General features: G+C 33.0%; 7 protein-coding genes across 8 annotated transcripts in view; 3 read left to right on the forward strand and 4 right to left on the reverse strand.

Annotated features, from left to right (window-relative positions):
- Positions 1 to 1,265: 1,265 nt before the first annotated feature.
- Positions 1,266 to 1,984, reverse strand: LOC108908130 (V-type proton ATPase subunit G-like). The gene is made up of 3 exons (XM_018712057.1): positions 1,833 to 1,984; positions 1,570 to 1,769; positions 1,266 to 1,496 (listed from the first exon to the last, which is right to left on the reverse strand). Exons 1-3 carry the CDS (start codon positions 1,915 to 1,917, stop codon positions 1,422 to 1,424), a joined length of 360 nt encoding a protein of 119 aa, XP_018567573.1. The 5' UTR covers positions 1,918 to 1,984; the 3' UTR covers positions 1,266 to 1,421.
- A 4,646-nt stretch (positions 1,985 to 6,630) lies between these two features.
- Positions 6,631 to 17,751, reverse strand: LOC108908144 (structural maintenance of chromosomes protein 6). Its single transcript, XM_018712079.1, has 18 exons — positions 17,547 to 17,751; positions 17,280 to 17,393; positions 16,911 to 17,103; positions 16,700 to 16,858; positions 16,399 to 16,643; positions 16,102 to 16,352; positions 15,838 to 16,041; positions 15,592 to 15,785; positions 15,398 to 15,538; positions 11,496 to 11,680; positions 11,125 to 11,435; positions 10,346 to 10,562; positions 10,110 to 10,280; positions 9,854 to 10,041; positions 7,283 to 7,562; positions 7,019 to 7,213; positions 6,837 to 6,964; positions 6,631 to 6,776 (listed from the first exon to the last, which is right to left on the reverse strand). The coding sequence occupies exons 1-18, from the start codon at positions 17,547 to 17,549 to the stop codon at positions 6,746 to 6,748; spliced, it is 3,210 nt and encodes a 1,069-aa protein (XP_018567595.1). The 5' UTR covers positions 17,550 to 17,751; the 3' UTR covers positions 6,631 to 6,745.
- A 338-nt stretch (positions 17,752 to 18,089) lies between these two features.
- Positions 18,090 to 33,571, forward strand: LOC108908136 (guanine nucleotide exchange factor subunit Rich). The gene is made up of 17 exons (XM_018712068.1): positions 18,090 to 18,292; positions 18,344 to 18,451; positions 18,510 to 18,662; positions 18,712 to 19,395; positions 19,488 to 19,667; positions 19,792 to 20,362; positions 22,714 to 22,991; positions 23,058 to 23,205; positions 23,270 to 23,379; positions 23,432 to 23,563; positions 25,151 to 25,390; positions 27,880 to 27,994; positions 28,048 to 28,336; positions 28,409 to 28,671; positions 32,023 to 32,515; positions 32,576 to 32,764; positions 33,037 to 33,571. Exons 1-17 carry the CDS (start codon positions 18,152 to 18,154, stop codon positions 33,386 to 33,388), a joined length of 4,446 nt encoding a protein of 1,481 aa, XP_018567584.1. The 5' UTR covers positions 18,090 to 18,151; the 3' UTR covers positions 33,389 to 33,571.
- A 2,995-nt stretch (positions 33,572 to 36,566) lies between these two features.
- Positions 36,567 to 40,727, reverse strand: LOC108908137. Of its 2 annotated transcripts, none has more exons than XM_018712069.2 (2): positions 40,507 to 40,727; positions 36,567 to 37,842 (listed from the first exon to the last, which is right to left on the reverse strand). In XM_018712069.2, exons 1-2 carry the CDS (start codon positions 40,561 to 40,563, stop codon positions 37,546 to 37,548), a joined length of 354 nt encoding a protein of 117 aa, XP_018567585.1. In that variant the 5' UTR covers positions 40,564 to 40,727; the 3' UTR covers positions 36,567 to 37,545. The 2 variants fall into 2 exon arrangements, with proteins under 2 accessions (XP_018567585.1, XP_018567586.1); XM_018712070.2 differs by having other exon boundaries at positions 40,543 to 40,723.
- Positions 40,728 to 41,290: 563 nt separating this feature from the next.
- On the forward strand, positions 41,291 to 44,148 carry LOC108908129. Its single transcript, XM_018712056.1, has 3 exons — positions 41,291 to 41,540; positions 42,060 to 42,139; positions 43,895 to 44,148. Exons 1-3 carry the CDS (start codon positions 41,373 to 41,375, stop codon positions 44,010 to 44,012), a joined length of 366 nt encoding a protein of 121 aa, XP_018567572.1. The 5' UTR covers positions 41,291 to 41,372; the 3' UTR covers positions 44,013 to 44,148.
- Positions 44,149 to 50,029: 5,881 nt separating this feature from the next.
- Positions 50,030 to 67,497, reverse strand: LOC108908141 (collagen type IV alpha-3-binding protein). Its single transcript, XM_018712075.1, has 9 exons — positions 67,123 to 67,497; positions 66,911 to 67,027; positions 62,997 to 63,243; positions 62,704 to 62,936; positions 55,383 to 55,553; positions 51,908 to 52,139; positions 51,402 to 51,604; positions 51,186 to 51,318; positions 50,030 to 50,245 (listed from the first exon to the last, which is right to left on the reverse strand). Exons 1-9 carry the CDS (start codon positions 67,327 to 67,329, stop codon positions 50,118 to 50,120), a joined length of 1,671 nt encoding a protein of 556 aa, XP_018567591.1. The 5' UTR covers positions 67,330 to 67,497; the 3' UTR covers positions 50,030 to 50,117.
- A 38,743-nt stretch (positions 67,498 to 106,240) lies between these two features.
- LOC108908131 (photoreceptor-specific nuclear receptor-like) overlaps positions 106,241 to 144,179 on the forward strand; it is a 77,879-nt gene continuing 39,940 nt past the window's right edge. The window contains exons 1-2 of the mRNA XM_018712058.1: positions 106,241 to 106,334; positions 119,620 to 119,884. Coding sequence (XP_018567574.1) covers positions 106,241 to 106,334; positions 119,620 to 119,884 — 359 coding nt within the window. The remainder of the gene's footprint in view (positions 106,335 to 119,619; positions 119,885 to 144,179) is intronic.

Here is a 144,179-nt window from a genome sequence, read left to right on the forward strand (position 1 = left end):
GTTAGTAAATGCAGGTAGTTTGATTTTGTTAGAGTAATATAAAATTACTGACAAAACTCTACATTTCTAAGTAGGATTAAGGCAATATTAATAAATTATATATCTAGGATATCACTAGACGAGGAACTCGACATTTTGAAAATAAAATACGTTCGTTCTATTAGATAGTCGGAACACTACTCTTCTAAAATATTAACCGCTGCGCTGGTGCTGCACTGCTAAGTGGGAATGCCTACCAAGTTTTTGCATCGCAACGACGCTATGAAGCGCTGCTGCCGCGCTGCTATGTGGGAATTGGCCTTAAGCTGTGGCTGTACCACAGACAAACGAATATTTATTCGTTTGTCTATGCGCTGCACCCATAGAGCCACAGGACAGACGAATATATTCCTTTTAAATGTGGTCGACTCGTTCAAGGTCATATTAAAAATATATATCAGATTGGAACCTAGCTATTTATTTGTTCCAAATTGTTTGCACATGAATGTTTATGTAGTTTATTGCTATACAGATAACGCATATTTTACACCATTTAAACGTACACACAGTGGAAAATAGGTAGACCATTATTAAATCTGTACATATGTACAGGGTGATTCACTATATTTTGACCCCCAACTCTTGTTTTGTTTTAAGAGTTATAAAAAAATGTAAAATACAAAAGTCACACGCATTTTGGACCATATCAATGTCCGATATGTCAAAATATATTACAACTAAATATGTAAATCCTTACGTAATTGGAAAAAAGGCAGAAATGTCTGAAAGAGGTCTAACAATTAATTAGAAGATATCTTATTTTCTAAATAAAAAAACTATCTTTTCATTTTTTAATAGTATCTCGCTTATTGTTAGAGATGGACCCAACAAACCCTATATGACTATGCTCGACAGAGAATGTTCTATCCAAATATGTAAAAATACAGTGATGTTAACAAAGTTAACATCCGCGGCCATTTTGTTTGAACTTCACTTGTTTTTCTATCATTTTTGAAAAATTCATAAAAAAATCGTGCAACTTGTATTTCATTTTTTTATAACTAAAAACAAAAAAGTTAATGGGGCGGGGGGGGTCAAAATATAGTGAATCACCCTGTACAGGTTTTAAATTTATATAAATTTAATGAGTAAATTCTAAGCACTGGCCTCATTTTTAGTTATAGTAAGAATATTGTATATGGAAGACCAATTTTAAGCCAATATACATGTCATTCTTGTGACATATATGGATTTATATTTAGAATAAAACAAATAGGTAGGTACTTTTAGTTTTATTAACATGTATATTTATATGAAATATTAAAGAATTCTGGAATATTTTTTACATTAAATTAACACCAGTTTAAATTTAGCTTTCTAAATGAAGTTTTTTAGACTCAACATCGTGGTAACTTCTCAAATCTATAGCACAATTTTTGTTTTTAAGCTGCGTTGCGGAAGTTCTTATGGATAATGGGCTTAATTTCCTGAACTATATCGAGTACACCCTTCACCACCTACCATTAAAAAAAGTGGATGAAATACCTTAGTCTTTAATATAAGCGATTATTAAACCTCTCAAAAACTTACCTCATCCGTTCGTGTATGGGCAGCCCTGTTCAGTTCATCGATTTTTTGATTAGTGTCAATTTCAATTTGCTTTTCAATACTACCCCGGGTACCTACATGTTCGTCCACGTAATCATGAAATTGTTGGTCACGCTCCTTACGAAATTTCTCGATTTCCTCCTCCGCCTCTTCTTTAGCTTGCCTCAGTTTCTTTGCTTTACCTACGGAAATTAAAAATTGATAGAATTAATTGGTTAATAAACTTCACAAAGGGAAATACTAACGCCTTCTTGATGCATTAACTTTATCAGCCGCACGTTTTTCGGCAGCTAACAACTGTTGAATTCCTTGAGTTTGAATTTGAGCCATTATACGATCCGAAGATAATTTTGTACCTGTGATCTAAAATATTTCCCACTGAGCACTGGCGGTATAGAAATTCAAAGTACAGTCTGTCGTCAAGCACACGTGTCTTGGTACTAAATCAATGTGTCAAAAAATGTGTAACTGGAACCATAATTTAAAGTTTATAGTTTATAGTGTGTATATTGCTCAATATCTTCTGAGGCAACGTTTGCTTACTAAACATGTATGATATTTTATAACAGTATGTTTGGTTTACAGCTACTAGGATAATTAAAACAACTGAATTCTTGTCAAATCAAACTTTATATGCGATGTGTGGGAAACTTTACATATGAAATATGGCTGCATACCCCCAAAATACAAAGTGGTGATATTAGTGGTTCACATAACTTTTGTATTGGAAAAATTTACAAGAAAATACAGATAACAGTTATACATACAATCAACAACACGTATTTAGAATTTTTTTGGGTCACGTCAAAAGCAACAAGTTTTATTTAATTTCTTTTAACATCTTCGCTTTAAAGATAATATATTTTAAAATTTTATACTGGAGCATATGTCCATAGGCTTCGTTGTGTTAATCATAAACAACATGCACAAAAATGGGAACTAATTAGTCAGTACTAATATTTAGCTTTAAACTAACAAAAACTTTTAAGCTAGTGAATCGTTCCACAAAATATTCACATATGTTTATAAAAATTGGCTGATTATAATTGGTAAATAATAAAGTCTGCTTATAAGTAAAAATTTTAGGCAATCCCTAAAATTTTTACAATTTTCTTAAACATACTATGTGACATGTTAATAATTGGCTAGTATTTTATCTTCAGGCATTTCCAAGGCCTCGCAAATTATTACGTTGAAATAGAAATTTACATTTAACTTTGTATAAAAAAATTATTCTGCTTTATAAATTGATGAAATTTGAGATACAGTGATATTAAATGATATATAACCAGATTTTTTATAATATGTAATAATTATTTTAAAGAAAAGTTTTTTGATTATTTTGTCATTTTCAAGTTATTTTTAATTTTTAAAAACTAATTTAATCCAAAACAGAATTATATAGCAATTTTTTGTTCAATCAATTTTAAATACATTGTAACGATTAAAAGAGCAAAAAAAATCAGTTGAGAAAACATTTTAATTTTTCTACGAGTTATTTCTCAGATAATTAAAAATTTATACAGGGTGACCCGAAAATAATGCAACAAAATTTGGTGATAGATTCTTAAGACAAATTTATGTCAAGTGGCCCCCTCTTTAGGAGTTACAGCTCCCTGAAATCTGCCTCTAAGAATAATTTTTTTTATATCTCAACAATGTGGTACGAGAATCACCAAATTTGGTACACAGGGATTTTATGACATATGGAATCTGCTGCTGCTACAATGTAACAATAATTATTATTACAGATATATTCTGTAACAATTCCCTTCAATTTTAAAATACTTTTTTCGGCTAATGCATCACTATAAGATTGTCCTTTATAAAAATATATAATAAAAGGTCTATTATGAAGTTTTATAATTTAAAGCANGGGGGGGGGGGGGGGGGTGGTACAGGGTCTGTAAAACTATGGCTGAAGGGAAATGATTGTTAAATAATTTTTAAATGTAAGTACTTAAAAAATTCTGGTACAAAATATGTACCACCAACACCTGGAGGAATAAAAAACGGTGGTACATTTTATGCACCACTGAGACTGAAAGAGTTAAGACACTTCTTCATGGGTCCCCTTGCCTTTGGAATCAAAAAAATTTGGTCGCATATTTGAATTTCTTAAAAAATATTAATTTGCTAGAAAACCAGTGAATTTAGAACCTTTTTTCTCTTGATTTTTTTTTTGTAAAACAATATTTTTGAGAAAAATGGCAAATCACAATATGTATTCGATCACATTTTGACATTTTTCTCGAAAACATTGCGTTTTACAAAAAAAGTATCAAATGACAAGAAAGTTTCTCAATTTAAAGGCTTCCTAGTGGACTAACAATTTTTTAGAAATTTAAATATGCGATCAATTTTTACTTCTGTATACCAAATTTAGTGATTCTCGTACAACAGGATTCTGAGATATAAAAAAAAGACTATTCTTAGGGCGGATTTCAGAGGGCTGTAACTCCGAAAGAGGGCCACTTGGTAAAAATAAAAAATACGGGTCCTCTAAATTTGTCTTAAGAATCCGTGACCAAATTTTGTTGCATTAATTTCGGGACACCCTGTATGGCAATGGCAGATTACAATTTATTTAAAACAATATTTGGAAAAAAAAATTCCTTTCCATATTTTCTGCGGAACAAAAAATTTTCCAATTATTTTTTATTCGATTTTGAAATCAAAATTGATTTGAAAATTAATCAATAACTATAAATCAATCAAATGAACTGATCAAATTCTCAAAAAACTCGGCAGAATAAAACATCTGAGGTTTTCCAAATTCAGTAAATTTTGAAACCAATTTTTTACCAAGTTACGGCAAACACCTTCAGACTTTATTTTTCTGTTTATTGGATACTTTATCACCTATGAAAAAATTTAAAATTAGTCGTTGGTTATTTTTATTTTATTTTTGCCAAACCAAAAATCAATATTTTTTCAGTTAATAAAAACTTATAATGACGTTTCTTTTTTAATTAGTTTGAGTTTAATTCGTGTCTTTCGTTAAGCGATAATAGTTTAATAAAAATAACCTTTGAATCAGACATTTTTGGTGTAAGGGTTTTTATAATTAATTTTTAAATTTTTTCCCATATGGCAAAATATACAGGATGATTCAGAACTTATCAAAAAAAAATATTTAAATGTACAATTTTGCAAAAAAAAAAAATAAAAAGGTCAGTTCGAAAATGATTTAAAAATACACTTCTGTAGGGCACTGAAGACTGGTCCACGATAAGGCTTGACCTTGCGCAAGGCAAAGCATGCAGTCAGCGACCCTCACGGTGGCAAAAAACTGACAAAAAATTGAAAGAATTTTATTCCCAAGGAAAGAAATAAATAATATTTTATAACACCTATTTTGTATCAGCAAATTCAACTGATTTTGCCATTATTATTATTAATTAATAACATTAATTTGTGGTTTCAATTAAATTTTAATAAAATAATTTGACATACCTGATGTTACAACTGTTAAAAATTTGAGCCCATCTTACTCAGTTTCTACGATCTAACACAAATGTGGTCTTGCTTCACCATAAATTAAAACGATATCCATCAACTCCAAGTTGCTATACACGTAAGCCATTTTTGAAACTTGAAAAAATTAATGTAAACACTATCCGAAAATCGTTTTAAATCGGATTTCAGTAATTGGAATCACCTGGGGCCATGTGGAGCGAGAGCGCACAACGTGAATGAAGCTAGATACTATAGTAGCCCGACGATGTAAGTGTTGAAAATACTACAATTTCAATAATTTATTTTTTTCTCGGAAACTATAAGGATTTTACAAACATTTTTTTTACAATGTTGATTCCATTTTTCATTCCAAATTTTTTTGGATAAGTTTGTGTATCAGCCTGTATAAAGCAGATATTTTTAGATTTGTGTGAAAAAATTGAATATTATTTACATTGCATAAACTATACAGGGTGATTGAGAACTTATACAAAAAAAAAATTAGGATGTACAGGGGACTTACAAACAATTTTGTAAAGAAAAAATCAAAAAGGACAGTTCGAAAATTATTTAAAAATACACTTCTGCACGGCACTGGAAACTGGTCCACTGTAAAACCTGACCTTGCCCAATGTGACCAGCATGCGGCATGGCATGGCGGCACAGTGTGATAAAAACGGACAAAAACTTGAACGAATTTCGCAAGGAAAGAAATAAATAGAATTTTATAGCACTTATTTTATATTAGAAAATTCAACTGCTTTTGCCGTTATTATTATTATTAATTAATAAAATTAATTTGTGGTTTTAGTTAATAAAATAATTTGACATACCACATACCTGATGTTACAACAGTTCAAAATTTTGTCCACCGACGTGTAAACACATTTGGGCTATCTTACCTAGGGTCTACTAATACAAATGTTGTCTTGCTTCACCATAACACAAATGTTGCATTGCTTCACCATAAATTAAAACGATATCCATCAACTCCGAGTTGCTATACATGTAAACCATTTTTGAAACTTGAAAAATTAATGTAAACACTATCGCAAAAATTAGATTTCAGTATTTGGAATCTCCTGGGGCCATGTGGAGGGAGAGAGAGGGAGCGCATTGTGCACAGCGCACAACGCTAATGAAGCTAGATACTTTAGTAGCCCAACAATGTAAGGGTTGAAAATACTACAACTTCAATCAATTTTTTCTCTGAAACTATAAGGATTTTACATTGTTTTTACAATATTGATTCCATTTTTCATGACGCATCTCTTCCCAAATTTTTTTGGATAAATTGTGCATCACATATTTTTAGATTTGTTTGAAAAAGTTGAATATTTTTTACTTTGCATAAGTGTAACACTTTTGGAGATTCCTGAGTCAGCCACCCCTATTTTAATTCTTTATCTGGTAAATTTCATTGGAAATCGGCCCTTAACGCTATAAAAAAAATGGCAAGAGTCGCACGCTTCATTATAAAATAAAAGCACTTTAATTTTCATTAAACAATACCTACGTATTTTACTACGCACTAAATATTTAGGAAGCATAAATATAGGAGTCTCGGTTCAATAAAACCATAAGAAAAAACAAGTAGACTATAATAACAGCTATACTACCATATAAAAGTATTTCCGTAATAAAGTTACAAAAATATATTATTTCTGATTCTGAAGGAAATATCACGCAAATGCAAACTCTACATGTTAAACCGCTCGGGGTCCTGTAACCTGAAAACAGAAACGAAAACAGTGAAATAAACAGAAAATAATTGAAGTTTGAAAAAATACCTCAATATGGAAACGTCTTTATTAATAAAGGAAACGTCTTGAGGTGTGAGGAACACGAACTGCAACTCCGGCTTGGACTTGGCGTGATGAAGTAGAATATCTATGACCTTCGTACGGTTCAACTTATCCTAAAAAATATTTCATTTAGAAAACTTCGGACGTTCTCGTTTTAATGACGTTACCATATAAACATCAAATTCATCCAGGAAATAAAAGGGGAATTCCATGCAGTGCCACAGCGAATACAAAAACGCCACCGTGGAAAATGACCGTTCGCCCCCGGATAAGTTGGAAGTGGTGGTAAGCCCCTGTGAACCGTGCTGAGGTATCACGATTAGCTCCAATTTCTTCTCACGCATGTTGATCTCTATTGTGCCCTGCAAAACAAAAAGAAAAACGTGATTTTTCAGCAAATCTTCTAACGAATTGTTTTTATTATCACTTACTTCAAACTGTCTGGCTTCTAATATTTTTCTGAATGAATGTTTAATTATGTCGATGAAATGATTCTCCGTCAGTTTGTAATGTCTGTTCCGTCTCTCCATTGCGGTGATCAGTTCCTGAACATCCTTGTGTAGACTCTGCATTATATCCTTGGACTGGGTGTACTTTGCCGACAACTCGTTATATCGGTCCATAACCTCGGTAGCGTTTTCAGAATCTGTTTCTATTCTCTGTATCTTGTGCTTGATCTGGTTTATGTCGTTTGTTATGTCTACCACAGTCCTAAAAAAATGTATGCCATTAAAATCATCATTTGACTCGACATATTCCGTTTAAAACTTCCAACTAGATAAAAAAAAATACGAAAAATTGGTCGAGAATTGAATAAAGAAAAAAAAAAGCAATTTTTTCTGGATTACCTTCAATACAACTCACATAATAAAAGTGTAGATCCCTAGAGCTGGGCGCGGATCGGAACATTTTCAAAATTGCAAAAATGTTTAAAAAATTTTTTAAAATACCTATTTTATCTGAGTTTTTTACTTATATCTTGGAATCTATGCATTTTGGAAGAATATTGAAGAGGGAAAAAGTTTTAGAATTGAATTTTGCACAATATATTGTAAGTTAAAAATGTTTAAATTTATTACCGATGTTGCAAAATAGCAATAATTGATGAAAAAAAAGCAAAATAATCAAGTTTTTTGGATAATTTTTAAAAATATTAATATCCAAGAGCATTCTAATTTTGGTAAAAAAAACTTTAGAATATAATAAAACAAAACACCAAATTTCATTAAAATCGGTTTGATAGTTTTCGCAAAATAATTTTTTGAAAAAAATTTTCAAAAATTTTTTTCGAATAAGTATTCAAAATGTTGCACAACCTCAAATAAAACATCTAGATACTTGAAAATTTGTTCACATGGAAAAGACCGCTCAACCTTTCAAATGGTTTTTGAAAAATTGAAATCGGTTGATTAGGACGGTTACAATAAATTTAGAAAGTTAACACTCCTTTTTTTTATTTTTAAACAATTAGATTACATTCATCAATTTGCAATTTAGTTTTTTTCAAAAATTATACTTTAAAAGTACTATTTTTTCTTAATTTTATCTGTATTTAACAAAAAAATTAATATCCAAATAAAAAAAATAATAATTTGTATAAACAAAAATTATTTAAATAATTGTAATTAATAATAATTATAACTAAATATATTCATATTCAGGGTGTTGAAATATAAACGTAAACAAATTTTTTAATTGAAAAAGTGCAATAGCATAGGGTAAAATATGCAGTGTATTTAATGCATAAATAATAAACTTTATTTATAACAAAATATGTACAAATTAGAAAGTTAGCATTACCATATTCGAATTCCTTGGCTCGCGAGACATCGGATTAAAAAAAAAGATCGGAATTGGTCCATTAGAAGCCGAGATAATGCAATTTTTTTCGTACCTTCGCATTTTGAACCTCCGAATTCAGTCTCGGAGCGAAATCCCCCCCCAACTTTTCGTGTTTGAGTCACTTTTCGCGCGTGCGGGTGACAGCTTTTCCGATGATTTATCTATGTTGTCGATAACTTATGGATATGAACATTTTTTCCAGCTTAGAACTCGGAGAAATGAAGCCACTGGATCAAAGATTATTGCTAAATTGGTTATAAATTAACGGTAAATGCGGATAAACTTTGACCGCTTATATCTCGAGAACCAATAAACGGAATTTAACTTTTTTTAAAAAAGAAGCGTTTTTCCAAGTTTAAAATTATAATTTTTGAAAAAAACTAAATTGCAAATTGATAAATGTAATCTAATTGTTTAAAAATAAAAAAAAAAAACAGTGTTAACTTTAAAAATTTAATGTGGCCATCCTAATCAACCAATTTCAATTTTTCAAAAACCATTTGAAAGGTTGAGCGGTTTTTTCTATTTGAAAAATTTTTTAAGTATCTAGATGCTTTATTTGAGGCTGTGCAACATTTTGAAAAATTCGAAAATTTTTTTCAAAATGTTTTTCAAAAAATTATTTTGCGAAAACTATCGAACCGATTTTAATGAAAATTGGTGTGTTGTTTTATTATACTTTAAAGTTTTTTTTAACAAAATTAGATTGCCCTCAGAGTAATTATAATGTTTTTAAAAAATTATCCAAAAATCTTGATTATTTTGTCTTTTTTTAACAATTATTGCAACATCGGTAACAAATTTAAACATTTTTAACTTACAGCATATTGTGCAAAATTCAATTCTAGAACTTTTTTCCTTTTCAATATTCTTCCAAAATGCATATGTTCCAAGATATAAGTAAAAAATAGATATTTTTTAAATTTTTGCAATTTTGAAAATGTTCCGGACCTCGCCCAGATCTATAGATCTACACTTTTATTATGTGTTATAGTGAAGGTATTCTAGCAAAAATTAGCTTGCCCCCTCTTACATCCAAAAAGTGAGACATTTCAACAGGTACGCCCTGGTCCAACAATATTTGTTACAGAAATATGTCTCCTTTTGTTTTTGAGAAGACGAGTTTTAAACAGAATGCCATTAATTGATCTATACTTCACCTTAAATCTGGTAATCGTTCTCCTACGGATGTGGCTTCCTCCTCGTATCGTATTAAGGCATTTTGTCTAAGAACCATTTCTGCACGAGCCTCGTTCACCCTTCTCTCGTATTCCTTAATTTTTCTTTTGTCGAACTCATCACTGGTGGACACCTCCTTCTGTTTCGTTTGATATTCTCGAATTTCCTCCTACAATAAAAAAAATATATAATAATAAAGTGCCAACAAGAAACGAAACAACCTCATTAATCAATCACCTGTAAGGCTTGAACTCTATCTTCAAATCCCTTCGTAGACTCCTTCAGTTGATTCATTTCTTGCTCCTTTTCCACGATTTTTAATTTTATTTGTTTCAAGTCCTCGGACACCTGCCCCAAAGAAGCCTTCTTGTCGTTCAGGACCTTCTTGACTTCCTCTAGTTCTTGCTCCTGAAATATGAATATAATAAATTTAATCTTAATTCTATTATTCTCTACTAACAGCAGATACTTACCAAATATTGAACATTTTGCACTTCTGGCTCAGCAGAGGAATTCAGTTCCTCTAATTGCCTTCTGATTTGAACCCTGGCTTGATTTATCTTCCTTATTTTTTCTTCCAACTGGTTCTTTTTTGCAACTTGCTCCCTCACGTCACTTATAAAGGCGTTAAGCTGATTGTTTATGGCTTGCCGCTTTCTTTTAAAAGTTTCAATACTTTGTTCCAATTGCCTAAAAACACAAAAATAGGTAACTTTAACTGGGGGTCAGTTTTTTAGGAACAATAGTATGTGTTCCTCAGAATACCAATTCGAAGTATTAACGAAGTGTATCACCTTATAAAGCTATTTACTTCAGAGTAATGATGGTATGGTGTTTGTGTGTCTTCGTCGTAAAATTTCGACAACAATGCATGTTGTTTTCAATTAGATATGTGCTTGGAACTATTGCGAGCTGTTTGAGATTACAAAAAAGTCAATGATCTTTGATATTGACCTAATTTAGGTAAAATATAAATCAATAAAAATAACGTGATATAAAAACAAACCAACTTTAATTCGGTAATATATGAAGTATTAGTTTTTCAGCACGTTGTGTTTGTGTATCTTCATTGTTAAGCTGCCTGTCCAGCGGCGAGGTATGAAAATTATAAAAAAAATAAATTAAAAGAAAACTCGGCTTTTACGACGGAATTTGAGAAAACAAGTTGATGATTTGTTTCTGAAGGTCAATCTACTTCCAAACTATGTAACCTTTAATATATTTTTTATTTTATATATTAATTTCTACTTACTGCATATATTCTTTGGTATCAACCTGAAGATACTTGGCTCGATGGTACTGAGAGCCATATGTCCTGTAATTCGGGTCCGGATAGTACCTATCGCCTTTGATGGTAACCCCCTGGCTACAGTTCTGTGGTACATACTGTCTGTTAGACAATAATTCTTGAGCTCTCTGATCGTTTGGAACGAGCAAAATACTTTCCGGAAAGGAACTGTCAACGATACAATTTGACACAACCGCATCGTCTATTTCTATAGCATTGTACAGACACACACAATCTTCAGGTGCTCGAACCAGATTCCTCGACACATCATGTTTCTAAAACAGCGGAAGCCAATAACTATCCGAATTATTGTGATGTGAGGACAGAAATCTTACCCTATATATAAATTTCGAAGTTATAATTTGAGGTTGTCTACCGTCTGACCATACTTTATTAAAAATTTCTCTCAAGAGCTTACTGTCCCTGTTGTTATCAACTGCAAAGGCACTCAAGGTGCCGGTGCCCAGGTAACCTTCTACCGCCACTGCCCATTTCTTGTCTTTCAATTTTATGTAGGACCCTTAAAAAATTTATTACTTAATGCATCAGCTCCCAAAGAATTTATTGCACTTCTAAAAACGATCTCCAAAGGGTTGTTCCTCAATAATAATGAAAGAATTTTATTGAAATTTTAGTTTTCACCAGATACTGATCGAAAAGGACATTTTTTCCCTCAAATTGGAAATAATTAGATAAAATAGTGAATATCTATCTACTTGTATCAAAATGCAGTTCCATCTTTTCTGAACGATTTCTTTTTTGATTCACATCGTTCTCCACAAAAGTTGTAGATTTTTGCATGATCTACAACTTTTGTATTAGATACTTTTTTGTTTGACGTTAACTTTCGCCAGAAATCCCAATGATACAATATCTGATATTAATTGAGATACACAATTAAATAAAAGTACACATTATTGTAAAAATTTCTTTCATTCCAGTATAAATTCAGTATTTCAACTGGGACACCCTACGGATGTTATTTTTAAAAAAATTCAAAAATTTCAAAACAAAAAAAATTATTCTCTTTTGCACCTTGTACATTCTAAAAATTGAAATTTCAATAGAAAAATATGAATGCGAATACAAATATCGATATTGGCAAATATGCCAATAAATACTGGATATCAGGAAATATTAGACAATCTCTTGGGTTTGGCCAATTAAGTCTTGTAAATATAACTTCACTAGCTTATATAATTCTCTTTTATTCACGCTAATGCTGTACTAAAATTTGCTCTTGAAGGCGAGAGATGAAAACCAATATTTTGTTTTAACTTATTTGCTTCTCATTAAATTTGGAATTTTTTTGATTAAAAGTTATTTGAAGCTATTTTTATCAGATATGGAAGCACAGGCCCTCTCAGTCGCGACCCAAATAAAATGTATACGACTATACTTCCTTAATCCCTGTGTCCGTTTTTATTACTCGCATTTTCTTTAAGTGCAAAAGGTTTACTTTGTTGTATGTTATCAATGCAACAAACCGTTTTGAAAATAAATACATTTAACAATAAAGATACCATATTATTTCCGGGAGAGGCAGCCGGTGAACATTAAAGTAGTCATATTTTGGTAATGAAGTATAGAACTCATATATTTTCGCAGTCGATTTCTATCCTAGCATAGAGAATTTTTAAGATGAAAAAATTTGCTAAATAAATTGAAATGACGGTTGCTGACCCTGAGATTTCGGAATGGGAATATACAGGGTGATTCAGAACTTATCCAAAAAAAAATAAAAATTAGGATGTACGGGGGCCCTTACAAATACAATTTTGTAGAGAAAAAAATCAAAAGGGGCAGTTCGAAAATGATTTAAAAATATACTTCTGCACGGCACTGGAAACTGGTCCACTGTAAAACCTGACTTCGCAAAGTGGGCCCGGCATGGACAAAAACTTGAAAGAATATCGCAAGGAAAGGAATAAATAGAATTTTATAGCACCTATTTTATATCAGCAAATTCAACTGCTTTTGCCGCTATTGTTATTCTTAATTAATAAAATTAATTTATGGTTTTGGTTTATAAAATAATTTGACAATACTTGATGTTCCAACAACTGTTCAAAATTTTGTCCACCAACATGTAAACACATTTGGACCCATCATACGCAGTTTCTACGAATTGACGCAAAAATTGTTGTCTTGCTTCACCATAACATAAATGCTTCCCCATAAATTAAAACGATATCTATCAACTCCAAGTTGCTATACATGTAAGCCATTTTTGACACTAACTACTAAAAAAACTAATGTAAACATTATCGCAATGACAATTGTAAAATCGGATTTCAGTATTCCAAGCCGCTGAGGCCACGTGGTCTCCATGCGTATTACAAATGACGCTAGAGACTACAGTTGCCCAGCTATGTAATGGTTGGAAGTACAGTGCAATCTCTTTAATCCGAACACCACATTGCCAGACATTGTTCGTATTATCGAATTGTTCGGATTATCCAACATACTATAAAGATTTGTACATATGTATATTATGTAACATTTTATTATAACAATATGAATACAAATCATATAAGACTTAATAATATCATAAAACTTATATAAGGTAAAACATAAACATGTAGTTACATATACATACATGTATTATTTAACGCTTTTCACATTTTTTATTTTTCTTCCAAAAAAACTCCAAAATTGTTACACAAAACACGACACGCAACAGGCTATCAGCAAACAAATTGACATTGGGCGGACAGGCGCGAACGACTGCCAACTACGCGCGAAGCGATCTAATCTTTTCTTGTCATCGTTCAGATTTGACCGTTCAGATTAGCGTGTAACCAGATTAACGTGTGTTCGGATTAAAAAGGTTGCACTGTACTTAGTAATTTTTTTCTCGGAAACTAAGGATTTTACAAACATTTTTTTTACGATACTGACTCCATTTCTAATGCCGCATCTTTTCCCAAATTTGTTTGAATAAGTTGTGAATGGGGCAAATTTTTTTTATATTTCATAGAATACAATTTGCTTTGCAGTTACAAAACTACATAATGTATGAAAAATGAAAATTTTAATACACCTATATCTATAAAAAAAACACCTATATCTATCACTTGATTACATAAAAAATGTAACCCTTTTTGATATATCAGGGCTCTCTTTCATTTTGTGAATTTTTCCAAAATTTTTTTGTCACAAAGGTTCTACACTTTACTATCAAAATATTAATTATTTCTGATTTCCAACATTTCTAATAGTATTGAATACCTGAAAACAAGAACTGCAGCAAAATAAATTCATGTCAAAAGGCATTTGATATTATGTATTTATTTTGCTGTAATGGCAAATTTTTGTTTTTATGTATTTATTTATTTATTACTATTCAGATACATCGAAAGTAGTATGGCAATTTTATCGTTAAAAGTGTTTATCTTGAAAACAATTTGCTGTATCGATGAAAAGAATGAAAATCTTAAAAATTGTAAAAAAAATTAAAAGTTGACATGTACATTTCTCTTGAAAGGAACACTAAAATTAAACTAAAAAATAATATTGTTTCATATTTAAAGAAAAAGAAAAACATGTATTTTGATTGTACTATAGTAGGATCGCATTCGATGCAAAGTAGAGCAAAAAGTTGTTGGTCTTTTATCAAAGGAAAATCGTGTCATCATTTTTAGGAGGCGTAAGATGAAACATTTCAAATTTAAAATTAAATTGAATCTTAAATCTGAAATACCGCTGCATATGTACTGTGTTCTGGTAGTAGCTGTAGTCGCCCAGGTGCATCGAGTGTACGAAGTGGTCGGTTATATGTCAAATACAAACCTGGCGAGCTTGATCGTAAAACAGATACCAAAAACAAGTAGGTAAACAACAGTGGCATGTACAGAGGTAAAATGTAGTACATATGTGGAAATTAAAAAACAAATTGGATTTATAATAAATTACATTTAAAACAAATAGTTTATGAGAATAAAGGAATTTTTGTAAGAACAAGGGTGCCAGATGTGAACTGATCCCTTCGTCCCTTCATAATGTATAAAGAAATTATTCAATTTCTAAAACCCTTAAAAGCGTATGGCACTGGATCTCTTGACAGGCAATGATTTATTACTTTGCATCGAATATGATCCTACTATAGTAATTTCATGTTTTTATCAGAACAAAGTTTAAAAAATATTCGTTTGATTGTTTTCTTTTAAAAGTGGTATTTTCAGTTAAAAAAAATTCTTTAAGAGCTGAAATATCAAATTACAGTTTGAAGACTTACCGAGAGGACCTCTAGGTTCATGTTCAAATCTTCCTTTGTACTGTTCTATCATTTGTTTAACTCTCGGCATATTCCTCCCGTAAAGTAGTAAATTATTCCCAGATTCTTGTTTAACAGCATTCAAATTCTCTTTCTCGCCAGCTAAAAAAAGCGAATTTATCCAAGGTGTATTCCTAATACTAACTCTCATTTACCAATTCTGTGATCTATTTGTTGAATTTCCTGGCGAAGAGTTTGTTCTTCTTCTTCTTTTTGAGATAAATGGCCTTTTATCTGAAAAAGGTCATTCTTAATAGTCTCCAAGTGATCGTCTATGCCCTTCTGTTTATTTTGCAAAGCTTCTAGCTGTTTCATTCTCTGTATCTTTTGCTGCTCGACTTTGGTCATACTGAAATAGAAACAGTTTAAAATAAAATAATTAACATATTTTACTAACTCGCTTTTCATTTGAAGAACTGATGTCTTCCTCCAAAGACTTGATGTCGTTAGCTTTGGCATCGATAGTCGTTTGAATCTGTTGTTTTTCTCTCTTCTTGTCATTATACTTTCTCGATAATTCCTCAAGCTGCCGTCTGATATCGTTTTGAGGCATAGTCTGCACCCGAATCTGATCTTTTACTTCATGTATTTGTTGCTCCAATTCCCTAACAAAAATTATGAATAATATGATTGTGACTTATTGAAAAGCTAAGTACAGAACGTACAGAATTTTATTTTTAAGTTTGGCGACCCGATCCATTTGTTTGTCAGAATTCGACTTTGATTCATTCCATTTTCTTTCTAAATCGTTTACTTTAGATGTCACTTGTTCTAGCTCTTCTTCGGAATCTCTGACTTTGGCCCAAACCAGTTCCCTATGTAAATTACTCTTCTTGTCCTTTAGACTTATAATCGTTTTGTGACCCTCGATCTTCCTTTTCAACCGTTTTATTTCATCTTGCAGTTTCCTAAAACTCTATACAAAATATAACATTTGCATTTTAATTTTGTAATAAGCTTACATTTTCTTTCTCTGTCATAGTCTGAATTGATTTAGTTTTGTTTGTTTCAATTTTTTTATATTCAGATTCAAGAGTTTCCAGCTTAGTTGCTCTCATAAACAGAGTAAACTTGTTTTTAGGATCGTTACTGCTCAAAAAATTTCTAGACGTATCTTGGTTTAATATACATATAGGATTATCAACTTGAATGTTGAGACTTATAGTTATATTCTGAACTTCACGAGATTGTGTAGAAATAATTTCACCTGAAAAATTATAATAAAAAGGACAGGTCCGTTTAAAGAAATCGTGTTCAACATACCTTTTTCTGATCGTATTCTGTAGCTTCCACTTCCATTTGCTGACAAATTACGAATAATTGTAATACGTTTGCCATAAACATTTGGCCTATAGGCCATAGGTCCTTCATTATATAATTCAATTTCTATACTCCCAGAGGATTTGCCCACTTTTACAAAACCTAATTAATAGAGACATTGTAGGTCATATAACAAATTTAAATACACATATACCTTTTACGCTTGAGCCTCTATTAGTAAGACTTGCTTTTCCTCCCAAACCAACGACTAGAGCTGTTAAAATGGCACTTTTACCACTGCCATTTTTCCCAATGACGATACTTATATTATTAGTGAAATTTACTTCCAACAAAGAATGGCACATAAAATTTTTTAAGATCATGTACATAATCGTACCCGCTCTTTTCTAAAATAATAATTACTGTAATTTCGCAATCGTTGGGGAAAAACTTCCGAAGTGTTCTTTTTAAATACCTATCTCAATAAAAATTACTACAATGCAAGGAAAATTGAAAAAGAACGTGTCAATTCTTGTTCAACAGAAAGCTAATTATTTTACATTGTTGTGATTTAATCTTTTACCTGTGAATTATTATTATCTTCGTCCTCTGGAATTCTTGATTTTTTTCGAGATGTGGAGGCATTTGCTTCCTCATCTACACTTAACTGCGAAAGTGGCTTTCTTTTTCGGTTACTCTATTGGCAAAGATAAAATAACTTGGTTATATTATATTATATATGTAACAAATAAGTTAGTAATTATTATTTACGTAAAATATAATTAAATGAATCAAAAAAATTATTCGAATAAAGAACAAACGATTCTACAAGATTACAAAATGTTCTTACCATTTTAACTTTATCAACTGTATGCTATCCTCGGTAAGTTTAAAAACTAATAATTTATCAATTATCAATTCTGGGTATCAGTTTAATATTTTTCCTTGTCATTATCTACAGTTATTACATGAACTTCGCTCAGTTTTTAATAATGTTTGACATTTTTGTAACGCGGTTAGTCAAATGCCAAACGCCAACGCCAATTAAAATTAAATGTTTGGAGGTAAATATTAAGTATGACGTTCACAATCTCCACAATGTTCACAACACAAACATACAATAGAGTTCACATTCTTTTTTCTGTTTTGTGGTTCACATATTCAGTTGTTACTTTAGTTTGTTAGTTTGTTACTTTTGTTTATGGTGTAAGATGTGCAAAAGCAAAGTTTAAAACCACAAATCTAAAATTTGTATTTGGAACGCATTAATTACTCCATTGTTTCAAAATCCATAAATTGTATGTATTTTACCTTTTATGATTATTTGAATGACAACAAGACAAAAGTCAAGTTTTTTCTAAAAATGGATGTGTTTAACATGTCAACTTAATAATTTAATTTTTAAAATGTAATTGTTTTATAATATAGCATGAATTAGTAAAGTAAATGTAGAAAATGTATTTCCCAATCGGTTGGCCAAAAGTTATAAAAATTTCGGAAGAGGGACAGGGTGCAGTAAGAGAAATAAAATGTAATAGAGATAGAATTTTGTTTGCTATTTTAACTGATGATTCTCTAGCAATATGGTTTTGCAAGGTAATGATGTCCTCACTTTTAATTGAACTCTATAACTTTGAACCTTTTCAGCCCTGCGTCCCTATAGTGTTTCAACGTCGCTCAACAAAATCTTTAGAAAAATTTGGGACAAACGTTACTGCAGAATGGAAACCAGATTCAAGTATGATCGTTGTTGCTGTAAGTTCTTGTTGTAAAACTGTCAGTTATTTTTAATGTCTTACCATATGTTATATAGACCTCCGAGGGACATCTGTTATTTTACAAACTAGATGTCCCCTCTGATCATAAAGGGTTATATGTCCAGACTGATTCACCACATGCTAATTTACGAAGGGACAGTGCAGAGTTATTTATAAAGGAAACTATACCACCACTTTCACTGACATTGGTAAGGTTGTAACGAAATATGAATAAGAACTTATTCGTCAATATTTTAGAGTGAAGAAGTTATGGTTTGGGATGGCAAAATTACTGGCATGGTGTGTATAACCATGAGCGAATTAATGTTGGCTACTACAGAGAGTCATGTACTGAGGTATCGCTGGGACGGGACTCAAAACAGAGATTACACCCTCGATTTAAGAAGAATTCCATTCTGTATAAATCAACAAGTATCAAAAGCTGTTCCTATAGTCGAAGAAAACACCTATATTGTAGATATAGAATATTCACCATTGGTGGGTGGATTCTCAATAGTGTTAAATGATGGCAGAGCTGCATTTTTAACCGCATCATCCTTAAAGTTCGATCCAAATCAGGTTCAAGGTATATGGGCTCAGGGAATCGAAGACGCTACATGCACTACAATAAACCATAAATATAGGTTGATAACATTTGGCCGAGCAAATTCTGAATGTATCGTTTACTATGTCGATGAAAGTACTGGGGGTTTGGAGATATCCCATAACTGTATTCTAAGCAGCAAAGATTACCCTGGATGTCCTGGATCAGTAGGAAAGGTGCTGTGGACTCCAGATGGATGTGCTTTGGTAGCTTCGTGGTCTAAAGGAGGTATAGCGATGTGGTCTACTTTCGGAGCCCTCCTTATGTGTTCGCTAGGATGGGATTATGGACTCAATGTTGATATTCAGAAGTGTAACCCTTTGCAAATATCATCAATGGTAAGAATATCAATCCATTTTTCATGGATTCTTTTGCAATCGTGTATCTTGAATATCAGCTTTGTGGATATTAAAAGCAATTTTTCTTTAAGGAATTTGCTACTGAAGGGTACCAGTTATGGATGGTTCGAAAACATATTGAAGAGGCGACTATTGATGATAATACCAAATGCGACACAAACGGTAACGTTGACTCCAACAAACAAACATGTTTGACAAGTTTGATACAACTAGATTTCGTCAAAAGTGCTTTAACAATAAATCCTTCTATGGTAAGTAATTTTAAAAATGTTGTACTGGGTACTACAAAAAAGTATGTCAAGTTATTAACAAGTTAATCTACTTTTTTGTAATACTCTGTATTTAATAAAACAATAGAAAGAAATGCTTTTTTAGAGCCATCAGAGCCACCTATATTTACAAGGCGAGGATAAACTGTACGTCAATTCCGCAGACACTCTGATTAGAATGTTTGCCGATAGATCATGTAAAGATGACGTATTTGGTGATGGTGCCTCCTCTTTGACCAGCACATTAGCCGAGGGACGGCAGTGGCTAGTCGTACCTGTCCCTTCGACATATTCCGCCACGAATTGGCCCGTGCGGTATTCGGCAATCGATTCTGACGGCCAGAACATGGCGATTGCCGGACGAACGGGGCTGGCACATTATTCCATGCAGTCGCGTCGATGGAAGCTTTTCGGCAACGAAACTCAAGAGAAAGATTTTATCGTGGCAGGGGGCTTGCTATGGTGGCGTGATTATATCGTGTTGGGATGTTACAGCATAGTAGATAATGCGGACGAACTCAGGTTTTATCCTAGGGAGGCGAAATTAGACAATAAGTTTGCTAGGATAGTGAGAGTGGCCGCACCAGTTTTGTTGATAAATATTCTTCAGGATCAGCTGATCACTTTTGGATCTGATGCCCTGGTGGTCATTTGGCATTTGAAGCAGAACGATTCAGGTAAATTTTTAAAACTTACTATTTTATTTGAAATGATGGAGGTCAATCATTTTTATATTAGTTTTCTTTATTTTTAATGGATTTAATTAATTTTATGACTAATCCTTTTATAGTCCAGGTGGTATCTGTTTCGGGTTGGGTAAAACGCATATGATCGGAAATTTTTGCTTTAACGGCTTCTAAATAACATCAGAAATGATAATTTTTCTATGCAAATAAAAAAAATGTGGGCTTAATTATTATTGCAAAAAAGTATAAAAAAATAGCAAAAATAATTCATTTTTTTCTTGGATTTCTCGTCGACAACTTAGCAACCATTCGTTTTAGACAAAAATGGAAGAGGATAAAAAGTTTTGTAATTAAATTTTGAGCAAGATAGATAGTTGCAATTCGAAAAAAAAATTGTTGTTATAAATAAAAAATCTGATGATCTGCCCATTATTTTTGGAGTTATAGCCCGTTAAAGTTAACCTTTATTTACAGCACAACTAGAAGGGTATAAGGGCTGTTTTTTGAACTAATAGGTTTGTCATTCCGAGTACTTTCCAGATATAAATTTTCAAAATTTGCTATCACAGGCGTTCCATTTAAAATATCACTCAAAGATATTCAAGACCGCGTGAAATCAATGAGGTATCAGTGGTCGGGAGAGCAAACACACAGCTACTCCGATCTGAATTCTCAAGTTCAAAACTGCGACGCTCGGCTTCTAATGGACCAATTGCGATGATTTTTTTATAAATCGATCTCGCAACTTAAAAAATTCAATTATCATATTTTCAACTACCTTTTATTATTAATTATTGGACTTTTGACATGCCGATAAACAGTTACTTTAAAAAAAGAAGAGCAATAACAATAATTATTTTTTCGAATTGCAACTAACTTTATCTTGTTCAAAATTTAATTACAAAACTTTTTTTCCTCTTCAATTTTTGTCTAAAATGAATAGTTGCTAAGTTGTCGACGAGANTTTTTTTTATTTTAAAATATGGTTTGAAAGTACTCGGAAAGACGAGTATTTAAAATAAAAAACCTGATGATCTGCCCATTATTTTTGGAGTTATAGCCCGTTAAAGTTAACCTTTATTTACAGCAAAACTAGAAGGGTATAAGGGCTGTTTTTTGAACTAATAGGTTTGTCATTCCGAGTACTTTCCAGATATAAATTTTCAAAATTTTCTATCACAGGCGTTCCATTTAAAATATCACTCAAAGATATTCAAGACCGCGTGAAATCATTGAGGTATCAGTGGTGGGGAGAGCAAACACACAGCTACTTCGATCTGAATTCTCGAGTTCAAAACTGCGACGCTCGGCTTCTAATGGACTAATTGCGATGATTTTTTTTTAAATCGATCTGGCAACTTAAAAAATTCAATTATCATATTTTCAACTACCTTTTATTATTAATTATTGGACTTTTGACATGCCGATAAACAGTTACTTTAAAAAAAGAAGAGCAATAACAATAATTATTTTTTCGAATTGCAACTAACTTTATCTTGTTCAAAATTTAATTACAAAACTTTTTTTCCTCTTCAATTTTTGTCTAAAATGAATAGTTGCTAAGTTGTCGACGAGAAATCCAAGAAAAAAATGATTTTTTTTGCAATTTTTTATACTTTTCTGCAATAACAATTAAGCCCACGTTTTTTTTTATTTGCATAGAAAAATTATCATTTCTGATGTTATTTAGAAGCCGTTAAAGCAAAAATCTCCGATCATATATGTTTTACCCAAGTAAACCCTTTTTAAAACAGATGCCGCCTGGACTATTAATAATATGTCACATTTACTGTAGAAGGTGTCTCCCAAACACCGGCACCTCCATAGATATGCACACATGAGCTTAAAAATATTTAAAATCATTGTGTGAACAAATATTATTTTTTTGATGTTAGTCGTTTGGCTCCTGAAAGGCTGAAAATAGAGAGGCAAATCCATTTTAACATTTATTTTACAAAATAAATACACTGCTAATGGGTTACTTTTCTTGTGGAGTGCAGAATCGCTAGACATGGACTGGCTTTTCGTGATCGACAGGTTTCTGGCCATCAACTGACTCCCATTCACCAAGTTTCCAGGGTTTAAATATTCTTTACAAAATGATGAGTGCATTAGAACTAAACAACCTATTAATATTTCTGTACCAAAAATGATTGTATTTCCTATGCATTCATTCTCATTTAACAAAAAGAAAATAATCAATTTTGTTTAATAATTTTGAGAAGCATAACACCCAAAATGCATACTTTGTTTTATTATTTTTACAAATTTTGTTCTTTGTTGAAGTTTGTACCACTTATTCAGGGATACCGATATAAAAAAATCCTATAATTTCATTTTAGTTGGAGATGTGGACGTCATCAAGTTGCAAGCAGTCGATATATCGGCTTTGGCGGTGCATCCCGCTTGCATCGCCTCTATCACCCTCACTTCTTTAAGGACAGAAACCGGTCGGGGCCAAACAAGGCCTTCTGAAAGCATAGTATTAAATGTGAGCGGTCGTCTCTTGATGGTACAGAGAGAGATGCGTAACGGTGAGAAATACACTTGTCTGATGCCAACGGTGCTGGCAAGTTGTGTGGAAAACGTATGGGTGCCTGCTCAGAGAAGGCCAGATAAGGTAATTCCAGCACTTTCGATGAAATATTTTATTGACTTGCGCTAATATCTTTTTTTATATATTTAGGCCCATTTGACCGAAGCTTTGTGGTTGTTTTGCGGAGCCCATGGGATGAGAGTTTGGTTACCACTGTATCCGAGAGATGGAGATAAAACGCATACTTTTATGTCCAAACGGATTATGCTGCCTTTTCATTTACGTATATATCCCCTCGGTGAGCTATTCCCCCATGTTTTTCTAATTTTGTTTTACGAATTGTCTTATTTTTTTTCCAACAGCAATACTTTTCGAAGACGCAATAATATTAGGAGCTGAAAATGATACCGTCCTGTATACATCTGATTCTAATTCTCCGTTTTCTTTACCTTTCAGCGTATTACAAAGAACCGTAAGTTAGTGAATATGCCTTCGGGAGGAGATGTTTAAATATTTTTTTGTAGAGTCAGGTTTATCTGCACCAGATACTGCGCCAGCTGATAAGGAGGAATTTGGGTTATCATGCTTGGGAAATTGCAAGGAGCTGCATGAGTCTTTCTTACTTCCCTCATTCCTTAGAATTGTTATTACATGAGGTAATATATTGCAATATAAAATATATTTCCAGTAATAATTACTAAATAATCAGTCTTGATTAGAGTATAGTCTTTATATTTCATTTACATGAATATTTGATGAAATGTTGCCAAAGCTACCCCAAATTCAGGAATTTGATAAATTTATTTTAAGATAGCACTTGAAACGGTCTAAATGTTGTTATATAAATCATACTTACAGGCTTCATACATTTTAAAATAACTACTAGAAAGGTAGGCAAGTCCGCTGATGCAGACTTGACCTTTCTCTCGGACCTTGTGGAGACATATGCAATGTTCCAGATATTTGCCAAAGCTCATCCAGATTTTTAATGCGGAACCGGGTAATCATTCCACATTATAAAATTATTTATTACAAACACACTAGGTAATCCACGCGGACGCCCCTACTTTCAAACTGAAATGTCGTGCCTAATGACTGGGTCCAGTTTGGAACAATAAAATAACGACACATTGTGGCCCCAGCTGTCAGAAAAACAGCCGTAAGTGGTAAAATAGTTTTGATATGCTGCCTGACATCTATCAATCTGTCGATAAATGGCCATTTTGTCTTGTATCTCTCTTCCACAGCTAAATAAAATATTTTTGCGAAAGTTGTGTTATAAAACCGCTTGACAGCTCGTCAAAATGCCCCATTTAAGTGCAGAATCGTGGAGCGAAAGGGAGAGACAGCTTTTAATATACAAGGTGTAACTTTAAGTGGGGATTAGTTTTTTAGGGGTAATAGTGAGTGTTCCCCTGAATACGAATCTGAAATTCTTTTTTTTAATTAATTTTGAGTTATAATTAGTTTTTTAAAATGCACTTCAATACTTAGGTACACCGCTATTGTAATATTCATGTATTACAAATAATACTCGTACATGAATTGTAGGCAATCTACAGTGCATGTGAAGGGAGATAGTGCGGGTCAACGGTGATAAACTGTGAATTTGAATGTTTTTCATCGCTAGAAGCCATGAACAGACTATTTATTTTTGTGTATTTCATTTATCATTATTGATTACTGCTTGAGTTTTTTTGCAATGTTACTTGTTAAGTACTATTTGTGTGGCGGCGAACACCCACTCAACAAAAGTAACTCGCGGCGAATGGTGTGGAATTGTGTACACGCTGCGACTAAAGTATGCCGTTATTTGAGGTTACACTAGCTTGACCAGCACCGGGGCACGAAAATTATTTAAAAAAAAATTTTATGACGGAATTTGAAAAATGTCTTAATAGGCGTTTCTAAAGAAAGGAAGCTCACTCAAAGTTACACCCTGAATAAGTGTAATATTTGAAAATGTAATTTACAGTTTCGACACAAAAAATTCCCAGAACTGGAGCAAAAATTGATAAACTGGCAGCGCTGTGTAGTTGTGCTCGAGCATAAGTGTGTAGACAATACATGGATCTGAGTGATTATTTTGACTAATTAACACAATTTTGTAATGATTTATTTTGTTGTATTATGAATTATAAAGGGAAAGATGTCTCTGAAGCAAGTAATAATAATAAAAATGTTTAATTCGTATAACCTATAACCCCCATTCAAATATATCCAAGTATATTGGTTTGTTCTAGGTCTTAGAAGAAGAAGCGACGAGTAAAGAACCAATACCTGATGCCCAGTTACCCAGCGTAATCGAATTTATAATGGAATTTTCCGTATATCTGCAAACCGTGGTGCAGTGTGCGAGAAAAACCGAAATTGCATTGTGGCCTTACCTTTTCTCAGCTGCTGGCAAGCCAAAGGATCTCTTTCAGGAATGCATGGCCAAGGGACAGTTGGACACTGCCGCCTCTTACCTTATTATATTGCAGGTAATAACCAGTGGTGGCTGGTGAAAATTTAATTATTTTGACAATGATGAGTGGGACACATACCGTTTTCTAGAGGATGATTTCTATGCTTACATAGACAACTGTCACATTGAAAAAAATTCGAATGAAACTTGTAATATAAAAAATTTAAATAGGTGTTGTCAACACCAAGATCTCAAGAGGGGTTGTTTTTTAAGGGTAGTGGTATGTATACCCCAGAATACTAATCTGAAATATATTTTTTTAATCAAATGAATAGTCAAGTTATAGTGTGTTTCTTAAACTGCACTTAATTAAAGTCTTGTCTACGTCGCCACCAGGCGAAGTAGGTGGTTGTATGCACACGTTTATCGGTGTTGTGTTTTTACTTTTTTAAACCAACTTTATAGAACAAACTAACAAACTGGCAGAAGATGAACCTGCAATGGAAAATAATTTTGTTAAAATAAACTGATTTGACTTTGCAACATGCTATTTTAAAATCATGACATTGTGTTTGTTGGCATAAACAAAGCGGTTAACATTAAAAAAAAATGTTTTTTTAATAATTAATATTTTTTGCTTGTTTTATAAAATATACTTAATGAAAAGTAAATAAAAATACTTACTAATCTGTAGATTTGAAATATTTTTTAAAATCATTTCAATTTTTTAGTAAACCGTATTTGTTACTATTTTTTTGAAGCACTATGTTTAGTTTATGAATCTCAGTGTCAGTGACCTCTAACATCGACCTAGTTGATATTATGAACTACAGTCGGATATCAAAATAATAGGCAGTGATTTCATCTTTAATCCGGCTCACCATTTTTAACAGTCAACACAAAGAGAAGTACGAGCTGTTTGTAAATTCTTCATATAAAATTGTGTGTGCCGCATTCTCCCACAGCAGTCGATACTGCACAGTTTTAGGAATTCTGCTGCAGCAAATTCTAGACTTTCATTGGTGCTTGGTGCGTGACGTCACTTGGATTTCATTTGGCGTGCACCGGATATTCCTCTGCTGCAACAAATTCTACACCTTCATTGGTGTTTCAATTGGGCTGCGTTCATTCGGATCTGAGTATTCCTCTCGGCACAAGCAAATAGGCGTACGCGCGGGAGAAGTCCGACGATATCTTTCCATTAATTTAGTTGTGATCGTAATTAATTTATTAGATTTTGAGTTTGTATTCTTCAAATACAAACTCTTCAAGCTCTACGGTGTGTTCTCGTAATAGTAAGCATCTAACATCTAACAAGGCAGGAATGTCAGATGATAAAAAACGTGTATGAAGGGCTTATTGCGCGAAACCAAAATATGAGTGTGTTCATTAACAAGAGTGTTGGTAAGAAGTGTATATCGTGCAATAAGGAGTGGCAAAGAAGTCTCGACTGCAAAACAGAAAAGAGTGGAAACTCGCCGAAGGAAAAAGATAGATGTTGATGACGACACAAAATATGCGAATCGCAGAATAATTCATGGATGGTATTTTAAAAATGAGCTTCCGACAATAAAAAAAATTCAGGCTGCTATTTCACAGCATCAAAATTTGCCTAGAATATCCAGAAGGGTGGTTTTGTGAACTATGCATGACATGAATTTCCGTTTTATAAAATGAAATCGAAAGAGTATGGTGATAGAAAAAGTGGAAATAATGATATGGCGAAGAAACTATTTGAGACAAGTATTAGAAGTTCGAAAAATAAATCGTAGAATATATTACACGAACGAAACATGGAAAAATTAAGGTCATACGGTGACAAAAGTATGGCAAGATGTTAATATCCAAAGAAAACGGCAGGCAATTCTGGAAGGATTTTCAACTGAAGTGATAAATAGTAGGCAGTATTATATTCTGTGTATTATTATAAGTGATAAAGTGTGATATCCACGGCGTGCGCATCAGGTAAGTGTAATTGGGTGGTGGTGGACCATCGCCATCTGAAAGGGCGGCACTCAACAATTGTTGACAGGATGACAGCCTTTATAAGCCTTTTAAAGTAACTATTCACCGTGAACTTATTTTTTATAATTTTTTGTTCTCAATTAGCACGCCTATTGAATTTTGTCTCCTGCACCCCTCACCTCCCTTACTCGTCTAAGTGCTGGATTTGAATCACTGCCCATTTTTATGGTACTCGGGTATACGTAATATCAATCCACCTGATGTGATTTGACAACTTGGCATTAGGTGGACCAAAGACAAACGGCCAACATTAATTTGACGAAATGAGAATGGTCGAATATGTCACTACTTCATTTTATTACATTTATTTTATTTTTCAATTATTTATTGATCAAATTGATCATTTTAATTTTTTATTTCTCAAATTTAATTTAAAATTTTTTCATTATGATTTCATTTATATATGGGTCTAAAAATCACCCCCTAGAAAATAATATGGGTTTTATTATCGAAATATGACCACTTTCACACAGAAATTCAGGCTTTAATTTAATTTAAATACCTACATATTGTACTTTAGAGTTAATATGCACTTTTTAGAATTTGGAGACCTCTTCAGTCAGTAGACAATACGCCACCCTACTCCTAAACACTGCTCTAGACAAGTCGAAATGGGAACTCGCAAAGGAATTAGTACGCTTCCTTAGAGCAATAGGTATTTAGTAAAAAAAATTAAACAATACCCCCACTGACTTTTTGTCATTGTAGACCCTAATGATGTCGAGTCGGAATCTCCGCGCACTTCTTTCATCTTACCAGCTAAATTGGGGTTGTCTCAGCAAACCCCGCCTGTTACCCCTAACGCGGAGGATATTTCTCTTATTTTGGGTAACGTACAGGGTCCCAGAGTGCGCAGCTACAGCACGACCATATCCCCGAAAATAGCCGAGAGAGCCAGCAATGCCATCGGGAACATGAATTCCCTCGCAGAGTCTCCGAAATCTGCTAGGAAAAAATCTGTGCCAAACTCCATCGGAAATCAAAAAAGCGATAACAGGTATATTATCAAATCTCATAATTAACATATTGTCCCATTTTTTCATTTCTTTATCAATTTTGGTATTTCTAGGGGATCACCAAGCAATACTGCCGAAGAATTTTTCATAGACGTAATCTTACAAAAGCATGCCCGGAGGCTATTGTCTGCACGTCGGTTGACAGATTTGGGCTATTTCGCTGCTCATTTGGACTTTCATCTTGTAGCTTGGTTAGGTAAAGAGCGAGACAGAGCCGCTAGAGTAGACGATTTCGTGAAAGCATTAAAACAGGTCCACGAGGACTTCAATTGGCCATATCCTTCTCCAGCTGCGATTTTAACTGGAGGAAGTTCTGGTAAGTCTTGTATATACTGTGGAAGTTCTCTATACAGGGTGATTCACAACTTATCCAAAAAAATTTGGGAATAGATGCGGCATGAGAAATGGAGTCAATATTGTAAGACATTTTTTTGTAAAATCCTTATAGTTTCTGAGAAAAAAATTATTTAAGTTATAGCACATTAAACCAATACATAGCTGGACAACTGTAGTCTCTAGCGTCATTCGCAATACACGTGGAGAGCCATGTGACTCCTAATACTGAAATCCGTCGTTGCGGTAGTTTTTACCTGTTATCTGTGGTATTTACATCAGTTTTTTAGTAGTTAGTGTCAAAAATGGCTTGCGTGTATAGCAACTCAGAGTTGATGGATATCGTTTTAATTTATGGTGAAGCAAGACAACATTTGTATTATGGTGAAGTATTTGTGTTATGGTGAAGCAAGACATCATTTGTGTTAGTTCGTAGAAAGTGAGTAAGACGGACCCAAATGTGTTTACATGTAAGCGGATAAAATTTTGAACAATTGCTGTTGCAGCATCGGGTATGTCAAACGATTTTATTATTTAAAAACACAAATTAATTTTATTAATAATTAATAAAGGCAAAAGCATTTGAATTTGCCGATATAAAATAGGTGCGATAAAATTCTATTTACATATTTCTTTCCTTGTGAAAGTTTTTGTCCGTTTTTATCACGCCGCCATACCGGTCGCATTGTGCGATGTCAGGTTTTACAGTGGACCAGTTTCCAGTGCCGTGCAGAAGTGTATTTTTAAATCAATTTCGAACTGACCTTTTTGATTTTTTCTTTACAAAATTGTATTTGTAAGGGTCCCCTGTACATCCAGAATTTTTTTTTTGGATAAGTTCTGAATCACCCTGTATGGTGTCCGCAGAAGTGTCATACGTGTGTCCTAAACTTAACTAATTTACATGTCCAAGCGTTATATTAACTCAATTCCAACAATCTGGCAACATAGCCTCAACTATACTTATCAGTTTGAGCATTATTCAGTTGCGATACTTTTTCTGTTGTTTTTATTGTTTCCCAAACAGCGCTCTCTCCGGAAATTGACCACGGGTGGTAATTGATGTGTTACATTGTCGTCATCAGTTGATTAGTATTCACCATTTCTCTTATTAATTATCACCAAAAATTGGAATTTTTTGGTAATTTTGGAATGTTAAACCTTAACCGATTGTAAAATGGTAGTTGGTTGTTAGTTATCTGTCATTTGGTTCTTATTGTAGTGTTGTTGAGGAATAATTTTTTATGCAAATGTATTATTTACTTGTCACGTGTTATTAATTTACGGGAAAACAAAATGTAATTGGAATGAAGCCTAATGTATTTATGGTAACCAGTGTCCAGACAGACCTTCACCAGATTATTTGAAGCAAATTGTAGGCAATAATTTTATCAACAAAATTCTAGTTATACAGACGATTTCTACTCTTTTCTATATTTTTGGACTTAATTTTCAAAAGTTCTAGATCTTCCACCTTTTCGCAAAAAACCATGAACAAGAAAATTGTCATTTTTCCTCAATCTCATTGATTTTTGGATTGCAGGTTGTCTCAATCCAGAGGGAAGTAAAGCATTTCTGTAGGCTTTAAAGACTTTATAACAGTTTGCTGAGGGCTTTGAGCTTTTTTGAGGCCAGGAAGGAAAAATGAATCAGATTACACAAATTTATTCACCGTAGGTTGGCTAAATGTCATCTGTGTGGTGTTCGAGAGTGATTAGTACTTCAAATTAGTGAAACTCAGTAGTACAACACGTTTAGAATTTGAAAATTTTGGATTTTCCCTAGAAAATATTCAGCACTATTTTTTCAGTGAATAATTTCACTAATTTTGGATTAATTTGAAACTCTGGAGACTAGGTTATAGACCCCGTGAGCTAACGCACATGGGTGTGGCATCTTCGAAAAATGAAGTTAATGAAAGTAAGGGTGGTTTTAAGGGACGACCCGTGTTCGAAAATTTGGAAAATTAATTTCCTTTTGCATAAAATAATTAGTTTTTCAATCATCTTAAAGTGTCGTTTACTTTTTGTCTGGCAATCGAAACAATGAAAATTTTTGTTATGAAAATGATAAAAATAAATTGCCAGACGGTTTCCAATGTTCGGAGTCGAATATCTCTGCGGAAAATTATATGAAAATGTTTAACATTTTTCAGTGATCACTATTTGTCTGGTATCTCGGGTACTTAAAATTAATACCCATATTTCTTGTCACAAAAGATTTGCCAGACAAATTGGAAATGGAAAAATTGTGCCAGACAAAAGAAAATTCGTAAAAATATATTAAAGTTTAAATGATTTATTTTTGTACCAGACAAGTTGAGATGTTCGAAAATGTATAAATGAATTGAAAAGTTACAAAAAAATTAATAAAAACTTGTTTTCTTTTTTATCTAATATAAACGATTTATTTTTGTCTGGCATTTTGCATTATTATTGAAAATACATATTTATACTTCAGGTTAAAACACCAGACAAGTTGGGTTGTTCGAAAATTAAAAGAAAAATTAAATTAAATTAAATAGTTGTAAAAAAAAATAATGAAAACTTCAGTGTCTTTTTTTTGTCTGGCAATTTGTTTTTTGATACAAAATACACTTACAAACTCAAATTAAAAATGCCAGACAAGTTGGGCTGTTCGAAAATATAAAAATAAATAAGCAAAGTTATAAAAAAATACATTTTTTTTCGACTTAGACAAAAAAATTAGAAACCCAAGTTTTTGTTAATTTTTTTATAACTTTTTAATTCATTTATACATTTTCGAACAGCTCAACCTTGTCTGGCATTTGTATGTTGTGTTTATATGCATATTTCTAATTGAAATGCAAAATGCCAGACAAAAATAAATTATTGAAATTTTTATAAATTCCAACTGCTATTAGCCATTAGTAAATTGATGTGACTGTTTTCCACCCTGCGGAAGATGTCATCCATTGTTGTGTGTTGTTCTCACTCTTGGGCCAGTGGGAACAGATGAGGTCTCCTTAACATGTGATGTAATGTTTATATTTTCATAATACTCATTGCTGGACTTGCTATAATTCTCCTGAAGTTGTTAACCCCTACTTTCATCCAAAATTTTCTGTTAAGGTCACATAAGACTGCGTTTATTTTACGGTATTGTTATATATTAAACATATGAGTCTATAGTTTCATTGTTGACGTCATATGTGTCAATAAATGATAAATAAATAAATAAACATCATACTTCCCCTGAGGATAAAGACAAAAAGAAACTGCTGCTGTATCAAATGTAGATATGGCACATATACTGCGGATACCTTATTAATATCACAGATTATAAGGCAAACATCCGAAACGTAATCTTTTAGTACCTCAGTCTCCGGTGGACACAAATACACATATCATGGACGATCACCTGCGATCTCTAAAACTGGACGTATTCAACTACCCAACGACTTCTAGTAGAGTCGGTGATAGCGGCTATATGTCCTTCCAAGGCCTACACGGTTTGATAACACCCATGAACGCTCTAGAACAATCCAGCCAGATAGCAGAGACTGAAATCGACGAGGAAAGCCTGTGCGAGAATCAAACTGGCAAACAAGATAAATCCCAAAAGAACGATCATATCCTGGATAGGAAGTTGAGCGAGAACTTTGGCGCTAGCCTAAATCTGAAAACAACGGTTTTAGCTACGGCTGTGGACGAATCCATGATGAGTACCGTCAGTTCGGTTTGGGGTGACGATAGAGAGATCGGGACTTCGGGTACGGATAACTGGGAGGTTCCTTCCTCGCAGATTTTGGAGCAACTGTCGAATATGGACAGTAAGGGGTCGCATCGGTCTGAGGTGCAGTTAAGGTTAGCGTAAAGATGAAATCAGTATAAATTAGTTTTCCTTTAACTTAATTTTTGTTTTAGATATCTCTTACAGCTGTTCATGGAGGCTAGTTGTCTGGAATGGTCGCTTTTGATTTCGGTTTTACTACGAGACGCGATGGCGGTTCTACGAACTGTGAACGCCGCTAAATCGCATGATCAGTCAATTGAAGCCGCGTCCAGGCTCCGGCAAGGTATACTCATCTTGAATTATTGGACAAATACAGAATGGTAAGCATATTACAGTACATAAATGTCAATAAATTTCTTCCGGATTTAATAATAAAAAGTATTTTAGTTTCATAGTTTTTAAAAAAATTTTAAATTACTATACAGGGTATTTTGTTTAGAAAAGATATCTCAAAAACCAAACTAATATCCAAGTTGTGGAAAAAATATTGTGTAGTACACATAAATGACTTAGTTCTGAGTACACTCCAATTCAAAGAAGCTTTTTACATGGATTATACGAAAACTATCAAAAACATTTCATTTTTACTTAGCCTTGGGTATAAGCCCTTCATGGTGGCAATACAGAATCAAGTTTCCGTCCTGACGAAAATCCTGGAAACAAAAATCCAGCACCAGCAGATCATTGAGTATCAGCAAGCGGTATCGGCGACGTTGGACAAAGTCGTGTCGCCCAAACCCAGGTCTCGCAAGCCAAGCTCAAACCAAGACGGCGGCAGCGTTCAGAGCGCCGCCAAAGAGAAGAAGGGCGCTAGCGTCGCCAGCAACCACTCCAACGACAAGCTCAATGACATTAATAACTCGAGTAATATTAAGGAGAGCTCCGTGAAAGACATTATCGATAATCAACTCGTTCAAGAGAATACCAGGTGCGTCATTTCTTAAATTGTAACGTTACGTATAGCTTTCTTAACGCGATTCGAATAGTTTCTTCTGGGTTGACAGTACAAATTATTTTTTTACGATTGCCGGGATACTTGTGCTGATTAGAAACAAGAGGGAGGTACTTGAAAACGGAGATGTACAAGTAGTCCAATCAAATTGTCGAAAATACCTCATTTTTTGCCAAAAAATAGTTCAGTAATTGAAAATATGTAAAAATTAGGAAAAATTCCGTAGAATTCAATGAACTACTTTACCCCACCTGAATTTTTGGGCTTCATTTTCAAAATGACGTCCAAAGTTCGCAAAAAACAGATTTTTTCATTTATAAAAAAAAGTAAACATTTTAGAAAAAAATGTTTCAAACAAAAGTTGTAGGAATTTTTAATACGGATCGAATAAGTCGAAACCGGTTTTGACCGATAAATAAATTAATTAGTTATTGCAAAAAAAAAACGCTAAAAATTGCATATTTTTTCAAATAGCCGTCTCTCAAAAATAAAAATTTTCATATGAGACTTGGTGAAAAGATAGCTCTTGATGAGCAAAATAAAATAATTTTTTCAAAATTGAAAAATATTTAATAGTTTTTGCTAAAATCGAGTTTTTCTAAAAAAAAACGTTTTTGTAAAATCCCCATAATTCATAGGCCGCCACATCTTTAGGAACGGGGTTGGGTTTAAAATTTTCTTTAATAATAACACTATCATGTGCAAATATTTCGCGAGCCCCAAATCGATTTCAAATATTGCAAAAAACTATCGAAAAATCATTTTTTTTTTCGGGGCCATAAAACTGATTCATTTTTTAATTTCAATTCGTATCAAAATGTCGATACTGCCATTCAAATGTTGACATTTTTTCATGAATTTAAAGAAAAGTCTGTCCTACGATCAACAGGGCCGAGAAATTTTTTTTTTTTTTCGAGAAATTGCCACGACCTCATTTTAGTAGGAGATTTTTTTTTTAAATTCGTGCAAAATATCAATTTTGGAAGGGCAGTATCGACATTTTGATATGAATTGAAATCAAAATGTTATTCAAAAGTTTTATGGACCCGAAAAAAAAAACGATTTTTCTATTGTTTTTTGCGATATTTGAAATCGATTTGAGGCTCACGCAATATTTGCACATAATAGTGCAATTATTAAAGAGAATTTTAAGCCCAACCCCGTTCCTAAAGATGTGGTGGCCTATGAATTATTGGGATTTTACACATACGCTTTTTTTTCGAAAAACTCGATTTGTGCAAAAATTGTAAAATATTTTTCAATTTTGAAAAAGTCATTTTATTTTGCTCATTAAGAGCTATCCTTTCACCAAGTTTCATAAATAAAATATATTTTTGAAAGAGATACAGCTATTTGAAAAAAATTTCCATTTTTAGCATTTTTTTTGCAATTAATTTATTTATGGATCAAAACCGGTTTGGGCTTATTCGATCCGTATTAAAAATTTCTAGAACTTTTTAGTTTTTTTTTATAAATGAAAAAAATGCTTTTTGCGAACTTTGGACGCCATTTTGAAAATGAAGCCCTAAAACTCAGGTGGGGGCAAAGTAGTTCATTGAATTTTACGGAATTTTTCCTAATTTTTACATATTTTCAATTACTGACCTATTTTTTGGCACCTGAAAAAGTAATTTGATTAGACTAAAGTACGAGTCTTTACAAAATTAATATTTTTTACTTATTTTAAATGAAATAATTTATCCTAAGTCAAACAACAAACTTATTGGTAATTCTTTGTTGATGAATTAATTTTGTAGAGTGTATGTACATTATTTGAGTGGTACAATTATTGATTTTAAAGGAGGTTAATGCAATTCTTCGCCATTTTTTTTGTAAGGTTTATTCTATTTCATAATTTGTGAGTCAGAACTTGCAAAATATGCATAGGGGAAACTATTTTCATTTTATATTTGAATTTAAAAGGTGTGTAAATGCAAAACTCGAGTATGACAAGTTTTACGGCAGATTTTTTTATACAGCGGCAACAGAAATACAAGTGGATGTCAATGTAAGGCTCTGTTAGAGACAGTGAAGTGAAATGATTACCTACCTTTTACAATACTTCTTTAATAAATAATTCAAACATATCCTGAAATTATTCAATGTTCTTCATATCATCATATCACTTGATTGAATCTCTTGAATTTTTGTCACGGCAGACTTTTCTTCGGCATGTTTTGTATTCGTGTTAACATTAACCTAAATAATAAGAATAATCAAGGAATTAGATCTACATTTTCTAAAAAAAAACTGACGTTCTTTGTCGCTTTGGTTTTGCTTTATAAGTACAAATTAATTTATAGATCGCCGGAACAGTTCTCATAACGATCATACAAATATATCCATTTTATTAACAATTTCAAAGAATACTATCCAGTTTTTTCTTATACAGGGTGTCCCGAAATTCATGCATCAAAATTTGGTCACAGATTGTTAAGACAAATTTAGGGGACCCATATTTTTTATTTTTGCCAAGTGGCCCCCTCTTTCGGAGTTACAGCCCCCTGAAGTCCGCCCCTAAGAATAATCTTTTTTTTTTTATATCTCAAAACCCTGTTGTACGAGAATCACTAAATTTGGTACACAGGCATTTTATGACATGTGGAATCTGATGGTGCTATGTTTTTTGGCGGGGAACCCCCTTAAGACAATTTTTCGTGGGCCCCCTTGTCTTTGGAGTTAAAACAATTTGGTCGCATATTTAAATTTCTTAAAAATTATCAGTCCACTAGAAAGCCATTAAATTTAGAAACTTTTTGTGTCTTTATACTTTTTTCGTAAAACGCAATGATTTTGAAAAAAATGTCAAAATGTGATCGAATGCATATCGTGATTCGCCATTTTCCTCAAAAACATTGCGTTTTGCGAAACAAATATCAAGAGACAAAATAGTTTCTAAATTCAATGGCTTTCTAGCTAACTAATAATTTAAAAAAAATCAATATGCGACCAAATTTTTCTGGTTCCAAAGACAAGGGGGCCCACGAAAAAGTGTCTTACGGGGGTTTCTCGCCAAAAAGCATAGCACTGTGAGATTCCACATGTCATAAAACCTCTGTGTACTAAATTTAGTGATTCTTGTACAACATGGTTTTGAGATATAAAAAAGACTTCTTAGGGGCAGATTTTAGGGGGCTGTAACTCCGAAAGAGGAGGGCAGTTGGCAAAAAGAAAAAATACGGGTCCCCTAAATTTGTATTAAGAATGTATGACCAAATTTTGGTGCATGAATTTCGGGACACCCTGTAGATGTTATTTGTGAGATAAAAAAGAAACGATTGAACTAGCTTGGATATAACTTTATACGGAATAAAATTTATTGTGATTCCCAAAAACCTTAAAAAGCAATTATATTTCTTACTTTTTTCATTACAATAAGTATGTACTGTGAACTATCAATTATTGGTTGTGCCTAGCATTGAAATGTTGAAATGCGTTTAGTGTAAAAAAAAATTCTGTCCACCGATCAAAAAGAAATCATTCCGTATTTAAAAATTAAATATATATTTATTCGGAAATATGTAATCTAAGGACTGAAATATATGCTACGTAAATATTTTTACAAAACACGTTTGCCCACTGATATTAACAGTAATCTTAAATTCTACATTGGAACGTTGAAACTGTACGAGACAAAACGGGAACCAGTGTGCTAAAGTTTCATAGCTTTTAGTTTTTCAATTTTATAAAAGACAAAATTTGTCGGCTCGTGTCGCTTCAACGTTCCGGTGTAGCTTTCGGCAATAACGATAATTTTCTCACTAGTTATATTTTGCAACTTAATTTATCAATCAAAATGGGTGATAAGGTTTTTAAAAAGTAAGTGTTGTAGGTTTACAAATTTATAAGGAACTCTGTTTATTAATTTTTACTAGTTAGTAATGTTAATACTTTTTATACCATTTGTTGAGATAACCTGATAGACTAATGTTTACTAATACTCCTAATTGTTGTATATTGTATATTTATTTATATATTATTTAATTGTATTAACTTTATGTTGTACAATAAAGACTAAAATTGCAAATTCGTACGTCTTTAATATAAACCGCAAAATTCTTGAATAAAGTTGTATTTATTTATATATTTTTTTAAAAACAAATATTTACATAACTATTTTAATATTTGGTTAGTTAAATATGAGAACGATTAAGGAGTCAAATAATCTACCCCTCCCAGATGGCCCTCATCTCGAGCTTGTTGCTTTGCCAGCCTCTCCCTGTCGTAGCCGTCTATCCCCAGCCCTAACCTCTCTATGGCTTTTTCCCCTAACACTCCGTTCAATTCCTCGTACTGCCTGGAACGTCTTTTACCAACGTCAGGGTCGAATGACCAGTTCTGGGTTTTATGCAAAACGGGATGTCCCGCAACGTTAAACTCTATTAGGTCGCGGATTACTTGCAAAGCTCCTAGGGAGGACGATATTAAGGTAAGAAAAACCAAAAACTGAAAAAATATAAATGTGTCACTGTTAGCAAAATTGTAATTAGTTATTTGCAAAAACAAATTGTACAAAAAGTGATAGAGAAAATTTTTAATTTTATGAAAAGTTTCAACATCCTGTATTAGAATAAATGGTTCAAGGCAATTGGCATCACAAATCAACAGAAAAAGTTTTGTAAATGTACATCTGGATACGCTTAGTTTTTGGGGTACAGTGTGATAAATTAAAAAAAAATACAGGCTGATTCAAAATTCAGTACAAAGAAATTAGCGACATATTTTTGAGGTCAAATCAGACTTTTTTTTTCCTACAAACGTGGGTCCACAAATGCTTAGTTTTCGATATACAGGGTGCTAGTTTTTTATTCCGATTTTTTTAGGAGTAATTTCCAAACAGATTTCAATGTTGGGATAAAACTTGGGTTACGGGAATTTTTTAGGATGCTAAATTTAAATATGTCATTGCTTTTAACGCTGCTTGTTTTTTTTTTCTCTAAGTGTTTTGATAATGACAATACTACCGTTTAGCAGCAGCTAATAATCTAAGGGTTAGTTCTAACCGAAAAGGCAGTTCTTAAAAAAAAGTTAGTTATAAAAGTTAAAAAGGGCAGTTTTTAAATTTAATTACTTGAAGTACTATGAAATTGAAATTTCATGAATACTTGTTAAATGCCGGTCCACTGAATGGTTAATAAAATAAATAAATAACAAATTTATTGAAATAAAACAATGAGTACTTTGAGTACAGTATATGAACATTTAAAATTAATAAACTCAAAAGTATATAACAAAGAATTCCTGCAATCTTACAATAATAAAATTTAAAACTGGTATTTTCATTGGTTTTTCATCTTTTTTTTCTTCATTTTCTCTTTTCTCTTTAGAATCATTTTACTGGGGCTTTTGAATTTTGAGTTTATTGTCCGGCATTTAAAAAGTACTGCATCTTTTTCTTTGTGGATTTTCTCGAAAACGGTTAGTTGTAACAAAAAAATGTAAAGAGTAAAATTCAAGATCATTGCATTACTAATTAGATGGTGAAAATAAATTTTAAAATTTTTCACCGTAAATACCTCATAAAATTTGAAAATATGGTGTGCTTTTGGCTTTTCAACAGCCAATATCTCGGAAATGGTTGGTCTGAGAGATTTCGACTGAGTATATTAGTTATGCTTAAAATTGTTAGGGGAATAAATGCACTAATATGACACGTCAATGTACAAGGTAGCAAAAATGTTAGGGCCAATTTAAATCAAGCTTTATAAGTGGCGCCCTCTACAAGCAGCGTCAAAAGCAATGACATACTTAAATTTAGCATCCTAAAAAACCGTACTTACCCCATGTTTTATGCCAACATTCAAATCTGTTTGGAAATTATTCCACCCTGTGTATCGAGAACTAAGTATTTGTGGACCCTCGTTTATAGGGAAAAAAAAACAGGGTGTTAAACTTAAAAATATTTTTAATTTTTTTAAATAATTTAAAAACTAGTAAGTGAAATAATTTGGAATTGGGCACATGCATTTATGTAAACATTGTTCAAAATCTGAGGTCTTTTTTTAAAATGTAGATGCTGCAGTGGCGGATGTACAGGGTATAGGTGGAATATTTTTTTAAATAAAACAGTACGCCACTGCTTTACGGTTACAATCATGATATTTTCGGATTCGTCTTTCAATTTTATACAAATTACTACTCTTATGTTTTTCGAAAAAAGACTGATTTTTGAGTAAAACTTAAAAAACGAACTGAAAACAATTGACATGACACAACACTAAATCATTCGGTTATTTAATCGAATAAAGAAATTAATAACATTTTAATGATTTTATTTGAGTAAATGCTCAAAAATACCTCCATTTCCACGAACACAGGCGCTACATCTTTTTAGTAACGAAAATATAATTTGTTCTAAATTTATTGTTGCTTGAATCTGATGAAAAGCATTATTTATTCTTTCTTCTAACTGCTATCAGGAGTATTAATTTGTTCACTGTATACCAGCCATTTAACAGCACCCCGCAAAAAGAAATCCAGTGGGTTGAGGTTCAGTGTTTTCAGTTCGTTTTTTTTTTTACTCAAAAGTTAATCTTTTTTCGAAAAACCTAAGAGAGTAGTAATTTGTAGAAAAATGAAAGATGAATCCGAAAATTTCATGATTGTTACCGTAAAACAGTGGCGTACTATTTTATTTAGAAAAATTTGCCATCGATACCCTGTATCTCCGCAACTGAAGCATCTAAAGTTTAGAAAAAGGCCTCAGATTTTGGACAATGTTACATAAATACATGTGCCTAATTTCAAGTTATTCCACTTACTAGTTTTTAAATTATTTAAAAAAATTAAAAATATATTTTTCAGAGTAACACCCTGTATCTTTTTAACGAAGCGTCCTAGACAAAAACTTTATACCAAAGACTCCCCTTAAAATTTACCATAGAATACGAGGTCCTTTTTTGGTTACCGTTTGTGAATCACCCTGTATTGATTTGTGATGTAGAATCCGTTATTAAAACTTGAACTAGTATTTTAGATACATCCTGTACTATCATTAAACTTGGATGAAGAAAACGTTATTTAATTTTTAACACGTTTTACACCTATACCAATTTAAACAATATAAATAAACAGTGTTTAAATTAGTGATAGTTTTATTTCCGTACTTACCTGCTTGGATTGGTATCGGTACAAATGATTTCTTACCTGGACACAACTGAAGTTCATAATGCACCAATTAAATTTTTTATTAGCAAGTACACTCGATGAAAATGATGAGGAATCGCACGCGAGACCAAAATAATAAGTCGTTACACACCTTTTAAACTCGTAACATTACATTACCAAGAGAAAGTGCATCACTTATGACCGTGGACTATTAGTCAAGAAGTGGAAGAATTAAGTAATGGGTTATTTATTGCTAATAGCATTCATTAATGGCTATAATTCCGAGTTTTCCAGCACGCGTCAATTAGAAAATGATACGGCGTAGGTAGCAATTAGCACCTGGCTTTCTATAGCTTTTGAATTTGGTTAATGAAATATTTAGTGAATTTGATTCGATTTCTTGGATCATTCATTACTTAGTGAAGGTTGCTATCAGGGTCAGATTTTTATGAAATAAAACAATAATAAACCAAAACCTCTAGGAAGCCAAGAAAAAAAAATCATGAATAACCTACAACAACCGCAACATATTAATGAATAATTTAGGTTCTAGAAGATGTAAAAGAAAGAGTATTTTATTTATTTTCTGTTTAACAGTAGCCAGTCGGGTTCCTAGAACATGAAATTTCCATTTCCTTAAATAAATCCCTTCACTTTTTACGGTCTTTACGCCACTGTGTTCCGACCCTCGTTTGCTCAGCTAAAATGTAAATATAATAAATGAATTGTCAACTTTGGTCGTTTAATAAAAAGACGTAGAGGATTTTCTATGCTCAATGAAATTAATTTGTCATGTCACCGTTGTTATTTTATCACCTTTTAATTGTGAAATTCCTTACGGTGATATTAACGGGGACAAGTCAAATTAGATGAACGTCCGCCAGGGTGGGGTTTGGACTACGACTTCCACCCGTTACTTTCTCTTTCTTCTGGATACCATTAGCCAAGGTTTCACATTTGACGAACCGTTAATTCTCGAATATCGAGAGGAAAAGTTATACGAAACGGTGCTCAAAATGAAGCAGCTTTTAATCGTGGTAAGTAAAAAATATTGATTTTATTTCTACTTTTACTTTTTTTATTCAATATGTACGTATGAGTACCTGCGTCCTGCGTCATTAATTATTTGCAACTAGAATTGAAACTACTTCAGAGAAATTGAAAGGTCTTTTGATTTGTTGTATTTGTTTTTGCTTTATGTAACCTTTCTAAACATTTTTTTTAAAACCTCAAAATATATTAAAAACTAACTTAAAATACACGTGGAAGATTTACTATTTCAATATATTTTTTAAGGCGATAGAGAATAAAGAAATATATTTTTTTAAATATTAATACTTAAAAATATATGTATATATATATATATATGCCTTCTTGAGCAAATATGAATAAATGAAATGAACCGCGTTTACCGAGATTTGAGGCATACAAAAATTAATTCGATTAATAATAGGTATATACTGGGCCTAATAATAAAATTAGAACTTGTATTTGCTATATAAATACCTGTAATTTTAAATAATTTTTTTGTTAAACAAATTATCTTTTACTTTCAGGCACTTGTACTAGTTTTATTTACATTCTATGTAGAAGCAGCACTTCAGCCAAGGGCTCCAAATTTTCAATATTTTGAAAGGTAAGTACGTTAAAATACATTTTTTACTATCGGCGATTAAATTTTTTCGCGTTGCGCAATCGGTAACTTTTTTATCACTAATGCAAGAACAAATTGTCTCTGGAACAAACCAAAACTACTACAACCAGGGATTCAAATACCATATCCAAAAATAAAATCGGTAAAGCTAACTGCCTTGGACTACTTGAACAAACGGCCGCAAGATAGCGTACGATGTACGATTAATTTGAATAGCCAGTAGAAAGACTGAAACTACCTTACATGACATGTACGTACTTGTATTATTACTATAATTCATCCAAATCAAAATTTTCTATTCCTAAAAATGTCCCAACTAGCACTGAATTATACACCAGCAATTCTACAATAAATCTGGTGGTAGGAAAAAAATGTTACACTATCGGCCAAATTCTCTTATTTCTGATATAGCTAAGATATTTGAGAGTCATGATAGAATATTTAAATTTGTAAAATTATGTACATAATATAATTTCTGATCAACAGTTTGGGTTTGTTAAAAGTTGATCAGCAAAAGATTCATTAAATTTTATAACTAAATTAATTTATGAAGGACTATACAGGGTGTCCGCAAATTTCACCGACAACGTTTGACTGCATATTCACGACGATAAATAAATACGATCTACGAAAAAAAAGTTAAATAAAAACTTGGCTCTAATATAGTACAAATAAATGTGCCAAATTTTAACGCGATCGGCAAAAGGGTTATGAAGTTATTAATTAAATTAGTTTTATTTTTGACAACTTTGAAGGCTTGTAACTCAAAAACCAAAATTTTTTTATTTAACTTTTTTTTCGTAGATCTTATTTATTTATCGTCATGAATATGCAGTCAAACGTTGTCGGTTAAATTTGCAGACACCCTGTATAAGAGTAAACCATTTATTGTGACATTCTTTGATCTTGCCAGATTTGATACCAACTGTCAATCATAGTTCATTGACGCAGAAGTTATATCAATTGGGCATAAGGGGTAATGCATATGAGTTGCTTAAAAATTATAATCGTCTTAGAAAACAAAAAGTTATGATAAAACACAGTAAATGTGACTGGTCATCTCAGGAGAATTTATTTTTGGAAATAATTTGTTACATAAAAAGTATGATTAAATATATTTTGCAACCTAAGGTCATTGTTGGATTTTCTGGACAAAAATTAATTAGCTCAATACCTTTCAAATATAGAGAAAATGCCAGAGCTGGCAATAAAATGCCTTTGGCCTTTTATTTCTTCAAAAATCCGTCATAAGGCAGCATACACTTGAGATAAATCGTCAATAGGATAATACATACAGGGTGAGCACTCAAGAATTTATTGCGCTGAAGATGCCGCCGAAATTTCTTCAAGAGATTAAATTCATTTTCAGCCGAGATGTATACCAGTTCATTAAAATGACATCGTTTATTTCGTATAATATCATAAGAGGTTTTGATTAGTTCGCCTTGAAAATTATTTCCTCAACTTTTGTGTCTTATATCTCGCAATTCGAAGTAGCTTTTCTTATTCAAAGATCAAAATAAATGTTATCAATTTGATCCCTTAAAAAAATTATGGTTAAAAAACCATAATTTTTTGTTAAATTTAACACATTACAATTTTTTTTCTGTTTTGACCAGATCTTTAACTTAACGTAAATTTTTGTATACTCACACGCAACACCCTGTATACATTTCACACGTATCATAGATTATATGAGTACTATAAGTAACTAAATATTATTTCTATTATTTTCAGGCCTAAATACAGATATCCATACTATGATGAAAATGGCGTTGGTCGCCTTCTCTATGGATATGGTGATGACAAACTCTACCAGTACAAACTGTTTTCACCATTAGAAGGAATTCATTAAAAATCCTTTTAATTTGTATTTATTTATTTCTTTTAATACTGTTATTATTACCACTGGGTAATTGACATAGTGGCTAGTCAACTTGTATTTTTTTATGTACCTAAGCGAGGTTTTTATTTTTAAATAAAAAGTTGTATTTTTCCCACAAAATATTTATTATAAATATAATTATACCATACAAATATATTAAAAATAACTTGTAAACACTTAAAAAATATTTAAAAAACCAGGAAAAGCAACAAAACTATTTCCTATAAAAATCACGGGAATAGTTAACTGTCTCATATTATCTCTTTGTACATTAATAGCAAAACATTTATAAAATCTATTATAGAATAAGTTGTACATTTTAACAAATCGTTTTAGGTTTAAAACAATTCGGGCTAGTGAAAAAAGGTTTATTGGATAATTTTCAATTTCAGAATTCAGAATCGATCGTGGATATCTAAGAATGAAAATTATTCAATAATTTTTAATTCTAGATCAGTACAATTCAAAACTGAAAACTACCAATCTAGGCGGAGTATATTTGAAAACAACGAACAAGCCGTGTATCTTTTCGAACAACTTACCGAACAATTGTTGAAAATACAACACAGAAAAATGTGCTAAAAGCTCTTAACGATAGATTTTCATACAAATACATAAATATATTGAACTACCTAAACTTTATTATTTAAAAAAACTACACCTGTCCTGTGTCTTGTTGGAAATTGTACAGGGTGTCCCGAAATTCATACAACAAAATTTGGTCATAGATTCTCAAGACAAATTTAGGGGACCCGTATTTTTTCTGTTTGCCAACTGGCCCCCTTTTTCGGAGTTACAGCCCCCCAAAATCTGCCCCTAAGAAGTCTTTTTATATCTCAAAACCATGTTGTACAAGAATCACTAAATTTGGTACACAGGGGTTTTATGACATGTGGAATCTCACAGTGCTATGATTTTTGGCAAGAAACCCTCTTAAGACACTTTTTCGTGGGCCCCTTTGTCTTTGGACCTAGAAAAATTTGGTCGCAAATTTGATTTTTTTTTAAAATTATTAGTTAGCTAGAAAGCCATTGAATTTAGAAACTTTTTTGTCTCTTGATATTTGTTTCGTAAAACGCAATGTTTTTGAGGAAAATGGTGAATCACGATATGCATTCGATCACATTTTGACATTTTTCTCGAAAACATTGCGTTTTACGAAAAAAGTATAGACAAAAAGTTTCTAAATTTAATGGCTTTCTAGTGGACTGATATAAGAAATTTAAATATGCGACCAAATTTTTTTGGCTCCAAAGACAAGGGGGCCCACGAAAAATTGTCTTAAGGGGGTTCTCCGTCAAAAAAAAATGTAGGACCATCATATTCCACGTCATAAAATCCCAATGTATGGGTCCCTTAAATTTGTCTTAAGAATCTGTGACCAAATTTGTTGCATGAATTTCGGGACACCCTGTATAGCAATAACTAACTATATTAAAAAAAATTCACTGGAAGAAGTTTGGCTATTGATCGACTAATACATTATCAACAGTTTTATCGACTAGTGGCATTGCTGGAAATGTAAAATAAGTCAGTTATTAGAACAGACAGGTACCTATTACATCCTAAACGATATTCCACAAGATTCAAGGCAACTGGTATCAACTCTTTTAAAGCAGTCTTAAAAACATCGAGATAATAGTAAAAAAGTATTTTAAACCTGATAAGCTAAGCCAACACTCACAATTTCACAAGAAATTACAATCCGATTTACCTACTTAACCTACGACATAAACCAATCGCAAGATTGCACGACCCGCTACAGCCGTCGAAATTCTTTTCAATCATGAATTTGCAGTGTCTAGATTGTAACGAAGTTTAAGGAACGTTTTGTATGCACAAAGAATGTTTCTTTAAGAAATTTTAATAATTTCGATACAATGAAGTTTTCTCAACTCTAGACTCAACAAATTACATGTTGCATTCGAATATTCTCTTTATCCAACAGGTTTTAGAAAACCTACAAAAAATTGTGAAAAGGTTCCATTCCTGATTACACAATAATTTATTTTCAGGGTAGTACATACCTTACACCTACCATTAGAAATATATTTATACTCAGTCCGTTCCTCATTTTACGAGTGTCTTTATCTCATATGTATATCTTCACTTACATACGAAATATTTCTAAGAAACAACAATGTGCTGCAATGTTAGCATAAGAACAACCTTACTGCATATTATTTCGGTTTAACACAGTTGTTAAAAAATGAAGTATACCTATTTTTCAGTTCTAAGGATTATTATTTGTTAAATAGCTATTAGGTTTACATCGACGTTTGAATTAGTGTAGTAGTAAAAAAACATCTTAAAATTCGTTATGTATCAATTCGAAGAAATAACATTGCTCTGTTCGATACATTTTAAACAGAACACTGAAAACTGAGTGGAAGTTTATAAAAAAAAAATAAATGATTTTGTCTTTGTGTAGACTAGAAATAAGTATTTCAATGTAGAGTGGCTCCAATTTATAGGTGCATGGTGACTCAGAACAGATGGTTGGCTGCCATTATAGGAAAGTGGAAATAGCAAATAGGAAAGCTTCAAAATTAGTGGTATGGCTTTATAAAAACAAATGATTTATGTCAATGATGAATACAGATTGTCCCAGCGGGAACTGCGTCGATCGATATTTAGGAAAGTACTGCTCCGAAAAATTTTAAAATTTTGCAACATGGCAATGCCCCTAGGGTAAACACAATTAACATATCTAGAACTCTCCAGCACTTCCAGTTATATCAGAAATCGACAACAACTTCCGTTATTTTAAATGGGACACCCTATATATTATTGCATTTTCGTATTCTACGTGAAATTTGAGGGGCACTTTATTAAATATTCCCTATACCTAGGTGTTATAGATTTTGAGATATTAATTTTTAAAGAAAAAATTGGACAAATGCAAGGGTCCGCGGATATGCTAGTAACTCTTTACAGAAGCGTGATGTCAAGTGGATTTTTGGTATAAACAAATTAAAACATTTAATACTAGGTATTTCATTTTTACTGTTATATTTTGATAACTTCAAACAGCTATAACTTTGTTAACTTAAATGGAACACCCTATATTTTTTTACTCTGTCGTATGCAGATTGAAATTTCCTTTGAAACCATATAATCATTGTTAAGGTTGGCGTTACTACTTTTAGAGATATTTGCAATTTTCTATTTTTTGGACAGTTTTTCTCATGTCAGACTTGTTGTCAAATTGGCCATGACCAGAAACACTCCAAAAACAATTGACATAAAATGACATTTGTCAAGTTAGTTGTCAAATTATTGTTGTGTTTGAATAGTTTTTGTCAAAAATTTAAATAAAAATGCCTGGTGATCGTTTAAATTATACTAATGATTATTTTAATTTGTTTGTTATTTATGGAAAATGTGACAAACGATCCCCAGGCATTTTTATTTAATAATAAAACAACAAACAACAATTTGACAACTAACTTGACAAATGTCAAGTTACTTTAATTGTTTTGGAGTGTTTCTGGTCATGGCCAATTTGATACGAGAAAAAGTACCAAAAGTCCTGGGATGTCTCTTTTGCATGGTCTTGTAAAACGTGTTTGTTTTTTATTTCCGGGACGTAAGAAGCAGTTGTTTTGGAAACAATGAGAATTTTCTAAAATTTTAGTCCATACCGTATTTTTTTGTTCTAAAGAAAAATGGTAAAGATAAGGGGACATAATGTCTCTGTACAATCTCCTAGAAAAGGTGGTCTATAACTTGCACCAGTGGCGGCTCGTGACATTGAGAATAGGTGCATATTTATTGACTAAAACGAAAAAAATTTTGCGAGGATTTTCATTTAGATTTTATAAAAAATAGAATAGAAAAAATATGTACTGGATCATACATAGGAAACATTTCTACAATTATTAATACAAATGTTTGTATGACGGTCTCATTTTTTCGAGGGGCAGAACTTTTTATAGAGTGACATTTTTCGATAAAGTCAAAAACAAAAGTTTCTCCTCATGTCAACTCCATGCGTGAGCATACTGTATATACATTATTAATAAACTTTATTGTACTTAAATTCTTAAGTTTTTACTAAAATATTTTATTAAAAAAGTAAAAAAAATAAAAAAAATCTTATTTTTTGCCTTCTTTAAAATTGTTTATTAACGATTTTTTGCATAAAATTTTCTTTTTACATTTTTTAAATAAGCTATTTCGATGAGAAATTCAATTCTCTACAAAATTGTTCCTATGCACTATACCAAAATTTTGCTTCCTTTTCGTGCTATATTTAAAAAACTGTAAAAGTGCTTTTTCACCCCTATCTTCAATTTCAACTCTCTAATTTAATAGCACCCCGCAGTTTTTTCATTTTTAATGACCCTTCGAACATATCGAATAGAAAATTGCAAATGTCTCTAAAAGTAGTAACGGCAACCTTAAAAATGCTTTTATGGCTTAAAAGGAAATTTCAATTTACGACAGAGTAAAGAAATACAGGGTGTTCCATTTAAGTTAACAAAGTTTTAGCTGTTTGAAGTTATTAAAATGTAACAGCAAAAATGAAACACCTAGTATTAAATGTTTTAATTTATTTGTATACCATAATGTAGTGTTACCTATGCCCTTTACAGGTTCTAAAAATAATTGAAAGAGCTGTATCGTTCGTGAACGACCAGTTCAAAAGTCTCACTTTTGAACGAAATGAATCGAATTGAAGAATCGGTTCATAGTCTGTCTCCCCTGAATGTTGGCTATTCGCTCTGAGTCATTCCTGAAGTTTACAAAGGTTTGGATATTTTCAGCACTTTAGGCCGGTTGTCCTTTGGATGTGTTTTCATCCAAATTATTTTCGACAGAAATCGGACTAATAATTTGGTCAGATTTCGCCTATATGGTATCGTCCACTGGACAAGTGTTGTCTTAATGACATATTAGCGAAACGAAAAGAAATTGGAGAACTTCATCATTTATACGATGATCTAAGGAAGGACGAGAAAAAAGTTTTTGATTACTAATGCGTGCATCAGAATACATTTTACTATATTTTACGGGAATGTAATCGATTTATTAGAACTGCGAACAATCCCATTTGTTTCGGATAGAATGAACTAATGAATTTGGACACAGTGTACTACCTTCAAAAGATTTAACTGAAACGTGATAACTCGCACTTCTTCGTCCGATTTTTGACGAATCCAATTCGGACGAAAACGCATCCTTAAAATAGCATTATCGCAATAGAACATTAACTGAATATGTTTGCAGTTATTATCATAGTTTTTTAATTACCAATTACTATGATTTTTTAACACCCACTTAAAAAAAATTTTGCTGTCATGATGCACCAATACTGAATCGAGTATCAAAAAGAGACGACGTCATGATCTCAATTACAAAGATCCAAAAACAAAACGACACGATTTGTCATTCATTTGTACAGAATTTCAGTTGAAGCTCAATATGACGAACCAATTCAGTGAACTGGTTCAGAAAGAAGATCCCGATTCAATGGATCAAGTCATAGAAATCAACCGTTTGGATATAACCAGTAACAGCCTTGATCGAATTAGTGTTTTTTCCTACACATATCATTTCATATCTTCATATCAATTTTAACGGCATCATAGTTCTAAGGCGGTAAACTTACCAAAATAAAATTTTAAGTCTATTGTAGCGCCATAGAGATCCCCGCTTGCGGTTTTCTATTTGTTCTTTAATTTTCCTGTAATGACGACCAATCACGAGTTCTGTATAAATTTGTACAGAAACGGAGATTTCGTGAAAAAACTGTTTTTGGAGGTAAACTTTAAAGGTACTTGAACCTTTTAAACTGTTTGTCGACAGAAAAGAAAATATGTCATGTATTTTTTTTCTCCTATACAACATAGCGAAGTTTCATTGAAATCATTGACTGACTCTTCTTCCTTAGTGGCCTATGCACCTATAAATCAGGACACCCTGTACGTACGAAAATCAAAAAACGGAAACGAAAAGGAAAAATAACAAATAAAACGCCGAAAGAAAACATAAAATAACTTTTAATGATGAATATAAATTAATAGAAATAAAACAGCGTGTAAAATAAGATAATAAACCCTGACCTTACACCTAGAACATAATAGGCTTATTACTTGTTTGGTTTTTGACGTAAGCAGTGAACCGCTTGAGAAACTTGGGGTATTCCCTTTTGTAGACAGCCCTTAATACTGATGCCGGGGCCCAACCTCCAGGGTTAACTAACAAAAAGAAATAAAAGATTACCCGCAATGAATCTTAGTTAGTTTTTTAAGGAGCAATTCTCATTCGTACCGCCAAATTTGAATAGGGTTCTAAAATTTTAGCAAACAAGGTATTATCAGAAAATACAGAAAATCATTCTGGTATGCCGATTAATTTAATGTTAGAATGTTCTCTTATTCAATAATACCAAGAATCGCGACCAAAACTAAGACGTTTGAACTACTCCTTCAGATTTTTAACACCCCGCTAAAATTATTTTGCCATTAATGGTCATCACAAATAAATTTTTACACGCAGAATAAAAATTCATAATTAATATTTAACTAAATTAATGTTTTTAACATGTCTTGCATTGATAAATATACATCTTTGTTACGAATCCTTTCACAGAAAATTATATATGACCCCCTAATTATCAGAAAATACACAAAATCATTCCAGTAGAATGTTAGAAATACAGAAATTTTGATGTTCTCTTAATTAATATTACCAAAAATCTGCAACTAAAACAAAGACATTTGAACTACTCCATCAGATTTTTAACTCTGCTAAAAATTATTTTGGCGTTAATGGTCTTCATTAATAAATTAATGTTTTTAACTTGTCTTACGTTGATAAATATACAACACCTTTGTTATCAATCCGTTTCACAGAAAATTATATATGACCCATAATTATCACAAAATACACAAAATCACTCTAGTATAAAGTTAGAAATACAGAAATTTTGATGTTCTCTTGTTTAATATTACCAAAAAGCTGCGACTAAAACCAAGACGTTTGAACTACTCCATCAGATTTTTAACACCATGTTGTTAAAAGTCGTCTTTTGACGGAGAATAGAAATTCATAATTAAAATTTTAACGTACATTTAAAATTCAATGGCGAGATTAAGAATTGCCCCTTAAAGTGAGTTAAAATAGAGGATTACTTACTAACTGAACAGTAGGTTATTTTACAGGATACATTATCTCTACCCAACGGGGTACCATCTTTGGGAGGATTCACTCTCGTCTGACACAGTAAACATACCGTTAAAAATATTCTCACACATTTGCCAGCGTTCGCCTTAAAAACAAAATAAAAAATTTAAATTTATCGACAAATGAAGTGAAGGGTTTCGGTATTATTTACAAGAAATGATCACTTACAGGATAATCTGGGTGTTCTGTGGAATTGTTAACAACAGTCCAGATATCGGGTCCGTCTCTGTCCTGATCGTTTGGTAATTTCTGCATATGCGACCAGAATATTACATCCCTCTGACTGGCGGGCCATATCCTTTTATGTGTTTGATAAAATACTATAGTGTCGTCTGATATCGTTTCTAGTACCGTCATCTGTTCCAGGGTAGCTACAAATAACAACATAAGATAAGTCGATGTGCTGACAGTGATTTTATTTTAGTAGTAAAAAAAATAAGAGGAGGCATCTTTATAGAAAATGTAGAATTTTTACAAATATTCAAAAAATAATTTATAATAATTATTCTATTTATGAAAAATTTCTGAATATATGATTACAGTCACACCTTAATTTTGTATTTTACTGGGTATTTTACTATTATTTTTGGTTCAAGTATCCGCAACAATGTGGAAGTTCTGGCGCCTACATAAGACATATTTTTCTAAACCAATGTCATATTTAATTTACTTACTTTCCCAGTCATATCTGTACTGTGGACTGAAGAAATAGTGGCACACTTCGTGACCCGTAATACCCTTCACGACGTGCACTGCTTTGAGTGGATCGACCACCATCCCATCGACTTCCTCCTCTCTCCTGTACATCTTCATTTCGCCGTCCTCGGCGAACAATTGCCATCCCGAACCGTACTCGCCAATCCCCATCCTGGCCATGGCAACTTGCTGTTTGACAGTCTTTTCGATCTGAAAAATAAACGAAACCGATAGTCACCTAGTTTTATAGACGCATCAGAGTAATATACCCAGAATTTAAAATATTCATCGTTTCATAGAATGCTTTCCTAAAGGTTTGCAGTTCTAGTCGTTTTAAAATGTTACAGTGTAATCAATAATTTTTAAGTCAGCCATAACTATAACACAAACTTTCTTAATATAAATAAACGTTGTGGTAATCTTAATATACTTAAGCAGATTGGTGGGTCTATTTAAAATCTGTAGTGAAAAAATGTACAAACAAAATTTGAGATCAGTTGAGGTATTATCGTGTTAGTAGCAAGACTATTGTAAGAAAGAATAAAATCGTGTTTTAAAAAATTACATGTGTATCAAACTTTACTGTTGCCAAATATACATTGAATGGCAAAAATGTGAAATAAATTCATTCCCAAATATAAAAATATTTTATGAAGACTCGGATGTTTTATTTACTTCAGCTCATGTCAACACCATCGTTTAAATTATGACATTAATTTTTTTTATGTTACATAAGAAAATTTTTAATAACATTTGCAACAAAGTTATAAATTTCATAAACATTGTAATACATTGTTTTATCTGTTTTGCTTTGTTTAAATAAATTGCTCAAAATGACCACCATCTGCATCTTAATATCTCAGTATACTTATACTCAAATTCCTGTAACGTTTCTAAAGAAATATCTCTGAGAGTCCGTCTATTGTCTCTTTTAATTGATTTAAGTTAACAGATTTTTCGTTATAGATTTGACTTAACATTTCCAAAATGACCAGAGGGACGGGTGCAGGAATATATGGACTCAGATGGAGTGCAAGCTACAGTCTGGGGGAGTTCCCTACTGTATTCCAAGCAGAAATCTTCGCGATAATGGCGTGTCTGGCAGAGAATGTACGTAGAGGTTATAGACGTAAACTCATATATATATATATTCTCTGATAGTCAAGCTGCAATTAAAGCTTTAGCCGCACACAAGGTAAGTTCAAAACTGGTGTGGGACTGTTTACAAATGCTGACTGAACTGGCCACCAACAATACAGTCAGACTGTGTTGGGTGCCAGGGCACAAAGGCATTTGTGGAAATGAGAAAGCGGATGAACTNTAAATTATGACATTAATTTTTTTTATGTTACATAAGAAAATTTTTAATAACATTTGCAACAAAGTTATAAATTTCATAAACATTGTAATACATTGTTTTATCTGTTTTGCTTTGTTTAAATTAATTGCTCAAAATGACCACCATCTGCATCTTAATATCTCAGTATACTTATACTCAAATTCCTGTAACGTTTCTAGAGAAATATCTCTGAGAGTCCGTCTATTGTATCTTTTAATTGATTTAAGTTAACAGGTTTTTCATTACAGATTTGACTTAACATTTCCCCACACAAAAAAATTGAATGTCATCAAATCGCAGGAACGAGTGGGCCATTCTATAGCACCACTTCGACCTATCTACCGATTAAGGAAAATCATTATTTAAATATTGTCAGATTGATACCCAATCCTGGTGACATTGCTAGAATCATTAAGACTATCAGTATTTGAAAAAGAAGCAGGCTAAATCAAGAATTAACTCATTCTGTCAATTTAAAAAAGGAAATTTGGGAGACAAATTGTTTTGAAAAAATCGATGTTTAAAAAAAAAATAACGTAATCAGGAAATATCTACTTTTCTACTTTGTGACAGACCTGGAGGAGATAATAAAAGGACCAAATCAGGAAATGTGGAAAATGTTTTTGAAAAAATCACGATTTTTCCAGAAAACCGGGAGAAATGACATGATCTGCTGCAAACCGACATGTCAAATTCACAAAATTTATTTTCATTGTGATTTTTACACTTACGTAAAATAGTCCGAATTTCTATTAAAAAAAAATTGATGACAACACACAATGGTGCTGTCACGAGCGGAAGAAGTAAATAGAAAGATATGTAATAATTGTAATAAAAATCAACCTGTCCGAGCATTTTCGTAAAATATTCTTATATTGCGACAAAATCACTTTGTTCCACAGTGACAATAATAATGGTATTTTTTAATACAATGTCATAATATTTGCCTCCATCGCAAATTTCTCTAATGTGATATTTGTAAACAATTTATTGAAAATTATAAAATATGTACTTCTGAGTAGAAGCAAACCCAAATATTTCTAAAATCCCAAACAAAGCAGGTAAACCTTTAACTTAGAATAACTGTCCCAGTAAGGGCATTGACCCTAAATATTTAGACAACTTTTAGGTAATCCCCATAAAATATGAAAGAATATATTAGATATAATCACCAGCATTACATTTCTGAGGCGTTTGTATATTTAATGAGCTTTTATTGCTCTATTTCATTTCAAAACAAAGTATAAATACAAATTGAATGTATCATCATAGTTTAATTGCTAAAGGGGCTTATATTTAATTAAGTTATATGTATTTAACATGCAGATATCAGTCCCTTGTTTTTATATGGAGTAAACAAACCATGACTCAGTTGGAAGCGACTGCAGATAAAATTCCAACAGCTTCCCTTTGTTTGTTTTTAAACCCATTCATATATTTGCAATACGCACAAGCAGAAGCCTGGACGAGATAAATGTATAATATTATGATTTTAAAGATTTCATCAAAAAAATATTTAAATACGCACAATTTTTGCCCTGGATATTGTTTTTCTTTAGTTATGGACTGTTCAGAATTATGAAATACACTAACCTTGACTTAATTTCAATTCAATAACTTATAAAAAATTCTAGTCACAACTGAATATTAAATTTAAATCTAATTCACACAGGAAATGACATAAGAATTTATTAAACGCATTGCGAATCAAAATTATGAAATATTTATTAATATACATGTAATGTTATATAACGTGATTTAACGGTGACTGAATTTTAAAAATTTACTTTCTACTCTAAAAAATATTTTCCTAACTTGGGCCCCACAAAACATCTTCAAAAGGTCCTCAAAACTACACTGAGAAAAGAATATACTTAAAAAGTGTAAGGAAATAAATCATCACATCTAAAATTGAACATGGTGAAAAAATTTCATATGATATTTGCAACATAAAAAATTGAGATTTAAAACTTTCGAATGTTTTCCTTTTAATTTAAAAATCTAGGAGGCTGCGGAAATAAATTATATTAAGCGTTTGTCTGCATGAAAAAAAATAATAAATTCTGTATTAGAAAAAAAAAAGAAGAAACCCCAGTTACATGCAATCTACTAACCTCTGGCCAAAGACGATGCTGGAAGGCTGGCGAAGTGGGAGGGGGTGTCACTGGAATGGCCTGTCCGCTCTTTAACCTGTCCCTCAACTCCTGTTCCTCCTCCATTTTGTCTAATCCCGATTCGACTGCATCATAGAATTCGTCGTCTGCGAGGACACTGTGTGGTCCCTCCTTTAGACAAAAAAATATTTTAGGTTACTTATCATAATAAGTAATTTAACAATACTACTTCAAAACTGTGTTAAAATATAATAAATAGCACGAACACGAAAGAAAAATAATTGTTTTACATTCATAATTCTGTTGCTTTCAAGATAATTTTTATTATCCCAAATTGTGGAACGTAAGTTTATTTTATTGTCCAGAACACCAAGTTATGAACGAAATGTCGTTTGGGGTTAAAGGGTCATTTATTAAGTCAAACAGATAACTTCACTGAATAAATGTGCATATTAAACAGGCTGATTTTTAAATTAAAAGTATGTAGAAGTTAGAGTTCATGTGATAGGCAGTTATCTATAACAAAAAATTTTTTATACAGATATTTGAATGTTATCATTATCAAAATCAGCATAGCATAGTGAAGTAATATGTAACAGATTAATAGTGAGTATGCACTTAATTATGATTTTTGCACAGTTTCAAAGATATTGGTATCAAAACAATCAAGGAACAGTAATATGAGAGAAGGGGAAAAAATCTAAATAATTGTCAATCTCCAATTTATGAATGAAATGAATATGTTAGTCTCCAATTTTAATTCCTGGGAATTATTTTAGATTAGAAAAAAATGTGGAAGTGGATTATTATTTGTCTAATTTTACTTTTATAAAATACTGGGTGTGGTTGTGTATAATCTATAAAAACTAAACTACGATATGTCGATATGGTGTTAGTGTATGGTGCAGCCAGGAAAATGCGCTCGTGGCGACTGGGTTGTACCAGGAACGATGGCCACACCGTCACCACTCAAGTGCAAATACAATCCTACAGTGCGTTCAGTGGCTGCGAGATATGGGAAGTGTTATTCCTTGAGGAGAAGGACATGGTCAACAAGTGAACCTTAATGTTGAAGATGCAGTGTTGGAAAATCTTGACACAAACCCCACAATTAGTACTCGGCGACTCGCACAAGTAGGAACCTCATCTCGTACCGTACATCGCATCTTAAGGCGCCAGCTGTTACACCCCTATCATCTGTATCCAGTTCAACAGATTTTACCCCCAGATTGTGATCAACAAATGTGTTTTTGCAGACTGTTTTTATGGCAATGTGCCAATCAAGTAGACTTTCCTGCTTATGTTTGTGTAACAGATGAGGCGACATTTACCCTGATGAAGTGGATTGAAGGATGTGGCATTACAAGTTCGGGCACGCATGTTTTATCTTCAAGATGGGGCTCTCCATACAGTACTCGAGAAGCAAGGACACTTTTGAATAAAATGTTTCCTCAGCGAGGGATTGAACGCTTTAGTCCTGTGCCATGGCCACCTCGGTCACCCGATCTAACTCCAATGGGCTTTTATATTTGGAGTCACTTGAAGTCATTGGTTTACAATACTCCAATTGCTACGGTGGAAGAATTGCGAAACCGTATACTTGAAGCTGCTGACACAATTAGGGGAATACCTGGAATTTGGGAAAATATTCGCCAAAATTGGGTGCATCAGTACCCTGCCTCAATCCGCGCTAAGAGGTATCAATTTTAACATTTTCTCTAGAAATGGAAAGTTTTATATCATTTTGTTTCATATTTTAATGGAGATTGTTTAGTGCATGCAGTTGGCAACTACAGATGCTTACGGATGTGGTTTTGTTTGCGAACTCTTGCAGTAACAACAATGCATTTAAAATAGTAATTACTATTAATTATTATAAAAAGAAAATATCAGTTTTTTGTATATCTATTTTTCTTAGTTTGTACTTTTGCATTGAAAAACTCCCCAAAAATTGAGAAGTATCTATCTTTCAATGACGATTTGTTTACATGGCTGGTGTACAGCACGTAACTCATCGTACTGCACACGGACAGGACCGGAAAAAATATTTTAATCCATAATTGAACTTTAATTTACGCAAAAAAACGCAAAAATAGAACTTTTTCGTATAAGACTTTTCTATTACAAATATCGTTACAAAGCTGTTGTTTAATTTTTAGATTATACACGCCACACCCTGTATATCGTAATTGGAACATGTTTAGACAAGAATAAAGAATTACTTTAGCTTACACTACAAAATCCAATGCATTTTATCAATCCCCAGATTTTAACAATGTAAATTATAACTAGATATATTTAACACACTTTTTCCACATGATTTTTTATGAGTACCTATACATTTTTTAAAGTACAGAAAAAAGAAAGGAAAAACAAATTCCTACAGGTCTTGATAGATAAATATTTGTTTATCAATGCCAAAAATAAAAATTCATAACAGAATAAATTCAATAATTATAAACAAATTTATATGTAATTCAATATTTTTATATAAATAAATGATTAAATGCAGTATAAAAAATTAATGTAAGGTGACTATTCTTAATTAGAACGAAATTTAAAATTGTAGCACTAATTTTAATGCCTAATGTTCTTAAAAATTGATTTTTTTTTAAGCAAACTGCGTAACAACTTTTGTAAACATAAACTTTTATCAATTATTATTGAACTTACAATTTTGTATCTCCTAAACTTCATCTTAACTCTTGTACGGCACTAAAGAAATTATGAATATTCAACGGACAAAGTGGGTTCACAAATGAATTGTTATCAAGCCTACACACTTCATTACCACCACGCCAGTCTAACACTGACTGACTAATGCTTATTATTCACTGCCAGTGCCACTGGGTATAGAATGTGGTCATCAGTTTGCAATAAATCAACCCTGATATGGTATTCTGGAGGCTTGCTATAATTTGTGTAATTAGTTGGTAAAATAGGGGCACACAGGCAAGTGAGGTAATATTGAAAAAATAGTACGGGAAATTGTGGTACACTGAATTATAATCATTAGTACCAATTAGGATGATTATAGGGCCGGTATTAGTTTATGAATATTTTAATAAGATGATTTGGCATCATGTGTTTCTATTGATTCTCATTAATGATTAAAAAGGAAAATGGGTGAAGGTTACTACTGTTTTTGTGAATTAGTAATGACTGAATTGAATTTGCATTTGACAAGGTACTTGGCCATCAGTTTTGAAAGTTTGTGTACGTTCTAGACCAGAAAATGTTGTGTAGTACGTGAAATGTAAATAGGACATACCTTAAATAACTTATAGTGCATGTTTATTATGATTTAGTAATGTTTTCTATTTTCTTGGTGCCAAGAGAAGCTCAAAATTATTTCTGCAAAGTTGACAGGGACAAAAATTGAAAGAAGTTGTAATTGTTTCATCTACAGGTAAACAGATTGACTAAAATTAATTTGATTTTGAATATATTTAAGAGTATACAAAGCACAATAAAAATGAAATTCAAATATCTTTTATTAAATATAAATATTATATAGGGTGTCTCTCAAATATATTTACAAAATTCTACCACGTCTGTTGTTTGAATCAAAATAAATTAGTTTGAGAGCTAGATGGTCCTGAAACATCAATTTCTAAATTGTTTTTTTATAAATTTTAAACGTCTTCTAAAATTTGGTATGTTGACATAGCTTTATGGGATTGAAAGGCCCATAGCGGAACTATAATAAACATTAATCCATATGTGTAGAACAGCAGTACCGTCATTATTGAATATTTCAAATTTCTATGTCAAAAAAAAGGTTGTAAATGATTACAAGCCACGTGACCAGTAATTTTGTTTGGAACAATTTTGCTACTTGAAAAAGTTATGGACCATGGACCTTCAATAATTTTTAACTAACATTTTAAAGAAACCAAATTGTATAATACAACTTGATCTAAATCGTTTTTTTTTTCATTCCAGGAGGTTACCCTTAAATTGTAACATTCTTTTCTGGACACACTGTATACTATGAAGTAGAAACTGGTTGGCTTTGGGTCAAAAATGGCGCGATTTCAACAAGAGTAGCTTTTCTAATGCAAAATAAAATTTCTCAATAGAATATATGACACAAAAAAACAATAGTTAAAAATAACGCTGACACATTTAGCACCCTTGAAAACTTATCTGTACTAAATTTTAATGCATTATATATTATTTTTTGGAAAAGATGACTAAATTTTGATTTTAAAAAAAATCATACTTGACATCTTGTACCTCACAATAGAAGACACTACAGGAAAAATCGTCTAACTTTTATTGTTCTATCAACCCCTGAATTTACGATATCTTTTTCCAAAACACCCTGCATACAAATAAGAATATGCATATTTGAAAACTATAATGTATTCAAAATAAAAAATATCATATATGTATAGCTACAATTTTTTAGGTGCCAATTTTTGAAAAATATAAAAAGAATTTTTTCTGTATAATGATCTCTTGATCATTATACAAAAATATTTGATTTGCGCGTAACTTGTTATCTTTAAAGACATTGACAAAGTAAAAATTTTTTACAAAGAAAAGCAAAAAAAATAAAAAAACAAAACTTAATCGAGAGACCTAATATTTTTACATATTATGATACTCTCAGGATTATAAAGATATAAAGTTTGATAAATCTATCACTAATAGTAGAGAAGGTATTATTGCCATAAGAAAGTGCATCAAATAGCTTTTCTAATAAGAAATGCGCAAGGTTTTGCTTTAATTAACACACAAGATTTTGTTTGATGAATTTTTATGACCACATCTTGAATATACTGCTGTCATTTGAGACTCAACTCATTTAGTAGATTGTGATAACACGGAAAAAATCCTAAGAACTTTTTTTAATATCTACACGATCATTAAACTATTCTGAATAAATTTACTAGTATGACTAGTATGACCCTGCAGGCACGTAGAACAATGCACTGAATTATTTTCCCACACAACATTGTAAATTTATTTTTTGATTGTCCAGCGTTATTAGAACAGATAAAATTTAATATTCCAAGAACTGGCATACCCCGATTAGAATGATCTTATCCATTTTATGGAATATATGTGAATTGATCTCAAATTCAAAATGACCTAAATATATTTTGTTGTAGTCTTAACAATATTAAACAAAAGTTTAACACTGGGGAAAGGCTAGTTAAATAAAGATAGAATAAAGTGCATTCCTGTTCAAATCTGGATGGAAATACAAAAAAATGTATTTAGGTAGACTGTAAGAGCTTTAGTAAGGCATATTAAAAAAAAATATTTTTATAAATGTCTGAGGTGAGTACAAATTTTTTAATGTGGGAATTTATGATCGAAAACTCTGATAGGGAATTATACAAAGAGTAATAATTGTTAAGTGAAAACCTTGGATAATAGAATGTTAATCATGTTTCATTTAAAAATAATTGTTTGTTTAACAATGATAGAGATAAGTTTTATTTCCAGACAAAAAATGAAGGTAAAGGCATTTCACCGACCACATGACTTGTCTTACAAAATTATCAAAGCAAATATTAAATTTGGTTGCTAAATATGAATAATATTTCATTTTTGGCAGCGATGCCGGGATTTTGGTGCTGATCAATATTATGCACAGTTTTTATATCTCATAAATTACATTAAATTATATTTAAATTACTACAAAATTGTATTTAGATATTTAGATTAAAACCTATTTATATTTTTTTGTATAAAAAATTACTACGAATTTACAGTATTCTTTAAGGAAAAATAAAATATGTTTACATATCTACAGAGTAAGGTAAATCATCGGAGATAAAATTTAGCAATTGAAAATATTGTAACAAATATACTTTTCCAGAAGAATTATTTTACGGCAAATTGAAATTTTGTAGTAGTCCATCTTATAAACACGGAAAATAATTTCGTAGAAACAGACTGTTTTTGATTTGATTTTGCATCATGTTTAATGTCAACAAATTTTTTTGATGCGCTGAACATTAGAAAAGTTATCGAGTGTTTTAAAAAGATTTACATTTTTTGTATGATATTAATTGTAAATAAACTAATTTATGTTTTAAAACGATTATTTTTTGGTTTTATAAAATATATATACAGGGTGGGCCATTAGTGTGTGAAAGTAAAATAACTCCCTTGTTACTCACAATATAGAAAAAAAGTTTATATAAAAGTTGTACATAATCAAGAAACCTAAACTACAAAACTAATTTGAAACATTCAGGGCGATGATTACATTTTCTAATTGGGACACCCTGTATATTTTTTAAGAAATGGATTTCTGAGAAAATTCTATATATGGCAGTATAAAGAGTTTATCATTTTAGTGCGGGGTTGCTAAGTTATGTAGAAAATTCTTCGAATTTTGGAAAAATCATAACCTCGAATAAGTTGTATTAACTTTCAGCTACTAACACTTGGAACAAAATAATTAGACAGAGTTATAGGCAAATTTTCGACAAAGGCTCCTATATTAACTAATATCGATATTTTATACAGGGCATTTTTTATAATATGATCATTTTTAGAAAGTTTAAACTTGATTTTGTAAAATTTTTCAAATGGAACACCCTGTATTTTATTGTTCTATTTTATTGACATATCGGTCCACTTCAACTTTTATTGAGCATGTTCTATATCTAAAATTGTTAGTTTTTAAGATACAGCAATATTTCGGAAAAAACTTAATTTTTATTATTTTACAGAATACCACAAATAAATATTAAATAATAAAATTAATTCAAAATGGAATGATAAATTATGAACTGACAAGTTGACACAATGTGAAAGCCATTTCGTGCGACCGAAAATAATAATAATCACAAAAATTTTTTTAGTTAGCATTAATTTTTATAACAATTTCTAAGACTAGAATAGACTATTGATATGGAAAAAATATCAGTTTTTGATAGTTTAAATTTTTTATTGTTGTCCTAGGGACATGCAATAATGTGATTTTTAATAATTTTAATCTAGGTAAGGTTAAATTAGCCCCTTTCTACCGTAAACAACTCTGCTAAATTTCAATTTCACCTAGTTTAGGTGAACTACATATCAATCCACCTGATGAGATATGACAACAATGTGGTAGGCGGGCAGAAATGGGCAATGTTAGTTCGGCAAAACAAGAATGGCCGAATAAGACACCTCTTCATTATATAGCATAAAAATTACAAAAAGAAAAGTAAAAATATGTCTTCATGGTGAAAGAGAAAACAAATTTACGATTGTTTATGAAAATCAAAGGTATGGTACTGTCCATATAAATTAGACCCATTCAAAGTTACACCCTGTGTATATCATTGCAGTAAACGAAAAGATCACCAACCTCTAAATCTGGTCCCGGATGAACAGTTCTCGTCTTCTGAATCTGTTCGAAATAAGACTTGGACAAAGCCTCACAACGTTTGCGTCTCTCCAGTTCCCTATCCAGACGTTTACGCCAAGACTCCTCTCTTTGCGCCACCAGTTCGGCGCAATGCTCCAAAGTGTCTATCACAGCAGCAGTCGTGGTTTTAAAAGTGATAGCTTCGCCTTTAAAGTCAATGGTTGGCAAATTGTCTGAAAAAAAAAGGAACAAAGAATAATTCGTGCTTTTATTTAGTGCTTCGTTTCACCTACCTTTATCTGGCAAATGGTTCTGTGCATCATTTTCAACGCAGTAATCGAAATACTTCTGCAATGTGTCGATTTGTCTGCACAAGATATCCTTGAACGTTTCCAATTCTGCGAGTTTCTCGCGCAAATTTCTGGAGGACCGTTTGAAGCTACTACCTGAGGCTGTGCTGAACGAGCTGGACTGGAGACTGACCGTCGAGCCATGCCTTTTTAGACTGTTCTCCGAACCAGTACCATAGCCTGATTCTACCTGAAGGCATAGATATATTCTATCACTACAGTGTTTCGGAAAATGTTTCTTAATCATAACAAAATTCATAATATATAAACAAACATCTCTTTCTACACGTATTTTCATCAAATCTGTTGTGAATTTTATTATTTTAGGAAGTACGTGCCTTCTTAAATAATGTCAAACGTATAGATGACCGAAACACAAAAAACAAGCACATGATTAGCTGTACTACAGAATATTTGAACTAAATTATGTAAAACGTTGCGCAAAACTTGCTGAAAGGTGTTAACGTCCAGATTTCAATAACTATATTTTATCGGTATATATAAAGGATGTTTACATAAAAAATGTTTATTGTATGGATCTATATTAATGTGGAAAACATGACGTAAATGAGAATACCTTAGCCTTAGAACAATTATATAATTTTTTTATGATTCTATTTGCAAAATTCAATAATAACCGAAATGTTCGATTTTGACTTATACACAGAGCATCTAAAAGAGCATATGGCATGTTAAAAAATTATCAATTAAATTTCATAGTAGGTCACTAAAAGCCTACATACGTTTCTGATCAACTGCAAACTAATTATTTTTTATTTGGATACCACCTTTAAAATTTCTTTAACCCTTTAATTTTGTTTTGGTACTTAACTTGTAAAATAAATATTAAGTCTCAGTAACTTGTTTGACTTTTCAAGTAAAAATGTTAAAAATTTTAAACAAACAGTTGTTCCTTTTTATTATTATTGTTATATAAGCTGTGATTAACTGCACAAACATTAACATATGACTCACTTAAAAATGGAAAACTTTTTTTAACCATAAACCGCTAAATGCCCTCTTACAACTGTTAAATTCCTATTAACGAACAAACACAATTTGTAACGACTTTAAACTTTTATTGTTGAAACTTAAAATAGTAAACATTAAATTTATTAAATCATATATATTGCAAATTGCTTTGCTAAAAATGTCAAGGTCTAATAAAATCTATGATAATGAATAATTGTAATATACTCAAGGTTATATTAAATAAATAAAAAAAAGTTATATATGCACTAATCAATATTGTTTATATGCTATAATGAGAAAAGTAGATTTAATTTCAACTTCATTCAGGTTTTTACCCATTTTATCAACGAAATTAATATAATTTTTATAGTTAATTGTTCTTTTTAGTTGAAGATTAAATAGTATGTGTTAAAATCAGTAGTATTGCAAATGAAAAATAAATTCCTATGAAGTTTTTAGTACGTAAATTAATGAAATTTGATAAATTAAAAAATCTAGTTATTGTTTCACATTTATCTGCCGTCAACATAAAAATAAAATATGTTTTCAGTACATTACCTTCCTATAATAAGGTGTACTGGGCGTTTCTGGTTTTATGCATAAGCACTGCATTTTCCTCATTTTCTTAATTCTCTTCATGGTTACAATTTTTTTATAACCTTTATCAAAATCACCAAATTTAAAATTAAGCACCGTTAAAATCGGAATGTTGCACCACCAACGTACACATAATAACTGAATAAAAAACTGTGTATGACTTTTTTGTGTGGAAAATTTTTGTTTACAAATTTTAGTACACAAACAACGGTATATAAACAAATTACATATAGTAAATAACCTTGTATGATTTTGCCACAAGTAGTCACAAACGAACCTTTGCGACCAACTTTCAAATACTATAATCCGCATAAAAATATACCAGAAAGTAAATATTTTTTTAACTCATCACTGTAATATAAATAGCTTTATGGGTAAGTTAGAATATATTTATATAACAGTCAAATTTAAATGATATGGGTTTATGTTTTTCAATGCTAGAAATCAATGCATACAATAAACTAATTCGAAAATTGTAGGTGAACAGGGCAGAGTTAATGATTTAAGAACCTCAGAAAAAAACATGTTCAAACTGTATGAATATGGGACAGGAACATAAGCATTATAAGGGGTCAGTTAAGATTAAACAGGTATGTTGTCTAAAGAGCCAAAGAAAGGATTAAGTGAATTTAATTTTAAAATTAATAAAATATCAATTTGATCCGAGTGTTTTTGGGTTCTTTTCGCTACTCTTTTTAAATTTATATTTATTTATCTTTTAGCTAACGTTTTTTAGAGTAGATACATAATTTAAATTTAAACTATTGATATGAATTCAAATATCAGATGACATGATTGAAGTGACTAAAATAATGTTAATAGGTAACAAAATAACACTAGAATTAATATATAAGTATACATTAATGTAATATGCGGGGTGTGATTATGTTTATAGTACCACACACGATTATCTCTATATTCAATAGGTGTGTAAAGTTCAGGAAACGTAATGACAACCATAAGAGGTAAAAATATGGTCTTTTTTGTTATTTTTGTTATTATGAATGTATTGTCAGCTTGTAAGCTATCTTTTACCCTGGAGAGAGCTTGTATTACTGGTACAGTGAAGAGATATTGTTTCTAACTTGCTTAGATTTTCTAAAATCCTCGTCAAAAGATAGATATAAATTTACTGAAAATTATTTATTACTATTTAATGAAATTCTTGTATTTTTGTTCTGTTTTCCACAGCCTCCTTTTTAATGAAATTAATAAATATTAATAGATCAAAATTATATAAAAAACATTAAATATTGTTCCACTTGATTTGATACATTTTTTAGAAAAATATTTTTTGTATTTATTTGAATCAGCGTAATACCTTCATAATAAAGTATTTTTCTAAAGCTTTATAGCATACGAACATTTTATTAGTTTTCTAACCATTAAACTTTAAGTAACTGGCTTTAGAAGTAGTTCAACAGAGTGATGTTTTCAGTAATATCAATATTTTATTCATATTAATGATCCAGTGGTTTGTCCTTGCGATTGTTGCTGCGTATTAAACAGTTACCTATTACATACATCAATATTAAAAAAAAATCAATAGCGAATGAGATATTTAATCCCAACAGTATTTAAGACAGTAAATATTTACAACTTCAAATCTAAATTGTAGATAAGTACAACTTTGTATCTTACCTGTACCTAATATTATCATTATTATTGTATCACAAATTAGATTAATATGGATTTCTGTTTTATTATTATTATTCCTGTCATCGCCACAAAATTTTATATATGTACATATAACTATTTGAAAATACATTTATATCTTCACTCATTTTTAAATAAAATTGATATAGGTACAATGCTAACTGAATGATTAAAGTAAAAAATTTTCATTTTCTATTTGCAAGATAATTTTATCATTTCATTATATCTAGATTATCTTCTGAGAAATAAAATGATGTACTGTAATCAGAAAACATAACTCTCTGAGTCATTTGGAAGGTATATTTGCTTTCATTACTATATACTTATGGCATATTTTAACAAATACTACTTCAAGAAAACAGCATATAAAATATTTTCACTTCCTAATGAATAGTTATTATTGCTTTAAAAACGATGTTACTTAATACTGTAAGCAGATACATTAAACAACTGCTAATTAACTAGTTTTAATTGACCTTGTACAAGTCGAGGTATCTCATAACAATCTGTTTCAAAAGATTACAGAAGTACATATTATTTACATATTTAATACCGCAAATGTCAATTCTGTAATTTATCATGTTTCAGAACTAAAAACATAAATTTATGCAGGAAATCTTTTCATATCTTACCTTGTAACATTCCAAAGCATCAACCCAGCTCTGCTTGTTCTCGATGGAAGCAGCCCTCAAGTACCAAACACAATCATTTACGGAAACATCAAATCTGCATTCATCGAACTCATGAGGCTAAAAAAAAATATTGTACACTAATAGGTATGACGGCCTTCAAACAGTCACGAATCACGAGGAGTAAATAAACAAATGATTAACGCACTACATACTTTGATAACAGCCTTTGCAAGGGACAGGGCGCCTCTGCAACCATACCCTCGCTCCTGTTCGCTCTTGTAATACGACAGAGTGCCATTTGTCAACACAATGTACCTGTCCTGCCAGCCATGTATGTAGTTCGTCCACTTGCTGAGCACACCAAACAACTCATGTTGGTTTTCCACATCAGAGTCTTCACCACTATGATCGTCCGCCATGCTAATTCTAGTTTTGGAATTGTCCTTGTTGTTTAAGAAAAGGAGCACTAAATCAAGTCATTTTTGACTGGCCCCACAAGCTTGGTCTTTAATGTAATATGCCAATTTAAAATGACATGTCTTATTACTGGTTTAACGTTAAATTTATGTTTATCACACCATAATAATAATTATCTGGTGCATGCGCTTTACAAAACTCCATGGCCTTGAACGGGTGCGGGAGATTTAAAAATGTGTGTCAGTGGAGATGAGATACTGGCTACATTTTTACTACGTATTCATGGTTGCATAGTATTGTATATTGATTCGACTGTAATGGTAATATTGGTAATAGTAATAGAACAATTTATTTTGTCGATATCAGTAAAATTCGGTTCCCAGCCGTTTCGGAAGGAATATTTCCAACGCATTTTAATAAAGAATAAATATAAAATAAGGGTATAATACCATCATAAATTAATTTAGTGTATAATAGTGTACATATATTTATATAACTTCAGATGAAGAATGAATCAGATGTTATGAATGAATAACTGTAATACTTTAAATAGTTTCGCTAACCCCATGCATATGTGTTAGGAATCGTAAGTGGTCTGAATTTAGATTGAAAAGTCTCCATTACTATGCAAATTTTGCGGCGGTAAGCAGTATCGGGTAACGAACACCCATACAAGCAAGTAATACGTTCATATAAATAAAGCAAGGCGACAACATTTAGAGCATGGTCCCTAAAAGGGTCAGCCGACATGAAATCGCACTATCCTTGATTACTCCGGCTGATACATAGCCCGCTGTAATCCCGACGATTTCGTCCATCTCTATGCATTTTGATGTAGTTCGTTTATTTTATTCCATGTCTGTTGATACGAGGGGAATGCATAAATTACTCACTCTACAGTTACTGATAAAGCTTTGTAACATTACTTGCGAAACATGTTGCAAAACGTAAATAATAAATAGGTACCTATGGTTATTCTATTTTTCAAAACACCTTGCTATTTTTTTTAATTGTAAAGTGACTTTTGATTGCCTGAGCTGATCGTCAAAATTTTTATTTATATTTCACGATGGCTTTACTATCATAATTTCAAATAAAACTAGAAACCTATATATACATATCAGCATTTTTATGGATTAATTTTTGAAGTTCCCTTGTATCTTGTATCGATCCCATAGCGATATGTCGCTTGATAAAATCGCAATGAATTATGAATGAAGAGATTCATGAGTCTGTGAGCAGTTCTAGCTTTATGTGTACATAATGGATTCGCTAGTTATTTAAAACAGGTTATGGAATAAAAATTCTATATCAATAAGTGAGATTGCCACTTACCGGAATAACGTTTTGTCATTTGAATAATAGGTACGTTCGTGAATTGTATTTTATTCTGAAATGGTTTTTGTAACAAAATGGGAATATGCAATATCTAATGTTGCTCAGAGTCGATGGATTAAACCATTTTACAAATTTTATATGTACCTATATTTATTTTTTGAAACTTTTAAAATCTCCCCTGATTTATAGACATGGATCCACAGAACAGAATAAAGAGAGATATACCCCTTTCTAATATGGCGGACTTGGTCGAAATCACAATAAGATTAAGTTAGTGATAGTTTTACAAAAAGGCACACGTGTGGTAATATTGATATATACATATTGTTGTAATTGTTAATATTGTTGTAATTTACAGTGATTGTCAGCAAACTGCTGAAGAGACATCGACTCGTTATGCAGAAAGTACATACGCAATACGAAGAACAAATTTTGCGGTAAATAAGAAGGTAAAACAATAATTTTAAAGTTAATTATGCGAAATGACTTTTTGAATGAGATACATATCTTGTACAATATTTATCAGGTTGTATACAACGTAATGCTCCTTCTCCTGAAAAAATATATCGAAGACAACACCCACTAATTCGATACTGAAAAAATGTTCGTCGTCTAAACCTTGTAGGATAGGAAGATTCGTCCGCAACCCGTACAAGCACCTCAAGTGGAAGCGGAAGCGCAGCAGAGTGCTTGCTGAGGCTTTGATTGAGTTACGCCTCGCCGTCAAATAAAATCAGGCGCAAATTGGATCAGGCGTAAAGAGATTGTCGCCCATTACCATCACATTCAATTCGCGACCTCGCTTCTAACTAACTCATTTGCCAATTTACAGCCGCCTGCAGATGTGAGGGAGGTTTCCAGGAAAGGATAAGGGTTGGCAAAGAGTGAAGGGCTTCTAAAATTAAGTAATTCGCTTTGAGGTTTTAAACGATATATACAACATACGCTTCCAGATCCACTGACACTACGGTATCTTTCTCAAAATACCTATTGTATTCGCTGAAAAATTTTAGAAGAATTTGGAGAGATTTGTCAATTATTTCTTCAAAATTCCCTGAGATTAGTGATTCAGTTAAATTGAAAACACTTTCGTGATTTTAACCATAGAACTATAAATCTACTGTATTTCTATTTTCTATGATTAATTCTTACCTAACCTCAACTCAACATGAATCTGGTTTGACCTGAAGCTCAACTCTGCTCCGTGTTATATACAAGTGCTGTTGTGAATGTGACTTCTCCCTGTCCTCTACCTTATGGAATATGTTAGTTTAAATTGAATATCTTCTCTTGTAGGACTTGTGACACTTTTTAATAGTCTATCTATATATCTTGCTTGGAGTTATTTATACAGCAAAGTTTACCACTAAATTGCTGTTATAAGATTATATTTTATCTAAAGCTAGATAATATAAATAGGTAGTTTTAACTACGCCACATCAGTAACTGGATACTGGTATGTAAATATTTGATTAATGTGTCATTGGGCGACTGAAATTATAACTTACGCGTTTATACTAGCAATTACTCTGCTCAAACCGTCTGATAGCCACCGGTAGCCCGGGAGACGGAAAGAAGAAAAGGGAATCGTTAGGTCCTGATTGCCGCCAGGCTTTCAATCACACGATTTGATTTAACCGAACTCGAACGGGATTTGTGCGTGAGAGTAATTCAGACGGCGCTTTTTGCGACTTGGGAATTAATTTGGACGCTGCTGAAGGTGAGGAAAGGGTAATGGAAGTGGAAAGTGGAGTCATTTAGAGTTACTTCGCTTTTATCGTATTAACGGAGGTTCTTGGATTTCTAAAAATCAAATTCTGCAGAGTGGTATTAAATTTCACCCTCTGAGAGTATGTGACTGGTTTTTATAACACTTTGCACTAATTTATAATAGTGTATTTTTTGGAAACGTCCCTAAAGGGCAGGAAAGGTATTTAAGACCTTCCGTGGTAAAAGTGCTGTAGGAGATGCGCAACCGAAATCTAATAAATTTGCCGTCTGGCTGTGACAGCCGTCAAAACATGCACTTAATCGTATAATGGAGATTCGTGCTATGCGGATCGTAGCAGGCCGCCATCCACCTCTTGTTAACAACGTAATAACACAACAAAACACGAACGGTGGCCTACTCAACGGAATAATTGAGGCGTGCAAAATAATCGTCAAACCGCGTCTGTTGTCTGCGCCATATATTTATTTGAGCAGTAATGGGATGAAACAAACGACGACCTGGAAACAGTGGCGGAGTATGCAAAGCATAAAAAGAATTATCATAGTTCGTTTATGTAGAGGAAAGGAAGTTTGACGTGAGTTGATTTTACAGAAGTAGAAGGTTCAATAAATACATAAATAAACATATGAATCATTTCTCAAAAAATTATTAAAGAAAGACCAAATATTTTACCTTTCGCATTGAATATAGTTGGCTACTTTTTCTAAATTAAATGTGACATAAAAACAAATGCCTATAAATAAAGAATTCTAATCTTCTGACAAATGCTCACAGAAAACACGAAAGGTTTGCGAGATACTACTCTTTCAAATTTCGTATTGATTAAAGCCTTCCGCGACGCTGCTGCATTCGGCATTTCAGCGTATTCCATCATCGCGCCAGGTGGTACAGCTTGCAGTTGACGTACTATCTACTGACGACCATTGTTTGCCACCGCTAGCTCTGATTCTATTCGGCACGTGTCATACTTTTACATTATTGTTTTTTATTACTCCGCCCTTCCGTTACGTTGATAATTACCAGAAAAAAAAATCTGTCTATATATGAATTAGCAATTGAAAATCTCCACTAATGGTTGTTTTTTTTGTCACAGTTCTTAGCAAGACAGATAATAGTTAAAAACTACAGGTTAAAGATTAAAATGTTTGGCGTTTAAGAACTTAGGGATTTTAATATTATTGATTGTTAAAATGATGTTTAAAACATAATGTTTGAGGTTAACAAATGTATCTACGATCTTGTTGGGTCAACGTTGTAGTATAACAACCCAGGGTTCGGTCAAAAAAATCATACAAAGTTGTGGCCAACAATATGTGATCGTCATAAGGAATACCTACGTTGTATACATCTATTTTTTTATTGACCGGAAGGCGCTGGCTACTAGCTTTCAAGAGGGGAAGTATGGTTTAATTTTATAAAACAAAAGCAGGGTAAATACACCTAACTTTATTGTTTAGGTACAACAGTCTTCAGATTAAACATGTAACAAATAGAAAGAACAACAGAAACATTAACAACCATTTAACATAAAATGAGAGTGCCAGGCTCATCTAGAGCTCTTGTGAGGAAAGAGCATGGCAGAGAAGCCCACGATTGTTGCTCTTACCACCCAAATATAAATACAAAACAACCGCTAACCAAAGGCATAAATAAAGATCCTTTGCTAATGATAAATAAGACCTGTCTCATTTAATGTGTCACTAAATGTCATCTCACTCATATTAGTTATACACACTTCCAAGTAAAACTGAAGAGGTTTGGTGTTAGTTAGCCGGCAGGGCCGGAAGGTACTGGAGTCCCATAATACGGGAGGCAATCCAGCTATAGTTGAGATTTCGGAAGATCCTTCTTAACACTGGAGTCCCATACGGGAGGCAATCCAGCTTAATCCAGATTCGTTCCGCAAGGGCGAAAATGTTAGTAAATTGAACAAGGCTCGTATAGACGTATGACATAAAGTGAGCACAAGAAATCAAAGAACAACGTAATCATTATAAAACAAGTTAAATGTGAAACAAAGAAGTCGTTATTGCAATATCTGGGCAGTCACGACAATGTATACATATTTTGACATGTAATAAATTATGAACAATCGTTAATAATAATTGTAACAATTTTATATTAGAAAAATATACGCCCCTGAGTGTAAGACAACGAAGACTAAACATACACAGAATTATTATCATAAAACATCTATGTTTTTCGAACAACGTAATCATGACAAAAACAAGTTAGATGTGAAACAAAGGAGTCATTATTGTAATGTCTGGGCAGTCACCACAATATATATATTTTAACGTGAAATAAATAATGAGCAACCGTTAATAATAATTATAACAATTTTACCTTAGGAAAATATATGCCCTTGAGCGTAAAGTAATGGAAGCTAAACATACAAAGAATTATTATCATGAAACATCTATAACCATCACAATCATAGGATTACATAGAACAATTAACAACAAAGTACTTAAAGAATATTACCTGTTAACTAATACCGGTTAAACACTTAATTTTCCACTACTTTTATATTTTTCACACTACACTGATTGTCTTACTTTTTACTCCGCGCTGTTCTCACTTCAACTCCCTTCAACTATTTAGGCTTCCTTCTAGAATTCCCCACCTAGGCGTTTGCTTTTTTGCTCTTCCTTCTACCAACCGTTAATATTACTTTTTCATTATTGTGCAACACTCATGTAACAGGTGACGTCGAAGTTGATAAGATAAGTACGGTTTTGCACAACGTCTTGACTATTTTTGACATACAGGATGTTCTACAAGCACAAGCTGTATGACAAACTTTAACAGATGGTAGCTACGTTAATTTCAAACATTTTTTTTCTTATACGAACATAGGTCCGATTCCTTTTTGTTTAAAAAATATCGACGAAGATATTCAAATAGACGTCAATCTGTCGCACAGTCTTTAGTGCATCATTTCGTGGACTTAGAGAAGAAGGCAACCCAGCTGCAAAAAAGGACAATCGTCCTATTCCTATTGAAGTGAATGTACAAAATGAATATCACCGAATTTTGTATGTTACTTCCATTTCATCGCCAAAATGTACAAGCGTTACATGCTGGAGATGCTTCTCAGCGATTAGAATTTTGTGGCTGGTTACTTCAACAACATGCACAAAATGATATATTCATTTCGCTTGACATGTCTCATGAAGCATGTTTTATTAGGGACAGCAATAACAATCATAATAAACATATCTGGGAGTTACAAAATCCGCATGCAATTAGATCAAGACGATTTCAGCAACATTTCAGTGTCAATGTTTGGGGTAGCATTTTCAACCGTAATTTACTGTCTGTACATGTTTTAAATGATCGTTTAAATGAAGATCTATACAGAACTTTCTTGGAAAACAACCTTTTTGATTTCATTGATGACGTATGGCTTAACATTGTTCAAAATATGTGGTATCAGCATGATGGTGCACCACCATATAGAGCCGAAATGGATAGGTCAATAAGTTCCAATGGCATGGCTATCGCGTTCCCCAGATTTAAATCCTTTAGACTTTTATTTATGGGACATACTCGTATGAAGCAGCTTGTCTACCATGTTGAAATCACTACCCGTCAGCAGTTACTTGAAAGAATTCAAGATGCAGCTAACTAGATAAGAAATTATCCAAATCTCATCCGCCGAATGACGGAATCTTTAGTTCGCCGATGTGAGGCTTTCATTCAGCCGAGGGTGGACATTTTGAACAATTTTAATAGTCTTAAGATTTGTTACGGCCAGTTTTACAATCGTTGGGTTATTTTTGATATGGTAACCTTGACCCAAGAGTTAACTTGTGGTTAAACAATTTAACTGTTTCACAACAGCCATTACGTCTTCAAGTAATCAATTAAGCTGATTTTTAGAGCGTTGTTACGAATTTATTGCAGTGGACAAGTGACAAAATTTAGTGGAAGAAATAAAAAAAGAAAGTAAGTTTTGAGGCTTGTGCGAATTTGGTTGCTTTCTCCTCTTGGCATCTTTTTATATTGTGATCGCAAGCCTGCTGTTATTGCTAAACTTACTCTTCCCACCACCGTACCTGCCATGGCTTTATGAGGTTCTTAGAAAAGAACCAGTTGCAAAAAAAAATAATGTCAAAACTAGCTGTTCTCTGGCATTGAAATAGTTATTTCTATATTTCTACATAAGACAATAAAAAAATGTATATATTGTAATTTTCAAAATACATATATAGAAATACAGAACATGTACCTTTGCTGCATACGGTGATTAGTAATATCCTGTATTTCTTCTAATAAATTGTCTACTGTACGTGGGGAAAGCCTACCTAAATCTTGTGAAAAAGTCTTTTGGGTTATATTCTTCAAAAAAATTGGCCTTTGAAAATTTGTGGCCTCCTAACCTCCTCATCACTACTGTGCATCTACTTCGAAATCTTCAAAATTCATTTTTGATTTATTTTTTTAATGTGACAGTTACCTCTTTATAAGTTAACTTTAACTGCAAACCTTCAGGTTAGACCTTGAAGGTAACTAGATATCGTGAAACAGCTCACTTGCAATTAACCTTTGGTAAGAAATTAACTGCTAGTTAACCACAGATTGTGAAACTGGGTGTTAATTTGATTAATAAAGGTTTAAACGTTTAAACTTTAAACACAAATAATAATACATAATTGTTATAGCAACCATCGTTTTTTTTATCAGGCTACTTTGATTGAAATACGAAACTATATTCTTTAAGTGTTTGTAACTTCTAAACAAAACCGAATCGGACCTATGTTCATATAAGAAAAAAATGTTTGAATTAACCCAGCTACCATTTGTCAAAGTTTGTCATAGAGCTTGTAAAAGAAAAAATTATAGGAAGGACTAGTTTTATTTTGACCTCCCCTATACACTCCCGAAAGATTAGGAGGTACTTACCGGACACCCTGTATGTACGGCCTCGTATTAGATGTTTTTTGTTGTGTATTGTATTTTTGTGTTTATATTATTATTATTAATTATTTAATAAAATTGAATTGCAAAAATATACTTTTATTATTAACTATTAATATTTGAAAAATTACCTTAAACTACCCTTACAATCTTGTACCACAGCTTTTAACCAGCTAATTCTGATGGAACTAAAATTGAAAGATGCACATAACAGACTGCGCATCCTTTTCAGTCTGCGGAGATCCTCCACTGCTCCAAATTGAGTCAAAATAGTGAAATCAGTCGATGTACATCTCGTAAGTGTGCAAATAATTCTTATAATAGTAATTTAAGCATGTTTTGATTCTCTAAAATGTAAATAATTACTTTATCTGCATAATTATAAAAATATTCATAGTTCTTAAGTTGTCTAATGAAGCTCACAATTAGATTCTTACAAAAATTATTCGAATTAATAAGTGGGAGAAATGCTAGAAAAAAATAATAAAATCGTGTTAGAAAATAACCCTTAAGTTTCGCATATGACATTGTAACAGTAATAAGAAAAATTGCTATTATAATGGAGATTATCATAGCAAAACTCTCTTATTGGCCGATTATGATCTTGTAATTGTATGTGTTTTTAATAAAAGCTCAGTTACTAGCTATATTTTTTCCTTTACTTAAATACCTCAACATAATGTACCTCCTCCGAATCCAATCCGCTGTATTCACCCCCGAAAGCAGCGCTGCTCTCCCGTCCTCACCCCACGTTGCGCCCCATCGTCGACAATTATTGACTGGTGCCAGCGACAGCCTCGGAATGTAAATTAGGGGCACTTCACTTCAAATCAAAGCAACAAGCCGAGAAGCTGACGCTGCGTGACGTTCGTTGCCTTTGCGTCTTTTGCCCGGCAAGTACGTAACACTTTTTTAGTGTGACGGTTAATATCAGGGCCAACTGAGTATCAATGAGGATGCGTTTTGACAGATCGTTATCCTTAATGCCAAGGCAACGATGGAAAAATACAGATTAATAAAGTTAAAATAAATCTTTACTTATTACGTAAGACTATTCTTTGAAAGGTTCTTCTTAATTGACAGGTTTACTACCCACTAACGAATTTGTAAAATAACCTTTATACAGATGAGTATTCGATCATTTTAGCATTGAAATAAACTATATCAACAACACAAAGTATCTATTAGGGTGGTTTTTCATTTGATATTGATTTTGTTTAAATGTAAGGATAAAATAGAACCGAAATAGAGATTTTGGTAATGTGACGCAATTATTGAAAATTGGGGCAAAGTTGCGTGTTTGTTATGTGATACTGATGTAATTTAGGATCGTACTAAGTACATACACAGAACTGGAAGAAAAAAAGGTCAAGGATGAATAAACTGATCTTGAATATCAACTACACTGCGAGAAAACTTGAATCGTAGACCAACAAGACTTTTAAAGTGCTGAAGCAAACTCATGCTATCAGCAAGAGCTGGGACCTTCACGATCGACCATAAGTTATCACCTTCCCAAGTTGGGGAAGATGAACGGGTTAAGCAGAGAAATATCTCGCGAATTAACTGAGGAACTGGCATATTATCATGCGACTGTGTAACGAATTTCTTGTTTCATCCAAAGAATTGTAACGTGATGAAATATGGATCCATCTTCGTAACCCCAACAGTTCAAATCAGTGGATCGAGTCCGTATAATCTGCAGTAAAGTGTAAAAGCGTCAACATAAAAATGATGCTATGTGTTTGTTGGAATTACGAAAGTGTATCCATTTCGAACTGATACCACAGCGTAGACCACTAAACGCTGCGATTGTCAGACATTGGATCAGATGTACGAAACTTTACGTCATATATATACCATATTAGTCAACCAAAACCATGTACCTCCTATCTAACTTGATAAAGGCAGACCACATTATTTTGGAAGAATTTACTGTAAACTAGAACTTTTGTCGTTACTACCACATCACCCTGCTTACAGCCCGGTCTTGTCATCACTTGATTATTACCTACTTAGGTCAATGGTGCACTTTGCAGACATTACTTCGTCAATTATGTAGAAATAGAGGCTGTGACGGACTGGGTGTTTCGCCTAAGATACCCTGGCAATGCAACAAATCGTTCAACATAATGGACTTTATTTTGATTTTTTATTGCTGCTGTATTTCTTCCTTTATTAAATTGAAGTTTAACATGGTAAGTATGGCTGCAATATTTCGTAAGCTACTATTTATACCACATTTGTAGCGAAGTACGATAATTTAAAAAAATAAACAATTGTAAGTATGATGATTGAGTTATATTCCGGGTTACAAAAATTGAAGTACGTGTGTTTTTTTATAGTATATGAGTAGATATTTCATCTAACAGTATTAATATCTAGATATTAAAATAAGTTAGAAGTTAAAAAAATACCTGAGGATAATACTTAATAATAGGCAAAAGTCCCTAATATTGATGGAGAAATAAGGTAAATATAAGTAAATAGAAAAACAGGTAACAAATGTTATATTACAACAGGTTGTTAGGACAATTAATACTTTACGGACTTTTTTGTTAAATAATGGTCCCAAATTATTTTCAAAATTTCGAAAAATTGCATTTGCCTTAAGAATGCAATAAACATTCTGTTGAAGAGATCTCTTGACCTGTGAAATTGAATAGATGAGCATAAAGATTACATTAAAAAACGACCATTTAAGAAGTCAAAAATTTGCGATCACGCTTGGGAAAATGGTCATATAATTCAATGGGATTCGTCCTAAATTTTGGAGAAGGAAAATAATACCGCTAAAAGAAAATTAAAAGAGACTACGATTAGTTAAATGGTGAAAGATAAATTTGGATCCTTTTTGGCTGCAAATACTAAAAGATGAATTACGTAATAATAGACTAAACCTCATATATCTCTAAATGTGGAAAAAAAAATTTAAAAACAAACAAATTTAAACCGTCCAAAATAATTAAAAACAAACGATGAAAATGAATTGACTTTCGAAAAGGAAACAACTTTTTGAGTTGCGTAATATACGTACGTACTATGCTTTCTTCAGTGTGAGAATATTTATTACGTATGTATAGCCTTTTCGATCTCAATTCAATCAAGAACCAAGAGGTTGGCAGTATATACCACGTGCAGTCGTTGACGCAGCAACTCGGCATTGAAATATTAGAAAAACTTGTTCCCATATTTATTTAGCCATAGGTACCCATATACAGGGCTGGTCGCTCAGTTGAGGAATGAGCGCGCGGGCAAAGGCGGCACAAACACAGCCGCACTGGGCAACCTGGCCATAAATTCAGTTTGTTGGTGTGATTCAGGTAATTTTAATTTGTTATAGGCACCTTCTATTAGTCATTCATATTGCAATTGCAAAAGGGAGAAATAAAGAGGGATATTTTGTTTACTAATATTATTACGACATGGCATTTTGGAGACCTTTTGAAACGGAACAAAATGAAATTTACCATCAATATAATAAAATTGTTTGAGGACATAAATAATTAAAATATGTTCTTGGTCAAATGAACATATAATAGAAATTTTCTACTTACACATTATATTCAAATTATTATAATTTTTTACCTTTAGCAAAAAACTATTTTAGGGACGCCTATGAAACTCAGTAAATTTTATTGTTAGGCGTTTTTATACATGTTCAACGAACTTCGGTAAGACTATAATTCTATTTTCATTAAAATAACCTTTGAGTGACCCTTTTGGCGTAAGTTTATTTCATAATTTTTTAAAATTTTTTATGACAAAAATTCAATAAATAAAGGAAAAAAATATACTTACCACAAGTAAATAACTTCAAACAATATAATAATAACCATACAACGCCCTTCAAAAGAAACAAATTTTGCATTTTCAAAATTTAGGGATTTCACTTACAATTAGTCAACTCTTGTAAAAAACAGACTGTTAAACAGTGGCGGCTCTTGATTTCCATAAGAGGAAGGGCGGAAAAATTTAGGTACCAAGTATTGAAAGAAAAAAAATTAAATATCATTGGGTAGTTTTATTTTAAGTACTATTGAAATACAGGGAAATGTACTCAACGTTATTTTTGATAGTGAAAGTCCATTCTTCTGCTTTTGTCCGAAATAAACTTTTCAATTATTTTTTCATTAAAATTTGGTATTTCTCGCACCATTGATTTTTCAATAGATAGCATTGCAAGTGCTACAATCAATTTAAACTTTTACAATTTGGTCGGATTAAACAGAGCCCCAACTGCATAGTAAATATGCGCTACTCCCACTCCGTCTTTCACTGTTGCGCGACAGTAACCATGACCACCGCTGTAAACACTTTACAGATGTATAGGCGAACTACGAGGAGCCCATGTACATATTTCGAATTTTGCAAGTCGAGTTAAATTAATGCACATAACAAATTGAACATTTCCTTTTTATTGTGTTCCATAAGGCTAATCTATTTAATCATGTAGATAACATTGTAAATTAGCCGCCGCTGCTGTTAAATTTGTTCATTAACTGCTTTAGACGATTATATCAGTTGAAAAATAATAAATAATAAGTATCTACATATGCATTTACTTTAGGAATATCCGTAATGGCCTGAGTTAAAGTTGCCACCCTGTACACAAAGATTAACATAGGCCGTGCTGCGAAATCCCGACTAAAAACACCCTGTAGACCTTCTGCGGTTCTCGGCGGGGGGGCCGAAACAGTTGGCGAGCGACGCGACATGGTTTCGACATTACTGTGATTGCAAGGGACGCTACCGACGCTGCTGACGTCGGTTGCCCACATATCTGTTGCAGAGATTCGCGGCGGTCGTTCTCCGCTCTGTCCACCATTTTGTTTTATTGCTGGTTATGCAACGGATTTAATTTACTGAAAGAACGACCCTGTGCCACAAGTATGGACTCGTAGGTATTTACATTATTCAGAAATGGATAATTTATCAGTATGCCTCAGTTTATATTTCCATTAACTTTAAATTTTTGAGGATAATAAAGCCCATGTTGGTACAGAGCTTTCATGTGATCGCGATCCAATAATGCACGGCTGGTACTGTCAACTAAAAATCCCTAAATCTTGACGTCACCAATACTAATGATTCGTTTACAATGAACAATGACAAACCGTTACGCCTACGCTGGAGATAATGCTATCGCTGATTGGTTGAATAAAATCTTGTGAAAAATTACACCAATCAGCAGTTGGTAAAACAAAATGTTTGTTTCAATGTAATAATCGATTTTACTGTTTTACTGTTACCGAAATTTAATTGACAATTACATGATTGACAATTACATGAAGGAAATAAAATTACTGTTCTAAACAAAATTACTGGTCACGTGGCTTGTATTCATTTATGAAGGCATTTAAGCATTTTATATAAGGCCAATTTAGTAAATGAAGTATGACTACAATTCAACTAAATCGAGATTGATTGGTTGTCACTAGCGGATTTAATTAAATCCAGTTTAAATTTCTTTGATAAAATGACCATTAAATATTCCCAACTGAAGTGAATATCTATTTTTTTAGACACTTGTCAGTAAAATAGGAAACTCACGGTTGAGAGTATGTACAGGGCGATTCACTGTATTTTGATCCCCTTTAACTTTTTTGTTTTAAGAGTTATGAAAAAATGTAAAATACAAAACTTGCACGATATTTTATGAATTTTTTCAAACTCATATTTGAAAAACAAATGAAGTCCAGACAAAATGGCCGCGTATATTAACTTTGGTTACTTTAAATGGAACACCCTGTATATTTTTACATATTTAGATAGAACGTTCCCTGTCGAGCATAGTCATATAGGGTTTGTTCGGTCCATCTGTAAACAAAAAGGGAGATACTATTAATAAAAGAAAATAACGTTTTTTAAGAAAATAAGATATCTTGTAATTGTTAGACCTCTTTCAGGTACTTCTGCCTTTTTTCCAGTTACGTAAGGATTTACAGATTTAGTTGTAATATATTTTGACATATCGGACATTGATATGATCTAAAATGCGTGAGAGGCCTAATTACTCATGGACAATGTTATATAGTAGGTCGTGATAGTGACAGGTAATGTCATGATAACATTGTTATTGATTGACAATTTGTATTATTATTTAATTAAAATGGGTTACACAGAAGTAGAAAATTGAAATATTATTAGGAATTAAAATAGAGCACCGAGAAGATGTTTACTCTATTTTATTTCTTATATTTCAATTTTCTACTTCTGTGTAACCCATTTTAATTAAATAATAATACAAACTATCAAACAACAACAATGTTGTCCTGACATGACCTGTCACTATCACGGCCTACTATATAACATTGTCCATGAGTAATTACTAATTAGGCCTCTCACGGCTTAATTAGTGCGATTTAGTTAGAATACCTATACGCATTTTGAATTATATCAATGCCCGATATGGCAAAATATATGTTACAACTAAATCCGTAAATTCTTACGTAATTGGAAAAAGGCAGAAATGCCTGAAAGAGGTCTAACAATTACAAGATATCTTATTTTTTTAATAAAAACCTTATTTTCTTTTTTTAATAGTATCTCGCTTACTGTTAGAGATGGACCCATCAAACCGTATATGACTATGCTAGACAGAGAAAATTCTATCCAAATATGTAAAAATATACAGGCTGTTCCATTTAAATTAACAAACATTAACATCTATAACATTTCTTTGGACTTCATTTGTTTTTCTACTATCACTTTCGAAAAATTCATAAAAAATCGTGCAACTTTTGTATTTCACATTTTTTTATAACTCTAAAAACAAAAGTTAATGGGGGGTCAAAATATAGTGAATCACGTGTTACTTAGCGAATGTTACATTCTTCAAGGGTATAATCTAGAACCCAAATGGTGTCGATTTAACCAATCTTGCTTAAACGAAAAATTTCGCAAAAAAAGTTACAGGGTGCTAAAATTTCTTTTTTTATTTCTTGTTCTCTCCTTAACTCAGAACCCAGTTAAACTATTTATGCAGAATTTGCTGTAGCTTACTTTCTCTTCATGAAGTATGCAGTGATTCTGTTCTAAACGTGTTATAATATCTGGAAAGCTACAAAATACCTGGAAATACTATGAAATGCCTTGAAAACTTCAAACTTACTATATTTTGAAAAGTTAAAGGTTAATTAAAGGGAGATAAAGTACAATGACCCCGTTACCTAATATTAGTCCCCGGAAGAGGTAAAAGATTAATAATCTCGGGAACAAAGGTCAATGATCGTGGAGGTAAGGTCACTGACTTTGGAAGAAAAGGTCAATGACCTTAGGTGTTTAAGGACATTGGCTTTTGCTCCCTTGTTGTTGGCCTTTGATGTTCGGTTATTCATCTTGACCATTTGAAGTATTTACAAGATGATATTCAAGAGTATTTTGAAGATTTCGACGTTTTCGAGACATTTTTTTATATAGATAGAGGTTTCTGGAGGGGTTTGAGTGTACATATTGCCAGTAAGTGTATCCGTAAAATTATTCTAGAATAATTTGATTTCAAATAATGGAATTATAAACTTACATTAGGTAGCCAAAATCACGTATGTATACTTTAAATGAGATCAACAATTCCAAACAAGTTATTGCAGTATTAACGGCAGTTTCAAATATATTGAAAATTCACTGTTTATCGATTTTAGATGAAGTTGCAAGATGAAAATAGAGGAAATAAATTGGACGAATGTCACAATGTATGCAAGTGTTGTTTCAAAAACAAATCAAAATCATTTATTTCCAAATCAATTGCCATTTTTAACCTACTCTTAACTTCAATTTAATTTAACTCAAATATAATCTACTTTAATTTGAAAATATTCTACTAAATATAATTTTCATCATCAACTGATGTATAGGGCACGGATAGTTTTTCGAGGGCCCCGGTCTGGGGGCCCACAGTCGTGTATGCGTCATATTATAAGATCATTTCGAGAAGAACGCCCCGAAATACCCCCCCTGCGATTTTCGGCTCGTTTACGCGAATTTTACAGGAAAACTCCCGGAGATGACGTCCATGCCCAGGTTCCGGTGCACCAGGTGTTCGGAGGGTGCTCGCCGACGTCACATTAGGAATCAGTGACCCGAAAAACCTCCGGCTGTCAAGTCTCGTTGCATTTAAGAGTGAAATTCGGGAGAAGCCTCGGAGATGACGTTCATCATCAATCCTAAGTTCCAGGTCGGCGATGGACCAATTTGAGGGTCATATTCGAGATCAGTGGCCTCGAAAACCCCCAGGACCCTAATTTGAGTACATTCCAGGCATTATTAACCGAGTTATTTTTTCTAAGTGACTTTAAAAAATGCATTTTTCCGGATGCATTTTGCACTGCACAAATGCAATTTGGCCGAAAAACATAATACAAAGTTGATACATTTTTTCTACATAATTTTAGAAAGCGAATGCAAAAAACCCATCTTGATACTTGATCGAAAATTTTCGGAGATTTCAGCTCTTTTTGAGCTTTATTTCCTCGACTTAGCCTTCTTAGGAAAGCGATTGTAGAAAATAATTCACAGTTGTTCCAGGGTTAGGTAATTGTCTCCGGCGGTAGCTAAATACCAATTTCAAAAACAAAAACGATTGTTCAACATTTACCGTTGTCACAGGTAAAGTTTTTAATATATGCTATTTGTACAAATGGGTGGCGAAGCATCAACTAGTTCACATTTTAGTAATCTCACTATCTGCGTCATTGTACAATACATATCCATGTCTGCCTCTGATCTAAAGCTTCGCATCGATCAATTTATTCCTTACGTTTCTAGAGGTACCCTAATGCCTGCCCTGTCGGCCTGGCGTGCCGGTGAACAATCAAGGTTTTTTTCTTAGGGAGTTGGCCGTGCATTATCGTTTGTGCCTGTGTTAGTTTGACGCTTTGCTTGGTCGAGTGTATGGCACGTGATTTTATGGCAGTTAGTAGCATTATATTGTAATGGTGCTTGCTAGCGTAATATATGTATATCTTTTTGAGAAAGGACTTGACTGAAAGGACCAGAAGAGTACAAATACTCAAAAATTGTTACAAAAATCGCCAAAGAAATAGAGTTTCTTAGAGTTCAAAGTGTTTTATGCTTATTAGAATACCAGAATTTGTCGCTTTTCCATAGTACATCGATGAGAAATACCTATCAAAAATATTCATTTTGTATGTATGTGGACGTAATATTTTTATTTTACGGATTGTGTTTCAACATTTAACAATAAAAAAAAAATTTTCATTTTCATATCGGCCAATACGAATTATGCATAAACTAAAAATTATTCATTTTAATTGCGCCGCCCCCAACGAGGCGCATTTAAAAACAAATTTAAATTTATATATACTTTCATTAATTTAAAACAAATCAATTAATTTACAAATGCCATTTTAATAATTCAAGCAATTTCAGTTACAGCGAGTCGCGTCCATCCGCCGATTAATTATTTTATGACAATGCACGCGGAAGGGAATTATTGTTGTAATGCACGCGACATACACACACACACACACACGATTACAATCAAATGAGCGGCCGATGGGCGTGAGGCAGGTCGCCTGAGCAGATAATTTGATCAGATGGATTCTTCGTTACCTGCCAGATATAAAGGCCGGGGTATATCTCTCATCTGGATAAAAAAGTTTCGGAACGCGGCGTCAAAATCGCTGCATACATCTTCAGAGAATTCATACGGCTATAACTGAAGAAAAGAGGTGGTAGATTCAGATTATATTGTGGATATTTTTACATAAATTAAAAAACGCTAAAATATTCTTTGAGAAAAATGCTAGTCGTGCAATTTTTCATTTATATTATCCTGTTTATTGCCATAGTAGGTACAAGAATATGTGGTACAAGTGACAGTAGTTCCGATTCTGAAACTGAAAAAGGAAGGAAGCTATTTATATTTTTATTAAACCTATTAGAAGCCTGCAAAAGTTTGAGAGCATCAGAAAAATTTATTGTTAATGCAGTTTTGACAAGGCTACAAGGCTACTGAAGTTATTACTGAAATGTGAATCTGATTGTTATCAAAGTAAATTTAAAAATATGGAACGATATTTGATAAAAGATTATTTAAAAAAATAATTTTAGTCGTACATATTCATACTTAATTATTTCAGAGACTACTTCGATTTGAATTTAGGAAATTTGGGATACCGGGTTTTCGGGCATGCCCTTCTCAACTAAAATAATGGCGTCCACGTACCACTTCCGGTTATACCGGAAGTCGCCATCAACTTGCTTATTTTAAATGGAACGCCCTATATATTATTACAATTTTGGATTCTACGTGTTATTTTAGGTGGACTTTTATGAAGTTTCCCTATTCCTAAAATTAACCGTTGTCGAGATATTTAATTTTTTTCAAAAAAATGAAGAGAAACAGTGACTAGCTTCAAACCATGTGTATTTTTATAGTAAGAAAGATAGAGCAACAATATTTATAGGGGGGATAGCTAGACCCCTAAGCTTCCCATCCGTACTTTCAAAGTGGCTTAATTGCACACAGGGTGCTAGAAATTTAATGCCGAGTTTAGTTAACTTCAAACCTTCATAAGTCGGTTATTTTAAATGGAACACTCTGTATGTTTTTCTATATTCTGATACATAATTCTATTCTCTTTCGAACGGTATCAGGGTTCCCTATACCTATCTCTTCTAGTTTTTAAGTTATCTACTATTTTTTGTGTAATCACCTAAAATCATGTAATTTCTTGCGAGGATAGCTGTGGAATTTTTAGCAAAACTTCCAAACAAACAACCAAACTGTCAATTTGTCTCTTGCAGTGACAGGTTAATTTAGTGTTTATAAGAAATGGAAAACAATACACATTCAAATGCTGATATTTATATTTATATTTCCCATAATGAAGAATATTTTATATTTTTGCTTAATTCAGGAAAATACACCAATAGTACATTTTGTGAAAAAGACAATGTTATTCTTAGCCCGGTTAATCAATACATTTTTTATGTGTTTGCTGATATTTCTTCGATTTTTCTGGTAGTAAATTACACTCTATTTGTTTTGCTGATTCGATAATTTCTCTCGGAGTTAACGCGAATTGTTCCATCTCTAATAATAAATAGTTATTTTAATGGATTTAAACAGGAACAGTGTGGTGATTACTGTGTACCTAAGTTATTTACTTCGTCTCATAGCACAGACGACCTGATGAAATTACCATTATTCATGAAATTATCATACAATAACTTTAGTAATATAAAATAAATAGTGTTAAATGTTTAACTTGGCAGTAAAGTAGATTTAATGCCTTGGCTGCTTTATTAGGTACCAGTTTGTGCAGTATGGAGGCTTCCAATCATGTAAATTCCATCTATCTTCAGGAGTTCCGCAAGGGTCTATCCCGGGACCACTGTCATTTATTATTTTGATTAATGACTTAATTGAATGCCTCGATGTCAACTATTTACTCTATGCGGACGACCTGAAGTTATTCTTGGATGTTAAATTCTCTACTAATTGTACTACATTACAAGATAATCTTGACATATTATACAATTGGTGTTCATGTAATAATAATCTACCACTGAATGTAAGTAGATGTAAAATTATGTCTTAACAGTTGACGCAAATCTAGTTATTTTATATTTTGATTATAAAATTGGTGAATCTTTTTTAAATAGAGTTACGCAATTTACTGACCTTGGTGTTACATTCGATACTAGATTATCGTTTGGCGAGTACATTAGTTTAGTAACTAAATCTGCTTATAACAATTTAGACTTTATTTTGCGTAACTCTAAGGACTTTCAGAACGTAAAGATTCTAAATATAACGTATGCAGCATTTGTGCGTTGCAAACTTCAATATGCACCGGTTGTTTGGAGTTCCATTTATAATGTTTATAATATTCAATTAGAGAAAGTACAACGGAGATTTTTAAAGACTACTCATTTCATTAGTGTGCAAAATCATACTTATCGTATCAATTTCGACGTCACCTGTTACATGAGTGTTGTATAATAATGAAAACGTAATATTGACAGTTGGTAGAAGGAGCGCAAAAAACAAACGCTTAGGAGGGGAATTCTGGAAGAAGCCTAAATAGTTGAAGTGAGAACAGTGGGATATGGGAGTAAGACGGTCGGCGGGCAGTGAGACAAAATAGTGAAAAATCAAAGTGTTTAACCCGTATTAATTAGCAGGTAATTATTCTTTAAGTACTTTATTGTTAATTGTTCTATGTAATCTTATGATTGTGATGATTATAGATGTTTAATGATAATAATTCTATGTTTAGCCGCCATTGCTTTATGCTCAAGGGTATATATTTTTCCAAGGTAAAATTGTTACAATTATTATTAGCGATTGCTCAATATTTATTACATGTTAAAATAGATATATTGTCGTGACTGCCCAGATATTGCAATAACAGCTCCTTTGTTTCACATTTAACTTGTTTTATCATGATTACGTTGTTCGAAAAACAAATAATAAAGCATTTCTTGTGCTCACTTTATGTCATACGCATATAAGAGCCTTGTTGAATTTACTAACATTTTCGCCCGTGAGGAATGAATCTGTAAAAAGAATAATTAAATACAAAAAAAAAGAATTGCTAAAACAGATCTTCCGAAATCTCAACTCATAGCTGGATTGTCTCCCGTATCGGACTCCAGTATCTTCCGGCCCTGCCGGCTAACTAACACCAAACCTTTTCAGTTTTATTTGGAAGTGTGTATGTCTAATTTGAGTGAGGTGACATTTAGTGAGAAATTAAATAAGTCAGGTATTGTTTATCATTAACAAACGATCTTAATGTATGCCTTTTGTTATCGGTTGTTTTGTATTTATATTTGGGTAGTTAGAGCAACGATCGTGGGTTTCTCTGCCGTGCTCATTCCCCACAGGAGCTCTAGGTGAGCCTAGCACTCTCATTTAATGTTAAATGGTTGTTAATGTTTTTGCTGTTCTTTCTATTTGTCACATGTTTAATTTGAAGGCTGTTGTACGTAAATAATAAAGTTAGGTGTATTTACTCTGCTTTTGTTTTATAAAATTAAAACATACTTTCCCTCTTTAAAGTTAGTAGCCAGCGCCTTTCGGTCAATTAAAAATAGATGTATACAACCTAGGTATTCCTTATGACGATCACATATTTTTGGCCACAACTACGTTTATATTTTTTTCGATCGAACCCGGGGTTATACTACATTAGTTATGGATTTTATCCTCCTCGTGGTACACCTCAAGGTTTATTGCTTTCTTGTTTTAATTTTAATAGTCTCTGTCGTAGGCGATTTATGTTTTCAATTATATTCCTTTTTAAAATCATAAATAATACTTTGAATGCAGACTCGTTAGTCTCAAGGATTTCATACCATGTTCCTAGACTTAATTCTAGATTTCACTCTGTTTTACAATTACCCACACTTCGTACCAATTTACTAATAACATCTCCCCTATATCAAATGATTTCCAATTACCAGAAGTATGAAGGTGGACTTGATATATTTTTTCATTTTATAAATGACAAAAAATTGTTTATCTAAGAAATGTAAACCTTATCTTATATTTGTTAGTTACCTTATTTGTTTTATGTGTCTGTTATTGTTTATATTTAAATTCTTTGTTTGGATTTTATATTTTATATTTTGATTGCTCTATTTTATGTAGTATTTATATTTTTATACTACTACTATACTAGTAGTAGTACTATACTATACTTTTATACTACTCAATAAAGTATTTAAAAAATACTGAAATGTCACAATGCAAAATAAAAAAATATTTTAAAAATACATTGAAAATTTACAAAAATTCTGTAAATGTACTAAAACCATCCTTTACAACATTATTTTGTAAAATAACTGGTAAAATTACAAAATATTGTTTTCAGTGTATACCTACCCGCAGATTGGCAGTTTGGCGATATTGAAGGCCTAGGCTAGGCATTGGTAGCAGTGACCAAGTGAGATGTAACACATTTTTTCTGTTATATCCCACACACGATAAAACTTTTTCCTGCTTTATTTTTTGCCCACCTGTTCGTTAAATACAATAAATGTATTATTTTATTTTATTTGATCGTAACGTCCACATGCACGGTCCGTTAAACTTTCGCGTTTGTACGGAAAAAGTCACACAGTACGCGCCGCAAAATATAAATCCAAAAGCCGGAATAAAATAAAACCTAACCGGCGCTCAAACGAGATCATGCGGTCCGTTTGACCGCGGTGCTATATCAAATAAAACGCCGAATATAAAAATGATGACGACGGTGTCCGTGCGTCGACATTTTCAAAAGAACCACCGGGTTGCCCTTGCAGTCGCAACCGTACGTTGGGCAAGGGAATGAATCCGGAGCCCCGGAATTGTTCACACATCCGGATCGGATGTAATGAGTGCAGTTTACACTGGTTAAACTTTGCATGTGTGTAATGCTTAGCAGCTCAAACGGATGGCGATACTGTGTATAGCTCATTATTAATTGAAACTGACCTGGGGTACTTTTGTAGAAGGGAAAAGGGCTACTCAAATTTTAAAGTACAGATAGCATATAAATCTCTGCTCAAAGAAACACTATTATTAGACTAGCACTTTGCAGCCGCACAAGAATCATAGTAATGCAAAGATGGGTTTAATAAACATGAGCTAAGCGAGTGTTTTTAAAAGCCACTAGAATGTAGAGTTCGGAAATGTTAGGGCTGTTGCAATGTGGTACAGGGTTGGCTGTAGTGGCTGAAGTGAAACCCTTTTTATAGTGCGAATAAGTAAACACACTTTGGTCAACAGTTGGGCACCGTCCTGTCCCCACACCTATATACCATTTACAACTCCGACATCCCACATCCCCCCAACACCAACATATACTTATACGCCGACCACCTGACAATCACATCCCTATCCGTAGATCCTAGATATTCCGTCTCCCTCCTCCAAAACTCCTTAGACCAACTTGAAAACTGGTGCAACAGGTGGAAAGTCAAAATTAATCCCAACAAAAGTTCGGCTATCCTTTTTACCAAACGAAAAATCCCACAAAACCTCGACAGACTGACACTATCCCAGGAACCCATCTCCTGGAATCGACAAACACGATACCTGGGCGTGACGATGGACCAGCGTCTCACGTGGAAACCGCACATCGTGGAGACGGTGGCGCGAGCGAAGACCACCAGGGCTAGGCTCTATCCCTTACTCAAAGGTGGAAACACCCTTAGTTTAAGGAATAAGCGAACGCTTATCAAGGTGGTACTTCAACCGCAGCTAACCTACGCCTCCACGGCGTGGGGTCACGCGGCAAAAAGCCACTTAAAGTCATTACAGGCTGTGGAAAACATAGCCCTCCGCACGGCCACTGACGCGCCCTGGTACGTAAGAAACTCTGACATATTACGAGACTTACAATACACAAACGCTACACAGACAATAAGACAAAACGCGGAGAAACGGTTTGACGTAGCCACTAGACATGACAATCCCCTCCTCAGGCAAGCCGTTGACTACGTACCCGACGTAACCGACAAACACAAAAGACCTAGACACCAACTTTTGACCTTGGGTGACCACCCCAACGACATCCCCCCCCCTGCCCGCTAACCTTTTCTGTTTCAGAGACCGCCAGGATCAAGAAACGAAGACAACGACACACACACACATGCACACCTCCCCATACCCTCCTTACCTCTTCCCTCCCGCGCTAGCCTAAGGGCCACCTTAGCAAAGCGCATCCCAGGCTGCATAGCCGCACTACCCTACCCAACCATAAACATGACACCACCCCCGGGGTTTACACAGACGAGCCGGCGAAGCAAGAAGAGCGCCAGAAGAAAGGGCCCTAGCCGGCGGGGCCCAGCCAGGACAAAAGGAGGTCCCACAAAGCGCCTACACCGGCCGCATTTGCGGTCGGGGTAGACGACGGATGGGGCCCACCTACGAAGGCTGTCCAGGCCTACACGAGATGAGGCAGGATAAAGAGGGTAATCCCCCTCGATCCCAAATCATTGAGGCCAATTTCTAGCCATGGAATAATGGCGCGGCGGTCAACAGTTGATGGTATTTCAATCTTGAATTCAGTGCAATCAATAATTACTCTAGTATCTTTATAGTCTAGATAAAAGCACTCCCTTCAACAATATATTTTTCAGTCCAACAAACTAAATCATATGTTCTCTTCGCTAATTGTTGTAAAACAGGGGAAAATATTTTTGACACTGTAGTCCTATGTACATCAAATAGCAAACTGATCGCTGCAAAAGTTAGTCTTAACTTAATTTTCAATAAAAAAATCAATAATTTTACGTTTTCAATTGCAGACAATTCCACCTTAGGTTCTGTTTACTCTCACCGTAGCGCTTTTGTAACTCCTAGCTTTTTTCAGATATTAGGTCAGTCATTATAGCTTTTTTTCGGGAAAAAAATACTATTAGAAGTTTCTCTGCGGAATATTGTTCAGAAACGTGTTATAAACAAAATATCAAAAAATCAACTCCAGACTAATTGGGAAACTTTGTTAAAACAATGGTTAAAATTATGGAAAAGTGGTTGACTCGCGTAAAATAACTGTTATTCATAGAGAAAAAAGGTTTATACAAAAAAGGTAGGTATTAAATAAATCTGTAAAATAAGACAAGTCCGATTAAATTCCGATAATTTGTTTATGCGCAAGAGCTCAAAAATGGTCGAAAATGTCCGCTTTTTTCAATTGCTAATAATTAATGCAATTTTCATCGCAGACACTTGTAATTCAGGATTTTTGAAGCTTTTTGCACCCTTAATAAGTGGTAAAAATTTCAGCCCAAAAACTTCATTAGCTTGGCGTTGGCGGAATTTGTTATCTAAGAAGATGCTATTTTCAATTCATTTTTCCCAAGCTCACAGGCGTTGTAGGGTTTCGATCATTAGTTGTTTTTGTACCTAAATAGTTGTATTGACATATGCATTTACTGATAATTTAATTTTTCAAATTTAATTTGTTTAAAAATGACTGAAAAAATGTTAATATTTATTACATCGTTAAGCGCGCATGCTAAGCCTCGCCTTCCCCACTCGTTCGCTAGACCAAGTAATAGAACGCATCGCCGCTATCTTCTTTTTCGAAATTAAATAGTTGAATTCACCTTAATGTTAATGTAGGACATGAAAATATAGCTCTTAATGTATACTCTCTCCAAATTTCGGCTCTTAATATTAATAATTAAGGTCACTGCGATTAAATAAATAAAAAAAATTATCTCAGCTTCTAATCAACTTACAACAACGATTTTTTTTTAAATTCGAAGAAAACTAAAGTAAAGAGGTTACTATTTTATTTTATAATAATTACCTATCTTAACAATTTAATAAATATTAACATTTTTTCAGTAATTTTTAAACAAATTAAATTTGGAAAACTAAATTCTCAGTAAATGCATATGTCAATACAACTATTTAAGTACAAAAACAACTAATGATCGAAACCTTACAACGCCTGTGGGCTGAAATTTTTACCACTTATTAAGGGTGTAAAAAGCCTCAAAAATCCTGAATTACAAGTGTCTACGATGAAAATTGCATTAATTATTAGCAATTGAAAAAAACGGCAATTTTCCACCATTTTAAAGCTTTTGTGCATAAACAAATTATCGGAATTTAATCGGACATTTCTCATTTTATAGGCTTTTTTAATACCTACCTTTTTTGTATAAACTTTTTTTCGCTGTGAATAATAGTTTTTTTATGTGAGTCAAAAAAGCACTTTTCCATAGCTTTGACCACTGTTAAAACAAAGTTTCCCAACTAGCCCCGAGTTGATTTTTTGATATTTTATTTATAACAGGTTTCCGAACAATATTCTGCAGAGAAACTTTTAATAGTATTTTTTTCCCGAAACAGGCTCTTTCATGTCTATAATGACTGAACTATATTACTTTGTTCGTTATTTACAAAATTCCAAAGTTGAAAAGTCAAATCGAAAAAACATATCAATTTTCAAGTCTTGATTACACGGAAACAGCTCGTCTGCCGAAAATTTTCAATCAGCCCTTTTTTGTAAAGCATTCAATTTCCTTCAAAAATATAAGTAGATAATTTTTTTACGTCAAGACTTGAAAATTGATGTTTTTTCGAAACTCTCACGTCATTCTGAATGATATTCTCGATACATCTTTCAAAAGAAAAAAAGAAATAGTCGATTTTTTTGGCCCAGTCTAATGTTTATCATATCCTTTAAAACGTCAATTAAAACTTTAGATATTTTGGAAACAATTTTTTAAATATTTATTTTGAAATTCTCTTAGATTTTAAAAGGAATCTTTTGTAGATAATATTCTTAAAAATAACAGGGAGTTTTTGAGTAACTGGAATATTCTTGTAGCAACGTGCAAATTATACAATTAATTATATTTTCAAATGCATGTCAGCTTACTTCTTCCTTGAATTTGTGAGATGTCATTTTTTTTGTTTACATACACTTTATCCTACATTAAGATTAGATTTGTAGCATTATGATTTCACTTACTGGAACCTCAGTACATAATCAGTTTCTCATTTTAATAAATTATAGTATTATTTTGGCAAATTGGCATTATAGATATTTATTTTAATGTGAATGTCTCATGTTAATTAACATGCCAAAATATTGTTCCTGAAGAGACTTTCGTTAAAACAACTATGTGATAAGCCGTTTTCACTCAATTCATAGACCAGTCCATTCAATTGCATACCCATTACATACTTGCAATATTATAACGCGACGAATAAAATCGAATCGCCCTTGCACCAACGATTTATTAGCCACTAATCTCGAATCAATCATCAGCCCCTGGAAGGCCGTAAATGTGTTTGGACTAAGTAATCACTCCGAGAACCCTGTTGCATAACAACTTAGGATCGATCCGACGAATACCATTCACCATCCTCACACTACCGACTGATAAATGGCTATATAGTCGTAGCTGAGATAGAAATAAACTCATAAATTCATTGCAAAATGTTTAAATTCAAAGGTAATCAATACATTGGAGCGTTTAACAGTAGGTATTTAAAATTTTATAGATAAGTCGTATTCTGTATTGTATTCGTATTCTATAATTGTATTAGTGGTTAGGTTTTATTATATTGGCGATTAATTATAGTAATATCGGATTGGTGATTAAGTTCAAAAGAAAGAATTTGTATAATAGTTTATAAATTTTGTAACAACATACATATGTGTTAAATCGAATTGGAGGAAGAAAGAAAAGGTAGGAGAGGAACGTGGTACGAGTCGTATGAAGGCAAAAGAACGGGGTAGAATAATACAGGAAAAGAACGAATATGATCTCGAAGAATTGTACAAAAGCCCAAATATAATGGAAGACTAGAATAACAATCAATAGAAAAAGATGGATAGCGGTACTAGTAAAAAATCTTGCAAAGAAAATGGTGAAGATGGATACCGATGGGGAGTTCAGTCTGAATATGTTATAATGTATACAGAGTGATTAAGTCATAAGTCATTAATTTTAACCACGTAATCAGAAGGCCCAACAAAGACAGAAAATCGAAAAATAAAATTTTAACTTGACTTTTTAAAAAATAAGTAAATTACCCCCACATTTTCTGACAAGAATCATATAGACGAACTACAGAACCTTGGAACGTTGAAGCGAAACAGCTGATTTCCCCAGTAGTCTTGAATTTTGCAATTGGTTTCAAAATCAAAATGCAACGGATTCTAACTTTATTAACAAAGTGATATGAACGGATGAGTGTTTTTTTGCCGTATACTGGCATTTTAAATAGGTAGGTACCACACTACTCTTTCAAAAGCAATAAGTCACTAGGTATACGTGCTACTAACTGAATAATTAATTCAACATAATACTAAAACTCATATTCAATTATAAAACAGTAAAAACGTAACAATATTAAAAATACTAAATTGTAATAACCCAACATTCGAAAACAATTACTATCGTTATACATTTATTTTTATTAATAAATAAATAATACTTGTTAATATTCAAAAACGTAAATAAATTTCTTATTAATTTATGTGTCTACGTAAAAAGATCTACTTTTTCCTTGTCGTTCACAATAGATCAAAAATGCAATAAAAACTAGGTTAATGACCGAATAATACGGTAGGTCAGGATTCACTCTCGATAAACCTTTGTGGGCCAGCGGTCAGTAGCGGTCCGAAAAGGGGTTTAAATAATGATTTGAAAATATTTTTTTCAGTCTAAATATTTCCCTATCTTCCTTTAAAATTAATGACATTATGACTAAATCACCCTGTATATTGATTGTGCCGTAGGCCTGTACGTTTTGCAGAGTTTTAAAAAAAAAATCCTACCGGAAAAATACAGGGATGGCCAGAAGTACGGAATAAAATTCATATCTTTTGAATGAGTAATTTTTTTTAAAAACGCCGAAACACGTTAACTGATTTTGATTTTTTCCCATCTTTCGGTTATATAATAATTAATTTTTCTTCAACACCCTAACACCCAGCTACCCTACTTATTTTTTCAAATGGAAACATATGGCGTGAGGGGGCTCGTCGAAAAGCTTATAGAAAACTGAATCCAGCCATGCCAAATAAACAAGTTTTATTTTTTCAATAGCAAGGTTTTTAGGGTTGTATAAAACACGTACTTAATAAGTGAAATAAAATTTAATTATCTTCAGTGTTATCCTCCATGAATTTGCGCAGAATAAAATAAAGAATTTGAAACTGTACCTATTACTGCTACCGCAAAAAAGATATATTTTTTATGTTGCGTTTTTTTGGTATCACTTACTTGCCAGGCTTTCTGTTTAATTTTTCGCTTTAGTTGTAAATTGGAGTTTGAAACGTTACTATTGTGTCAAAATCAAGTTATTTACTGAATTGTAATGGTATTGTCGGAAAGGCAACGCATCGAAATCTTGATATTGCTTGGATGTGGAGACAAAATAAGAAGTCAGGCTGAAGTGCGCGATTTATTTAATGCGAAATATCCCGAAAACCAAATCTCGCAAGGGACAGTTAGTAAAATATTTCACAAATTTGAGGAACACGGTACAGTACAGACTTTGCCCAAAACTGGACGGGCACGTGCTTTGAATGAAGAAAAGAAATTAGACATTGCATTAGAACTTGTTGAAAATCCTCATACTTCAACTGTTTCATTGGCCCGCAATCACGATGCTTCTCGAACTGCAATTCGAATGTTTCTGAAACAAGAGAAATACCACCCCTATAAGGTATGTCTTGTCCAAGAGCTTTTGGAAGACGATTATGATAGGCGATTACAATTTTGTGAGGAAATGATGAGACGGTGTGACGACAATAATGGTTTTCAACGAGACGTACTTTTTTCGGATGAAGCTACGTTTTATTTAAATGGAGTGGTTAACAGGCACAACTATCGCTTTTGGTCCCAGGAAAATCCACACTGGACATGCGAATCGCATACGCAGCATCCACAAAAAGTTAATGTATGGGCAGGTATCATCAACAACAGAATCTTGGGCCCATTCTTTTTTGAAGAAAATCTTACTGCCGCACGCTACCTGGATTTCCTAACATTTGACCTGATACCTGCTCTAGCTGTGATTTTCCCTCATGAAATTGATCCAGATATACCGAATGAAAGAATTTGGTTCCAACAAGATGGCGCTCCCCCACATTTTGGTATTGATGTTCGAAGATACTTAGATGAAATGTTTCCAAATCGCTGGATTGGTAGACGGGGTACAGTTGAATGGCCGCCAAGATCCCCCGACTTAACACCCCTGGATTATTTTCTTTGGGGATATTTGAAAGAAAGAGTCTACCAGGACAGACCGGATAATATTGAGAATTTAAAGAACAAGATTAGGGCGGAGATGCATAATTTACCAGCTGAAGTCATTCAGAATGCTGTGGACAGCTTTTACTATCGTCTTGGAGAATGCCAAATAGTGAATGGAGGACATTTTCAGCATTTGCGACATTGAGTTTATTTTTGTAAATTATCTAGTTGTTTCAATTTCTAAATGAAAAAAAACTTGCTATTGAAAAAATAAAACTTGTTTATTTGGTATGGCTGGATTCAGTTTTCTATAAGCTTTTCAACGAGCCTTCTCATGCCTTATGTTTCCACTTGAAAAAAAAGTAGGGGTAGCTGGGGGTTAGGGGGTTGAAGAAAAATTAATTATTATGTAACTGAAAGATGGGAAAAAATCAAAATCAGTTAACGTGTTTCGGCGTTTTAAAAAAAAATACTCATTCAAAAGATATAAATTTTATTCCGTACTTCTGGCCATCCCTGTATAGGATGTCCCAATGTTCTGTGTCGTTTGTTTTAAAGACGAAGGGTTTGTTAAAAAAATTTCTCGCTTATAAAATTTTTGTGTAGAAGTAAGATTAGTTAAATGTGCTTATTTTGATCGCAGGAAAGTGGCAGCTTCAGGTACATGAAATAGTGGGACACCCTGTATGTGGTTTAATCATTATAAAAGTCTTGAATTATATAAAATACGACTCTGACTTTCACATTTCATTAACCCGGGTAAATACTATACAGTTCTTCCATTTTAAAACAAACTTAGATAAATTTGTTAAATCTTGGGACAATAAATCGTGATTAATGTATTGAGAAAACAATTTTTATCGAATCTACTGCTCTGAACTGTAAATAAACAGTTTTCTTCGTGTGGCACTTGATAAACTCAAAATCCGTCTCGGCCTACATACAAAATTTCCCATCATAAAGTAAATACCCGCGCTCTAACCATAACAGACACGTAACAAGACTAAACCGCTAAATTCTAATCGTTCCTAGACAGGCCCGTGATTCTCACTCCCAGACCGTCCCAAATCAATACCACCCCGTCACACACATCTCGATAACCCGCGCGACATGCACTTCACCCCTTTTCCATATCCGGCGGCTGCGGAGGGCAGAGGTCATCCGGGCCATTATGGAGGGGCGCCAATGGGGGCAAACAGCAACATAGACCAATGGGATTAGCGCGCCTGCACCAATGGAAGGGCTCATCCGCCAGCCGCCACCGTTCACAAATCAAGCCCCCTTAGAATGTGACGCTGCGGCGTGACCCAGATGGCTCGGCTATAGCTCGTTTCTGACATTCAAGAGAAAAGATAGAGACAGAGAGTTTTGTATACAGGGTGTGCCATAAGTAATGGTACATGGATATAGAATGTGGACTATTTTGGTGATGCATGTATTGGTATCTTGGAAACTATAAGAGATAGGAAAATGGTTAAATGGGGAAAGATTTCGATAGTTCTGTTGCTAACTTAATAGCGCTTGCAGATCGGTCCTAGCTCTTTAGGTTTTTGAGTGATTTTGGAAAAAATTAAATGTGGCGTTTTCGAAAATCATCTGTATATTTTTTATTTGAAGGTATTTTTAAAACCCGAAAACATTATTTCACAGCAAGTTTTTTCCAGGAACTTCATGTATATTTAGATTTTCATTGCGACGTTTCGCTTGCGAGAAACCACCATCAACTTTCTATCTTCTTCTGGACGCCATATTGAATTTTAAGCTGAGTAAATAGAGTATTTTTTTGGCTTTTCAATGATATAATATAAGTAAGAAAATAAATCAACCTCAAAAATCAATATTTTTAATAAATCTGGCAACACCGCATAATTTTTCGAAGCTATTATAAAGTAGTCTCAAATTTTTGTAAAAGCTTATTATAAACGTCATGGCGTTGAGTGAAAAAATTACGCTTTGCGTTATTCCTATGAAGAAAATTAATTAAAATAATAATTAAAAATGATAGAAAAGCAACTGTGGATATAAACAGTTATATTGGAAATTATCTTGAACGAACAAATGAAATGTATTTTTCTAAATTTATTACTTTGAGAATGTTTGGAAGTTTTGAAAAGCTACATGCTAAGAACTATGAAAGAGATAATAATAACTGGGTCAATCAATTAATATATTGTTTCAACAAAAATTCAATATCATCACCAACACTACAGGTTCGGAAAGTCCCCATGGTTCATCGGCCGTTACGTGAGAAAGTTAGTCATAGAAATTCATGCGATAGAGAAGGATGGCTATAATGAAGGCGTCTCATAGTCACCGCCTGTTTCGCCCTTCCACAAATAAGATCCATTTCCACTTGTAATTCAGCGACCGGTAGTCATCTTTGTTTTCGTCGTTTAGCTTTTCTTTAATAGATGTCACTACTTATATAATTTCGACTTCGGTATTCCGATATGTTAATACCATCCGTTAACAGTAACAAAGAAAACTTTTTACAGTAGCTAGTAGATACCTCTGTTTGTAAATCTAGTGACCTTGTTTCACCTACTGAGAAGTTATTCAAATGGAGTATAGTGCTCAGCTGCATTTAAAGTTCATTTAGTTCCCAGAAGAAATAAAGCAAAATTCCCTATTTCCCCAATTCCAAAAAAGTCTGTAGATCTGGCATCACTCTTTCTAGGGCTGCGCCTCACCTTAGACAAATTGTGCTGCCCTCTGTTGACGGATTGTATTAACATATCGGAATACCGAAGTCGGAATTGTATCGTCTAGTGACATCTATTACAGAAAAGGCAAACGACGAACATAAAGATGACCACCGGTCGCTGAATTACAAGTGGAAGTGGATCTTATTTGTGGAGGGGCGAAACTGGTGGTGACTATGAGACGCCTTCATTATAGCCATCCTTCTCTATCGCTCGGATTTCTATGACTTACTTTATCGCTCTCACGTAACGGCCCATGAACCATGGGGACTTTCCGAACCTGTATGTAATAGAGAAATAATTACTGGGATTATTTTTCGAAATGCAGTTTGAAACAAAATCGTCGTGGAGATTCATAAACTACTGGGGTTTTTCTTCGTAAACACATGGCCATTACTATAATTTTTTCACTCAACGCCATGACATTAAGCTTTTACAAAAATTTGAGACTATTCCTTAATAGTCTCGCAAAAATTATGCGGTGTTGCCAGATTTATTAAAAATATTGGTTTTTGAGGTTATTTTTGAAATTTCCTCTTACTTATGCTCTATTTGCTGTTTTTGTTTTAATATATATTTTATTATTAGCCCTCGACTTTTTTACTTTATTTTAAACGTATTACCTCTAATTCATATAAATTCAAAAAAAGTTCTTTGCTATAAAAAATTTAGATATGCAAAAGATATCCAACTTAATAAACAAGACTCTTACTCGATGATATTGCGGGAAATGACTACTCTACGGACTACATATCCAGACCAGCATTGAATTATATCAGCAATATCTAGTAATTCATAATTATCCAAGACAAACACTAAAGATGATAATTCTAAGTATATTAATTAAAAAATGCATACCTGACATATTGAAACTACGAGATTGAATAATACAATCTTAAAACGAAATATCTTGTATTCTTTAAAACAAAGTAAAAAAGAAGCTTATAGGTGTTTGTTTATTTGTCACAAATGGCTCGGATAAAATACCTAATTTTTGTAATTTTAATGTATGTATTCTGTCAAGTGCATCACAACATGCATAAAAAAACTGAACTCAAATTGTGCAATAGACAATTTTTTCATGTTAGTTTTAATTGCTTAACAAATTGTAAACTATTAAATCTATTTAGGGCTACAATATGTCAATTGTACAAAAAACTCGAGTCAGTTTTTGAATACAAAAAAAAAGAAAAGCAATTACTGAAAATTTTTGTAAACAATAGAGAAATGTTGTAGTGTATGTTCTTTCATTTATTTTCCTTACCAAAATCAATTGTTTTTAGGTAGATAGATGGATTTTATTGACAATATATATACATCAGTACATTTTTGTACTGATGTACAAATTAACAACTAAATTATAATGATATAGAAAGACTATACGAGTAATTGATTTTAAGTTAAATATATTAAAAAAAATCTTAGAAATTGTTTGATTTAGTTAGACAAGTTTCTATAAGAATTTCTCATTTTATGAAAGCGATGTTGGCTGTGGTAAGGGTTCCGATCAGGTGTGGGAAGAGCCCAGCCCAATAGATGGATTGGGGTTATAAAGTAAAGCGTTATTAGTTAAAAGTGTCGGATTTTAGTGGAAAATGAGCAGGCCCGATTTGAATAATGGATTGGAGAATTTGTATTCCAGGTGATGTCTAGAAAACGCTGCCTTATATCTTATTCGAAAATATCATTTATTCTACAGGGTGTAACTTTAAGTGGGAGTCAATTTTTCAGGTGTACCTAAAAGTACGTGTTCTCCAGAACGGTAACTTGCAATTATTTTTTTTTAATAGGAGATAATTTTTTAAACTCCACTTCAATTATTGACTACGCCTCACTGGGCACATCCCGTTCTTTTATAAACGCATTTTTTGTTGGTAATTAAATGTTTTTTCGTTAGCATCGTGTTCCTCAATTCATTATCATTATTTATGTTTTGCTCACTAATTTGCGAATAACTTGATAACAAAAAAAGATATCGAACCCTTTTTGGCGTCAAAATCTAGCTATCTTTATGCTATTTTTATTTATTTATTATAAATTAACCTATAAAAAGTTTTATCCTGGTATTTCACTTTTTTAAGAAAATGTGAAACAACATAAACTTGGATAAATAGCGCCAATAAATAAACAACACTTTCATTAGAAATTTCAAACTTGTACCATATTCATCAATTTTTTGTGCTGAATTCATTTATTCAAAGTAAACTACAGCATTGCATTTAAAATTTTTGAAAAAAATCCTTAAAATGGCATTCTTTTCAAATAACGCCATCTATAGGTTTCCATATTGAGGTAAATGACATTAGGCATGCACCATGAGATAAAGCATGATGAGCCAATCCTTAAAAAATGCATTTTTCTGATCAGACATTAGGGGCTTCCCCCGTCCTTTCTTTCGAGAGATAGAACAATATGTCAATAACAAAAGTTATGCGTAATGAATCCGGCTATACATATTTGTACTAAGTATTTAATATACCTTCTTGAATAGGAAAGATTTCTGAGAAAAATTCAATTCAATGTTTTGGTAGATTGCTCCCGCTAGCGGCCGAGCTACGAATTTGAAAATTATTTCCAGCGATTTCTCTTGGTCGGTTTAATCACCGAAATGTTTTTCCCGAAGCTCTAGGGCCTATACTTTCTCTAATATAGTACCTCGCCGACCTTAGTGGGACACCCTGTATATAATTTAAATTTTAAAATAACTATTTTTGGTGTTTTGTTAAATTTATATAACAAAAAATTATAAAAACACTTAGATTTGGAATACTTATTTAAACAAAATAATAAGATTGTAATAAAAAGTATTTGTTACTATTTTTTAAAGGTCTATGTTTAGTTTTTATGATCTTTAATATTAAGATGTTAAACTTTAAATATTGCAAATTAAAAAGTTATGATCAAATTTGAAAGTTATAGCAAATTATTAATTAAAACATTAGCTTTGAGGTTCTGTGACTGCTAATTTTCAGTTTTCAGAAAAAAAATAGTCTTAAGAACTTATTCCACTATCTTTATAAGTAACATCACCACTTATTGTTCATAATTTTTATGTTAAAAAAAATGCAAAATTTGTCTTATTTTTAAGTTTTGGCGAATGCGCCAATGTGACAAAAGATTTTTGAGCTACATCTCTGCTAGAACCAGTTACCTAATTGACTTAATTTCAGTTAACAATCCAATTCTGTATAGTTATACAAAGTGTTTCAGAAAGACCTTCAGGGGTGATAATGCGACAAAAAATAATATTTTTTTGTCTTATGAACTATATGTCTATCTCATCTTGTTTTCGAGATACAGAGCGACAAAATAACATTTTTTAAATAGAATTTTTACGAAAATTTCCAAACGGTGCGAAATATTTTTATGGAATTTGGTATTCCGGGATTTTTAAGGACGCCAAATACGGTGGACTAATTATTTTTTGTATATTTTATAGAGGGCGCTAGTTATGCTACAATGGTATTACATTTTAAGTTCTAATTTTTTTGAGGTTAGGTTTTTCGGGCTTCAATTTCCAATACACAATTTTGTTTTCTAAAAATAATGTACTCTTATTAAAACTTCCTAATGTGGACGGTTTTCGAGAAAAAAGGCTTTTAAAAAACACACCACAGAAATGAGATTTAGTTGAACTCTTACAACATTACGGTGTAGAAAATACCTAAGTGACTTTTCTCAAAGTAGGCTTATGTAAAAACTGATTGATGGATGTCTCATAAACAACGCATACATTCTCAGTAATATTTTAAACTCTAATTAACTTTATATCAAAATTTTAGTGACTGTAATTAGTCATTACAGTAACTAACAATCACTAAAATTTTGATATAAAGTTAATTAGAGTTTAAAATATTACTGAGAATGTTTGCGTTGTTTATGAGACATCCATCAATAAGTTTTGACATAAGCCTATTTTGAAAAAGTCACTTCACCGTAATATTGTAAGAGTTCAATTAAAACCCTTTTTTCTCGAAAACCGTTCATATTAGGAAGTTCTAACAAGAGTACATTATTTTTAGAAAATACAATTGTACATTAGAAATTGGAGCCCCAATGGTAAAAAGCCTAACCTTAAAAAAATTATAACCTAAAATGTAATAGGAATGAAGCATAATTAGCGTCCTTTATAAAATATCCAAAAAATAAATTAGACCAGCGTATTTGGCGTCCTTAAAAACCGGGGAATGAGAAATTTCATAAAAATATTTCGCGCCGTTTGGAAATTTTCGTAAAAATTCTATTTAAAAAATTTTATTTTGTAGCTCTATATCTCGAAAACAAGAGGAGATAGACATATAGTTCATAAGACAAAAAAATTTATTTTTTACTATCACTCCCTGAATTTACGGGAGGTCTTTCTGAAACACCCATTAATATTATAATTGTCCCTACTCCCTAATTATATTTGTCCCAAAATAAGTAAATCGCTATTTAAACTTTTTATATGTGGTACAAACAAATGAATCTAGATATTGTTACCTTATAAATATTAGGATTAAATTATAACCTTTATGTAAATATTTTAACTTATATAGATTTTTTTAAGGTTAACTTAATAAATTAGTGTGATAAAATAATTTCCCGTTAGCTTTTGCAGCGTTTTGAGGAAAGGAAATCCAGTCCAATTAAGTGAAGCTCTTATGTGTTTCGTATTACAAAGTCAGCAGTATATTCCTTTAGAAGAAATATGTGATTTTGTAGTGAAGTACATTATATACCTACTCGTATTTAAAAAATATATTTTTTTTGAAAAGCGATAGTCAACTTTTTTTTTCAAATGGCAACATAGGTTTTTTTTATTTATTATTATGCAGATTTCTATTCTGAATTCAACGATGTATATAAAGTTTACACTTGTGAAACACGTATTACAGAAAAAGCATTAAAATATTAGTCAATACCGCATTATTAGCGCCCGGTCGCTTAATTTACAACAAACATATTTTGACTAATCATGTATGCCTGGAAAACAAAAAAAATAATACAATAAAGCAAGTAAATGTCATTTTAGCGTTCGTGTCCCAGTTTTTTACGCATTGTACCCTTTCTGTGTCATTTACAGTAGGTTATTTATTGAAATAAGCTCAACAGTGCAAAATATGAGTAATAATCAATTGACGGACATGATTCAGGTATACTTTCGGTGTAATAAAAATCGTGATGCAGGAGTCCGCCTTTACAGAGAACTATTTCCTCACAGAGAAGTTCCAGAACCACGTAGATTTGTAAGACTTGAAGAAAATTTGAGAAACTATGGTGCTTTTAAGAAACCCAAGAACTTCCATTCGGGAAATTTCTATTAATAATAGAGCATCAAAGAGAACTGCACATGCAGTATTGAAAAAGCACAAGTTCAAGCCATACATTCCTCAAAAAGTACAACCATTAGAGGAAAACGATAGAGAACGACGGCTACAATATGTTTCTTTAGTTGTTTTAGGTTTGTTCTTCTTTGTTTTATGTTTAATCAATGTTACTTCGTGTTGAATTTTGCATAATGTATTTAATTAAATTGTATTTCTTTTAATTGACATTTATTGTATTGTTTCTTTTCTGTTAACTACAAAATTCTCTTTTGAGTTTTATTTGCTTTGCTGTATTATTTTTTGTTTTCCATGGCACAGATGATTAGTTAAAATACATTTGTCATGAATTAGTGGGCGGGCGCCCAATGCGGTATCGACTAATATTTTGTCGTATTTTCTGTAATAAATACTTTACAAAAGTAAAGTTCATATAAATCGTTGGATTCAGAAAATAAATCTGCACAATAATAAATAAAAAAAAATATATTGCTATTTGAAAAAAAAAGTTGACTATCGCTTTTCAAAAAAAAAATAATCTCTAATAGGCTCCCTCTATTTAGTCATTTCATTTAATTTTTGGTTTTTTAAAATCAGACTATAAATAACTGAGTTATGGTTTGCGGCGTTTTTTAGGAAACAACCTGTTTAACAAATAAATTGATCTATTTTCTATTTGCAATGTATCCATGTTTACCTGCCAAAATTTGTAAGTCGTATCGATTTTTCGTTATTCTAAGGTCCCCGAGACCTTCCAAGGGCCGATATCTGCCCGAAGAACCGGCACATTCTATCCCGGCCGGAGTCAGCAGGTTAAAAAAGGGGTTGATGGCAGCGCGCGCGAAAATAGGGCGCAGCCGCACGCGACGACAGAAGTTAAACACGGGGTAGCGAGGTCTGATCCCGCCCTCAGATGACACACCACTACTAACGCACGCCATACCCCGCGGTACGTCATTCTTCGACGTCGTCGCCACCGAAAAACATCACCCTGAAAAAAAAAACGTTAATGAGGCCGAACCACTTGTTCGAGTCGCGGGCTGCTTCACGGATCGCGGTTGGCGCTTCTCGATTCCAATCTTACGTTTGTGTAATTAGCCTGACTTCAGTAATTGAAATTTTACGATTTTAAAGTGCCACGTTTCGAATTTTTTTGATCGCGGAGGCTGAAGACGTTCTGTTCGTGAGGTGCAACCGGTAGACTGGTTCGGGGAAGGTGGCCATGGATTGCACCGTATCTCAGCCGCAGGCGACTCCGATTCTATCGACACTCCATCAGCCCTGTTCACCCGAGCAGCACCCCTGCCATCCGAACGGTGAGTAATTAACAAATATGTATATTACAAAAAAATCGGCGTAATGTTTTTGGTTTCCATTACAATAAAATAAGTTTACTGGAAATAATATGCACCTACCTATTTAAGTATCTAAAAAATACAATTTATAATTCTGTGCAGTGAAAACTAATTTTTGTAAATTTACTAAAATAATGGGTATTTGATTACCCTTTATTTTAGCAGTAATTTCACAAAAAGATTGTAATTGGTACAAAGTACAATTTTGTTGTAAGCATAGTTTTGGTATACTTATAGAACTTGTGTAAATTTTTTGTCTTTTTGTTTTTTTATTTTACATTGTGATGTTTTAATATTTTTAAAATAATTTTTTGCTGGTATAGCGCAACGTTCCTTACCTATTGCATACAATATTTATATCGGTAATAATAATTTGACGATTTTTTTCAAGTATTGTTATTTTCCTTGCGATGTTATTTCATTTGAAATTGAGATAAATATTTAGATTGCTACATACGGTCTGTTTGATTACAATGGTCTGGAGCTATAACTCCGTTACCCTTTTTGTGGACATTCTGTAAAGTATATATATATATATATATATATTTATAAATGGGATGTTATTTTCTTTAGGTATACAGACGTACAATTTTTTTTTGTCACGCTGTAGATGAGTGGTGACGTCCTCGATATTTTTTTAAATGAGATTGTATAAACTTTTGTAGACGATTTGATTGATTTTTTATTTTCTTTCCAACCATATACAATTTATATGCCTTTACATAACGAAATTTAAAAGAAAAATGAGAAAACTTTCAGCGTTTAACTTTAGTTTACGATGCTCGCTTTCTAAATCATAGAAGGAAAAACTACTACCGCTATCTGTCACATTTCGGTTTGTTTGTAATTGTTGCCACCTTTCAAGTTTAACTTATAACAAAATCAATGATTTTAATGAGGAAGTTGATATACTGCAGGTTTATTATAAATGTAGAAAAAACAGTGTAGCAATTTTACATTTCTGACGACAACGGTATCCTAATAGAATTTTTCCTAACAGATGAAGTATAGTCTTTCCGAAATCAGTTAAACATATATAAAAACGCCTAGCAATAAAATTTAATGAATTTCATAGGCGTCCCTAAAAAAGTTTTCTGCTAAAGGTAAAAAATTTGTATATAATGTGTAGAAAATTTCTATTATATGTTCATTTAACCAACAACATATTTTAATTCTTCAACTGGGCGACCAGACCTGTATATGGGTAAGGCTAAATAAATATGGGAACAAATTTTTCAAATATTTTAATGCGGAGTTGCCGTGTAGCGACGGAACCTGATACATACCACCTCTTTGGTCTTCAATTGAGATCGGAAAGACTATACCAATTCAGCGGTCTTCAAATGTAGCATTCAAATGATTTATGTTTATTTGGGCATTATGTGGAGGTGCACCGTCTTGTTGGAAAAAATATTTACATACTCATTAACTGTTAATTCTACCAAATACTGTTGTAACTGATCTCTCAAAAATCAAGGAAGTATGGCCCTATATTTTTGAACCACATCACACATTAATATGAAATCGATTTTGAAATTTTCTTTTTCTTATAATTCTAGGATTATTATGGCTTCATTGGTATGATATATCGCGGTTAAACATGATGTTAGAAAAATTACTTTCATCTGCCCATAAAATAATTTTTGGAAAGTTAGTCATTTTTATGAAAATATTGAACCAAATTCACCTTGTAAGGAAACAATTTATGTTTATGTAGAATTTTGTACTCGGTTAAATTATTATTTCTGGCTAATTCCCATATGGAAGTATTCGTATTTTCTTGCACACCTAATAGTAATTCTACGAGTAATTCTTGATTTTCATTGTGAGCATATCCTAAAGAAACTCTTCTCTTCTTTAGTGTTCCATACTGTCTTAGATTTATTTTAATTTTACTAAACCTTCTTCTGTTAAAATTCTGGGAAATTATATTAGGATAAACCTGTCGATATAATTGTATAATTGTATTTTTTGTTTAATAGATTTGAATAAGTTCACTAATGGTACCTACTTCTTTTTCTATCGCCATCACTAATAAGTTACAAAATTGTTCTTCTCTGTACAAAATATTAAGTTCGTATTTCAACCTATCTATTTCAAAAACGTTTAGATACATTTGTAATAAACATGTAAACTATTTTTTCCGGAAATGTGTTGGCATATTCGGGAAATTTTGAGAAATCTACTAAAGCAAGAAAATTTAATCATGTAAATTCCCAAAACGAGTACTTAATTGAAGGGAAATGTAGTTTATAATTTACTGCATTTTATATCTAGAAAATATTTATAATTCGTCCCAACTTTTGCCCCGTTCAGTTGGTAGTCCTATAATATTTTTCGCATAATTAAAAATATTTTTAAATTTTTCTTCGTTCCACATAGCCATTGATAATATTTATCATATCAAAAAAATTGAAATTTTCGCGAACTTTTGTCTTTTCTTTAAATTTTTTTCTCTTTTCATTAAAAATTGTCGTTATTTTTGGCGATGGCCGATTATTCAAAATTTGTTGGTTTTATACTTCATTACACTTTGAAAAAGTTTCAAGTAGAGATAAAAAAATATCGTGAGCGGGATTTATTATTATAGTCTTTCCAAAGTCAGTTGAACATGTATAAAAACGCCTAGCAATAAAATTTAATGAGTTCCTAAAAAAGTTTTATGCTAAAGGTAAAAAATTATAACAATTTGTATACAATGTGTAGAAAATTTCTATTATATGTTCATTTGGCCAACAACATTTTAATTATTTATGTCCTCAAACAATTTTATTATATTAGTGGTAAATTTCGTTTTGTTCCGTTTCAAAAGGTCTCCAAAATGCCATGTTCTAATAATATTAATAAACAAAATATCCCTCTTATTTCTCCCTTTCGCAATTGTAATGTGAATGATTAATAGAAGGTGCCTATAATAAATTAAAATTACCTGAATCACACCAAATTCCGCATTGCTGCACTGCACTGACAGGCAATTTGTGATCCACTTGTCAACAGCTGAGATTTATTGCCTAGTCTCCCAGTCTCCACGTTTAGTTCGACCAGACCTGTATATGTATGACTATATAAATATGGGAACAAGTTTTTCAACAAATATTTCTATGCCGAGTTGCTGCATCAGCGACCGAACCTGGTTCATACTGCCAACCTATTGATTCTTCAACTGAGATCGGAAAGACTATACCTATGTATATCGATAATATTATCTATTATATTATGTTAAATTTAATCTTACTTTGTTTTGTTGTAAAGTTGTTTTTAATTTACTTTAAATTAATACCTGCCTCCTTAAAGCCTTTGTACTATCATCACTCACATCTACACGTTACACGGATAGGTACCGCAAAACTGACACTGTAAGCAGGGTTGCCACAGCTCAGGCCGTATATTTCGGTATAATGCTTCTGGATATTTCGGTAGATTTCGTAAATTTTCAGTAGATTTGTATTTTATATAAATAATAAGTAAAAACTAATTCGAGTTAAAAATATTATATATTCTATGATGGAATATGGATGGAAAAGGCCATTGTTCAAAAACAAAATAAAATAGAACAGAGAACAGATTCTTAAAACAATAATAATAAATAAATAAAACAAATAGGTATAAATAAACTCTAAAAGAACATTGACAAAAAGTAACAGAGTTTTACTTATATAATATAATATACTATACAGATTATTACAAAACTACTATGATAAAAACATCGCGGTGAACATTATTCCACTTCATCTATATTTTTACCACCAATACCACCATAAAGTAATGACCTTCATTACCTTTAAGAGTTCTTTTTCAATGATAAATTGTTGTTCACACGTTGTTTCTTGTAGATACCGCCTGGTATGAAGGAAATCAGAAATAGTAGATGTGTTCAAATTTGCTCTTAACTTTGTTTTTGTTAAATTACAGTCTGAAAAAATTCTCTCGACATTTGTAGATGAGTGTGGCAGACAAAGAAGTGCAAAAATTTTGTTTTCGTTTAAAATTAAATGTGGATAATATGCCTAGAGTTTATTTAACATTTGGTCTTTTTTCGAGTGAATGTTTTGTAAATTTATCGGTAGAATTTGGACAAAAATCGGTATTTCGGTAGATATAAGCTATAATCGATAGATCTACCGAAGTTTCGGTAGCTGTGGCATCCCTGACTGTAAGCCGAACGAAATGGGCCTCAGATTCCCTCCTTAAATACGTTATTTTAACCTTCTCTCGTGGAAGGGGAACCACAGTATATTTATAGGCAAGTATGACGCGCTTACAAACCAGGAATTTGTGGCCTGACTTTGGTGGGGGCGGAAGGAAAAATTATTTTATTGTTATTTTGAGTTTTGATAAAATTTAATAGCTAATTGGAAATTAATTTAACTGTTTATTTAGGGTAATAGTAATACAGTGAGGCCTGGCATCACTTGCTTCATACGACGAGCCGCCACTGATTTACATGATGAATTTTATGTATTCTTTCTGTATCTTACACTTTTATTATCGTCTAAATGTTGCAACTGAAAACGCGAAACGTCCAGTATTAGATACCCAAATCGCGGATGCTGTGACGGAACAAAACCCAAACGAGGCGATCCTCTATTATTTCAATAAATATCATGCCAAAGTGCCACGCTAATTGTAAATCCATTTAGAGCGGGTCCGGGCGACACAATCAGGGGGCACATCTGTAAACACGAGGGGTCGGACGAGCCGGGCATATGGGGCCGCGCCGGCACTATTCACATGATAATCAAGCACACTTGATTAATACTCTAATGTCAATTTGACTGTAACTGATTTTATAAACTCGATACAGCGCGGGACCGAAGCCAATACATCAGGGAGCACTTTGCGCGGCTGCGGGGTCACCGGCTGTGAGGAAATCGCTTTATGGGCACTCACCTAGGCGATGCAGGCAGGAGTACCCAGATTAGATTATGGGAGAATAGTACAGGGTGATCCACGGTCTAGTTGAATGGGGTAGCTTTCTTTAATCGCAAAGAAAATGGAAATGTTCAATTCAGTTCAGTTCAGTTCAGTTCAGTTCAGTTCAGTTCAGTTCAGTTCTTCAAGGCATGAAATAATTTCAACATTTTCAAAATTTGCCTCACTTTTGAATCTGATCTACGAAGCTGTCTCTAGCCCACTTACGCAATGGCAACCCCAGTAAAAGCAGTTGGCGATGTTTGGATGAGGGAACCTATATGAAGCAGAAGACGCGGAGCGGAATCTAAATTTTCATCTAGGTTTCGAAAATTTCCTGCAAAATTTTCCACAAATCTCTCAACCGCCCCAATGACCAGAACCGCAGCAGATGTCATCGACGGAGGCCGATGCTGGTAGCAGAGCGACTGTCCACGACGCGAGAAAAAATCACCCCAGTTTCAAATTTCGGAAACTGAAAAGTTTTCCGAATGGTAGGTTGTACCAAATTCGAACTAGGGAACAAGAAACCACCACATAAAACGACAAACTAGAGTCCAGCGCGGATCGAATCCATCCCAGGAGAGACCAAAAGTAGTATCTTCGGCGAACATACAGGACCGTAGAGGAGCCACCATGGGATGTGATTGAACGTCGACTCGAGATATCTCAAACCAGTGCTTAGGCAAAGCAAAACCTATAAAGATAGTGACAAAGATACTAGAGTACTCAAACGTGAAGTGACTAAAGAACATTTTAGCAGAAAAAGGCTCATTTAAAAGCTTCCAGTGAAATTAGTGCCATTCCGAGCAACCAGGTTAGAGACAAAATAATAGAGAGCGTGTTCTACTTCCACCAGATTCAAAACCAAAATCCTGGACTGGGCTAGGCAGACGGAGCGATGAAAAAGGCCAGTGGAGAGAAAATAAAGATTTATTCTAAAAACTATCAAGTTTATTACTATGCATATTACATGCTGCAGGTAACAATATTAATTGGAATAAAACTTAAAAATGGACTTTTGACATCATTTATAACGAACGATAAAACAGAACGTCAACAATGTATACAATTTGGTAAAATGTCCCTAAAATTTTTCTGTAAAACTTTCTTCTTATATGAATAAGTCAGTTTCGGTCGAACTCTATTTTTATGATTTCTCAGAAACATTTTCGAACTCGTTCTAACATCAACCAGCTTTAAGTCCGAAATGATATTTTACAGCTAACTGAGTTTTGGATTTGGGCCTGCCATTATGTACATATAATTATATGGCGATCCAGCATTTTTCCGAACTGAGAAACAGAGCAACATTTTTTACCTATGTTTCGAAAATTTCCGCTGAAATTCTTTATGAAGTTTCCAGTCGCTCCCCATCACCAAAGCCGCAGCAGCCGACACGAAAGAACAAAAATTTATCCGAAAAATGCAAGATTTGAACTGGAGAACCGCAATATAAGTGACAATGCCACGATTACAAGTCCATTACCCGTCCCAGACAATTAGAATTAAAAAATGGACAAAATCCGGAAAGGCCAATTATCTATTCGAAGGCGGACTTCATTATGGCACCTCTGCGGGCCCATCAAGGACTGTGATTGAACTTCAACCCTGGTGACCTATAAACGTCTTATTTGGATTATATGTATACAATCAAATAACTTACTCATTTATTGTTATTAGCGCAATTTCAATAAATCCATTTTTAATTCAAAACATTGTTAAAAATTTTTCATAAATTTTTGCGAACACTGCCCCGGCCTAGATCTGTTCTAGAGCCCCAACCACCAAGGCATTGTCCAATTCTGCGGTATCTCAAGGGATACAATAAGTTCCTAGAACCGTAGGAAGCCTACGTAAGCTCCCAGAAGCTTCTAAATTTTCAGGTATAGGCTTTCCGATCTCAATTGAAGAACCAAGAGGTTGGCAGTATGTACCAGGTTCGGTCGCTGACGCAGCAACTCGGCATTGAAATATTTAAAAAACTTATTCCCATATTTATTTAGCCCAGGGATGCACAGACTTATAGGGAACAGGGGCCACTCCGGAAAAATATAAGCCAAGGACGGGCCACTACAAACAATATTTATTAACACAAAATTTTTATTTTTAAATAGTATGAAATACAATGATAAAAATAAAATAACCTTCAAAAATGTTTGTTGTAATAATTATGTAATCATTACAATGTAATATTTCATGTTTTATTATTTTGATGCATGACATTGCATTGAACTAACAAGTTTTTTTATATTTGGCTCCACATTACTTGTAGCCACACGTATAATTGCTTCCAAATTTTCATTTGCCAGACGGTTTCGGTTTTTCGTTTTGTTAAGTTTCATCACTGAAAACGTTTGTTCACAAATATACGTCGATCCAAATAAGCTTGCGCATTTCAATGCATTTATTCGCAACTCTTTATAAGCGTTTTTATCAACGCAACGGTAGAAGTTGAGTAAATTACCTTCATTAAATTTGTTTCTTAAATTATCATCATTTTGCATGTCTATTAATTCCAGCTGCATTAATTCCGGCGCATTTTCGGGTGAAATGTTGAAAGGATTGCTGAAAATGTCCAATAGCGGTTTAACTTTTTTGAAGTCTACAAAACGATTTTCAAAAGCTTGTATCAAAATATCAATTTTTTCAACATGAGCGAAATTGACGTCAGTTTTATTGAACTTCTCCATAATTTTTTTGTAGTTCGGAAAATGGCCGTAATTGGCTGAATTGATTTGTGTCCTGAAAAGACTCAATTTGCATTGAAAGGACGAAACATGAGAGTATAGCTGCGAAATCAATTGATCTTTGCCTTGGAGTCGCGTATTTAAGACATTCAAGTGATTTGTGATGTCTACAAGAAACGCTAAGTCACACAGCCAATCAGGGTTGTCGAGTTCGGGGACGTCGTTTTTCTTTTCCGCCAGAAATAGTTGGATTTCTTCAATCAAGTTAAGAAATCGCTGTAGTGTCAACCCACGACTTAGCCACCTTACTTCAGTGTAAAACAGGAGATCACCATATTCGCTTTCAATATCCTCGAGAAATTGTTTGAATTGTCGGTGATTGAGACCTCGTGATTTTATAAAGTTTACGGTAGGTACTACAACTTTCATAACATTTTCAAATCCCAATAATTTTGAACAGAGGGCCTCTTGATGTATAATACAATGAAACTGCATTAATTCCTTGGTATTTATGTTTTTAGTTTGTAAATATGTTTTTAACAGAGTTACTATCCCAGATGTACTTCCAACCATTGAAGGTGCTCCGTCAGTTGTAATTCCAGATATTTTCGTTAAATCCAAATCCATTATAGAACATTTTTCTAGAAGAGCTTTGAGCATGTCACTTCCCCTGGTTTGACTTGTCAAAGAACTCATACCAATCAGTTCTTCACTCACTTCAAAATTTTGCGTTACACCTCGTAAAAATATTAATAGTTGAGCAGTTGAACTTATATCTGTAGATTCGTCGAGCGCTATAGAAAAATACTCAAAACTTCTCGATTTCGTAGCTAATTGCTCTTCTATATTATCTGCTAATGCGGTAATTCTTCTTTGAACAGTCATCCGATTTAACTGAATTTTTTCAAACTTCTTTACATTTTCCGGACAAATTTTTTTTGCGGCGATATCCAAACATTGCTTAACAAACTCACCATCTTTAAAAGGCCGACAAGTTTTCGCTATTATTCGAGATATTTCAAAGCTAACTTCAGTGGCTGTTTCAGCATCTTGAATTGGTTTTGTAAACATAGATTGCTGGCCTATTAGTTCCCGTTGTAAAGTGGAAATTCTTTGCGTTCGATTTTCGCCAGTTAATTTGGTAAAAGTTGGATGCTGGGTTTCATAGTGCCTTTTCACATTATATTCCTTCGGAATAGAAACACTACTCTTGCATATTAAACAGACAATTTTGTTATGCGATGAAATAAAAAAGTATTTTTCGGTCCAAATATCATGAAACTGTCGATTTTCATCTTCAACCTTACGACTACGTTTCTTACTGGGGCCTGGTTTATCCATATCAAAATTAATATTATATGTTACAGTCGGTAAAAGCCAAGTTCGAACGACGAAATATTTACTCGTCACAGATTACAGTTCTCAAACAGTATAACGTTCGCTTATCCGTAGTCAAAACTTAACTGCCCCGGTAGCCGGCGATGCGTCGTATTTATACGAGTTACCAAACATCGAGAACCATCCACTTTGTTCGGGGATCGACGTGTTTCGCGAATCTGTAATCTAGTTGATGCGACAGATTTCTAGTCTCGTAATAATATGCTTGGACCGGAGCGCGGCGAGTAGAATACTTTTAAAATTCGTTGGCGGGCCGCATAAACATCGACAGCAGGCCGCGGTATGTGCATCCCTGATTTAGCCGTACCCATATACCGGTTTGGTCGAACTAAACGTGGAAGTGGTAGAAATGTATACGCCCAGTTGGAGAATGGGCTCGCGAGCAAACGGCGTATTACACAGCCGCACTGGGCGACTGGGCAATAAATCTCAGCTGTTGAAAAGTGGTTGAGAAATTGCCTAGCAATGCAGTGCAGCAATGCGGAATTTGGTGTGATTCGGATAATTTTAATTTATTATTATTATTTAAAACGCAACAAAACGAAATTTACCATCAATATAATAAAATTGTTTGAGGAGATAAGTACTTAAAATATGTTGTTTGCCAAATGAACATATATGTTAATAGAAAGTTTCTATACATTATATAAAAAATTCTTACCATTAGCAGAAAACTTTTTTAGGGACGCCTATGAAACTCATTAAATTTTATTGCTAGGCGTTTTTATACATGTTCAACTGACTTCGGAAAAACTATACACGCTGGAGACCTCAAAACCAGTGCTAGATTAAGCAGAACCTAAGAAAGAGTACTTATTATCGAAGAGACCAAAAACATTTTAGTGCAATTCTCCTTCTTACGTGTATTAATTGGAAAACTATACGTTGTCAGTTCGCAATTTTTTTACGAAAGCAAAGACAAAAATATAGTCACTACAACATTGATGTAGAAAATAAATAATTACGGCATTTTTTTATAATCCAAAGCGATAGAAATATGTTTCTGATAACAATAATCTCTGCCGCCCTCTCTCTGCCCTCTGGCACCTCTCCAAAGCTCCAACGCGCGTGAAATCTCGCCAAATCTCCTCTGTATGTAATAGATTTTTAATTTGCTTGACCACATGGTATAATATATCGATGTAGTCGACACCCCTTCAAACTCACAAAGGGATAGTCAATCCACCCGCCGCCCTAACCTAACTTTCTATCATAATGCCACCACTTTATCCCCATATAATACAAATTAATACACCAGAATTAAATAGAGACAAGCGTAATCCCCGGCAGTCTACTCGTCCTTGTTCCGGGTGTTGCGAGACGCGTGCCGTCCTTATCCTGCTAAGTCCTTCTCGCAGGGTTCGATACATGCCTTCGAAAATATTTTGCAGCACTTTACATATGGCGCAAATTTCAGCATGTTAAGAGGGAAGGTGCTATTGTCATGTAAATTGTTTTTTTGTTCGGGGGACGTTTAGTAAATCGGTTGTGATTTTATGTTTGATGTGCTTAATAGTTTTGGATTTGTAGTAAATCGAACATTTATGGGAGGGCGGAGAAGCTATTTTTCTAAAGTGATTTGAAAATAATTACAAATCCATATACAGGGTGTTTATAAACTTAAAATAACTCTTTTCTTATTATATGTACTTATAAAATGACGCCAAAAAAGAATGAGACAAATTTTATTACTTAACAAAAAAATACGCTTGAGGACTGCTTCATAAATGATTAAAAACCACATTACCGCCGGGGTTAGGCAACCACCATTACATGATTGGCATTGTCTACTAGAAATCTCCAAATCTTAATATCTTCAATATTAATGATTCGTTTACAATGACAAACTGTTGCATCTATGCTCGAGATAATGCGAATGCCGATTGGTTTAATAAAATGTCGTGAAAAATTACCAATCACCAGCCGGCGGTTGTTTTGATAATTTTTAATTGCCAACGTACAGGGAATAAAATTACCGTTTTAAACAAAATTACTGGTCACGTGGCTTGTAGTCTCTTATGAAGGTTCAGTAGATTTAATTTTTTTCGGGAAATTGATTATTGCTAATAAGTGCACATGTAGTCCAATTAAATGGGCCTTTAAGTCGCAATTTTGGTCAACTTGACTGAATTTTTGATATGTTAGTTCGAAGTATATAATAACAAGTGACAGTAATTTTTTTTCAACCCCCACCAAGGGTGGAAAAAGATAAAATACAGGTGTATTTCAAGATTACTCAAAAGGGGTGAGAGTTAGGAAAAAATAAAACATAAAAATGGTCTATTGACATTTTCTTGTACTATTAAAATTAACAGAGTTGGGGAGACTAGAAGTTAAGGGATGATTTCAGAAATTTAAAAAATCGTAACAAGCAGAAAAATTAATGAATTTTATATATATTTTTTTCAATCTACTTTAAAAAATGTAAAGTATATTTTCAGAGAAATAGATAAATGTATTTTTTAATTTTTAATAAAAAAGTTACAAAAATGTCACAAAGCGAACGTGATTTTTATATTTGTCGTAAAACAAAATTTCGAAAGCAATTTTTTATTATTTTAAATAATAATCAATCGAATGGCATAGAAAAAATTGTTTTAGTGTTAAATCATAAAAATTAACGATTAAAAAATTAAAATTGTTGTAACTTTTTTAAAATCAAAAAAAATATATATTTCTTTGAAAGAAACTCTACATTTTTTTAGAGTAGATTGAAAAAAAAATATAAAATTCATTAAGTTTTTTACTTATGATTTTTTAATTTCTGAAATCATCCCTTAACTTCTAATCTCCCCAACTCTGTTAATTTTAATAGTACCAGAAAAAGTCAATAGACCATTTTTTATGTAGAATTTTATGCTCTACAACTTTTATAAGAAACTTTTTTTTTCTAGCTCTTACCTCTTTTGAGTTATCTTAAAAAAACCCGTTATTTTATCTTTTTTCACCCCTGGTCGGGGGTTGAAAAAAAATTACTGTCACTTCAACTCACTCACTGTCACTCAAACTAACATATAAAAAATTCAGGCAAGTTGATCAAATTGAGATTTAAAGGCCCATTTTATTGGACTAATAAATATAGGTAACTGGAATTGAGAAATTTTATAAGGTCCTTTATGGTTTAACAATAAGAGCTAGCTACATAAAAATTGCATCTATAACATCGTGAAAAGACTACAATAAATCACCAGTCTGCCTGGAAAAAAGAGGGGGGGGGGTCGACCAAAGACAGTAAATTACAAGACAAATGAAAGATTCAAGCATAAAAGTTGCCGGGAATATTTAATGTTGAAATAAATTTAATAAAATTGGCAGATTGTTTCCTGGAAGAAAAGGTGTCGACACACCGCTTCGAAGTGGTGAAATTTTTTCATTGAAAAAAATTATAAGATTCATGGATAAAAATTATTTGTTGTTATTGTTTATACCCATAAACGATATGCAAAAAGGCAGACTGAAAAGTGAAAGATAACATCGAGGCAGACTGCGATAAAGTGAGCATGCTTAAATCACTCGAGCTACCACTTGATCAAAAGTAAATATTATTTGTCGTAGTTACACCTATTTAAAGAATAAAGAAATAAGTGTATTTGCATGTATCTCTTGATTACGAAAAGAAAAATACATTTTGCAAAAGTGTGTAAAATTAATTTACATAAATCTTCCCGAGACATACCTACACCTAAAAATTTTTTGAAAACTAAGATATAAGAACCTCACAAGAGTATTTTTTCATAAAAGTCTTTAATAACATATAATAACGTTAAAAGACTATCTACGACACTGACATTGAAATTAAGGATTATTGGCCTAATTTTCATTTACTACGCGTGTTTTAGAAATATAAAAATAATATAATTTATTCCAAAAAATTTGAAGGATTGTATCTCTTTAACCGTAGATTTGCAGACCAAATCTTATATAAACATAAACCATCCTGTTGTCTAAATTTGCCAAAATTACTAACCCTCGAGCAATGGTGAGTATATTTTTTTTACGCAATTTCTAAACACTTTTTACTAAGGCACATTTTTAGCAATCAGCCATTAAAAACAAATGTAAATGTTTTTAAACATTAGGTATATAACCGTTTCAGAACCACTGCTTTTAAGCTCCTACGATATACCAAAAAAATGTTCAATCTGTAATACACCGTCGAAAATCAACGCAGTTAAAGATTTGACCATTGACAGCTTATAAAACCAATGATTTAACTTTGTCCTGATCTCTTTTTTACATTTTTTCAGATGTCAGGACGTCTCCCGGCACTGTAGACTGCTACTCCTCTGAAAACGACCACCCGCTTGCTCTTTGCCTGCCCAACTCCCAGACTTTAGTCCAGGCCTCCAGAACACCCCCACCTCCATGGAGCGTGCCCACCAAAAAGGGTACCCCGGGGCTCATATGCGTCGTATGCGGGGACACCAGCTCGGGAAAACACTACGGAATTCTGGCCTGTAATGGGTGCTCCGGGTTCTTTAAGAGGTCGGTCAGGAGGAAGCTCATCTACAGGTGAGTGAAGTAAACAAGAAGAAAACATAAGGTTGACAGAAATTACAAAAATATTAACTGAGTGTTTATTAATTATTAATAAAGGTTAACTATAAAAAGGTCCTTAACATGTTTTAATTTTTTTTTTATATAGGTGTATATTATAATATTCAGTATTTACATATGTTTTTTATGGTAGTTAGTACATATTTATTTTAATAAAATAGTTTTTATACGGCTGCCTTGCAAAAGGGGGTTTTGCGCACGGAAAACACGCTCTGAAAACGGTATTTTGCACACGCCATGTGCTAAACATTTTGCACACGGTTTTGTCATCTTTGCACACGCGTCTCCAGATTGTGATTTTTGTTTGATGTTGTCACCCAAATTATGCAATGTTTCAAGTTGGCTGAGTTTCATAGCAACCGTCACGGCTCCTTTATTTTGTTGATTAGATACTTCAAAAATTGTTGAATTCCCGAAGTTTGGGTGTGAAAATGTGTGATTCTGAAGAGATTTTACAGAAAGCAAGCGAAATATGTTCGGAACTGCTGCCCACAAAATCCAGAAGCAGGTATGAAGCTGAGTTAAGCCGATTTATGGACTGGCGACTAGCCAAAAATGTCCAAACTTTCTCAGAAAACGCAGTAATGGTGTATTTTGAAGAACTATCTAAGAAATATAAATCTTCGACGTTGTGGACGATTTTTTCGATGCTCAAGTCAACGTTAAGTGCCAATCACAACATAGATCTTGGAAGCTATAAAAAGTTGCAAGCGCTAATCAAACGAAAATCCGAAAACTACGTCCCAAAGAAGTCCCAAATCCTCACAGAAGATGATTTTTGCCGGTTTTTGACGAAAGCATCAGACGACAAATATTTACTTATCAAGGCGGTGGTGGCAGTTGGACTATCTGGGGCATGTCGAAGGGAGGAATTATGTTATCTCAAAATAGAAGACACCAAAGATTTCGGCAGTGCTATGCTGATTAAACTGAAGAATACAAAAACAAAGGTACCAAGGTGTTTTACAATTACAGGAAACCTTTACACTATCTTAAAAAAGTACTGTGCTCTTCGTCCTCCTAATCTGAAGACAGGCAGGTTTTTTTTAAACTATCAAAACGGAAAATGTTCAAGCCAAAACGTTGGCATCAACAAAATTGGAAACATGGCTAGGGAAATCGCCAAGTTTTTGATGCTAGAGAATCCAGAAAGTTACACGGGACATTGTTTTCGGCGTTCATCGGCCACAATTTTAGTCAATTCTGGCTCAAATCTGCTTGCCCTCAAACGCCATGGAGGGTGGAAATCCAGTACAGTTGCCGAAGGCTACGTTGATGACTGTTTGAGAAATAAAATGGAAGTTTCGAAAAAGATAGAGTCTTCAGTGTCTTCTGCTGCCACAGAACCAGAACAACGATCGTCTACTGGAATACAACAAGAAAACAACGACCGCACGCTGAAAAACTGCACTAAAAACACGACACCAAAAATATTCTCTATTACCGAAAACAAGGTGCACAATAATACTGCTTTTCCCAGCGTAACCTTGAAGGAATGTTCAAATGTTACCATAAATATTAAATATTAGTTTCTTTTGTTAATGCGTTAGCAATGTTCTTAATAAAAACGAGTTGAATTAAAAGTTGTATTTAATTTATTTTGTTAATGCGTTGGCAATTTTAGTAATAAAAACGATTTAAATTAAAATTTGATTTTTGTGGTCTCTGCAGTCGTATAAAAAGTATCGTAAAAAACTCGTTTTCAAACCTTGTTGTTTAATACACTATTGTACAATGTCTTTAGAACATGAAATAATTGTATCGTGAATATATACGTTTTGCGGTATAATTTGTTTCATGCTTCTTAAAATTATTGGAAACCTAATGGCGCTATTCGCAAAGCATTTACGTTGAGATTGCGACCAGCCCATAAAACATTGGTATCTTTATATTTGTTCACGTCCAACTCTTCAAAGTTTCCGTCAGTTGCCAAACATGTTCAACCCACCAACAAACATATTGTGAACAATTTATACACAATTTCAAGGCTTGTTCGCGATCAGCCCGCAAACAGGTCGCGATCAGTTACAAGTAAACGTTTGCAAAGACCATTTTTTGAGTGTTGTTCTATGAGTGTCCAACGTTTATCAACATATCTAATCGCAAGTTTACGAACACACAAAAATACGGTTCTCTTTTTAGATGTCGACGTGGAACTGCTCGCGAACTGCTCGCGAATTGCTCGCGATGTGTTTGCCGATCTATACGCACCTTAAAGTAACTATGAAATTAGGAATTTACATATTTACTGAAGAGAACGCCAATCTCGTGTAAATGTTTTGAAAAGCGAGGTGCTAAAACCAGTTAATCGTATTTTTAAACACTAAGGTATCTTAATCATATGTACAATCAACGACAGCAGTAAACCTGCTATTCAAGCTCCAAAAATGAAACATACAAAAAAATCGGTCCAGCAAAGCACAGATCTAGAGAGAGAAGATTCGTTTTTGATTATGATTGAAGAGTTACGCCAGAAGGGCACACACGACTAGCGCGACAGGGCTTACAAGGCCCCGGAGCCGGTGCGGGTGCGAACCTCAATCAATTAGGGAACCTGCACTAATCTGTGCAGCGGGTCTGCGCCCTTTGTCCTCTAATCTGGTTACAGAAATCGAGTTCGCTACTGTCCGATCGATTTATGATGACGGCGCACTGGCTAGTAGACGAACGGAGCGAAAAGCACGCACGGATTGTTGAAATTCGTCTATTGGTTTATTGCGCTAGTACACAAGAAAAGGAAATATTTTGAATTTATTAATTACTGGGCGCGATTTTATTGTTGGAAAATCTTGGCAATGATAATATAAAAGGCGTTTCATCAAATGGGTCATGAAAAAAGTATAGCGTCATTGTTTTTTATCAACAAATAGGTCAACAATTCGTCATTTTTCGTTCTACGCGTTATTGTAAAAAACTATTAATCTTAAAAAAAAATATTCAACAGACGATTTGATCTATAGTAGGATCATTTTCGATGCAAAGTAATAAATCATTGCCTGTCAAGGGATCCAGTGCAATACGCTTGTAAGGGGTTTAGAAATTGAATAATTTCTTTACACATTATGAAGGAACGAAGGGATCACTTCACGTCTGACACCCTTGTTCCTACAAAAAATCCTTTATTCTCATAAACTATTTATTTTAAATGTAATTTATTATAAATCCAATTTGTTTTTTAAATTCCACATAATTATGTACCACATTTTACCTCTGTACGCGCCACTGTTGTTTACTTGTTTTTTGGAGTCGGTCTCTGATTTACGACCAAGCTCGCCAGGTTAGTATCTGACGTATAACCGACCACTTCGTACACTCGATGCACCTGGGCGACTACAGTTACTACCAGAGCAGCGGTATTTCAGATTTTACATTCAATATCATTTTAAATTTGAATTGGTTCATCTTACGCCTCCTAAAAATGATGACACGATTTTCCTTTGATAAAAGACCGACAATTTTTTGCTCTACTTTGCATCCAATATGATCCTACTATAGAGAAACTCATCTTTAAAATGATACTTTTAAGTTAAAATTTTGCTTTATAAACATAAAATTTATTGTAAAATTAAACGGAAAAAGTGCTTTTTTTTAATTGTTAATAACTTTTTAAATGTTTAATAACATCTTACCAAACCTTCCCAAAATGTGAGTTTTTATATCCTTAAGAGATGTGTAAAAGATGGACTCGATCGGTGAAATAGTTTTTGCAAAATTCCATTTATTTATCCCATTTTTGCAAAAAGGCCCATTTTCAAATGACTATTCCGGGGGCAGGGTTATGACTAAAACANTATGTCCAATTTGTTTTTTAAATTCCACATAATTATGTACCACATTTTACCTCTGTACGCGCCACTGTTGTTTACTTGTTTTTTGGAGTCGGTCTCTGATTTACGACCAAGCTCACCAGGTTAGTATCTGACGTATAACCGACCACTTCGTACACTCGATGCACCTGGGCGACTACAGTTACTACCAGAACACAGTGCGCATGCAGCGGTATTTCAGATTTTACATTCAATATCATTTTAAATTTGAATTGGTTCATCTTACGCCTCCTAAAAAGGATGACACGATTTTCCTTTGATAAAAGACCGACAATTTTTTGTTCTACTTTGCATCCAATACGATCCTACTACAGAGAAACTCATCTTTAAAATGAGACTTTATAAGTTAAAATTTTGCTTTATAAACATAAAATTTATTGTAAAATTAAACGGAAAAAGTGCTTTTTCTTTAATTGTTAATAACTTTTTAAATATTTAATAACATCTTACCAAACCTTCCCAAAATGTGAGTTTTTATATCCTTAAGAGATGTGCAAAAGATGGACTCGATCGGTGAAATAGTTTTTGCAAAATTCCGTTTATTTACCCCATTTTTGCAAAAAGGCCCATTTTCAAATGACTATTCCGGGGGCAGGATTATGACTAAAACATTCTAGTTAAAAAAAATTATTTTTTTCCGAATTTAGTTGTACCTATATAATTGTTAACAAATAAAAGGCACAGTTTTCCCTAATAAACAAAATAAAATAACTCCGGGGTTTTTGACTTTTGAAAGAAGTTATATACACCATTCGAAAGCTCGTAAAAAACCTACAAATGGAAAAAAAGTTTCTACGACCAATAGGTCCGGAGTTAACAATTTTTTTTTTTAATTACAGAGCAATTTGTTATAAACATTAAGACTTGAAATTTTAACATTTTGTAAATGAAGGTTTAAACTTTATGCCCTGTTAATTTTAATTGAATTTGCCCATAATTGATCAATCCAGAGCGAAAAATGACGAATTTTTGCCCTATTTGTTGATAAAAAACAATGACACTATGCGTCTATCCGGTATAATTATTTGAATATTTATTTCTACAGGGTCAACCAAAATTATGTATTTACTTAAGTAGAATGAAATTACAATAAATGTTCATTCACTGAATTAACCCTAAGGACCGCTACTGGAAATAAAACATCGCAGTGTTTTCTGCTATTTTTATTGATTCGGAAAAAAATACATTGATAAAAGTACTACATTCTAAATCACTCTCCTGTCACATTTACAATTACACACACTAATGCAAAAAATTAAAGGGTCAAAAGAATTTCGGAAATTCTTCCGTGATTTTTGACAGACTATATTTAGGTGAAAAATGGTTGTATCGGGAATTAAGAAAAAGCATTTTGAAGCTCTAAAATTCTAGTTTTTAGATCTTTCGGTAAAATAGCGCGATAAAAAATATTTGTAAATTTCCAAGGACTTGGAAAATTTTTGTTCAGCTCAGCCAATACATGGACCAGATAGCTTGTTTATTCAGATTAAATTTTCTTTTCTTTAAATTTGGATACGACCATTTTTGGAAAAAAATTTTTTTTTTCATCTTTTACACAAATTTTAAAAAACAGGAAAAAAGGCTAATTTATGTTTTTTTAGAAAATTGACGGCTAAATTAGGAATATTCACGAAATGACTAATGTTAAGCATGACTTTTACAGTTCGATATATCCAGAAGAACCCTGTGAAGTTTCATCTCGATCTAGTGAACCGTTTCTTTGTTTCAAACAAACTTTTGATAAAAATTAAAGGGTCAGGTTTTTTGAGCTTAAACACTTCATAATCATAATTAAAATGAAAAAAAAATATTTTTTTTGAGGTTTTCTCACATTTTTACCGCAAATAATGTATAATTGATGAAAAAAAAAATTCGAAAAATTTTCGAAAAAATTTGAAACTGAAGTTTTTTTTTGCTTTTTCGAAAAAGCTTCCGAACATTGAAGAACACAAAATCCAATTGATTCCAGCACGATAAAAAACCGTTTTTTTTTAAACTACCCTTTCCCTTTTCTGAATAAAAATTTCAGAAAAATAAATTTTTTTCTTCATCAATTTAAACGTTATTTGCGGTAAAAATTTGAGAAAACCTCAAAAAAATATTTGTTTCTATTTTAATTATAATTATGAAGTTTAAAAAACCTTAAATTACCCTTTTTTGCTGTTTTTTAAAATTTGTGTAAAAGATGGAGAAAAAAATCCGAAAAGTTGCGGCAGTATGTTATAGGAAATTTATTCCAGTTTTCGAAACTGCCCTTGAATTCTCTGTACGCCCATTTGTCGTCGAGATATGATGGATGATTGAAGACAAAAGGACCCTTTTCCATTAAAAGTACGATATTTCAATGAAAAATGATCGTATCGAAATTAAAAACCAAGGAGATTGAAGCTGAATAAACAAGCTATTTGGTCCATGCATTGGCTTAGCTGAAAAAAAAAATTCCAAGTCCGTAGACTCAGAAAATAAAAAAAAATATTTGCAAAATTTTTTAGAACCTTTAATTTTTTGCATTAGTTTATCTGTTTGGTTCAATTTGACAGGAGTTAAATAGTCAAAATATTTAAATATTTAAATTTATAATTTAGCAATGAAGCTTACAAACACAGAACGAATCGAAATAATATTGACTGGCATGTGGGACGGTCCGAGTGGACTTTACTTCATATACCAAATAGTAACAATTTGTAAAAAACGATACTTTATTCTTTATAGATAAATAAATAATAATATAGTTAATACTATCGAAAAATCTGTTTCTCTGTATCTGAAATAAAATGAAATCCAGATCACTTAACATTAAATGTTGTTTGTACGCTTTCATATCGGAGAAATACATCCTTCCTCCTATAATTTAAAACCGCCCAAATGCAAATTTTCCGTACCAGCAATCATAAAGTATTACTAAAGAATCGCAAAAATAAATCCCTCTTCAAAATTCAATTAAAGTTGCGCCTTTGGGATCGCCCTCGTTGCCTGCGATATGAAATTCTTTTATATCTCTCGGAAGAACGACGTCGTATAACGTTTGTGATCGTTTTTATTGCCGCGGAGGACGCGGAATCTGCGGCGATGGCAAGACATTTTTATGCCTGACAAGAAAACTGAAGGGGACGGTGCTTCGATGAGGTTTTATGGCTTCTTCCTATATTACGAGAAATCATAATTGCTATCGAAAAGAAAGTTTTTAACGTACTTCCAACAAGATTGGATTGATTTTTAACGATGTTTTGAATTGTAAACATTTTGGAATTATTGAAAATATGTTATTTACAATATATGATATTTGATATGCAAATGGCTTGATACAAATGCAAAAATGATTTTTTTGTCTGCTATACATCCCGAGGTAATGGGCCAAAATTCATGGGTAGATTCCCCAAGTAAAAATATTGCGATTTAGCTGAACTTACCTTAGTCCAAAAGTTGATAGTTAAAGAGATACAGGGTGTTAAATGTAAAATATTATTTCAGTTTTTTTTTTAATTTATTCGTTAACAAATGCAAATATCCTCACAAAATTTTGGGGATTGGAGTTCTTTGAGTAGGGGAATTTAAATCTGTTCACATTTTGGTTAAAGTTCATAGAGGGTGCTAGCTGCAGTAGATTGAATGTGTTAAAAACGACAACACTTTTTGGTACTTTAAGATATCTCATCTTTGGTAACAAATTCTTATTTTTCAGCTTTTTTACACAAAAAGTATACTTTATTAAAGTAGCTGTCTCGCACCGTTTTCGAGATATTTTGCTTTGAAACTTCCAATGCTGTTGCATTAAACTACAATTAAGTACCTACAGGTATTATTAATTTAGCGATAAAGTTTCTTAAGTGGGATTTGGACGAAAATCAAATAATTGACGTTTTCCACTTGTCTTATTGGTGTCATTTGTATGCTAATTTCTATTAAGTATTATTCGTATCTAATTAAAATTACATCTTAGCTTACAAATTAAATTGTATAGGTACTCGTATACATAAATGTGAGATAGAATGCCGAGGTTTTCGTTTTTGAAGTTACATGAAATCAGTTGTTTATGGAGAAACTATAAACACTTGAGAAGAACTTTAGTAGCAGGTTTTAAATGCCGCAAAGTCATTTTGCATTAAGGATTTATACTTTAAAATAAGACAATCTTTTAATAAACGTGTTAATAAATGTATTGAAGTTAGAGGTGGACATTTTGAGCAATTATTGTCAAAAAGGCATATTTTTTTACTAATGTTTACTATTTTACTGTACATTACAATTTTTAATTCTAAATGAACCCTTGTTTTTGACATTTCTAAATTATTTTAATTATTTCAACTATTAGCATTGGAAGTTTCAAAGTCAAATATCTCGGAAACGGTGCGAGACAGCTACTTTCATAAAGTCTACCTTTTTTGTGTAAAAAAAGTTGGAAAATAAGAATTTGATACCAAAGATGAGATACCTTTAAGTACAAAAAAGTTATATCGTTTCTAATACCTTCAATCTACGGCAGCTGGCGCCCTCTATGAACTATAACCAAAATGTGAACAAATTTCAATTCCTTTATCCAAAAAACCCCAATCCCCAAAATTTTGTGTAGATATTTGCATTTATTAAGAAATAAATGGAAATAAACTAAAATAATATTTTACATTTAACACCCTGTATCTCTTTAACTATCAACTTTTGGAGTAAGGTAAGTTCGGCTAAATCGCAATATTTTTGCTTCGGGAATTTACCCATGAATTTTGGCCAATTACCTCGGGACCACCCTGTATATAATCGCCAGATATTCGTCCCTGGTTACTGAACTACAAGGTACCGAAGTCGACGTTCTATCTCCTGCCTTGATGGGTCCGCAGAAGTTCCGTAACGAAGTCCTCTTTAGGTTTGGATAATTGGCCTCTACCAATTTTGCTCATCTTTGGATTGTAGTACTCTGATTCTGTATTGAGGTTCCATAATATTCGGAATTTCGAAACTGAGTTGATTTTTCCATTTTTGTCGTACGTTGTCGTCGGCTACTCTGCCTCTGGTGGTGTCGCGACTTTGATGTTTGGAGAGGCTGGGTACTTCATAGAGAACTTCGACTTCGACATACATTTTCGAAACATACTTAGGCGAAAATGTTATTTTTCGCGCCGTCTTCTGCCTATAGTGGAAGGTACATTGGGTTCCCTTGGACATGGGCTTCTACTTTGGCGGGGATTTTCCGTGCGTAGCGTGGTTGGAGAGGGCTTCGTGGAGATTGAGCAACATTTTCAAATTTACCCAGAACTTGGAATACGACAATATCTTAATCTAAAATGTGGAAAAATGGATTTTTCACTATTTTGAGGTTATGTTTCATCATGAGGTAATTTTTCTTCAAAAAGCCCGTTATTTCTCTTCGTCTTCAAAATCACTTTTTTGAGTCTTCGTCTGACGTTATTCAATTTCCAAATATCGACGAATTCGCCAAACTAATCAATTTGAACAGAGGATTTCTGGGATTTGAAAGAAAATATTAGAATGTTTCAAAATGAACTTTGAAGGGGAAGAGATCCTATAAAGTTTTGTGGAGCAAATTACCTCGTGATGTAACATAACCTTAAAATAAAGCGAAAAATTGTTTTTTTACGCATTTAGGTTAAGATATCTCGAAAACTTGCCTGCGTAATTACAATTTTCACCAATTTTCCAGTATTTCTGTATTTCGATAAAATGTATTTTGCTTCCCTTATAACGTATTTGGAAATCTTCTGGGTTTCCATAATGAATAAATAAACCTTATACGGCCCTGCATTACCTCCTTCGAAAAAGTAGTTTAAAACAATACGTCTCCGCCACGCAATTTATACCATTCCCCGAAATCCCATTCGTTAAAACTTTCGATATTCTATCAACACTCAAAGGGACATGATCGATTCCTATTATTCCAATCCTCCATTATACCGAACTTCTTTTCCCGACTCCCGCCGGCTGAAAAAAGGAGGGCCTAAACGCGCGGGAGGACAAAGGCTTAAATGGTATTACTTTTTTATCGTGCTCTGGCTCGAACTAATCATTTCTTGAGACCTCTCCGTGACAGTGTATCTCCAGTCAGGCCCGGCCCAAGACACTTTTGTCATCCATCTCTTACGCAAGTACAAGAATCGTTCGATATTTGCAAATGTTTTATTTCAAATCTCCGTAAAGAGGATTAAGACACCTCTAATAATGATCTTACCTTCAAAGTCGATTTTCTAGAAATGGCTAGTTTAATTTATTCTAATAAGCGGACATGGAAACCTTCAAACGCCAGCAGCCCTATAAACTTTATCACTTACAATATGCGTTTAGAGAGGGGACCTAGCCGGGTGTCTTGGCCGGCGGATTTCGATCTGCCGAGTCAAGCATCATGGACGCAGGCTGGAATTTGGATGGGTGACCTAGGGCAGGCTCGGGGACGTGGCTGTGGCAGCCTACCAGAAACCTGGGTCGCCCAACATTTGCTGCATGCGTGTGGTCCCCGATGAATGGTAATGAGAACAGAGCAAAGAAAATCTCTGTAACTCAAGACCATACATAAACTGTACGTGACTTTGCCACCAAGCCACCCGTGTAGTAAATAGGGTTGTTTGAGGAAAAGTACTCGAGTAATGAAGGAGGGTATACAAGGGGCCTAATAAGGCCTAAGTGCCGCGGTGGAAAAACAATTCCACCACCCTCCGACATACATACATACATACATACATGCGTTTAGAGAAAATTGATACTGGAACAAGACTATTGAACGAGTTATCAGGATACTTAAGAACATAGAAACGGGGAAATATCTGGCAACGTCCTATCTGCCCGAAATACAAGGTTGTACACTGACAAGTGACAAGAACAACCGCATTTTAAGGAAACACAATATTAGTACCTACCATCTACAATACCTGAAAGAAGACAGGGATCGCCTTATCAGCTTTTCCAAAACGAGCTGCAGGAACAATCTGCTTCAAAATCCCGTTAAAATTTTGGTTGAAAGAGATAGAGATAATGTTTTGGTCAAGATCTCCGAGTATAGGGAGGCAATAGAGATCCAAAAGAATCGAGAAAATGTCAATCGAGACCAGGGGTCCATAATGCTACTATCTAAAATTTGGGAATGACTGATCCGCAAAAATCAGGGACCAGAAGGACACGAGCCAATAACTGTGAGTTATGCACTGGAACGCCATGATCTAGAGCACACAGAATAAATGCCGGCCAGAGGACTTAATTTCCAGTTTCAGAGTTTCTTCTAGAGAAGAGGCTGATATATCTCTCCAAACGATTAAAGTAAGCCTTCAAACCAGTCTATGCTGATTTTGATGTACATATTTTTTTCAGTTCGACTTTTCCACATGTACTGTGTACCAAAGAGGATAAATGATTTTCCTTAAAATTTTAAACAAGGAAAGTCTGCTGACATCAAACTGTAGTCTCATCTTTTCTGTGGTAACACATAGTTAAATTAAAGCGCACTAGTTTATTGTAAAAATGTAATAACAGACATGAGAATAGTGACAATAAAATACAAATCTGTGATAAAACTCAGAAAAAATCGTTAACACTTAGTTGGTTTCCATGTTGTATTGAAGACAGATAAATATGGAAATATCATTGATCAAGAGAATTCTGATTTCGAGTCATTTGATGCGAAAAATATATTCGATGAAATTATGTTCATTTTGATCTCCAAGAAATTCCAATGAAGTTCTTTTTTTCCCCTATTACTGAATGCCGGCTCTTCCAAATTGCTTTTTATGCAATTCTCTTTTCATCGCTTCTGGGGTCTGCCCCAGAAAGTATTTTCTTTGATTTCAACTCATCACAATTTTATTCCTCATATTCCTCTAAAAGCATCTATTCTGTTATACAGGGTGACTTACAACTTATCTAAAAAAAAAAAATTGGGACTAGATGCGAATATGGTTTTAATTTATGGTGAAGCAAGACAACATTTGTGTTATGGTGAAGCTAGACAACATTTGTGTTAGTTTGTAGAAACTGAGTAAGACGGGCTCAAATGTGTTTATACGTCTCTGATAAACAGTTGTTGTTGTAACGTCAGGTATGTCAAATTATTTTATTAATTAAAACCACAAATTAATTTTATTAATTAATAATAACAATAGCGGCATGTGCTGATATAAAATAGGTGTTATAAAAATGTATTTATTTCTTTCCTTGGGAAAGAAATTCTTTCAATTTTTTGTCTGTCATTACACTTTGCCGCCGTGCCGTTCGCCGACTGCATGCTTTGCCTTGCGCAAAGTCAGGTTTTATAGTGGACCAGTTTATAGTGCCGTGCAGAAATGTATTTTTAAATCATTTTCGAACTGTCCTTTTTTATTTTTTTTTACAAAACTATTTATCACCCTGTATATTCTTTTGCTAAAATACTATCCTACAAAACAATAAAAATATTTTTTTTTTAGTTTTTTCTACCCGTTACAATATTTCATTTCATCTTTACTTTTCTTCAAAATACTTTTTAGATGAAAACAATTTCAGGGTTTTCATTTCAGGGTTAAACCGAGAAAAATCCCGTATGGTGGAGGCAACCATGGTTATTATGTTTTTGGGGTCGCTGATTGTGAGTCCGAATCCGATGTCCATTTGACCTTGTCAGGTCAGGTTAAAGATTATTTCAAGATCAAACCAAGAAGCGAATCATTCTACACATTTCCTTTCGGAGCAGTTGTCATCGTTCCCTGTATCCTTCATGGTGGCAGGATTGTAAAGGTTCTATTAAAACATCATAGAAATGAGGCTTTTAACTAGATGATTGATGATTTTAATGATGATTAAAATTTGATGATTTTAATGGAGTTAGGTCCGTCAGTAAAGACATTTTATGTCCATTAATGCAGAGATATTTGGGCAGTCTACATGTAAAAATTTCATTACGTACAAGTTATAAAAAAATTTATCATTAATGGAATGTGAATACTCATCTTTCACCATAGAATACGAAACGAATATTACTATATTGTTGGCATGTCGAAAAAGATCATGCTAATGTGACGACTCGTGAATGTTGAGACTTTTGGTCCATTATAGATGAAAGAGGCAAAAATTGCTTTGTAAGAATTAAGTAGCTTTCAAATAACATTGACCCTGACGTAACAAGATCAAATGGAGTCCTAATAAAGCGACCAAAAAAACCTGGAGTATTTCCACTAAACCCTATTTAGAAGTTACTCAGTCTAACCTCAAAATAACATTGATCTTGACCCGGTGGAGACAAAAGGAACCCTATTTTGGACTCAGTGACGTTACGAATGGTCTTATTTTTTGTCGTTTATATTATACCTATTTTATGTTTGACAAACTGTGTTTGCTTCCCTAAGTGAAATTTTGTGTAAGAAGCTAATGCGTACTTATAAATATTTAGTTAAATAATTTGATCATTGGTTTAAAATTGTTAGATAAATTAACCTGATTATTCAGACAGACTGACTATTAGAGAAAGCTTCCTGAATCTTAAGAGCTTCTAGTAAATAGATTTTGTGTCCTTTAGTTAAGATTTTACGAAGCGAAACATAACTGTCTTCGATATTAAAATAATGATATTGGTAGATATATGAAAAATGAGTATCATAGCCTTCAAAACTTGGTTGTGAAATTAAAAATTTAAATTAGCATATTTAATGTACATCATAATATTCGTAATTTATTTATTTTCAATTTTGCGATTCTGATGATAAGGGTCCCTTACGAATAAGCCTGATTAATAATATTAATCTTCAGCTTCACCAAAATTGTCGTTTTCTTTGCATTACTTTTTTATTTATGACGTTTTGTCCGAATTCTTCAAAGTAATATACAATTTGGAACTGATGGTTCTTTGCTCGAAGCTTCGAAATAAAAAAATTTAATTACTTTTAGTTTGACGGCATTTCTGTGATATCTTATTATGTTTATTAGTTGACAGTGCCAACAATGGCCAATAGTAATAGCCAATCACTTAATTGATTCGTATTTATAACATTTCTAATGCGCACACTTCCAGGCAATCCAAAATGAGACCTGTGCCACTGTTTGACCAAAAAATGTCTGAAAAATGCTAGCATTTTTCTGTTCGCTCTCCCTTCTCAAGGCGGCCCTGTGCTCACTTAATGATATTTTTCCGACTGAGTCGGGCAGAGCGCATTTTTCTCTTCCATAGAAGGCGTCGCGCTCGAGACGGGCTAAAGGGATCTATTTTTCCAAATCCCCTCCAAGGAAGTAGGAGGCTTCCCATTCTTCCCATCTGCTGCCTCGCCGCAGATCGGTCTCCGTTATAGGCTATAGTTCATGAGATTTTATTGTCCCTACAGAGGCGGACTCGATCGAGTTTACTCCATGTACAGTTAAAATAGTCACTTATGTACTGGGTTATTGCCACACACGTATGACGGAAACAGTGATCAAGATACCATATCTTATTTTATTATAATATCCTATTTATAGTCTTCCAGCATAACCGCTAGATGTCACTGGTTATGCTTCACTGATAGAAGTTCAACGTGATATAATTAAGATCTTGTAGTATCATTAGACAGAGCAGAGTACCTCGAAAATCGTCTACCTTTCAAACCAGCCGGTTCTGAACGACTCAAATGAAATATACTATATACCATACTTTTCAACTTTTTGAAAATAATTTTATTACCACCATAGGCCTGTCCTGGGCCAGAAAAACCCATCCAGGGAGACTACAACATAGTAAAGTTTAAAGAACTGGGAAAGTATAGAATTAAATGAAGACGAAAGGCGTCTTCTACCACATAAGCCTGTCTCGAGTCACAAAAAGCCATCCAAGGAAACTATGATACAGCAGGGAACGAATGAAGAGAATACAATTTTTCACCACACTTTTGAATTTTCAAACCAAGTGGTAGCCACTCCACTTCCCTACGACACTATCCAAGAAGAGCGTTCGAGTGTGGATCTAGGGGAGGTGCAGTTATTTGGTCAGAAGACTGAAAAATCTGTTCTATCCAACGACCTCAGAAAGGATAGACAGTGCATTGTCTTGGTTTGTTTTGTTCTACTGTAAATATTTTGAGAACTCAGCCTCCTATTGGCTAAACACATGTGGTAACGTGCGCGCGCAGTACTTGCTCTATGCTGGATATTTATTATTGTTTACGACTGTCGGTCGCCATTAATTCTTTGCGTCCTTAGTGAGTTTAACGTTGTGTTTACCGTGGATTATTAGTTTCTTTGGCAGAATTTATTGTTTTTGTGAATAGACAATGGGAAAATATTGTGTTATATGTAGATTTCGCTTTAAAAGTGGAGGCAATCGCTCTTTTCACAGGTAGGTAGATTTACCATGGGCGTAACAGATAACAGACGGTAGTTTAAAACAAAATTTGAAATAGAAAATTTTCAGTGCAATAATATTGAAAATATAAAATATTTTTTTAAAACGTGAATTGTGTGTTACGGTTAAATAAAAAGTAACATGAATTGCAAAGGCAACATTATTTAAAAGGAAATATACCTAGGTAATTTGATTTTAGGATTCCTTCGAATGTTGAACGCCGAGACGTTTGGCTCTCTCGCATTTTGAGCTGTATAGGAAAGGAAAATAGTCCTAAAGATAGTGTTGTATGTTCAGATCACTTCACATCAAGTGATTTCTTAATAAGACCTGGTGGCCGAGTTTATCTTAAGGACACAGCAGTTCCTGAGTTCCCAAGTTCGTTTAGTCAAAATACAGGACCCCTATTAAAATTGTATAAACAATTTTTTGCACATAATTCGGGATCACTTTGTAGCAATTGTCACCATAACAAATTAGATCCAATAAATCTGTTTTAAGAATTAAAGAACTTAAAAATATGTGTAATAACCCCATTTACTATTTCTCTTTCATTTATCACTTAATTGTCCTACTTGATATGCATATTATTGTATACAAGTATAGTATAGCTACCATACTATATGCAACTGTAACTGTAACTTTGTGATTCCTATTTGAACTGGTAAAAACTTTTATTAATTAGTATTATTTAACATATTGATGTATATTGTTACTGAGAAAATAAAGATTGTTGTAACTAGTATTACTTTTTTTCGGCAGTAAGTGCCGTTATGGAGTAAAACAAACATGGTTCTATTTATTTAAAAAAGAAGTCATTAACATTATTTTAAAACCAAATTAGGTGTGAAATCGGTAAGTATATATAAATTAGACAAATATTAAAATGTATCACCCTTTTTAACACACACGCCACTGGTTAAGAGTTCCCTAGTAAACAAAGAACTATCTTCATCCTTGTTTAATAGCAGGATGTCTCAAGTTGTGGAAAATCAAAACAATTCCTTTGCAATGTATAGGGAATTACTTGTCTAGTCATTCTGAGGTCTTTGGTTCTATCGCTCTTGTGCATATTCATACTTCTATACGGAGCATTTTGACACATTTTGTATGTAAAATTGAACGAATAAATAACAAATAAATTATTGATTTTAAGTGAATTTTCTATGAGTTCCGCTGTTCTCTAGTAGTCTTTACTAGATAAAAAAAAAACGAGCCATGCGAATATATTATCGACCTGCGGTTAGTTCAATTGCTTTATATAAATAAAAATTACAGTAAAAGAGCAAAATTAGTGCCAAACAAAAAGAAAAAAAAGTAGTAGTACAGCTCCTAGTGCCAGATCACCCTTTTCCATCTCTATTTTCTTCCTAAAGCATGGAATCAGGATCTGTTGTTCTAAAGAGTAGGACATGGTCTTCTTATTGTCTGCTATTTGTAGTACCACTCTAATTGGCACTTGCTCCGAGGTTTTCAACTCAGTTTCTCACTATTCTGCTTTTTTATAGCACATAGGTCTTTAGTTAATTATGATCGATGTAGATGTTAGGTTGATGATATGTAGGTCGAAATCTGAGCTCGCAACATATTTATAACAGTGTTTTGTGTTGTTAATAAACAGTTTATTTCGAATATTCGAAATACCATTAGTAACAATGCAATATCTTACAACACGTATCAGAGTCGACGGTCGAACTCGCTTTGGGATGGCTCCGCCAAGTCCTTAACAGCTGACTTCGAAAGTTAGTTAATAACTTCGCATTTTGACTTCGGTCTAGAAATGACCGATCAGATAGGAGCTCCTCTTTCCATTTAGTGGTTTTGCTCTTTACAAAAGTCAATCCGCATATATTAACAACTTGTATATAATAAATAACTACAAATAACTGCATTTTCAAAAAAAAAATACCAATATTAAACAGCTGCTTTCACCATAAAAGTCTCCTTCGGTTAATACTTGCATAAAAACCTCTGAATACAACGCCCGCGCTCATAAAACTACGCCATCCGGATTACTGCAAACATCAACATCCGTTGTCGTTCGGCCTAATCCCGTCCTGCGTCGATGGCTTTCCGATATTTTATTCCCCGCCGGTCCGCCAGATGATTCCCAGCAGCGGTGCTGCTCCCCCGGGAGACACTGCGAGGCTCATCCGGCCTCTGCTCTATCTCGCGCTCTATAGACGACCGTATAAAGTGTTCCTCTAGAACACATGTCCCTGGGAACTGCGTTGAAATAGGATGCGGGGAAGGTGAAGGTGGCGGAAATATCTTTAAATGAATAAGAATAACATCTACATATAATCAACAAGAAGAGATTGGATGTGCCAACGTGCACTTTACCGAAATGTACTAAGAATGTCTTATATCTTTATCAAGGAATTAATGTGAACGTATGTCTTTGAATGCAGAGAAAATTTCGTTAGGTTTCTAAATAAATAACTAACAACTATGCAAGAATGAAAATTAAAATTAAAATTTTATCTCTAGACATTTTTTTTTCTACTTTTCTCTTACACATAATAGATTTTGTCAAAATTAACTCAGTGGTTTTGTTATGATTATAAGTGTAACTGTTCTCTATTATTATTTTTCATTTGCTATGTATTTCCTGTAATTGGGTTTACCTGTTGGAAATAAATGACATTATTATTATTATTTTAGTTGTCCTAACGTTATTCAATTTTCACATATTGAACAGATATTGTACCTACCTCCATAATAATAAAACGATAAAATGAAAGAGTGTCATGTGATAATGCAACCACCAACACATTAGAAACTTTACCAAATTGAACAATTTGACCGTATCAGTGATCCTGTCTCAACAGAACCATCATCGGCTAAGAGTGACAATACTGCTACTAGATTTCTACAGAATCATGACTTTTCGTTCTATTGGATCCCTCCAGAACCTTGACTAAGTGGTATACACTGGTTGGACCCTTGTCTGGGCCTCTCTCTCAAGCCTCCCATGAGTATTATATTACCTATATACTAGTACAGATCAGTAGGGACAACGAGTTAATTTATGAATAAAATCTACTTGACACAAATGTTGTACTGTAGGCTATTGACTATGTAAAAAAAAAGAGGGTACAAAGGAACTACAACGTAACAGAAATTTTATTGTTTGATATGTTCAATTGGCCCTAAAAAATGATAAAACCGCGGAGTGCTACCTTTTAAAGGGGTGCGTTTTTGAGAACGAAGTAAAAAGGTGGTATTTTCAGTTTTTTGAGTTTTACTCGAAAACTATGAATTTTTTCTAAATAGTTGTCAACAGAAAAGTTGTAGCAAATTGAATTTCCAATCGAAATGAGACCTTTTAAAGTCAAAAAAATTTATTTTTAACAAAAATATGCCCAAAAAACGAGTAAAAAAAACCCAAAAAATGCGTTTTTTTTCTTTTTGGTTTTTGGCCCACAACTTTTTTCTGAGAGGAGTTAGGTATAGGCATTGCTTCACAGAAAAAAAAGTTAATGTTTTTTCCTTTAAAATAAGCCTTTATAGAAGTACCTACGACTAATAGAAACCGAGATACATTGGATCAAAGTTGGCTACTTTTTGGATTTTTGGCCAATTTTTGCCCTTTTTTGACGATTTTCGTCTTATAACTTTTTTCTGAGTTAATTTAGGTATATGTAATGCCATATTCAAATGAAAGCTGGTTTCAAGACCTTTAAAATGGTGCCTGGTAGAAGTTTGTACAATTAAAATCAACCGAGATATGTCAATTTAACCAACGATACTTTTTTTTTTTTATAAAATTTTTATTACTTTCGGTATTATTTTGTCTAATAAATTTATTTTTGTGAATGTGAAAGTTAAAATAAGTTTCTAGGTGATTGAATATTATTATTTATTTATTTAAACAACAATTAATCATATTTATCTTGTAAAATTTCGAATTCTTTTAATTATTTTTGTACTTTTAATTAAAAAATTACAATTACAAAAAAATTTTTCAATTTTGTAAATAAGAATTTTTCAAAATTAAAAAATTACCTCGATGTATTTTTACTTGAAAATGCTAGTGTTGAGGATATCACTGCTGCATCTGAATGCATTGTAACTATAATGTATAGTTAAAAAATTGACAGCCTAAAAACTTGTCGATATAAATTATTTCAAAAGTATTCAACAAGTGCAAAATTTACCTTATCTCGATTGCCTTCAACAACTGATGCTCTCAAACATCATGGGTTCAGAGTATATTTTCAGATGCAACAGTGGAATGGTTGTACTTTAAATCCCCTTGATTGGGGTTGGAAAAATTCCATAAATGGGCTAGTTCCCATTTTTAATAATAAATCTCCTGCACCTGAAAATTTACTTGAAAAAATAGCCTGTAAATGTATTAAAGAATGTATGGGAATAAATTGTGAGAATGCTTATGAGCCTGATTTTTCTGAAGAGGACATTGATGAAAATGATGACGACGAAATTGATATTAATATTGAAAATATACTAAATGAAACTGAAAATTTATAAGATATATATGATTAACTGTTGTTTAAATAAATAAATAATAATATTCAATCACCTAGAAACTTATTTTAACTTTCACATTCACAAAAGTAAATTTATTAAACAAAATAATACCGAAAGTAATAAATATTTTATAAAAAGAAAAAAGTGTCGTTGGTTAAATTGACATATCTCGGTTGATTTTAATTGTACAAACTTCTACCAGGCACCAGTCTTGAAACCAGCTTTCATTTGAATATGGCATTACATATACCTAAATTAACTCAGAAAAAAGTTATAAAACGAAAATCGTCAAAAAAGAGCAAAAATAGTCCAAAAATCCAAAATGTAGCAAACTTTGATCCAATGTATCTCGCTTTCTATTAGTCGTAGGTACTTCTATAAAGGCTTATTTTAAAGGAAAACACATTAATTTTTTTTTCTGTGAAGCAATGCCTATACCTAACACCTCAGAAAAAAGTTGTGGGCCAAAAACCAAAAAGAAAAAAAAAAACGCAATTTTTCGGTTTTTTTTACTCGTTTTTTGGGCATATTTTTGTTAAAAATAATTTTTTTTTGACTTCAACAGGTCTCATTGGAAATTCAATTTGCTACAACTTTTCTGATGACAATTATTTAGAAAAAATTCATAGTTTTCGAGTAAAACTCAAAAAACTGAAAATACCACCTTTTTACTTCATTCTCAAAAACGCACCCCTTTAAAAGGTAGAACTCCGCGGTTTTATCATTTTTTAGGGTCAATTGAACATATCAAACAATAAAATTTCTGTTACGTTGTAGTTCCTATCTAAAGTACATAGTCAATAGCCTACTAGTAGTAATCAATCAAGCATATGTTATATGTTCTATGTCGCATCTTAAAAAGGTCTTAGCTGCTTGCTAGATATTGGGAGTGTAATTCAACGCTAGTGGGGGTATATAGCCCGTGAAGTAGTTGTGTCTCGTAATTTCTTTAATTAAAAAATTTATTCCACCTAGTGCGATACTAGCCATGCTTTCATAGCACCTACAGATTAGTATGTCACTTTGTGTCAGTAGGCATTAATTAGCAATGACATTTAAGTTGTCTCACACTCAAATGTGTCTGTCTAAATAGCTGAATCGTTCATGTATTGTCTTACCTACAACTTATTGATGACAATTAATAAGTACCAAACTGGTCTATATCTGGTGACACTCCTGACGAATAATTTTACATTTCTACTAGATATTGGGGGTGTAATTCAATGCCATTCGGGGCAGATAGCCCGTGGAGTAATGTTTCCCACAATATTAAAAATATTCTGAATTATTAGACGTAGCAATGAAGCAAGCATTTACACATCTTTGTAGAGCACGACCATGCTTCGGACCTTGGTTTCCTTACCACCCCCGACGTCGGGAGCGGCATTACACGGCGGCGGCGTCGTTCCACCCGCCGAAACACTTACAACTTGGCTCGTTACTAGTTTCATGCCGGATTTGCGTTTTACTGTTTTTCATCTGGCTTAATGAGTCTCCGCGAGATATCCAAGTGCCGAGCAGCACTTTATACAGCGCTCCTACAACGATTTTTATGTTTGTTGGGTAATTGATTTTGTTCGGGTACACTTTCTTCAAGTTTTTAATTGGATTTGTTTAACTAGAGACCTTACGGTCGGGCTTTTTGTTTTTCGAATGCGAATACAGTTCTTCAGACCTGGTAACATTGACAAAAGAACACGAGTGTAACTCTAATAATAAAAATGTAACTTATATAATAATAATAACAATAATAATAATACTTTTATTTAAATGACATGACAAGTACTAATCATTCGGTTATTTATTCGAATAAAGAAATTAATAAAATCATCATTTTAATGATTTTGTTTGAGTAAATGCTCAAAAATACCCCAATTTCCACGAACACAGGCGCGACATCTTTTTAGTAACGAAAATGTAATTTGTTCGACATTTATTGTTGCTTGAATCTGATGAAAAGCTTTCTTCTAACTGCTCAGAATGTCAAAGTTGTTATCGTAGTCCACTACGTAATTTTAAAAAGCATTATATTCGAATATCGAAGTGTGTTCTCAGTTCGTTTTTTAAGTTTTACTCGAAAATTCAGAAATATGGTTGTTACCGTAAAGCAGTGGCGTACTATTTTATTTAGAAAAATGCGATGCCCTGTATCCGCCACTGGAGCAGTTAAATTTTAGGAAAAGCCCTTAGATTTTGGACAATGTTTACAGAAATCAAATTATTTCACTTACTAGTTTTTAAATTACTTAAAATAATTGAAAATATTTTTTGAAGTTTAATACCCTGTATCTTTTTAATCTTTTATCCTAGATAAAAACTTTATAGGAAAGACCCCTTAAAATTCACCAAAGAATACGAGGTTTCATTTTTGGTCACCATTTGTGAATCATCCTGTATAGTACAGAAGTCGAGAATTACTTACTACCTTCTATGAAACATTAAAATTGAAATATTAAAACGAATAAGATGTTGCATGAGCGACATATAACCTATAAAGTACGTTATACTTTAATTGTCAATGCTATTAGATATTGCGGATGTAATTTAATGGTGGAAGGGGCTTAATCAGCAGAGTAGTTGTGTCCTGCAATCGTAAGTTAAAAAAAGGTATTGCATAGTTGTTGTTTGCATTATTACTATTTCTATAAAATCAAAATATCTGCACATGTAAATATAATAAAAGATTCAAAATTAAAAAATTCATGTCGAGTCATATAAAAAAAAGTTTATAATTCCTTTGTTTGTGTGTCAGCTTCTACAGGGTATCCGAGAAAGGTTAGTGCACCACTACAAACTGCTGAAATCAAAATAAGACGATTTAGCGAATTGCTGTACAAAAATCTGTAGATATCCAAAAATCACTCAATCGAAATCCAAGATACTGGCCAGTTGTAAATAAATTCTGACTACGGCATCGTTTTCAGCTGGTCAAAATACATCGGACATATTATGTAGAGCAAAATCAATTTTAGAACGTAAAGAAACTAGGTCATTTGCATGTCTTGTGTTCGAAGAGTGACTAACCGAATGAATGTGAAATTCAGAATATTTAGTGTGAATGCAATTAGAGATTGTAGTATATACTGACATGGTAGGGGTAGAACTTTCAACTTTTTGAATGGTAATGCGAATAGCCATCTTCTGTAAACTGAAAAACCTCTTAATATTGGTTGAATTTCCCCATAAAACTACACCATAGTTCAAGTGATTATGAATTAGAGCAACATAAACTATCCTGAGCTCACTGAGCGAAACAAAATACTTTAACCGATGCAGAACAAAAATTTGAGACGAGATCTTTGAGCTCAAGCTGTCGACGTACGACTTCCAGTTGAGGTGTGACTCAAGACTCATTCCCAGAAATTTTACCGGCGTTGAATCAGCTGCTCGTTTATCAACGGTACCTAACGCATATTGTTTGAGTCTTTGTTTCATTCAATTATTGGCTGCAAACCAAAGTCTAGCTTCTGCTAAATTGTCAACGCCTAACGAGGAATCGCGCGTCTACAGAATGGTAGTGGCATCAGCAAATTCAATGCAATAGTCAACAATTGCCTTGAGTAGATCGTTTATATAGACTAGAAATAGTACTGGTCCTAGAACCGAACCCTGGGGTACTCCATATTTTACAAATAATACACTACTACTTTACCGCTACAGGTGGCATACTGCATTCTATTTGTGAGGTAAGATTTGAATAGATCCAATTCTATGGCTCTAACTCCAAAATATTCTAGTTTATAACTGTACTATTCAAGATTGGGAAGAAAGTTTTCATAATCACCAATACCAGTATTTCCAATTAAAGTGCTTCATTTTGTAAAACAACGATTCCTTCAAAAGTTACGTTTATATTTTTTAAAAAATCGTACTTTCCTGTGCCCTTCTCGCTCTCCTTTTCCTCATTTTTATCGACTGCTTCGCCCCAGGAGACGCAGCGGCAGCGACACGGCACGGGGGCACTTCTGGCTAATGTTTCCCTAAGATGGGGTTTTAAATATATCAGAACGGCAAGTGTCGCGGCCCTATTGCGCCACCTGATGCCCCGTTAGGGGCCAAACCACCCTGTCAACCGCCCTTTTAAACGCTCCATTGATCTCGCCGTGCTCGGTAAACACTATAGCCGCGCGCCAGATCTCGTAAAATTGGACGGTCCACCCTTATGCGACGGACGTACAGAGCGCCCCCGATCTAAAAGACACATTGGGAAGTGTCGCTATTAATTTTAATATGCCTATTATCCTCCCGTTTTTAATTTTATGTAGTCTATAGCCTACACGCAGCTCGTGTTTTATTGCGCCCTTAAAAAATTACAGTTAGTCATAAATGTCATTGTTAAACTATGTTGGCAACAATGAACGTCTAGTAAGATATACTTGCTTTGAAATGAATAAAGAATAAAATGAAAGTCAAAGATTTGGGGTGAGCCACCTTAAAGGTCACACTAGTGCGAATTGGGATTTTGCCAACTTTGAACCTGTATGTCTTCTTTATTTATTAATGAAAACAACGTATTTATATCAAATCTGGGGTCAAATTTTCCGAGAAATCGAATAATGAAATTAGTAGATACCTAATGAAAAAAATAATTGTTAAAAAAAATGTGAACAAAAATTTTTTTCGAAAAGTGACTTAAATTCATGTTTTTAATGGG

This window comes from Anoplophora glabripennis, unplaced genomic scaffold, assembly GCF_000390285.2.
Source record: "Anoplophora glabripennis isolate ALB-LARVAE unplaced genomic scaffold, Agla_2.0 scaffold254, whole genome shotgun sequence".
Lineage (NCBI taxonomy): Eukaryota > Metazoa > Arthropoda > Insecta > Coleoptera > Cerambycidae > Anoplophora > Anoplophora glabripennis.

Bases quoted from the DNA above. Each gene is read 5' to 3' on its own strand.
- LOC108908130 (XM_018712057.1), bottom strand. From the start codon at position 1,917: ATGGCTCAAATTCAAACTCAAGGAATTCAACAGTTGTTAGCTGCCGAA. The intron at 1,770-1,832 runs GTTAGTATTTCC...TAATTTCCGTAG, and splicing joins AGTTAATGCATCAAGAAGGC to GTAAAGCAAAGAAACTGAGG. The intron at 1,497-1,569 runs GTAAGTTTTTGA...TTTTAATGGTAG, and splicing joins CCCATACACGAACGGATGAG to GTGGTGAAGGGTGTACTCGA.
- LOC108908144 (XM_018712079.1), bottom strand. The intron at 17,104-17,279 runs GTAAAAGATTAA...TTATTATTTTAG, and splicing joins AAGATAATAATAATTCACAG to AAAAGAGCGGGTACGATTAT. The intron at 11,436-11,495 runs GTAAGATTTCTG...CCGCTGTTTTAG, and splicing joins CTTCGAAATTTATATATAGG to AAACATGATGTGTCGAGGAA.
- LOC108908136 (XM_018712068.1), top strand. From the start codon at position 18,152: ATGTATTTCCCAATCGGTTGGCCAAAAGTTATAAAAATTTCGGAAGAG. The intron at 18,663-18,711 runs GTAAGGTTGTAA...TCAATATTTTAG, and splicing joins CACCACTTTCACTGACATTG to AGTGAAGAAGTTATGGTTTG. The intron at 28,672-32,022 runs GTAAGTCTTGTA...GTAATCTTTTAG, and splicing joins TTTAACTGGAGGAAGTTCTG to TACCTCAGTCTCCGGTGGAC.
- LOC108908137 (XM_018712069.2), bottom strand. From the start codon at position 40,563: ATGAACTTCAGTTGTGTCCAGGTAAGAAATCATTTGTACCGATACCAA. The intron at 37,843-40,506 runs GTAAGTACGGAA...ATATTTTTTCAG, and splicing joins ACCGATACCAATCCAAGCAG to TTTTTGGTTTTTCTTACCTT.
- LOC108908129 (XM_018712056.1), top strand. From the start codon at position 41,373: ATGAACGTCCGCCAGGGTGGGGTTTGGACTACGACTTCCACCCGTTAC. The intron at 41,541-42,059 runs GTAAGTAAAAAA...TTTTACTTTCAG, and splicing joins TGAAGCAGCTTTTAATCGTG to GCACTTGTACTAGTTTTATT. The intron at 42,140-43,894 runs GTAAGTACGTTA...TATTATTTTCAG, and splicing joins AATTTTCAATATTTTGAAAG to GCCTAAATACAGATATCCAT.
- LOC108908141 (XM_018712075.1), bottom strand. From the start codon at position 67,329: ATGGCGGACGATCATAGTGGTGAAGACTCTGATGTGGAAAACCAACAT. The intron at 63,244-66,910 runs GTAAGATATGAA...CTATGCCTTCAG, and splicing joins ATGCTTTGGAATGTTACAAG to GTAGAATCAGGCTATGGTAC. The intron at 51,605-51,907 runs GTAAGTAAATTA...TGTTATTTGTAG, and splicing joins GTACAGATATGACTGGGAAA to CTACCCTGGAACAGATGACG.